The sequence below is a fragment of the Lemur catta genome, chromosome 1, assembly GCF_020740605.2.
Source record: "Lemur catta isolate mLemCat1 chromosome 1, mLemCat1.pri, whole genome shotgun sequence".
Taxonomy (NCBI): Eukaryota; Metazoa; Chordata; class Mammalia; order Primates; family Lemuridae; genus Lemur; species Lemur catta.
In genome coordinates, this window is record NC_059128.1 from 74,646,851 (window position 1) to 74,758,704 (window position 111,854).

The 111,854-nt window shown below is 41.4% G+C and overlaps 1 protein-coding gene, 2 long non-coding RNA genes and 1 pseudogene across 3 annotated transcripts; 3 read left to right on the forward strand and 1 right to left on the reverse strand.

The window, feature by feature from the left end:
* Positions 1–6,064: 6,064 nt before the first annotated feature.
* GPR176 (G protein-coupled receptor 176) lies at positions 6,065–101,712 on the reverse strand. The gene is made up of 3 exons (XM_045530500.1): positions 100,662–101,712; positions 14,446–14,698; positions 6,065–9,307 (listed from the first exon to the last, which is right to left on the reverse strand). The coding sequence occupies exons 1-3, from the start codon at positions 100,831–100,833 to the stop codon at positions 8,185–8,187; spliced, it is 1,548 nt and encodes a 515-aa protein (XP_045386456.1). The 5' UTR covers positions 100,834–101,712; the 3' UTR covers positions 6,065–8,184.
* Positions 51,361–51,825, forward strand: LOC123623460 (annotated as a pseudogene).
* Positions 101,713–101,819: 107 nt separating the features above from the next.
* On the forward strand, positions 101,820–105,968 carry LOC123623520. Its single transcript, XR_006729889.1, has 3 exons — positions 101,820–101,955; positions 103,542–103,645; positions 105,955–105,968. It is a non-coding gene; the product is annotated as an uncharacterized LOC123623520 (long non-coding RNA).
* Positions 105,969–106,033: 65 nt separating this feature from the next.
* LOC123623569 lies at positions 106,034–106,642 on the forward strand. The gene is made up of 2 exons (XR_006729909.1): positions 106,034–106,136; positions 106,319–106,642. It is a non-coding gene; the product is annotated as an uncharacterized LOC123623569 (long non-coding RNA).
* The last annotated feature ends 5,212 nt before the right edge of the window (positions 106,643–111,854 follow it).

The following is a 111,854-nucleotide window of genomic DNA, read 5'->3' on the forward strand; positions in this document are numbered from 1 at the left end:
GGGGTTTTCGTTAAGTTAATATAAAACTTCAGCTACAGCATAAAGAGATAGGTAGAACCCAGGCAGGAAAACAATGGATTAATCTGAGAATATTTTTCTATTTTATTGAGACTGTACTCCTGAACAGGAGTTATTTTCATTGCGTTCTTCTCTGCAAATAATAAATTAGCTCATGTACCAAGTATCATGAGGCTGCTTTCAGCAGAAAATCACAAAACTCTGACACAAACTTGTGCACACAACACAGCATTTATTGCCTCACATAACTGGAAGTTCAGAGGTGGGGCCTATGATTTAGCAGCTCAGCGACATCAAGTACATGTCACCCTGTCTCTCTACTCTGCTGTCCTCTTTGTCACCTTCATTTCAAGACTGGTTTCCCTCACTGTCATCATGATTCACTATAGAGTCTGAACTTAGAAGTGGTAATTAATCCATGGGAACTTCCTTTCTTATTCCTTAACTGTAGCGCAGGCAGATCCTATTACTCTCTAGTCATTCCCCGACATGAAAGAGGCTAGCCCAGTTCAAAACTTCCCGAGGATCTTAATGCTCTTTCCTTCCCCCAGCTCAGGCTTGACTTGTAGCCCAAGGAGCTCACCACAGGAGGACGAGCATCGTTTCCACCTATATCTCACTGTTGCCTCCTGCGGGGCTCCCTATTGACTCCATGGAGTCTGGAGGAAGCACGGTGGAAGGGAGAAATAGCTTCTCATTGAACAGCCATCATCCTCTCACTGCGTACTAGTGGGGGACTCTCCAGAGGCCCGGCATGTGGCCCCCATTGTATATTTCGCTGGTGCCAGATATGGCACTGGTCTGACCACTTTCAACCCCTGTCAGTGTCCACGCACAGCCTCCCCCAGTTTGGCCAGTGGCCAGCTTTCAATCAAGTTCCTGTGGTGTCTACTTGCCATTTCGGAGAACCACCCATTCTCACCATGCCTCATGGTAGGTGGCACAATGCCTCCTCTCTCTGCCCTGCCATCTCTCTCCAATTCCTTTTTCACACCTCAAAATTCACAGAGGGTAGATCAGCAAGTCCACCCCTTAAGCAGACATCCAATGGAGGAAAAGAAATCCAAGCTTGCATTTTCCACTGAGCAGATGTCTTATGACCTAGACAATTCTTTAAATGTCTTCTGGTTTCTCTCTATAAATAGCCTGAGTGTGCACAGGGGACAGGGGGAAGGGCTGGGGCAAACAGAGTTCATTATGCAGCTTCTTAGTCAATCATAGAAATGTGAGCATTTGGGCACCTCTTGTCCACAGCTTTAGGACTTCAGTCACAATCCCAAGACATCAGGAAAAGTCCTACTGAGCATCTTGTTTTATAATCATTGTGTCTTTACACTTCTTTGTTCATACCTAGTAGGAAAAGTAAACTGATAAACCATTTGCAGAATATAAATCCTTCCTTCAATCTGATCAGTCAACTCAGAGCACAGACCCACCCCACACCAAGGGAATCCTCTGCACTGATTAGTTCGCTGTAGTCGGGACCCACCCCTGGAGCTGAGGCTGGGGTGAGGAAGAAAGAAGGGAAATAGATGTTTAGGAGGTAAGTATAAAAACAGCATCTGCCACAGCTTATGACACTGTTCATGTAAAAGTACTCTCACATGTTCAGAATAGTCTTCTTAGTGACTGAATGTATTAGCCTTTCTTTCCCAAAATCAACTCCCAGTAAACCAATGAAGCACTTGATCAAATGTTTAGGTATATTTTCCTTTTCAATGCGGTTTCAATTGTCTCATTTTTTCTACATCTGTAGCCATGATTTCACTCATATTTAAAACTGGCTAGGATCCTAGGACTGTCTTTCAAAGGCTGGGTTTAGGAAGAGAAGTATACCTCTTATCATTTGTCTTTTAAATAATCATGCACTTATATTAAATTTTCTCTGAGAGAAACAACCTGGAGACAGAAGGCCAGAGTTTAATTCTACATGGACCTTAGGATGGTATTATATAAAACTGTCTACATCAAATTTCCTCCAAGAAATCTACCAAAGGATGAAGTGCAAGAGGGGAATGAGAATTTTGGTAGGGGAAAGCCAAAATGAACTATAAAAGATTTTTCATAAGCATGTATTCATGTGGAATAAAAATAGGCAATAGGATCATAAAACTTCAGAGTTAAAAAGGGCCTAAAGTCCAATTCCCTTTTCAAGATTTGAATACAAACCAATTGCTTCAGTACACAAACTTGGTGTGAAAAATATAATTTTCTTTATTTTTTTTGCTATAGTTTAATTTTCATTTTGAGACCCTAGGATGATAGAAATAATGTCAGACATTCAGGCTTCACTCTCCTCCCACATTATACCATGGTGTGGGGGCTAAGGGTAGGAAGGATGTCTGTCTTCAATGTCATTGCCTGCATAGTCATCCCTTGTCCCGTTTGATCCAGAGATACAAGCAAGTTGACACTGAGACATCATCCAACCTTCTTGTCCACCTGCACCTTTACATTTGAATCTTTCTCTTTCTTTCATGACACTCATGTAAACACTTGTGAGTTTCTCTATGAGGCCCTAGCTACCTGGGATTTACTGTCAGACTCTTATACCCTGGATATCCATGACCTGGGTAGCACGATCTTTCTTTGTTTCGCTGCATCCTTAGGACTTTGCCTATGAGGCAAACTTTGGGCCCCTTTACCCAGAAGGTACAGATGTCCATACTCCCATCACTTACCTCTGGCTTCTCTTCTTTCCACTATCCTCAACCCCAAAGGAGCTTTTTCTGCTGGGAGAGATATCCCTACCCTCCCCAATCCACCTCAAACCTTTGGCTAATACAGAGTGTCTCAACCTTAGTACTATTGATATTTTGGACCAGATAATTTTTTGTTGTGGGGGGCTGTCCTGTGCATTATAGGGTACTTAGTAGCATCCCTGGCCTTTACCCAATAGATTCCTGGAGCATGCCCCAATTCTTAATAATCATTACCAACAATTCACTAGCTAAACCCCAAAAGTTTTCTCTGTTCTCCTAAGACATAGATTTTGATACACAAAAACTAGGAAGAGACTCAAAGGCTATTTGCTTTCCCTTGAGACAGCGAGTACCTTGTCCCCTCCCCTAAGGCAACATATGTGACTATAAAGAGCAAAGCAAAGGGGAGAAGAGAAATTAGATGCATGAGGACTATGGCTAATATTGCAAAAGCATTATCCCACATGTGTTACATTTCCTCACCTGTTGCCTCAGAATGTACACCACAGGTTCATTCTAGCACCTCCTTCGTGTGCGCATTACATTTGGTTTACAGGCTGTAATGAATAAGCATATGGAAAGAAATTTGGGGGGCAGAAAGATTTAATCAGTAAATTCCGATTAATATAAGTGAAAAAAAAATATTCTTCACACCACCACACCTGCCTAGAACCATGTTTCTCAGTAGTGAACTTCCCTTCCAGGTATGGAATCTACACATCCTCTAGTGAATTAAAGGGAGCCTTGGGTGTTTGAAGAAGGAGGTGAATCAAAGACCTTGCATTTGATGCATTTATCCTGCAGAAGTCATTCCAAGGAAATCAATAAGAACAAGAAAAAACTCACTGGCAGTAAATTTTTCATCAGCTCATACACAACAGGGATTCGGCCACTGCTCCAGGTGCTGTATCTCCTATTTATTCATTGATTCATCATTCATTCATTTAAATTAGTCCATAAGAGGCTCCTGAGTCCCCAGAACATGCGTAGCAGTAGAGGTTCACATAAAACAATGCTGGATAGTTTAATTTCTATAGTTTAATAGTTTAATTTCTATAAAGGCTTCTAAGCCTTTATTCTGCTGATTAACTAATGTATCCCTGTGGCACAAGTGGGGAAAAACACTGGTTGAACCTGAGGCTAAGAGAAGCGGAGATATTTTATCTTCTGAAACCACATGTATGGAGAATCTAAGATCATTTCAATTTATTTTAAAAGCCTCCCACAAAAAGTCTTTTGATGCTGCCCTGGGCATTGGTACTGATTTCCATTTCTGTTTTATTCACTTATTCTCAGGTCATTTACCATGATTCATTTTTCTCTTTGCTATAGAACTCTAATATGGCCCATTAGTTGTGACATAAACCTGCTAAATTTTTACAGCTATTTCAGGGAAGTTAATCACTATGTTTTGGTATTATTTACCAAATAATGGTATGTTGAAACATTGGTAGACTACACTGTGAAAGCATTAACCCCTCCCTTCCACCAAAATTCAGCCTAAAATAAGCTTTTTCTTTCCCCTGAGCATCTCAGATCTGATGTGTGGCAGCAGCTGTGTGTTTGCAGAGCCACCTCACCCCAGGTGCGGGTCTGCCAAGAGCTGAGCATTACAGAGCTGGGATGGAGCAGTGACTTTTCTCTCCAGGTGAATCAGACCTGTGCTTAAATTCCAGATGTTCATTTAGTTTGCCAAGAGATTAATTTACAGTTCCTTTTCTATGGATGGGACCACTTTGGATTTGTATGTCCACACTTTGATATTCTATAATTTGCTCTATTCTTACTTCATTGACATAATAAATTATGTACATTTATATTCAGATATGACTTACCAGTTTGCAACAAAGTTGAACATTCTTTTAACATTCTCTCTTTTTTTTAGCTGAGAATTGTCTAGTTAAGGAATACTCTGGCTTATACAGTTATTTTTTCTTCAAGGAGTCAAAGAGTCCTTTGGCATTATGTACGACCCCAAAGTACCATCATTATGAATATCAATTACTGCTGGAATAACTGGAGAAAAGATCAGTTAACATAGTTTTCTAAGAACATTACAAATAAGCTCCCTGATCAAATTTTTATAGCATGTAACCACTAACATTAATATAGCTGTACTCTGTGACATTGTGTTAAACTGATCATCTCGTTTAATACTCCCAGGTGCCCCAGGGTATATCATTGTTTCATTTGGATTCCTCTGAAAACAGAGTTTGAGACAAGGGCTCTGTGCAGGTATTAATAGTATATTTGGGAGGTGATCCTGGAGGGCATGAATGAGGGCTGGAGAAAACAAAGAAGGAAGAGCCAACATAAGGATGCATGATTTAGGCACCATGTGGGCCTCTGAGACTTAACTCTGCTTGACCTCCTAAGAACTGGAAGAGGCCTCCACAACTGTCCAGCAAAAAGGCAGGAAGCTGGGGTATTTATCCACTGGTTCCCATGACCCTCATGTCAAGGGTCACCTCAGAGACAGGCGGCTCTCCCAGGGCAGAAAGCAGAGAAGCCAGGCCTTGACTGCTGGCAGGGAAGTGAGTGGACGCAGCCAGCAACAGCCCACTGCAGACACGGAAGAAGCTCCTGATACAGTTATTAAGACTCCATTTTACAGAAAGGAAACTGAGATACATGGAGGTTACCTCACCTGCACAAGGATAGTCAGTGGTAGAGCCAGGATTCGAGCATGGGCCATCTGACCACAGAGCTCGAGGCCCTAATTGCTGTGCTATTGACCCTCCCACACAGGAGGGATGGTGATGGCTGCACTCCACTCTTCCCTTGTGTAAAGCTTTGGGCAGTCCCTAGCACTCTGCGAGGCCAAGGCGGGAGGATTGCTTGAGCTCAGGAGTTCGAGACCAGCCTGAGCAAGAGTGAGACCCCATCTCTACTAAAAACAGAAAAAATTAGCCCAGCATGGTGGCACATGCCTGTAGTCCCAGCTACTCAGGAGGCTGAGGCAGGAGGATCACTTGAGCCCAGGAGTTTGAGGTTGCTGTGAGCTAGGCTGACGCCACAGCACTCTAGCCTGGGCAACAGAGCTATACTCTGTCTCAAAAAAAAAAAAAAAGGCAATTTGGGGAGTCCATCCACCAATTCAATGTGGAACCCATCTTTGTGACATTTATTCAAATGTTGCATTTTCTCCTTTGGGAATTTATTTTCTTTTAGTTGCAAGAAAACAAGAAAATGGTACTGCAATGCTGTCTCTGCATTTATGGAAGAAAGATGAGTATCTTTCTTTTGAAACCAAGTAGGAAGACAGAGGTTCAGACAGTATACCACTTAAGAGGGACAAGAAAGCGAAAAACATAGCCCACACAACTTTTTTTGAGTTCAGAAACTGCTTTTCAATTTTTTATTAAAATGTTATTCTTCAAAGAGTATAGAAATATACCTGGCAATGACTTGTTAGAAGTCAACCATCTGCTTCAAACATACATAAGAAATATACCCAACCAAATTCTGCCTTGCCAGAATTTATTAAGTTGTACATATACAATATACTATCAGGACAACAGCAAAGTGGCTACATTCGACAGGTTCTCCTAAAATAGACACAATTTTCTGACAGATTATTTTTTCCCTTGATAAAAGATAGAACAATTGTGAAGGGTTTGGAAGATAAGCTTGGAGGACCACAACATGAACTACCAGGGCAAGGAGCTACAGACGGCATGCACACAGGGGCCAGGAGGCAGGGGAGCACAGGAGGATGTGGCAGTCCCCTGTGTCTGCTGTGAGCAAATGACGCTGCAAGGAGGCCAAGACAAAAAGGAAGGCAGACCCTCTCCAGGGGCAGGGTCTTTGGGTTCACATTCAGTATTCACAAGACACCACACCCAAGAGAAGAGAGGAAAAGGAAACTCCCTACACATCGTCTGAGCTCCCTCTGAAGACAAGGAGCCAGTGTGGTTAAAAGAGGGGACATGTCAGGACCACTGGGATGTGGAAGTTTGCCAGTGAGGACACCCACTGCCCGTCAAGCTTGCTCAAGGCACAAGATTGGCTCCTTCAAGTGCCATTAGCAAGAAAAAGACACCTAAAGAGTAAAGTAGAGCCGGCACTTGGTTTGCCCTCACTAAGAGTGAAGTGTTAGCTGTGGTTCAAATTCGGCCTGGTGAAATCCACCCCAGAGGGGGCCTGAATTGCTTGTGAGACTGATCAGTTGAGGACACTGCCCTCCCTCTTCTACCCACGCTGGCTCCCTACAAAAACTTCACTGGGAAGGAGGAAGTGGACAGCTCACCTGGGCTAGGTATTGCCTTGGCATTTTACAATGATTAATTATCTCTCCCTGTTCTTTTCCTCCTCCGTGTCCAAAGTGAAGGGAGAATCACAGTTGTACAGACTGCAAATGAGACTGGCCATGCTAGAGTTCTGGAGTCCTCATCAGAACAGAACCCTCTCGGTCAGACTCTTGGCGGTCTTTTGGGCAGAATCACCTTTCCTAATGATGTATTTTTAGCTTGGCACTTCCAAAAGACCCAGCTTACCCTAACTCTGCATTTTTAAATTACCTTCTAATTTCAAAAGTTTGCATAAGATGGTTTTTCCATATACTTTAACTCATACCGATTATTACATAGCACCTTTCATGTGAGATCACGGGGAAGAGAAAAGACTGTAGTGCCGTGAGCACCTCGCAGCCTGTCTGCTCCACCTGTAAGCTTGTCCCTCGTCTGTTGAGAAAACACACTTTAAGGGAAAAGACATAGTGAAGAGTTTGCAGTGTTTTCCAGCCAACACTGACCATGACTGGAGGGTGCAGGTGCGTCTTTCTGAGACCTTGGTGATGCCAAGAGAATGTCAGGATAATCAGAGATAAATTACCTCCCTTACCCCAGGCACATCTACTGCCAGGTCTATCAAATAGGGGTGGAATAGTCATCTTTTGCCTCTATTCCTGGGAAAGGGATGGAGGGTATTGGGAGAAACCATGAGTCATACAATGGGGGCTTCCAAGGAAACAGTGTCAGATGCCAAGTCTCTGTCTTCTTAAAAGGTCTCCCTATTTGTCATGTTTAAATTAATCAAATAGGCATTTTTCTCTGCTCCATAATTATCTTGGAATTCCCTTCGAATGCCCTTGCTCCCTTAGAGCTCGTGGATGCTCTTCTCTCTGTGTGTGCTCTGCTGAGCTTGGGGAAGTGGGGGGGGGTGGGGTCCCCAGAGGATGCACATGGAGTTCCCACCTCAAGACCCATTCAAAACTGCCTGGCTTTCATGCCCACAGAGAACAACGTGGACTTCACTAAGGACACAGATCACAGAGATAGATATATATACTCCCTCAATAAAGAGGACACTTGATTTTTGTATAGACTTCCATAGCATTCAAAAGCATTTGGCTCGTACAGAAGGAATCAACTCGTATTGAGTTGCAATGAGATCACACAGTCAGAGTGAAGGAAGAGCAGGCATGTGGACCCTCCCTGTCGCTTCCGGGAATTGACAATCCTTGCTAGGAATCCACCTTTGGGAAAATACTCACTTTATTGTTCCTGCTCATCTTCCGCTCCACCCTGCCTACCTTGGGCACCTTTGTCTGGATCAGCTCTTCCGGGGTGTTACCCAAGGGGGGAAGCAGCCGCTTCTTGCTGTTTCGGGTCTCTGAGAGCCACTGAGGGGGCAACTCGAAAGGCCCAAAGCCAAATTGCAAGGAATACTTATCAGGGAATGTCTCAGGTTCCACAGGGGCTGCTGGTGCCACCTGGGATATAGAGTCCACTGTGCCTGGGGGTGGTGCAGGGGGTGCAAGCTGTGGCCCCTGCTTTCCCTCCAGGCAGGGGGTGAGTATCTCCTTGGCCTGGAAATCAGCTGAGCCAACATACTTGGCCTCACCCTCTTCCTCATCCTCTGTGGGCTTAAAGATCTGCTGCTGCCCAATGTGGAACATCTCCAGGAGCTGGCTGCCCGAGCGCATGCTGGGCTCCAGGCTGGCATCAGCCATCCCACTCCCTGTGCTAACCACATTGCGGCGACTGTACCGGTGGTGCAGTTGCACCAAGGTCCCTATCAAGCACTTGCGGACAGATTTGTTCACAGTGAGAAAGAGAACAGGGTTTGCCAGCAGAGAGACTTTGGGCAGCCAAATGGCAGTGAGCAGCAAGAAGACAGAGGTGTCAGGGACATTGAGCACAGTCTGGTAGACGACCAGGGTGGCGTAGGGCACACTACATAAGATGAAGACCATCACCATGGAGAGCAGGGTGGCGTGCAGCTCGGCCTCCCGCTGGGAGGCATAGGGGATAGAGATGGTGTTCTGTGGGGTCCGCAGTGCTGCTATGATGACCTTCTTCTTCTGGCTGGCACTCAGAGCCCGTCGGATCAGTATCAAGAAGAAGAACACCACAGCCACAGGCACAATGACCGTGGTGATGTTATAGACCAGAACGTACACCAGGTGGCCCAAGGAGTTGCTCCAGACTTCCGTGCAGGTGGACATGGCATAGATGTCAGCCACATTGGTCACTGCAAACACAGGGACGCTGGCTACCACTGCATGGGCCCAGATGTACATCACCAATTCACGGGATTTGGCATCCGATATTTTTCTCTCCAGTGGATAGAGGACTGAGTAGTACCTGCCAGATACACGAACAAAATCAATTTCACAGAAGATACTGTTTAAATTAGGGGGATCTATATTAGCAAAAGTAAGTGGGAGGGGGAAAGAATCAAATTCTTTTATTTGACCTAAGACACAGAGAACTGCTGGAGGAATCCAAGAAGCTGGACCTTAAATTCTGAGGACTTTGCAGTACAATGAGAAATATCACTAAACAAAAAAAGCCACAACCTGTCCAAAGGAACAGAGAAAAGCCTTAGCTTCACAAGACTTCCAAGCCTCTTTCTCCATCAGGCAAACAAATAAATAATTTCAATTCATATCTAGCTTTATAATTAATTGCCACCAGGATTAAACCTCAGAGAGTCCCCTCAGTATAAAGTATGTTTTCATCTGCTGTAAAGACATCTGCTTTGCAATTTAAGGGTAAACGGTAACTTGTAAAAGTTTTACATGAGCTAGAGAAGCTTTAGGGCCATTTTCAAAGCCACTGACAGTAAGCAGTTTGTCCACTACACACATATCCAAAGCAGACTCATGCCACAGTCTATGCATTGGATGTCATTAGCATTTAAAGCTGCTCAGAACAGAACAACTCAGCATGAAGGATGGACTCTGAGAAAGTCCTTCCACAAAAGCAATTCAGCTGACAAAAGTTATGCCTACTCAACAGCCGTTGTCCCCATGACAATCACTCAGTAACCCCAAGAGCAATTAGTACATCTAAAATGCCTGCACAATTAGAGTTTTGTTAAAATCAGATGAGACTTTTCTTTTTCTTCCAAGATTTAACTTGATCATTCTGCAACCATCTAAACAGAATTCCAAAGGCACTTTGTTTCAATATTATCACTGATTTGGAGAAACTAAGTAATTCTTCAGACCCTAGAACCATGATCTGTCATAAAAGGGCTGCCACCAGCCATCAGAGATATGGAAAGTTTCTTTGCATTAGCTGACTGCAGACGCATGGCTTAGCTAAGCTAATGCTGGGGTTGACCTTACAACCTTAGTGACATTCATTCACTGATGGGACCAGGTAAGCATGCAAGCCTTCCTATGACAAGTATTTCTGAGCACCACCTATGTGCCAGGTCCTGGGCCAGGCAGGTTACAAAGATGAAAAGACACATAGGAATGTCTCTTATCTCAGTGGGAAAAAAGACATGCACGCTAACAGTTGTAAACAAGGAGATGATGGCTCTACTGCAGGCAGGCACAAAGGAGGTACAGGACAGGGAGCACCTAAAGCTACCTGGCAAAATATCAAAGAGAAGGAGGCACTGTGGTGGAGTCTGGCAGGAGGACAGGCTGAGGGAGGATGTTCCAGGCTGAGGGAGATGGGATGCAAACACAACAGTGACCATGGATGATCGGGGGAGGATGGAGCATAGTGAAGTGTGTTCTAGATTTCTTTCTGAGAGAGGGAAAAAAAAAGAGAAAAAGTTCATAAGAGATACATGCTCTCAACATTATTATTCTCTGAATATAGACAACTTTTCTAATCACAACTCTATAAATATGTGATGGCCCCACCCCACACATGAACCCGTGCCTAGGAGCACACGGCTCTGATTCCCATCTGCTCCCTGACATGCAACAAACTCAGGCTCCCATCAATTTCCACTCCCCTTGTGTGTTGGGAAACAGACCACAACATAAGCACAGAGACTCATTACAAATAATTGTCTTAGTGTGTACAGCTCTACAAAACAATGCAGGTAGTGTAGGTGGCCTCCCAATTAACTGGCTAACTTAGTGCCATGAAACAAATAGCTGTGAAAGAAGTGAGAAGAAAGGACTGTCTTCCCTTCTTCATGTGCATTGTACTGATGATTGCAAGTAATTTGCATCTCTGAATAATAAAATAAGAATTTACCAACCTTGTTTTTCTACTAAAAGAACTTGTTTTACTTTTTTTTTTTTTTTTTTTTTTTTTAGTGATAGTAAAATTACAATAGTTTTTCTGCTGGAACAAAAACAAGAATTTCTTTCTTTCTTTCTTTTTTTTTTTTTTTTTGATACAGAGTCTCGCTTTGTTGCCTGGGCTAGAGTGAGTGCAGTGGTGTCAGCCTAGCTCACAGCAACCTCAAACTCCTGGGCTTAAGCAATCCTTCTGCCTCAGCCTCCCAAGTAGCTGGGACTACAGGCATGTACCACCATGCCCAGCTAATTTTTTCTATATATTTTTAGTTGGCCAGATAATTTCTTTCTATTTTTAGTAGAGACAGGGTCTCGCTCTTGCTCAGGCTGGAAAAATTTCTTATTGTTTGTATATTTCCTTGTCTAAGACCAAGGGCTCAGAAATAACCCACAGGGATCATTGCATTGCTTCCAGGTATAACAGCAAACTGTTCAGAATAATGTTTTCCCCTCTTGTTGAATCCTATTCTTAAAAACTTTCAGCATTCATAGCAGCATTATCCTCAATAGCCAAAAAATAGAAACAACCCAAATGTCCATCAACCAGGAAATAGAGAAACACAATGTGGTATACCCCCTACCATGGAATATTATTCAGCCATAGAAATGAAGTCTTGATACACGTTACAATATAGATGAACCTTGAAAACACACTAAGTGAAAGAAGCCGGACACAAAAGAATACATATTGTATGATTCTACTTATACGAAATGTCCAAAAAAAGCAAACATACAAAGACAGACATAGATTAGTGGTTGCCTAGGGCTGGGGATGGGAACGGGGAGTGACCGTAAATGGCACAAGGTTTCTTTGTGGGGTGATGGCAATGTGCTAAAATTAGACTGCAATAATGGCTGTACAGTTCCGTAAGTATACTAAAATTCACTGGCCTGTGAATTTTATAACATGGAAGGAAGAGTCCCGAACGTAAAAGTGAAGACATTAAGACTTCACCAGAGGCAAGGCGCGGTGGCTCACACCTGTAATCCTAGCACTCTGGGAGGCCGAGGCAGGTGGATTGTTTGAGCTTAGGAGTTCAAGACCAGCCTGAGCAAGAGCGAGACCCCGTCTCTACTAAAAATAGAAAGACATTATATGGACAGCTAAAATATATATATATAGAAAAAATTAGCCGGGCATGGTGGCGCATGCCTGTAGTCCCAGCTACTTGGGAGGCTGAGGCAGTAGGATCGTTTAAGCCCAGGAGTCTGAGGTTGCTGTGAGCTAGGCTGATGCCACGGCACTCACTCTAGCCCGGGCAAGAGAGTGAGACTCTGTCTCAAAAAAAAAAAAAAGACTTCACCAGAGCAGGTACCACGAGGGGCGGGCAGAAGGACACCTGCCATGAACACAGAATGTTTCAACACAAAACACATTAGAGCACCCGCCGGGATGGAAACTTGAGAAAAGACTGACTTTTCACTTTTATCTTCCAAAGTGCAACGGCATTTTCCAGATATTCAAAGATCTCTCTTGTTGAACCCTGGAAGAGCCATGCAAAGCCACCGTAAAGGAGGCATGGCAAACTGGCATCTCACAGCGCACATGCATCTTGCTGAAGGGATCTGGACGGCCCATATAATACTTTTTGAATGAAAATTAATAGCCAACATTTAAGAATGATAGAAATTTGAGTTTTTTTTAAATTTCTCTTCTAAAAATAAAAAGTCCTGCACTCTGAGTCTAGATACCGGCAAAGCAATTATTAGCTGCAACTGCTGAGTGGCTGACCACTACGAACAGGAATGTGGACACACTCTCCATGTGCCACAATCTCATTCTGACGTGGTGTCACCTGACTTTATCACCTGCCTTGTCTGGCCCTGTGTATGGTGATATTCTAGTCCCTTCTAAAGAGCTGGAGTAGATCCCAGCAACATCTGATGGTAAAATAATTGCAGACAACATACCTAAAGAAGAATGTGCCAATCAGAAGGGAAACCTAGAGAAAGACAAGCAAATATGGGTGCAGCCTATTCAAACACATGACAGAAATAATTCACTTAATTCTTATCACTGAGGAAACTGAGGCTCAAAAAAGTTAAGCAACTTTGCCCAAAGCCACCTAGCTAGAGAGCAGTAAAGCTCGGAGCAGTGAAGGCAGGACTCAAACTCAGACTCCTGGCTCTAGAGTCCACACTCTTAACCACAGTGTCGAAGGGCAATGACTTCTCCCAGTAGGTTGGGGGCTTTGTGTGACTCTGTCCCCCCATGCAGACCACATCAGGCAGCTGAATCAGGGTTCCAGGCCTGAGAGGCTGAAGTGACTCCACAGATCAGTGCTGCAGTCAATACCCTCACAAGTCATTAAGATATTAAGTATGTTTCAAATGGACCAAGAGTTTTAAAATTTCAAATTCATCTAAATAAATGAAGTTAAAATTTAACATAGGGTATGAAGCCAGAATAGCCAGCACTTTCCCTTTGGCAACTTTTCCTCTCTGTTAATCTTGGAATCAAAAGTACTCATGGATGCAAAATACTTTTCAATTGTTGTTTGCTTACTTAATTCTACTCTAGAATGTCTTATTATCTAAACTGTATTCATAAACTGCTAGTGACAAAGGGAAAAGGCAGGAAGCTGTTGATTACTGAGATCTTTACACTTTGATACATTTGATCGAATTGGATATGATATGTATGATGGCAGCAACTGAGATATAAGATTCATTTCCAAATGAACATCTGTCTAAAGAGGCTGGGAAGAGAAAACCACCACCACAATATGAAGCCTTGGAAATAAATCTTCCTGGGGAATTCTGGTGTTACCTGGCCAGATCCAACTGGACCATTTAATCATTTGTTAAATAACCACTGAATCATTCCCTTATTCTTCCAAAACTGTTTTATCTTGTATCAAAAAGCCCTAAGTACAAATTCATCAAGGAAATGAACAACCTACTGCAAATTGCAATGTAAATACCACCAATGCCAACCAAGCTGAAGTGACACCATGACCCAGTATCTCGGCCCCAGCAGCCTCACAATGTCACTGTCACCCCCAGGCCTTTTCTCAATGGTTCTATTTTCCATGGCTGCTGTTAAATCAACCTGTCCTTTGGGAGGCATCTGTTTGGGACATTCATTCTGTTTCTGTTGATCACAAGCAGACAAAAAGGCAGTGTATGGAACACGGACTAGTCATTGTTTGCTTCATGATGTTAATTTTTCAATACACATTAAAAAAAAAAAAAACCCAAAAACTTCAGTCCCTGGCTACCTGATCTTACCTGTCCAAAGCAATGGCAGGGAAGCTGAGGATAGTCACAGAGCAGAAGACTTTGTGCAAAAATTTGACGACCTTGCAGAAGAGCATGGTGTAGATCCACCAGCAGCAGTGAGGACTGGTGCTGAGGATGATGTCGAAGGGCACGCAGACCAGGCTGGCACAAATCCCCGAGCAGGCCAGGTTTTTAATGAACCTGTTGGTGACAGATTTGAACACGGTTGTGCGGCAAGTTGACCATAACACCATGAAGTTTCCTGGCCAGATTTGAAAAAAAGAAAAAGACAAAAAAGACAAAAAAAAGGAAAGAAATAAAAATTCAGGTTAAAAAAACTTGTTAAACCACATTTGAGAGTTGACTGCAAAGAGTTTAACTTAAATACATCTTATATTCTCAATTTATGTGAAATTATTAAATCACACCCATATCAAAAAATCTGGAAGAAATTTTAGTGGTGAATTTCATTATCTAATTTTAGGCAAAACAGTATTATTATGAAGATGGTTCCGTCTCATTGGTGTATAAACAATGTGGTGGCTAGTACTTAATCTCAGGCAGTCTACTCTTACCAAGTTTCCTAATAACCTCCATGTTGTCAAACTCTGCAATAGAAGTATAATGCAAGCCACATGTGTAATTTTAAATTTTCTGGTAGCCATACCTTATAAAAAGGTAAAGAGAAGCAGGTGAAATTTTCCTAATATATTTTATTTAACCCAATAAATCCCAAATATAATCTCAACATGTAATTATTACTTAAAAATTATTAATGAAATATTTTTCATTCTCATTTTTATACTGAGTCTTTGAAATCCAGTGTGCATTTTCTTTTACACTCACAACACATCTGAATTTGCTGTAGTCACCTTCCAAGTGCTCCATAGCCACATGCAGGTAGCTAGTGGACAGCACTGTGCTAGATTTTTCAGCAGCAACGAGGCAACCAACAGTCTCTCTCTGAGCACGCTCCTCTTGTGGCTTCCACAGGTCTACAGCTCCTGGTTTTCCTCCTGCCCTTCCACCTCTGCCAAGCCCTGGCTGCTCAGAGTCTTCTTTTAGTAGGCTCTCTTCTATTCTCTCTCTCCAGCCTCTAAGTTAGACTGCCCATTCCCGTGGCTTTCCATCAAAATGTAAATAACTCCCAAATTCACGGCCCAAAGGAGGCCCCTCCTCTCAACTCCAGACTCCTATTTCCAATTAAACGTCTAATTCCCCACCCCCTCTCAATCCTCACCATGGTCTGGGGGCTTACACAATCTGGCACCCACCTGCCTAATCTCATACCTCTCTTCCCCTGACTTGCTGGGCACCAGCCACTCTGGCCTTTTTTCTGTTCTTGAAACACATCAAGGTCAATCCTGCCTCAGTGCCTTTGCACAAGGTTTGTATACCACTTAGCATGGGCCTAATACGTCTGGTTCCTTTTAATCCAGGTCTTAGTAAGGCTGCCTCCTCAAAAAGGCCTTCTCTAACCATCTTTTTATTTTAAATACTTACTGATTCTCCATCTGTTATACTCTATTATAGTATCCTGTTATGTCCTTCATCATTCTTATTGTAGCTATTAATTTGTTTACTTGTTTTCTCTCCATTTCATGAAGACAAAGACCATGCCAAACTTGTTCTCTGTTATAACTCTATACCTAGCTCAATGTCTGGCACAGAGTAGGCATTTGATAAATATTTGTTGAATAAATGAATTTTTAAAATAAGCAAACAGTAATCAAAAGTCCCTGTAGAGAGAGAACCTGTTTTGTAGTAGGCATTTCGTGTAAGGATATTCTAAGTCAGTAGTTCCCAAACCTCACTATGCCTCAGAATGCCTACGCCAGACATACTGAATCACAGCTCCCAGGTACAGAACTGGGAACCTGCTTTTGTAACAAGCACCTCAGTATAGTTGGCCCCCAGACTAAAGTTTCGTTGAGATGGCTTTTAGACTGAGTCCACAGCCCTGTCCCCGGAGTCTCACAGGGCCCCAGTCTTCAGGTATGGGGGGCAGCTACTCTACTGGTGGACTTTGACCAAGCGAGAGAGCCAGGTGCATTCAGTCAATCAGTCATGACCCAAGGACACTGCCACCTCCAGTGCACATGCTCAGAGAATGCCTTCTGGTGAACTCAACTGACAACTGAGCCACACACACTCTGAGGGAGAGTCACGGGGCAGGGTAAGGGGAGAGCAGAGCTCAGGCCACAGCCAAGGCCACTGCAAGGAGCTGTCCCAGCACCTCAGATGTGGACATAACTTAGTGTCGAGAGTCTTTCTTCAAACACAATGTTTTGCAGCCATCCGCCATCTGCCAGACACGGTAGGAAAAACGGCCACTGTGTTCAGGTCTGCAGGCCAGCTGCTTCCAGGAAATTCTCTATCAAGCTTTCTTTATATTAGTATGGGGATTCAGTGAGGTGAAACCAGCAGTGTATACAGATATGCACATTTATTCAATGAGAACGTTGTTGGGACTGATACCACCTCAGGCCCCCTCAAGCTTTTCCGTCACCAAGGTGATAAGCTGAACAATAATGATGTATGTGAAGCTCCGTTGATTCGGGATTTTTTTTTTTTTCTGATCTTTTTACCACTAAAGCACAGATTAAGTTCTGGCTGAAGCACCTTTCCTTGCTTAAGTTTCACAGACAGGTCTTACAGTCTGGCAAACATTCAATAATGAAACGGTCCACTTGAAGAAATCCGCCACAAAGAGAGTGTACACATCACCGTATCTGCAGTTGTCAAAATCAGGGTGTCTGCAGTCCACTGAGGGGATTTCCACAAATACAATCCTTTCTTGTTGTAAGTCAAGACCTTGAGGATTTTCTTTTTCTCTCGTCATTGTTAGTCATCATAGTTTGGTAGGTTATGCTGAATAAAATGCCTTGAGTGACAGAATGAACAGGAAAATTCATTGCAAAGGAGGGGGAAGGTTATGGGCCAGAATCTCTCATCCATATAATAGATTCTTTTTAAACTTAACTGAAACTAATTTCCATCATTACTCTCACAGCCTTTCCCATCCATCCCTCTCCCTCCCTATTAAGTCAGGCATGATTTTTTATTGTTTTTTTTTTAAATCATACTTTAGCAGTACATTATAATAAAATAACAATTTGAGGTCTAACTGTTCTGACTGTAGAATCCAGTATCAGATACATCATCTTAGAAACCATATTGGTAATAAGATGAACAATTTATTAGTATATACACTCATGAATGAGAAAAGTTGTTTTCAATGAGTTATTATTGAAAAACCTGAAACTGCTATAATCACATTTTATCTCCATCTATTTATAAGACTCTAGGCAGCATCTAGAGCCTAATCCCTTCTGCTGTTCAGGACCTGAAGCTAGGCTGGGCACGGTGGCTCATGCCCGTAATCCTAGCACTTTGGAAGGCCTAGGCAGGAGGATCACTCGAGCCCAGGAATTCGAGACAAGCCTAAGCTGTTAACATAGCAAGACCCCATTTCTATAAAAAATAAAAAAGTTAGCAGGGTGTGGTGGTGCGCACCCAGCTACTCAGGAGGCTGAGGCAGGAGGATCACACGAGCCCAGGAGTTGGAGGCTGCAGTGAACTGTGATGACACCACTGTACTCTAGCCCAGGCAACAGAGTAATACTTTGTCTCAAAAAAAAAAAAAAAAAAAAAAAGAACTCCCCAGTACAGAGAAGGTAAATGGTACCTGGAGAGCTGGAGAGTTCAAACAAACACACCATTAAGCTCTATGGACCTGGCGGAAGGAAAGCAAGGGAGAAGGGCCAACATTAAATAGCAGAGTTTCAAATCTATGCTTCCAAAGAAAAGTTTAAATAGTTCTCAAAAGGATTCTATCTTATTCTGATTTTTAAAAAAAATCTTTCTTTAATCTATGTAGATAAATTTCCCAGTGACCCAGAGTCAGCACTGGCTAGGAGGTAAGTTTTTAGTTTGCGGGTATTTTTTTTTTTCCCCACTGGTATCAGAAGAATTATGGCCACAAACAAGAATGTAGGGAAAATCCACTTGTATCCAGAGGGCTGTGCCTGGCGGTTTTCAATACAATTTGCTCTTTCTCCTCCCAATCTAAAAGTTCGGGCCTCTTCCTCACTAATGAAGTGTCAATTTGCTGTAACTTGTGATTAAACTATCTAATACTTGCCCAACTCTGTTTAAGCTGATTGCTATTAGCAGAAGAAAATTATGTTATTTTAGCTACAATTAATTTGATTCCAGAAGTTTTTTTCTGAAATGATACAGGAAGTTCAAACTAAGCAGGAATTGAATTAACAGGAGAAGCTACATAGTACGTTCATTAAAATTCATGGTGAATTTTAAATAATTACTTTGAATGAAAAGCATCTTATGAAATATACATCCCCAATCTAACCTTGGACGTTTTCTCCTTAGAATACTTGTTCCCAGTGAATGATTTAGATAAAACATTAGCAGGCTTCACTTCTGTAATACATAAGGATATATAAAGAGACTCCAACAATAGCCACGACTAGTCAGCTCCTATGAGGTCACACAAAGGATTTTAGGTGAGCCTATAACAAATGTACACATCTTTTAGAAATAATAGTATCCCAGAAGGTAAGGCAAACTGTACAGCACAGTCAAGACAAAAAGATTTCAGCAACCACAGCCAAATCTACCCCGTCCTTGGGACTCTCTCGTGGAAGTCACAGAGCCCCTGAAATTAGTCCCTCACGTCTCTCAACACACAGCAAGACACCTACAGACACATAAGGTAAGAAGAGACACAGTTGGAATCTGAAGTTGATAACTTCTTCTTTCTTTGATGACTTGAATTTTTTCCATATAAATCAGCTAAAAAGTTATTGTGGTTTCATCTCCATGAAAAGCATATTATTCCCTGAAAAGGCATGGCAAGAGTCTCAAAATCATTGGCCCCACTTAACTGTGACGGCAGTGAAATCCTTTAATAAGCACAGATTCCACTTCCCTCTCAATAGGTGTGTGGAGGAAAGTTCCAGAGAGAAGGAGGGAAAGAGTGATCTAAGCTCTCCGTTGTTAAGCATGCTCCCCTTGGACAGCATCCAAACGAGCCACGCTTGACTGAGTGGAGGTGAAATAGTTCACTGCCCTGAATGTCTGCTACACAGGCCACTTCACTAAGAGGTCCTTGCCTATATTAAGTGGCTCATGCAGTCTTTGAACCCGTGGAAGGCAGAGTCCATATCTTCTGTGCCATTCATATTGCGTTTAGCCTAGAGGGGTTATTTCTTCCCTAACATATTGTAAGATTATCAAGCCTGAAAAGAATCTTATCTGAAAATTCTGTCAACCCTCATTAGCACCAAACATGGTTTTATCTCTAGGAGTTGCTTCATAAAGACCTAAATAGATGAATAAATAAAAACTTGAACTTTAATATAACTTTATCAAAATCATCAGAATTTTTTTCTGTGCACTCAGTTTTACAGGTACACCTATTGATGGCAATCGCCTTTGACCAACAAGCTGAATGTTTACTCTCTCCCTGATGCCAACACACTGTCAGAGCAGCTTAAGAGAGACACATTCAACAGTGATGTATTATGCTGTTCTATAAATAGTCTAGTGAACATACATGGAATACTCATGCACTGTATTCTCCCACTTCCTCTGTTCCCGTAACTGGAATTATGCAGTCTGAAAGGAAAAACCATGCTGGGAATATTTCCAAAGACCACAAGGGTAAGATAATTAGAGGATGGAGGAATTAAAGTGAGCTTCAGTCCACTGGGACCCAGTATGGCTGATGTGAGTTGGAGGAATAAGGTTTCGGAATGGGAGCCTCTTATTCCTTATGATGGGACACAACCTAACAAGGACATTGATTAAAAGTTGAAAATTTCATTCCTTTTCTATAGCTGAGTTTAGGAGGAAAAGCCAGAGGAACAGGAGGGGCTGATGGGTACGGAGCTAGGAATGGCATTCCAATTCTAACAGATTCTGGGCCACTCTCCCGCTACTGGGAAGGTTACGTTTCTCTAGAGCAGAGCTTCTGTGTGTCCTTCACCACCTTCTCCTGTCCCTGCAAGGAAGGAGAAGGCAAGCAGGACAAGGGAATTTGTAGAGTGAGGATCTGGGAGAGTCAGAGCAGCAGATGGGGCAAGAGCTGGGGGTGGCCAGATCCAGGACAGGGCCAGAGACAGATGGCCAAAGCAGGGAAGGCTCTGGAAGGAAGCAAAGGATCTGAAGGTCCGAGCAAGGTCAAGAGTAGAACATGAGAGGCATTGAAAGGGCGAGTTACAACACACAGCCCATGAAGGTCAACTGACAAAATAAGAGAATGGAATAAATGACCAGACGGAATACTAGGAGCCAGGAGCTCTGCAGGAAGGAGGGAGGGGGCTAAGTAAGCAAAATAATGGACTGGCACGTGGATAACACGAAAGGAGCTTGATAACCGACACACTTTGGTCTAGACCCAGAACTTAGATATGGTTCCTTTTGAGGCAAGAACTAAACCAACAAGGTATGTTTAAGGGCCTTGCAGATGTAACATGATTTGGGAAATATTAATACTTATCTGTAATGAAGCACAGGCAGGTGGGCAGAAACAACACCTTTTGGAAAGCAAATCCTAACACTTTTCTTTTTCTCTTTTCCTCTTCTGCCCTCCCTCAAATAGTAACAGAAGATGGAGAGAGAGGAAGAGAAGAGGGGGAAAAATCAGAAGAAAAACAATAGGGAGAATTGTTTCAGTTCCATATATCTCCCCATGCTAAGCTCTATTTTGTATGCGTATTTCCCAGAGACTTTAAAACAACGGAGACTTCCATTAGTCACATTGCTGAAAACCAGACAAAAGGTTTCTTTGCTTTGTATCATTTTCTAAGAATCCAGGATTCATGATAATGATGATGATGGCCACGGTGACACAGATAAACAGAGAAGGAGAATTCGCCTAACATTTTAGCAGTTCATGAATAATCAGCTTCCAACTCCTGCATTTTTCCTCAAATATTAGTTCATTTGAATAACACTGAGTTATTTACCATGTAATTTTCCTGCTGGTTCAAAATAAAATCAGCACAAAATGCTCTTAGCCTGTTTAAAGCACTAAGATCAATGAGGAGATGTGACCTCTTATTTTCCCATTATAAAACAAAAGGCAAGAGGAAAGAATTTTCTATCTTGTGAGATATTGATTTTCCACTTTGTGGGTTTGTAAAATACGGGTTTTCACTGTGCAACGAATGTCAATGATTCAATGTAGATGAAGCAAATAAGATAAAATATAAAATCTGTTCACTTTCATTAAGCCACAGTTTCCGCTGGTCTTGCCCTTGACATTATTCTTATAAAGGTCTACGTATGCAAATGCCACAGCTGAAGACAGATCACTGGCTAATAAATATGAGCCAACAAATTTTAATATTACCCCAACTAAGGAAATAAAAGAGAGCACATATGCAAAGATCAGTGATACACTATAACTTTCAAAATTATCTTTCCAGTACAGAAATCTGCAATTCTTTAACAGGAGTAAGAGGTAATCTACAACACCAAATAGATTTTATATACTCATATGGATAGAAGGAACCTGGAAGAGTCATCTACACTTCTTTATTTCCAGATAAGATTATATAAGTCTTATAGAGAGAAAAGATATTTTTGCTAATTATTAAGATTTCTGGCAAAAGCAATATCCTAATTCCTCCCCACCCCCCACCATGGTAAACAGCCTTTAAGAGGGTATTCACATCCCTGCATGGGCTCCTCCCACAGTGAATGGAGCCAACCGTGTAAACAGCAGGACATGGCAGAAGTGGCACTGGGACTTCCAAGGCTAGGTCATAAAAGACATCACCGCTGTGTCTTAATCTCTTTTGAATCGCTTGCTCTGGGGAAAGCCAGTTGACACACCTTGAAGAAACCCAAGCCGTCCATCAAGAGGCCCGTGTGGTGAGGAACTGAGGCCTCCTGCCAGCAGCCACATGAGTGACCAACTCGGAAGCAGATGCCAGCCCCACTCAAGCCTTCATTCAGGTGACTGCAGCTCTGGCCAACGTTTTGACTGCGACCTATGAGAGACCTGGAGCCAGAAATACCCAGCCAAGCTGCTGTCAAATTCCTGATCTACAGAAACCATGAGAGAGAATAAATGTTTGTGGCTTTAAGCTGCCATGTGTTGAGGTCTGCCACTTAGACACATCACGTACTCTCTTACTTCTCTCACCTACAGAATGGGAATAAAATTTACCTTGCAAAGCTGTTGTATTAAGTGAGATGATGTATACAAAGTGCCAAACACTGCCTCACCCATGGTAAGTGTTAAATAATTGTAATGTTATGTGAGCATCATTATTTGCAAACTTTCTTTTACTGATCATCATGTAACTACAAACTAGTGAGACTTATTTCTAGAAGTCATAAATGGCATCACAATACTCACTGAGCAACCATTAAATAATGTTTCTTCAGAGCGTTAGATTTTACTTACCCTTCTTTTAAGAAAAAAAATTAAGATCCTTTAAACATTTCTCCCAGATGCATCTCTGTTACTGTTGAGAGTGAATCTATTTATTCTCTTTGACTTTCTCAGAAGTATAATGAACACCAAAACCCAAACAATTCATCGTCCTTAAAATAAGTTCATCAGCCTGACTTCTTTCCATCAACAGTAAGATTAATGAAGTCAGAAAATGTAGCTATTCAACTGGCAAAATGCGTTTTGTCCTGAGAAGTGGCTGTTGGAAAGAGCACAAAAGCCACAGCGAAGGCACATGGGCCACTAGCGCTGCGGCTAGTCATGTGGGGTGGCAGCAAGAACCCGATGGGTGGCAGCATCTGCCTTCACCTGGGGAGAACCTTAACCAGCTCATTCCAAGGCCTTGGTGCTGGTCCCAGGTGGACATTACAAACTACCAGTAACACTATGTCCAGAGTATGTTCCAATGGCTTTCCTGCTACTTTGGGCACTTCTCATTGTCTTTTTCTGGCTTTTCTTCCTTCATCAAGGCTCAGTCTTGGTCCTTCTCATGCTATCCTCTCCCCCAGACTACGCCAGGTGAAATTTTAATGACTCCCATGTTTATTGCTTCACGTTGCCTCTTATCTGAGCCACAGACCCAACCATCCGCATGCCAACAGGATATCCATACGCCCATGCGATGGCTCTACTTTGGACTCTCACAAGCACCTTGAACTTAACATGTCCAACCTGAACATTCGACCTTCTTTCCCAAATCTCCTCCTCCAGCATTATCCATCTCAGAAAATGGCACTTCCCTCCCCCTGGTCGCTCCTGTCAGAAACCTGGGCATCATTCTTGACATCTTATCTCTCAGCCCCACATCCAGTCCAAATTAGTCCTGTCATCTCGACCCGCAAAATAAATTTGCAATGCATCTGCTTCTCGCCATCGCCAGCAGCGCCACTTGGCCTTTCACCCCTCACCTCAACTGCTGCCGCAGCCTCCCAGCTGGTCTCCCCACCCTCCTCCTCCTGCCCATCTAATCCATTCTCCACACAGCAACCAGACTGACCAATTTTAGAAGCAATTAGGAACATCACTCACCCCCCTTCTTGAAACTTCCATTGCTTCCCTTTGTAAAGACAAAATCCAAAAGTCTAGCCTGCCCCACCACTAGACTGTGAGAGTTAGAGAAGCTGCCCCTTCGCTGCCATCTGTCAACTATGACACATTACGGGTCTATGACTTTGAATGTGAGTGGTTCCCCCTGGAGTATTGCTATGCTGCGGACAAGGGGGTGTAGCAGTCGCTATGGGCCTTTGCTTGAATCCCTAAAACTTCAAAGCTCTCCTCTGCCTGGGGGGGCCTTCCCAGACCCCCACACAACCCTTTCCCTCTGCCCTATACCCCATCCTCACCAAGTTTACCTCGCTTTGCAGGTCTTCTTCAAAGAAACCTTCCCTGACCATCACCACCACCACCACCACCACCACCACCACCACTGATCCAAATCAGGCTTCCTGGCATCAGCTCTTGTCATGCAAATTACTTCTTGTCTGCAGCACTCATTACAGCAGGAATAGTTAACCATCTGTGCCAGCTGCCACTAAATCATAAGCTCTGTGAGGGCAGGGACAGCATCGGATATTTTTACCACTACAGCCAAAATGCCTAGACCAGTATCTGGTAATCATGAATACTAAATATATAGTTGTTGACTAAAAAAATGGAAAAATGAACATAGGGAAGTATATTTCACTAGCTCTGTGCTTACTAGTCATGTAGGATCCTATCTGGACTACAAGTTTGAGGGAAGCTCAGAAATAAGACTTTGACCTACATATCACAAGCTCAGCACTTCTTCCCTCTACTTCTCTGCTTTTTCACAATAAAAATTGTTTTAGTTTATTCTGAATTTTTTTAAACTAACACATGTTCACTGTTATAAATTCACATGGTTCAGAAAAGTATAGGAAGAAAGAAAAATCACCTGAAATCCCCACTCCCTTAAGCATGATAAATATTCTATCATCATATTTTCATACCTCTTTATGAATATATACACATATATACATAATTTTATGTAAATGGCATTTCTTTCTGCAATTCTGTTCTTTGTGGACCTGATCTTCTAAGTAAACAATGTGAACATACCTTTCTCCCTTCTCATTATTTAATCATATATAAACATTTACATTATATTTACAGACTATATGGTACCACTGTCATTATTTTGTAAAAATATAATTTCCTTTTATATATATGCAATACATGTTGGGGAAATCTCCCTAATCCATTTATTCTGCCTGTGTCCCACAAATGGGCATTCACTTGGTTTATGGGTTTTTGCCACTATAAACAATACTGCAATAAATACCATTGTGTATATATATTTGCCTGTTTTCTGGTGTTTCTATTTCTGTGCTATTGACTTCTCATTTCCACCAGCAATGTGTATAGAACCTTCTCCCTCTGCAGCAGGTGCTATCACTCTCCTGCCTGCAGCAGGTGCTATCACTTCCACGGATTTCTGCCCATCAGTGGGTGAGAAGTTATATCGGGACCCAAAGAGAGCAGGCCCTGTGCCCGGTGCCCTGTGCTTCACAGACAAGGCATCATTTGCAGGGCATATACTCTTCCACATGGACTACTAGAACATTTTTGGAAAGTAACCCAGCCAGTTCGGGACTGGATGCTGCTCTCAGCCCACCCCTAAGCTCAGCAACAGGCCTAAGTGGGTCAGGCAGACCCTCCTACCTCAGATCTCTGTCTCCTAGATCATATTCACTGCCTTTATTGGGGGAAGCACCCCCAAGAGAGTGTTAGCATGCATTGCTCTGGGGTGCCTACTCATAGCACGCTGGATGAGGAAGAGGGCAATATGGTAGGAGAGGGAAAAAGAGGGAACCCTTATGCCTCAGAGGAAAGCTACAATCCACAACAAACAAGTGCCCAGGATTGTGCTACTACCTGATCCAAGAGACATGCAATCTGGGGAAGCCAGAGCAGGGCAGCAGATGACAGAATTGAGAATGCGGGCTAGAAGCAGAGGTGGAAAGTCATTTCCAAACAAACCCATTCACAACTCAGCAAAGGGCACTAAGGGTGGTACACTTCCAGAACAGGGCTGGGAGGTTTCCATCTGGAGTAAAGACAGGACTCCAGGGTGCCTAAAAGCCATAAAATGTCAGGAAAGGAGGACCACACAGGAATATGGACCTAACCCTGTTTCAGAAGGGAGGGTGGGAGAAATGTCGGGAAGCTGCTCAGCTCTGAGGAGTCTTCTGTCTCCACGTTCAACATTCAAGCCTGAGTATAAAGTCCTCCCCTTCTACCTGGGGCTCCTGCAGGTTCTGCAGCCACAGCAGACAGCAGGGTGAACACTGCAGAGCCGGGTAAAGCCAAAACACACCCAGCAACTGCACGCACACATTAGCTATTATTTCCTCCTTGTCCCTGTAACGTTTCCAAATGGCATTGGCTTGAAATCCATCTTTTTGATGGTTTTAAATTCATATAGCACACATTAGCTTCTATGATTACAATCCATCCTGCTCATTGAAGCTGCATCTTCAGCTCTTGCCTGAAGAAAACGAAAGCCAGTGAGGGCCCAAAAATAGTCCCAAAGATGCCATCAGGGTCAGCATCCAAGAAAGAACTCTGACCACTGACACAGTGCATCCTAAGGGAATGGAAAAATGCAAATTAAAACAAAAAGGAGGAATCATTTTCCACCATTCCTTGGCAAAAAGAAAAAAACATTGATACTATCCAGTGTTAAAGGGAATGGCAACATAAGCTTCCCTATGTGCTGTGGGTAGGCTAGTAGATTGCTATAGATTCCTGGAAAGTAACCCGGTCATATCTATCAAATGCATGTACCTTGAGCAGTACTACTTTTGTGAAACTATCCCACAAATAAAAAAATAATCAGTATATAAGGTTGTATGTTCAAATGTGTTTGTTGAAGGATTATTGACAGTGACCCCCCAAATGAAAACAACCTGAATGTCCATCATTAGGATAAATGGTGGCATATCCCTATAGGGATGCAGAGAAATACGTGGAAGGGTACATCCCAGCCTGCCAACATTGATTATCTCAACTAAAGTGGAATTGGGAGATGGCATAATAAATGTGGGACTTAATTCGTTTATAAACTAAACAACTGTCCACTTGTAGCCAGTCTGGTAGGATGCTGAAAATGTCACCTTTAGGGGTTATTTTTTCTATTTCTAAAAGTCTGTTGTTAAAATACAAATATTCCTGGAGTTGGTTTTTGGCCTTTAATACCTAGGGCTGGGGGAGATAATGTTTTGGTTGCGTTTCACTGTGATGGCAGGAAGGTGGGAGGAAAGGCCCAGGCTCACAGCTTGAGTGACTCACATCTTGTTGACATTAACTCCTGTCTGGAAAGGAGGAAAAGACACTGAATGGAGGGGCTGCGGGGCACAGACATTCCCTGCCGCCTGCCTTTGCCTGAGGCCAGTGCTGCCTGTCACACTGTGCTGGTCTCCCTTCTCTGGGGTTAGCACAGCACTGAGCTGTCTCCTTCCTGGTTCTCTGGGGTTAGCACAGCACTGAGCTGGCCCTCTGCTGGCTGGAAGGGTGGCCAATGGGACCATGAAGGTGTCAAAGATTTAGCATCCTCAGCTGAGAAAATAACCTTATCAGCAGGGATCGAAGGCGCCAGACTCGGTTTCTTGCAATTAACTCGGGGAGCAGGATAAGTAATCAGAAAAGTGTGATTTTCCTCTGCTCTGATAAAATAAAACTCCTGCCCTTGTTTTAAAGTACCAACAGGATCAATAAGGAGTTTAAGGAGACACTGGCATGCCCCGCGGGCAAAGCACTGGAAACAAAATACCGCTTCCACCACGATTTGAACCTAAGGGCAGAGGTTCTTTGGCTTGAATGATCAAAGAGCTCTGCAAAACTGCCTTCCCCTCCCCCTCATAGTATGAGGACCTGTGACTTTACTACTAGCACTGTCCCCACCCCGCCTGAAAACCTGGCTACCTGGCTTTACAGCTCCAATATGGAGACTTTAGATAACCCCAGCAAGGACAAGGCTCAGTCCCTGTCTCCTTTCCGAGCAGGGAAACAGAAGGAAGCCTGCGCCAGATAGGATAGTCTCTGCCTGAGCTGGTACAATGTGAGCTGCCTGACCGACTAGTTCTTTCTCTAAGTTGTTCTAGTACCTAAGTCTGCAACTTGCATACAAGGGCAGGTTTTAATAAATATTAATTAGGGAGTAGATTTTATCTTTTCTGTCTAGAACAACTCAAATAACTTTGTATATTCTTAATAAATACCATTGTTGTTACCATTATATAATTTTATTTATATATATGTACACACACACTCCTAAGCAGTCAGATAAATAAATCTGTTAATAATTCATGGAATTCAAATCACCATGTGTATTCTGTATCATAAGACAATTAGCATGAATAAAATCCTAAAATATGCTGAGAACATATTATCATTATTTGTTCATTTTTCTGACTTTTAATTAAGAGTTACAAACTACTACCCCTCGATATTAAACAATCAACAAACTATTATATGTGTAAAATAATAGCAAAAAAAAAGTTTACTTATTCAACAAATGCTTAATTTATTAGAATGCCAGACTCTGATCTAAGTACCAGGTTTACCAAAATAAACAAGACAAAACCTCAAGGAGGTGACAAATGAGTTGGACATACAGATGGAGCAGGAGTTACCAAACATACGATGGAGGAATATCTGGGCCCTTCGGGAGCAGACAGCAAGGAGGACCCAACTGCCTGGGGTGGGAAGGGGAAAGGGATGCACTGGAGCCGAGAGGATGGGGCTCAGGTGGATGGGGGTGGGGGGGGCACGGGAAGAGGGGGCAGTCCAGGCACGCAGGCAGGTTGCACAGATGAATATGGCAACAGCAAGGAGTCTAGTGAGGCCAGAGGACAGAATGACTTTGAGGAAACAAAGTTAGAGTCAGCAGATGAGGTGCCAATTAAAAAGTGACTCCACTCCATGTGCTAAATGTCAATCGCTGTAGCCCTGCAAAATAGAAACAGCAGAAATGTCCACAAATGACATGAGATTTAAATTTTAGTGCTCTGTTTTCTCAAGTCTAGGATACCTCATTGATTTCAATAACACCTTGACTGTAACCCGTAAGTCCCAAGTTAAGAAATGTTAGCCAGTGAAACTGCTAGAAGAACATGAACTGCCAGAAGGCCTTACCCAGAATATAAACAGAGAGCTAATAAAAGTGGACCTCTGCTTTGCCCCAGAGTCAACACTAGTGTAAGTAAAAGCCTCTAATACGCTCCACGTCTATAGGCTAGTTTTCAAGCATTTCAAAGTCAAAGAGCCTTTTAAATTGATTAAGCTAATTTAGAGACATTAAAAATCAAAATCATTTTCAGCTTAAGGCTGGGATGGAGAACCATTCTGGAGACCACTGAAGCAACTGCTAACTCGGTTCTCCCCAGCTAATCTTGGCCACAGCCACAGCTCCAGCTAAACCTACCTGCTGTTGATGCCCACATTTGTCTGTCCAACCCAGACCCTTCCCCTGAGCTCCAGACTCAGGTGTCCAGCCACCCATTCCCACGCGGATGTCTCACAGGCACCTCAAAGTCAACATGTTTAAAACTGAAGCCACTGTTGCTTTCCTACCTGCCCCCAAACGTTCCCGCTCCAGGGTTCACTACGTCCATAAATAGCCCCTCCTTCCTCTCAATAACCCAAACCAGATATCTAGGATTTTCTCAAGCTGCTTTTTCTCCTAAGCCCCCACATCCAACCAAGCTCTGCAGACTTGATTATCTCCCCTAACTCTCTTCAGTCCGTCAGGTCTCCTCTGCCCTACCGCCACTGCCCTGGTTTTGACACTCGTCATTTCTTGATTGCATCACTGCAGTGGCCCAGCTCTCAGCCACTACTGGTCTCCCTCCACCAGCCCCCAACAGATCCTCCACTGGCTACTGAGGATGCTTCCGGAAATACAAATTTGGTCAGGATGCCACCTGGCTTTATATCCTTCATTGACTTCCCTTATCACCCTCAGCATTTTATCCCAAATCCCTGTGTGTGGCATACAAGGCCTTCCATGAACTGCCCCTGAATTGGTTCTCTCCTTCTAACATCTCACACACACACACACACACACACACACACACACACACACTCACACACACACATCATGTTCCCGTCATTTAAGGGGGAAATTCTTTGGTCTCTCTGGAATGCATTCCACCCACCCCACTTTACCTGTTCAAACTCTTTCTCATCCTTTAAGATTCAAGACTCACCCTTTTGACTGGGCACGGAGTCTCAGGCCTGTAATCCTAGCACTCTGGGAGGCCGAGGCAGGAGGATCACTTGAGCTCAGGAGTTCAAGACCAGCCTGAGCAAGAGCAAGACTCTGTCTCTACTAAAAATAGAAAAATTAGCTGGGGGTGGTGGTGCATGCCTGTAGTTCCAGCTACTTAAGAGGCTGAGGCAGAAGGATCACTTGAGCCCAGGAGTTTGAGATTGCTGTGAGCTATGATGACACCACTGCACTCTACTCAGGGCAACAGAGCAAGACTCTGTCTCCAAAAAAATAAAAAGGCTCACCCTTTCTGTGAAGCTTTCCTTGACTCTCCCAGGCAGATCTAAGGTTTCTCTCTCTGAGCTACAGCAATCTCTCTGCTTCTTTGTATCAGGGCATCCACAGCCTTCCATACCATGTAGTGGTCTCTTTGCCTTTTTGTCCACACCACTAGGGTGGGGGGTTCTTGGGCAGGAACTGAGACTTTCACCTGCACACTCCCAGTCCCTTCCACAGTGCCTAGGGCATATAAAAAAGCCCTCCAAATGTCAGTCCGACTAAGCCTCAATCTTCATGATTTTAGATTAGGCAATGGTTTCTTAGATATGACACCAAAAGCACAAGCAACAAAAGAACTAATAGATATATTGGACTTCTTCAAAATTAAAATCTTTTCTTCTTCAAAGGATACCATCAACAAAGTGAAAAGACAGGCCACAAAATATTTGCAAGGAGAAAATATTTGCAGTTATAGATATGATAAGGAACCTGTATCTAGAATATAAAAAGAACACTAACAACTTAATAATAAAAAGCCAAATAACCCAATTTTTAAAATGGACAAAGGATCTTTTCCAAAGAAGATATACAAATGGCCAATAAGCACATTAAAAATGTTCAACATCATTATCCATCAGAGAAATGCAAATCGAAACCATAATTATAAACCATTTCATACCCACTAGGATGTCTATAATCAAAAAGACAGATAATTACAAGTATTGGTGAGCATGTAGAGAAACAGGAACTCTCATACACTGCTGGTAGGAACGTTAAATGGTGCAGCTGCTTTAGGAAACATTCTGGCAGTTCCTCAAAAGGTTAAGCACAGAGTTACCATATGATCCACTATATCTGTTTCCTATTGCTGTTTTAACAAATTACTACAAACTCGGCGGCTTAAAACAACACAAAATTATTATTTTACAGTTCTGGAAGTCAAAAGTCCAAAGTGAGTCTATAGTCAAGGTCTCACCAGGGGTATGTTCTTTCTGCAGCAGGAAAATCCATTTCCCTGCTTCTAAGGAAACCTTCTAGAAGCTGTCCACATTCCTTGGCTTGTGGCCCCTTCCATCTTCAAAGCCAGCAATAGCCTAGCGAAGTATTTCTTGCATTGCATCACTCTGCCTCTTTCTGCCTTCCTCTTCCGTCTTTTAAGGAACCTTTGGATTACACTGGGCCCACCTAGATGATCCAGAATAATCTCCCTATTTTAAGGTAAGCTGATGTGCAACCTTAATTCCATTTGCATACATAATTCCATGTCCAATTACCATGGACATAACATATTCACAGGTTCCAAGGATTAGGGAATGGACATCTTTGGGGAACAGTGGGGCAGCAGGCATTATTCTGCTACTTACCACACCCAGCAATTCTACTCTTAGGTATATGCATCCAAGAGAAATGAAAACTTATGTCCACAAAGAAACTTGTATAAGAATGTTCATAGCAGCCCTATTCATAACAGCCAAAACGTAGAAACTACCCAAATGTTCATCAGCCGATGAACAAAAAAAATGTGGTATATCCATACAATGGAATATTATTTACCCATAAAAAGAAATGAAGTGCTGATATATACTGCAATGTGGACGAACCTCAAACACATTATGCTAAGTGAAGAAGCCAGTAACAAAAGACCATATGCTGTACAATTTCATTTGTTATGTGTCCAGAATAGGCAAATCCATAGAGGCAGAAAGTAGATTAGTGGTTGCCTAGGGCTGGGGGGTAAAGGGATTGTGGGGAAATGGGGATGCTAATGAGTACAGGGTTTCTTTCTGGAGTAATGGAAATGTTCTCAATTGATTGTAGTGATGGTTGCACAACTCTGTGAATATGCTAAAAACCATTGAATAGTGCTCTGTAAAGGGGTGATTTGTATGGTAAGTGAATTACATCTCAGTAGGTGAGTCAGTATGTTTCTGAAGGTGTGGGGCACAAAAATGAGGAAAGTCCTAATACTTACTCAATTCTATTTCCCTTAAAAGTTACTTTTAGTGACTGTTTTGCAGGGAATGTAGTCTCCCAGATAAGTCAGGGTATAAAGACAGCTGGCACAGAAATGTGTCTGACACCTCTGACACCAGCCCCAATTTCACACATCGGAGAAATCCACATGGCTCTCCCACCGGGATATGCCTCCTGCTCCCCAGGCAGCCTGAAACAGGGCAGCAATTAAACATATGAAGTGCTTTGTTTTGAAACATATTCTATCTTTTCCTTTCTCTCTCTCTCTCTCACAGATAGAAAGCCCATTTTCTGCTAATTCTCCCCAGTTATTTTCGTATAAAGTACATTCTCTCTCTGTCTCCATCTTTCACAGTTCAGCAAACAGCTTATTGATTTCACTAAGAGCAAGCTTGTTGTAATTCCTAATAACAAATCACGGGCATAATTAGAACCCAAACTTAGCATAGCCAATACTCTTATTTAAAAAAGAACCTAGCTATGAATATTTTTCACAACATAAAATAATGATTTAAATTAAAGTTTTAAATCCACTGACTGACAAAAAGTTATAAAATTATAGCAAAACAAAAATCTTATATTCCACAAAGACTTATTACAAGGAAGAAGCCAATCAATTTTCAGAAACTTGGACAAGAGACAATAGAACTAGATTGCATCAAAGATACTTTTTTTAAAAAAATAAAAAGGAATATTTTGTCCTTAAGGATGAGCAGGCTCTATAACGAGCTTCCAGGAAAGGTTATGAATTCTCTCTTCCTAAAGCATAGTATCATTGTGTCACTTGAGATTAGATCTGACTGAATAACAAAATAATAGCTTAAGGAAGACAAGGATGTCTTTCAGTCTCATATAAAAATCCAAGAGACAGACAGTCCAGGGCTGGTTATGGGGGCTCTGCCCCACAAAATCCTCAGCGTCTTTCTAGCTCACAGTTCCATCTCAAATACCAGGCCCCACCCTCATAGTCTAAGGTGGCAGCTAAAGCTCCAGCAAACACCTCTGTATTTCAGGCACCAGTGTGGAAGAAGGATGAGGAAGCTGGGGAAAGGGCAGCCAGTGTCAACTGTCTTTAGGGAACAGCCCAGGAAGCTATCATGTGACACTTTGCATCAGTCACATGACCACACTAGTTGCCACAGAGCCTGTCTTTATTCTGGGCAGCCATGTGCCCACCTAAAATTCAGGATTTCTATTGTTCTGGAAAAAGTGAGAAAGGATATTGGAAAACATGCCATGGTCTCCACCACCGTCATCAATATCCATCTCTTTACTTTAGCCAGACCCTTCAGAAGGCACTTTTTTATCTTGTCTTTTTGTCTTTTTTTTTTTTTTTTTGAGACAGAGTCCCACTCTGTTGCCCAGGCTAGAGTGTCATGTCGTCAGCCCAGCTCACAGCAACCTCAAACTCCTGGGCTCAAGTGATCCTACTGCCTCAGCCTCCCGAGTAGCTGGGACTACAGGCATGCGCCCACCATGCCCGGCTAATTTTTTCTATATATATTTTTATTTGTCTATATAATTTCTTTCTATTTTTTAGTAGATACGGGGGTCTCGCTCTTGCTCAGGCTGGTCTAGAACTCCTGAGTTCAAATGATCCACCCACCTCAGCCTCCCAGAGTGCTAAGATTACAGGCATGAGCCACCATGCCCAGCCAGCTTCTTGATTCTTAATTAACCCAAAGAAAGAAAATACTTTTTCTCCAACTAGGGAAGCAGTTATTGCTAATAAAAGATGGAGTTTTACATGAGCCCATGAGGAATGTGGTTGGGTAAGAGCATTTTATATTTACCAAATATTTTACATTTGTCCTGCTATTTAAAGTGTAGTAATACAATTTTGTTGATTGAACTTGAGGCAGGTATTATTTACCCCCTGGGAAACGGAAGAAAAGCAAAGCCATATGATTTGCACATAATCACATAGTAATTAATGGAACCTGAATTTGAATCCAGGTCCTCCAGCTTAAAATCACCTGTTGTTTCCTCAGTTCCCTGTCACCTTGGGTCCTGATGCAGCTCTTCTTACTTCATTTTTACCCCACTACTTCCTAACCCTGAAAGAAATTGCAGTTGACACTTTAACACTTACACCTAGATTGAAAAGATGGTTGTGTCTGAATTATTATAGGACAAATCCAGGGTGGCCACCTGCTAGTTAGTTGTCGCTCAGCCATTAAGGCTTGACAATAGTAATAATAACAACCAATACATATTGGTCACTTCTAGGTATGAGGCACTGTGCTGAGCATTTCCTCTACACTTCTGTTATGGATTGAACTGTATACACCCAAAAAAGATATAAAGCCCTCAGTATCTCAGAATGTGGCTTGGAAATAGGATCTTTACAGAGGTAATCAAGTTAAAATGAGATGATAAGGGTGGGCCCTAATCCAATATGACTGGTGTCCTTATAAACAGGGGAAATTCGGACGCAGAGACAGACACACACAGAAGGCAGATGATGTGAAGACCCACGGGGAGGAGGCCATGTGCAGACAGACGATTAGAGTGAGTGAGGCACCTGCAAGCTGAGGAGTGCCCGAGGCTGCCAGCAAACCCCCAGGAGTGAGGAAGAGGCAAGGAAGGAAACCCACAGGTTTCGGGGGGAGCACGGCCTTGCAACACTTTGATATCAACTTCTAGCCCCCAGAACTGTGAGATAATACATTTCTGTTGTGTTAGGCCACTAAGTTTGTGGTACTTTGCTACAGCAGCCCAGGAAACTAACACAACTCCTGATCATTTTGACAAAATGACAGGCTTAGGCAGCTACATACCCAGGCATGCCTTGCATATAAATTCTGGAAGAAATATTATAATGGCTATGTTGTTTCTCACATAGAGTCAGTAGTTATAATCCTACAAACATGATATCTTTGCAATTTAATACAATAAAATTAAAGCTCTCCATGGGGATTTCAGCTGGAGCCTACACTGAACCCACTGACAGGACTCAGGCCCCTTAGAACTTATCTCACTAATGATGAGTGCGATTTTCTGAATGTCTGTGTCCTCCCGCCCCAAATTCATATGTTGAAACCTAATCCCCAATGTGATGGTTTTTGGAAGTAGGGCCTTGGAGAGCTGCTTAGGTCATCAGGGCAGAGCCCTCATGAATGGGATTAGTGCCCTTATAAAAGAAGCCCAGGAGAGCTCCCTTGCCCCTTCCACCATGAAGGGACACAATGAAAAGACATTTGGTCATCTGTGAACCAGGCGGTGGGCTCTCACCAGACACTGAATCTCCCCATGCTCTGATCTTAGACTTCCCAGCCTCCAGAACTGTGAGAAAAAAATTTCTGTTGTTTACAAACCACAGTCAATTTATGGGTATTTTGTTATAACAGCCTGAATAGACTGATACAGTGAGGTGGGCCTACCAAAAGTCTGTTTGCACAAGAAGCTGAGGAAGAACTGACCCTGGAGGAAGGGTCATGCCTGGAAAGCCAGGCATGCCAGGGCTTACCAGGAATAAAGCCCTGGATCCTGAATACAGAAAGCTGTCAGCCTGTGTGTCTCATCCCCAGGTCAGCAAGTCCTTAGAATCATGCCCAAGGGGAAGGGGTTGTCACCAACAACACTGAAAGCAGCACTGCACTCACACTATCAAAGCACAACACACAAAACCAGAGAGGGGCTTTCTTCTGCACTTTGTGTGTGAGTACCGGGCAGGAGGGAGGAGTCAGGGTGGCAAGCAGACATGGACCCACAGCCTGATGGCTGAAATGCAACAGGAAATAAGTGTGACTGTCACGTGGACATCCAGACTTTTGAGAGCCTGTGTGTAACGCCCTCATGCAAATCCCAGAAAAACTTGGGGTCGGGAGGGGAATCTGAAGAGAGCTGGTGCCCTGCAAGTAGGGCACAAAAGCCAGCACAAAACGGCTTCAATTATATGTATTCCAAAGGTAACTCATAGTCAAGAAAAGACATACTTCTAAATCATCATTTTGACTATCCAGCAGACCTGCTAACCAGCTCCTCACACCCCCATTCACCACCACTCCACGAAAGTTGCTATCAACTGAAACAGACCCTTCAAAAGAGCCCCAGATCAGCCCCAGTTATAGTGACTCAAATAGCCACTCCCAGAATCACAATTTGCAAGGAATCCCACATCTGGAGTTTGAACATACCAGTTGATTGACAGATCGATAGCAATCCCAGCTAGTACAAAAGATTATTACATAAGAATAGCTCTGCCTAAGGTAGGAAAGAAAGCCAAATTCCCAGCTCAGATGTCATCTAGATCTATAATGCAATAAATCTCTCTCTAGAAAAATGCTAGGCATTTGATGACAGCAGGTGCAGTTAACAGGGAAAAAGTGGTAACTTCAACAAAATATAGCTTACAGATCTCCTGGATATTTAGCCCAGTTTCAGAACACAGGGCAGCAAGTGCTATCTTCTTTTCTATGTGATTTTGACTCACTTCCCTCATTTAATTTTCCCTTCAATCCTGGGGGAGGCCCGTAAAGCTGAGAGAAGAAGCTGTTAAACCACCATGAAGACATTCTTCTGTCACTTTCCACTGAAGTTCTCTTTCCACTGCTAAAGGTAGAAAAAATAGCCCTTGTGAAGTGTTGGGAGGATTGCTACTAGTGTTCTAAATTTCACCCACATAATTAGCAGTATGATAATATGTACTAAAACCTCTCAATGTCCCAAATATTTTTTATGTCCCTTCCAAAAAAATGTAAAATCAGATGCATATTTCTCCTAATATTCTCTGGACATCACAAGAACAGTGGTCCCCAAATGTCAGGATTTGTGAATATTACATAGGGTGCTTATTAAAGTGCAGTTTTCTGGTCCCCAGCCCAAACCTGCTGATTCACAGTCTGTGGGCTTGGGCCTAGGACTCTGTATTGAACAAGCCCCCAGGTGATCTTGAAAAAGGTAGTTTCAGACCACACATTGGGGAGCAGTGCTATAAAATGTGTATTTAACTTCAACCCACATTACATAGCTGTCAGGTTAGCTATTAACCTACCCCAGTATCCAAACCACAACTAGACAGTGCTCCACAGTTCTCACCATAGTCACAGGATCAGACAAGGGGATTCATGAAAAGAAATCAAGAAATCTTTTTTCGAACTGTTGCAGGTGACCTAATGGGAGCCCTCCACCCCAAATACCCCCTAACCCTCACCCCTACTAAAAAAAATAGATCAGGTGAGAATTTGGGGTAAGAACCTATAGGCTACATAGATGTGCCCATACTTTTCCTAGGTTTGCTGCCTTACAGAGGACATATTCTAACACGGCCTTGGTAGTACAAGGCTTTGAAGAATAGAACCTAGACAGCCCAGCACTGATCTCAAACCACTGTGACATCCTCTCCATCTCTTCCCTCCTGAGATCCAGCCAGGAAAGGTGCTGAGGTGACTCTCAAAGTCTCCCAGAGTGACCAACCATCCTGGTTTGCCCAGGACTGAGGGAGATTGTGGGATATGGGACTTTCAGGGCTGAAATAAGAAAATCCTGGGCAAACCAAGATAAAACGGTCCCCTATTCTCTCCAATTCTAACCGTACCTCTAGAGCCAGCAACTTGGAGCATGGATATGATCAGCGCCAAGAAGGCAACACCACAGGGACCTCGGACAGAGGTGGCAGCTGGGACAGGCAAAGCACTCCCGGAGGAGGAGGAATTCTGGCCAGGACACCACTCACTGAGAGGCGATTACCAGGCTAGTCCCAGCTCCACAAGTTCTGGTTTAAAAGTAGAAAACTCAGCCCCTGAGGTCTGCTTTTAAACCAAGAGCTCATAGAGGTCAATTCACAAAGGGTCCTCGCTGTCACATAAGACCCAGTATCCAGAATCTAAAGCAGGAACCCAATTTTTGCAAGTAACGAATCGAGTTTCCCATTCAAGTACATTAAACTCACTTTATCTACTTGATAAAATCTAAAAGGTAGAAACTATCACGTTAACAAATAAAGAAGATAATTTCAAAGAGTGATATGCAGAGATAGAGAGGAGAAAGGGAGATGCTACAAAATAATCTTGAGGGGCTTATATAGCTTTAAAAACATTGATGCCTGGGCCATACTCAGAGACTTGGATTTAACCAGTTTGGGGTAAAACTGAAACTGGGTTTTGGGATCTTTTAACACTGCCCCGGTGATCCCAACATATAACCAAGGTGGAAAACCCCTGCTTCAAGTGGAAAGGGAATGTCTCTGAGAAGGAGACACTTGAGCTGAGACCTTAGTAAACAGGAGGGAACTGGGGAAAGAGCGTTCCAGAAACTACAAGTCCCCGAAGCAGAAATGAGCTTGGTGTTCCGGGAACAGAAACAACATAAGCTGCAGAGGACGAGGACTTTGTGCCTACAACATGAGGCCTAGACCAGTGCCTAGAACATAATAGAGGATTAATATGTATTTATTGAGAAAATTAATTTCTGAAAAGGCCAATGTACCTGAAGCAAAGTGAGCAAAGGGGAGAAAGGCATGTGGCAAAAGATGAAAAAGTAGACATGGCAGGATAGCCCACACTGTGGGCTATGGGTGAACCGCTATTTCTTTTTTCTTTTTTTTTTTTTTTTGAGACAGAGTCTCACTCTGTCACCCCATTCCTAAGCCTAGTTCAACATTTGAAAATCAATCAATAATCTACTGTATTAACACATTAAAGAAGAAAATCATGATTTTATCAATGCAGAAAAAGCATGTGACAAATTTCAACGCCCATTCATATAAAAACTCTCAGAAAAATAGAAATAGAGGGAAACTTCCTCAACTTGATAAAGAATATTTACAAAACACCCACAGCTAACATTATACAGTCACGCATCAGTTAACAACAGGGATAAATTCTAAGAAACGTTTTGTTAGGCAATTTTGTCAATGTGTGAACATCATAGAGTGTACTTACGCAAACCTAGATGGTATAGCCTACTACACACCTAGGTATATGGTGTAGCCTATTGCTCCTAGGCTACAAACCCATACAGTACATTACTGTACTGAATACTGTAGGCAGTTGTTACACAATGGTAAATATTTGTGTATCTAAACACAACTTACCATGAAGGGGCTTGTAGGACTGGAAGTTGCTCTGGGTTAAGTCAGTGAGTGAGTAGTGAATGAATGTGTTAGCCAAGCACATCACTGCACCCTACTGCAGATTTTCTAGACATTGTACACTTAGGCTACTCTAAATTTATTTTAAAGTAAAGTTATTGTACTACAATGTTATAATAACTACAACATCACTAGGGGATAGGAATTTTTCAGCTCCATTATAATCTCATGGGACCACTGTGATAGTAATACACGTGGTCCATTGTTGGCCAAAACATCGTTATGCAGTGCATGACTGTACTTAATAGCGAAAGACTGAATGTTTCCCACCTAGGACTGGGAACAACTCAAGGATGTCCATTGTCAACACTCTTTTTCAAAATAATGCGAGAAGTTCTATACATACGTACTTCATAATTCCATCGATATAACATTCTTAAAAAGACAAAACTCATAGAAATGGAAAACAGATTAGTGGTTTCTGGGGGCTAAGGAGAGGGTGAGTGGGAGGGAAGTAGGTGTGGTTACAAAAGGGCAACAGAGGGATCCTTGTGGTGATGGAAATGTCTGTATCTTGATGTATCAGTGCCAATATCCTGGGTTGTGATATTGTACTATAATAATGCAACATGATACCATGGGGAAAACTGGGTTAAGGGCACATGGGATCTCTGTGTTATTTCTTATATCTGCATGTCAATCTATAGGTGCCTCAAAATAAAATATTTAATTTAATAATAAAGATCATCTTGTCAGCTGTGGGGAGAATGAATGGTAAAAAACAGGAGTGGCACAAGAGAGACCAGTTAGGAGAATGTGAAGTCATCCAGGCAAGAGACGACCGTGCTAGAACTAACAGGGTAGAAATAGGGAGAAGTGGGTAGATATGGGATATTCTACAGAGGCAGAATCCACAGTATTTGTTGATGGATTAGCCATGGAGATTGAAAGAAGAAGTCAAAAATGACTCCTAGGTTTCTTGAACAACTAGACAGATAATGGTGTCATTTACTGAGATGAGGGCCATTCTGTTCCACAGCAACGTTTGAGATTTGAGACCACTGTTCGATTATTTTATTCTCTACTTTAAAAACATTCAAAATTTGGATGTAAATTATTGCCTCTACACATAAGAGCTTCCATGATTTAATATAGGCTATGGTACTTTGAATAAAATCAACGAAGAAAACACAAGCATAGAAAGATCAAAAACAAGAAAGCACTGCTAAGTCAGAAACCCTTGCTTGATTCCATAATTTTTTCAAGAATTTGAATATCAGAGCAAGGCAGGGTAGCTTACTCTGAAGTTGCAAACAAACTGTCTACTGAAAATATTCTTTTCCATTCAAACTGATGTTTTTGTTTAGGTGTTTTCTTCCTGATGTCAGAAAAGGATACTTCATCTAATTAAAGATAATTGAGTGACCTAAACCAAAAGGCAGATGATCACTAGGTATTAGAGGACTTACTTCCTCTGAGACACAATATGAGGGCCTGGCACTTTCAAGAACACATCCAGGGCTCAGTCTTTTTCTTTAAGGTAATGCTTGGTTTTTATCCATTAACATCAACTCTTGTTTTCCTTATAAGCACAAGTCAGTGGGCTGTAGCCCCTGGTTGTCATAGCAACTGCAGTTTCACACACCAAAATGGTTTTCTCAGAACACAGACCTAGAGTAGCACTTTTTTTTTCTTTTTGAACATATATTTTAGCACATGAAGGATTTGGTGCCATTTCCAGTCGTCTCTTTTGTCTCAGATATGTTTTGTTTCTACAATGTCATGGTGACTGAAGACCAAGAGCAAAAAAGGATTTCTAGCTTTGTCCCTTAATTAGACTTTTGATTGTAAGCGCTCCCTTGGCCGCTATCTGCTCCTGAACAGTCTCCTTTTGGTATTGTGGCCCAGGGGTATCATAAGGCCATGGGATCAGATTCGGCCCACCATACAACAAAAATCTCCTGATAGCCTGAAGGAAAGGAAGTACATATTTTATTCATTTATTTCATGCTCTTCTTATTCTCACGGTCTAGTGTTTCCTGCAGGCCCAGAGAAGAAAAAGAAATAAGATTGCTCAACTATAGTATTATGAGAAATGGGGAAAGAATCATGAAGGCAATGGTTTCTTGTTTGAGAAATCCCCAAATGGCTCTGGAGCACATACAAAGCACATATACTACCACTCCCCCTCTCATCCATGAGAAAAACTGCAAATTCACTCCAGCCCTCTTTCCCTCTGAGCCCAGTACAAGACCTCAGAATCCTTCTCAGCACTGTATTCCAGGCAAGGGCATTGAGACGTATTTGCCACCTGGGGACTAGAGTCTTAGCCAATGTTTCAAAATGTCAAATTTAGCATCCTGTTTGACAGTAGTCATCAAAAAGTCATCCTAATACAAGAGCTAAGATTTTGCAAAACAATCCGAAAACTAGTCTGGGTAACTCACTTGCAAAGTGAACTAGTCCACACCTATCAACTCAGTTAAAATATGATGCCAATGCAAACAAAGTCACAGGGGACTCCCACCCACGTGGGCCTGTTAGCTTTTCTCTCTTGCCCAAACAGACTATATTCTTAATTCTAACCAGCTATGTTACAAGTATATGCTATATCAGATATTTTTTAAGTATCAGATTAAAATAACAGTGTGTATGTGCATTAATATCTATCATTACTGATGGAAAAGTAACATATTAAATACAAGCCCATCTGGGACATAATTTGTGTGTCTTATTTACCATTGTCTCCACAATGTCTACACTCATACCTGACACACAGTAGGCACTCAAAAAGTACCTGTTACCCTCACATCCACTAGGATAACTATTAATACCATAAAAAACAATCAGAAAATAACAAAGTGAGGATGTGGAAAAATTGGAACCCTTGTGCATTCTGTAAATGCACCCTTGTGCAGACTGTAAAATAGTGCAGCCACTCTGGAAAACAGTACACAGATTCCTCAAAAAAATTAAAAATAGAATCACCATATGATCCAGCAATCCCACTGCTGGATATATACACAAAAGAATTGAAAACAGACTCTCGAAGCGATATCTGCACTTCCACGTTCACGGCAAGCATTCTTCACAATAGCCGAGAGGGGGAAGCAACCTAAATGCTCATTGACAGATGGATGGATAAAGAAAATGTGATATATATATATATATATATATATATATATATATATCATTATATATAAGGAAATATTGTTCAGCCTTAAAAATGAAGGAAATTCAGATACAAACTACAACATGGATGAACCTTGAGGGCATTATACCAAGTGAAATAAGCCAGTCACAAAACAAGTAAATACTATATGCTTCCACCTATATCAATAAGAGGTATCTAAAGTAGTCAAATTCATAGAGACAGACGGTAGATTGGTGGTTGCCAGGGGCTGGGGGGAGGGGGAAGAGGGGAGTTGTGTTTTAATGGATACAGAGTTTCAGTTTTGCAAGATGAAAAAGTTCTAGAGATTCCACAACAACGTGTATATAGTTAACTGAACTGTACACTTAAAAATGGTAATGATAGTAAATTTTATGTGTATTTTACCACAAGTTTTAAAAATGTTTAAATCAATGAACAGAAATATTTCTTTCCTCCTCTAGAGTAGTGGCTCTCAACCACGGGTGATTTTGTCCCTCAGGGGACATTTGGCAATGTAAGGAGACATTTCTGGTTCCCATACCAAGGGGTGTGGGTGCTGCTGGCATCTAGTGGACAGAGGCCAGGGATGCTGTTAAACATGCTACAAAACACAGGACAGCGCCCCCCCCACAACAAAGAGTTATCGAGCCCAAAATGTCACTAGTATCAGGTTGATAAATCCTGCTCAAGAGCTTACTGTTCAAGAAGATTTTCCATAAAAAATGCATAGCTCGGGGCCTCAAAAAATGTTCACCCCTTATTATTACCATCATAACCATTCTTATTATTATTTCACTCTGGGTTAAGACTGAGAAGTCTTTATTTCCTTGACTTGCATTTGACACAGTAAACTGAGGTCAAGTCCCCTACAGAATGACAATCTACTGCATATCCTTCCATATTTGTCATCAGAAAACTTCTGAGAGAGAGAATCTATAAAACATTCAAAAGTTTCTGATGCTACCTGGCTAACCCAGTCTCAGAGGGCTTTCCAGATCAAGACTTTCCTGAGTTGCTACAGACTCCTTCCCCAAAATAATAAGGCTCTCCCAAGGCAATCAAAATGTGTGGTATAGGCTCTAGCCCGAAAGAAAATCTCAGATGTCTTCCCAAATTGGGCCATTCTAGTGTCTCTTTCCAAAGTTTAAGCCATTTGTTTGATGTTTGGATCAGTTCCTTTTAGATGATTGTATAACCAAGATGGTATCCAGGGCCTCTCTAAAACTATATTATAAGCAGTGGGAATTTCCTTGAACCCCTTCATTTTATGATGTAGGAAATCCAAAGGTATCACCTAAGATTTCTGTGAATTACATACTATGAATTTAGAATCTCAAGGGTCTATCGCCATGTGTGCTGTTTCTATCCTGCCCCCAATATAGTCTAAGTTTCTTGACACTGATTTCCACTAAAATAAAATAAAACCAAGAGTTTTGTGATTTGAGGAGGCCCCTCTGAAATCTTGGTGGGGAGCACACAAGTCAGTCACACAGAGCAATCCCTGGCAATCCCCCACCATGGCATTTGGATTCCCCTCCCACTCAGAAGTAAATCGTCCTCTTCTTCGAAACCTTGACTCCAGCCCCAAAGGGACCCACCATGCTAACTCATCAAGGAGCTCTCCTCAGTCAATTCATAGCCCGCCCAAGATGTCCGCTACCTTTCCAGATAATTGTAGAGATTAGAGATCATGCAGTTCTCAGGTGTCTCCTGCACTAGTGTACAGAGGTGTGATTTCAGTTCCACCAAGAAGACACCTATGTGACCTGTGTTAGGGGCTTGAGTGACACAAACCAGCAGCACGTGTGGGCAGAGTGGAGCCTCTGGCGAGCGCAGTGGCACAAACTTTGGTTCTGTGCAAGCAGCTGTGGCAGAATTTCTGGCATCCAAGCCCTGGCACTACCCAGGCTTCTAGAACACTGTGGCTGGGGATTTTCCAGGTGCACTGCCCTTGGCCGCATGGTTTCTGTTTAGTAACCAAGCTGAGTTCGCTGGCCATCTCCAAGATTCTGTGAGTTGCCAAACAGCCTCTAATGAATACCTCAGCTGGGTAAAGTGGATTCTGCTGTTTGCAACCAAGAACCCTAGCCAAATAAAGGCAGTTTAATTTGAGGAGGCAGTACCTGAATTATCCAGGAAATCAGTATCCACACAATAACTAACAGTTACTAAACACTTAATATGCCACAGGCTGTGTTTTAAACCCATTACATATCTAAATTCATTTAAGCCTCATAGCAAGCATAAGAGCAGATAGGATTACTAATCCCATGTTAAAGGTGAGGAAACATCCAGAAGGGTTTATCACTTGACCAAGAGCACCTAGCCAGTAAGTGAGGGAAACAAGACTCAAACCCAGGCAATCTGTCCCCAGAACCATGCCCTTAACCACTGCAATATGCCACCCCTCTGTCAAGGTCTGAGACATCGGAGGCATGCCCCACCTAAAGGGTGTGAAATCCAAATTGCTTAAAACAAACACACTGTGCAGACTAAACAAAGCACATTCTTGGACCATCCTGTCTAATATAGCCACACACCTTTACCACATCGTTTTACACTGCTTTATTTTCTTCACAGCACTTATTACTAACTTCAGTTATATCCTTTATTTGCTTACTATCTCTCACACAAATGCAATCTTTACATGGTATATTAGTTCTCTATTGCTACATAACAAACAACCCCAAAACTTGGCAGCTTAAAACAACCACATATCCTCTAAGAAGTCAGGAATATGAAAGTAGATGAGCTGTGTGGTTCTAAACAGTCTCTCAGGAAGCTACAGTCAAGCTGTGGGCCAGGGCTGCAGCCATCTGAAGGTTAACAGGGGTTGGAGGATTCTCCTCTGAGGCAGCTCACCCAGATGCCTGTCGGCAAGACACCTCAGTTTCCTGCTATGTGAACTTCTTCACAGGGCTGTCTGCAGACATGGCAGCTGGCTTCTCCCAGAGTGACTGATCCAAGGGAGAGCAAGATAGTGATGCCACAATGTCTTTAAAGACCTAATAATCTCCAAGTCACGCACTGCCTTATTCTATTCACTAGAAGTGAGTCAGTAAGTCCAGCCACATTCAATGAATGAATATGGTGGCAGGGATGGGGTGGGGGACGGAGCACTGGAAGCCATCTTGGAAGCTGGCTACCAAACATGGACTTTGACTTGTTCATTGTTATCTCTGCAATGTCTAGAAGTTCTTGGTACAGAGTAGGCATTCAATGTATACGTTTTGAAGCTGTCCATATATAGTTTATATAGATGTGGAATAAGCAGCATATTCAAGTAACGAAAGCCATGGGAATACACGAGATCATCCAAGAAAAGGTAGGAATTACAGGGCACTGGACGGAATCTTGGTGAATGCCAAAGTTTATGGGTATTCAGAGAGAGAATTTACGTTGGCTTCCTGACCTGGTAGCATGGCAGAGTCAGTAACCCACCCTCCCCTACTACAAACATATAGAAATAACACATTTAAAATAACAATAATAAATTGTCAAGCCTGAAAGAAAAAAAAAATATGAAAGCCTCAAAAAGGAAACTCTACGCTGGTGCTAAAATTTCCAGCTCCTCAGAGGCCACAGGGCCTCAGTGCTCAAATGGAGAATGGGCAAGTCTTGGAGCTGGAAATGAGACACCTGGATAAAGCTGGGACCCACACAAGGTTGACCAATCTAAAAAAGAGACTAGGAAAAAGAAGAAAGTTTACTGTCAGACAGAAGGCTTGGTTGGGTGGGAAAAAAAACTATCCTGTTGGAACTAAAGCCCAAGATTGCACCAAGCATAGGTATGGGAATCCCAAATCAGGAAATTAAATATAAAACCTAGTTCTGAACAAGTGGAACCTGCTCTATAGGGAAATATTACAACCCGGAATGCACAAAATTCCCACAGGAAAAAATACCATTGAAGGATAACTCTACAATAAAAAAAAAAAAAAAAGCCTACAAATTTTGTGAGAAAAAAAGACACCATGATGTAGAATCAGCAGACACAAGAAATGTGAAAACTTGCACCCCAAAACTAGAATTAATAGAACGATCTTTAAAAAGATTATAAATTTACATGTTTAAAATGATCAAAGATGTTTAAGAAGTAATAGAATAATAAGATAGGAAAAGACACTAAAAAAAGGGATATTTGAGGAAAAAGTCTATATGTATATATATATGTATATCCAGAATATATCAAGAACCTTTAACTCAACAAGAAAAATAACCTGATTAAAAAATGGGAAAAAGACTCAAATAGACATTTCAGCAAAGAAGATATACAAATAGCCAAAAAGCATATGAAAAGATGCTCAACATCATTAATCATCAGGGAAATGCAAATCAAAACCACAATGAGATATCACCTCATGCCTATTAGGATGGCCAGTGTCAAAGAAACAAAAAAATAACAACTATTGACAAGGAAATAAAAAAATTGGAACGCTTGTGCAAAGTTGGTGAGAATGTAAAATGGTGCAAGCTGATATGGAAAATAGTATGGGAATTCCTCAAAAAGTTAAAAGTAGAACTACCATATGATCCAGCAATCCCATTGCTGGGTATACAGCTAATGGAAATGAAATCAGTATGTTAAAAAGATATTTGCACTTCCACGTTCATTGCAATATTATTCACTGTGGCCAAGGGGAGAAGCAACCTAAATGTTCATCAGCATCAGCAAGTGAATGGAAAAAGAAAATGTGGTATATATACATATATAACAATGGGATATTATTCAGCCTTAAAAAGGAAAGAAATTCTGACATATACTACAATGTGAATGAACCTTAAAGACATTATACAAAGTGAAATAAGCCAGTCACATAAAGATAAATACAGCATGACTCCACTTATATGAGGTCTGTAAAGTAGTCAAATTCATAGAGACAGAAAGTAGAATGATGGTTGTCAGAGGCTGGGGGAAGGAGGAAGAAGGGAGTTGTTTAATGAGTGAGGAGTTTCAGTTTTGCAAGATGAAAGAGTTCTGGAGATTGATTGTACAACCATGTGCCTATAGTTAACACCACTGAACTGCACACTCAAAAATGGTTAAGATGGTAAACACATGGTATGTGTTTTTTGCCATAATAAAAAAGCCTTAAATCCAAAAAAGGCTACTGTCATTTATTCTAATTACAGAAATTATTAGAACTGAACACATAGGCCATTTTTATTCATTCTTTGGCCCTCAGACTTCAAGGTGAATAAAACAACACTAGAGTAAAAAAAAAAAATCCACCCAATGATAAATATAAATGAATAAACAATGGAGTGAATACATTCTTTTTATTTGTGGATAAAAGGACAAGCAATGCAAAGGATGTAGACAATGGATTTTGAAACAAAAGCTTCAAGTCCTGGTAAAGGCAGGGCTCAGGCTGGTGAGCTTCAGGCTGCACTTAGCCAAGGAGCCGAGCCGGGCCATTTCTCCCACATTCCTCCCTGCCCAGAGCACTTGAATGGCAGGCCTTTTGTGCATCCCCCATGTCCCCTGTTAAGGAGAACAAAAGCAAGACTGATTGCTTCCTGTTTCTAGGGGAGAAATTAAGTCACAGGGGAGTTAAACAGCCTGCTTGCATCACACACAGGGTCAAGTGCAAATATTCCCAATCCCGTGTTTTTTCCTCCATATTCTACCCTCTGTGTTATCTGTAATTTTGGAATGTCTGTTAAGAAAATGCCTTAGTTTCTAATCATTTTTCAGTTGTTGACTATCCCTCCTGTGGTTGGCTAAATCAGGGCAGTAAAAAGAGACCTGAGGGCTCATAACACAGGCTTGCCTCAGTACGGATAAGAGAAGCTAACGTAGACCTGCTTGCCAATGGGGATTTTAGGATGATACTAAAACCAGTCATAAAGAGCCTGGTGGACTTTGCTCTTCTGTAAGTATTTACAATCTGGTTTTACATCTTTCCCAATGCTAAGGCCCCACCTGAAAATGAAACATAAGTTTCATTTGTAATTATTACAGTGCCAGGCACCTTGAAATACCCAGCAGTTGGCTCCATTTGGGAAGCAGGTACCAGCAACATTCCTAAGGGGGATTCTGAAATAGGCCTGGTTATAAGCATTCTGTCCAACATGGCCCCAATAAATCCCCGACATTTCCTAGAAGTCCAGTGTCTAAACAAACTGTGACTGAATGATGTCAACAAACCCTAGATGAAAAGCCTCCAAATACCCTCCTTATCTAAGAAAAAAATTCCACACAATCATGACAGCTAGCACATTTTATCAACCATGATATAATGTAGCCATGGCAGTAATTATTTTCAGGAACTACTTTAACTATAATATGAAGGATGTTTGAAATAATTTAATTATAAAACCATGTCTCAGTGTCAACATGTCTAAGAAACTATATCTTTTAACAAAGCTTTGCGAAAAGAAATCTCTCCCTCTCTTTTTTTAAGATTTGAGACAATCCCCATTTAACATTCTGTACCCTTTATGAGTGAGATAAACGGTGTGCCTGGCAGAAAATCTGACATCAGTTCACATCAAAGAGACATCAGTTGGCTGTCAGCTGGAGAGCTTCTAGTATTTAATTCAGAAGTTTCTCATAAAAAAAAGTTAAAGATGTGTTTTACAAAGGAAGCAGTAACTGAATATCAAACCGTAAGCTAACTGTTCTAGATCTTTAGTGGTGTAAACAAACAAACAAACTGCCAGTGGTATAAAAGTCTAGCACATACAATTATGTACAGTACACAGTACTTGATAATGACAAAAAAGACTGTTACTGGTTTGTGTGTTCACTATACTTTTTATTGTTAGAGTGTGTTCATTCTACTTTAAAAAAAGAAAAGGTTAATGTAAAACAGCCCTGAGGCAGGTCCCTCGAGAGGTATTCCAGAAAAAGGCATTGTCATCATAGGGGATGACAGCTCCATGGGTGTTACTACCCTTGAAGACCTTCCAGTGGCACAAGGTGGAAGATGGTGATATTAATGGACCCGACCCTGTACAGTCCTGTGTGTTTGAATCTCAGTTTTTAACAAAAAAGTTTTAAAAAAAAAATTTTAAATTTTAAAATAGAAAAAAGCTTATAGAATAAGGACACAAAGAATGAAAATATTTTTGTACAGCTGTACAATGTGTTTGTATTTTAAGCTAAGTGTTATTACAAGAAAGTTAAAAAAGTAAAAGTTTATAAAGTGAAAAAGTTACAGTAAGCTATGGTTAATTTATTATTAAAGAAAGAAAACTCTTTTTTGATAAATTTAGCGTAGCCCAAGTGTACAGTGTTTATAAAGTCTGCGGTAGTGCATCTACTCGCCTCTCACTGACTCACCACAGCAGCTTCCAGTCCTGCAAGCTCCATTTATGGTCAATGTCTTATACAGGTGTGCCAATTTTAAATCTTTTATACCATATTTTACTGTAACTTTTCTATATTTAGATAAGTTCAGATATACAAATACTCACCATTGTGTTATAATTACCTATAGTATTTAATACAGTAACATGCTGTGCGGCCTAGGAGCAACAGGCTACACCATCTAGCCTAGGTGTGCAGCAGGCTACACCATCTAGGTTTGTGTAATTGCACTCTGTGATGTTCCCACAATGACGAAATCACCTCAGGACACATTTTTCAGAATGCATCCCCATCGTTAATCGAGGCATGACTATATATTGAACATGAGGTATGCGTATTACTGAGAGTAAGACTGCCACTGCAGTGTGGTGCTGAGAATATAGGCTCATGTCACAGTCCAAATATTCTTTCCCTCAAGTATTTTTTGAAGTCTCAGGAAATAAGCGGGTATACAAAACAACCCCTACTGGGATGAACAAGCATGGTAAACTTGTGACTCTGTATTACAGAGTGGTTTCCTTCCAGACGCCACCTGATTTGACCCCCTTTCTCACCTCCACCCCACACGAGGCCCCTTCCTCCTGATCTCTCCACCACGGGGATCAGCGATGGAGTAAGGCTCAGATGAACCAACAAATGTTTGTTTCACACATTCATTGACAATACTTTTTTACAGTTGAAAGTTTGATAGATCATTACTTAAATGTCAACACATCAAAAGGGCTATATCAAAATGTCAGCTGCCACCAATTGCTTTAAACCCTATGGAAGGAATATCTAACAAATTTACATATGTATTGGCAACATCTAACAAAATTACATATGCATTTACCCTGTGACCCAGCAATCCCACTTCTATGAATCTATCCAGAAGATACACTTCTACAAATATAAAACAACAAATGAAACAGTCACTCCTTGCAGCATTACTTGTAATAGCAAAAGACTGGAAACAAAATAAATGTCCGCCAACAAGGAACCAGTTAAATAAATTATGTCCATACAGTGGAGTTCTGTGAATCATAAAAAGGGATGAGAGAGAGCTCTGTAAGTAGATATGAATGGATTTCTTCCAAGATATATTGTTAAATGAAAAAGCAAAGTGTAGAAGAGTACATAGAGTATGCTATCTTTTGTATAAGAAAAGATGGAAAATAAAAATGTATATGCTACATATTTGCAAAAGAAATACTGGAAGGATAAAGCAAAACTTATGAAAATGGATGTTTATAAGAAGTGGAGGGGCATTCTCCGTCCTGGCGCCCTTTTTCCTACACTTTCCTCTTCTCCCCAACCAGAGGAGCCACTCAGTATGGTGCATTCAGGTAGAGCCCGCCGCTGCTACCCCTGGAGCCTGAGCACAGTGAGAAGAGGCCCTGGCCAGGGAGACAGAGGAGCGGGCTCCTTAGCAGGCAGCCAGAGAAGCCTGCCTGCCCCCTGCCCGTTCACAATGCAGCCTGCTTCTGCAAAGTGGTCCGTCTTCTTTGAATTTTGTGAAGACAGTAAAGATGTTAATGTACATTTTGAAGAATCCAAACTTACATTCAGTTGTCTTGGAAGAAGTGACATTTTAAACATTTAAATGAAATTGATCTTCTTCACTGTGCTGATCCAAATGATTCCAAGTATACAAGAACAGACAGATCAATTTTATGTTGTCTACGAAAAGGAGAATCTGGCCAGTCATGGCCAAGGTTAACAAAAGAAAGGGCAAAGCTTAACTGACTTAGTGTGGACTTCAATCATTGCAAAGAGTGGGAACATGATTCAGATGAAGACGTGTCTAATTTTGATGGTTTCTCTGAGACAGTGAACAATGTGGGTGGTGATGAGGATGTGGATTTACCAGAAGTGGATGGAGCAGATGATGACTCACAAGACAGCGATGATGAAAAAAATGCCAGATCTGGAGTAAGAAATATTGTCATCACCCGGATTTTGAGAAAGACAAGTAACTTCTGTCCAAGATTTCCTAACTGAGAGAATTCCTGAGTTGATAGCTGTAAAGGCAGATGCTGTATTGGCCTCCTTTAACCCATTTTTCAAACTGTTTGCTTGTTAAAGGCTTCACTAAGGGTTGATATATAACACTGTATGGGGCAATTTTAATCCGCTAAGGCAATAACTTTATGCACGAACATTTCTGAGACTTCTGTGCAGCTGTTGAGATCCCGGGCAATTGATACAGCAGTTGTGATAAATAAAAATGTTTTACCTAAGTCTCCTTTTCTTCATAACATAGATACCAACATGATAGGACTTTCTCAGCTTAGGGAGAGATAACTAAATTTTTGATTTTTAGAACATGGACTCAAACGTGGCTGACATCTTAAACTGGTAACCTGCTGCTCCTCTGGTGTCTCTTCCAAGGTTGTTCCACTAACATTTATTTTTCAAAATAATTACTCCACACTATTGTATGTAAGTGATCACTTGTCAGTTTCCAGATATATCCTAGCTACAGCTAGTGCATATCCGAACTTAGATGGTTTTTGAAGCCTATACATTTGGTATTGTTTGGCCCTCAAGCTTTTACATCTTTTAGCAGCATGGAGATGAAGAAAGCTGTACATTGTTACTTGAGAATCTGTACATTTAGACCGCATTTGCATTTGCACTGTCAGTATGGCAAACGAGTAAAAAAATCTTAATACACTATTGGATTTTTTATTTCTTCTCTCTTGATTCAGCTTATACCAGGGCTGAAAACCTCAATTTATGTTCATGGCAGTGAGGATTTAGTAAAATCTCTATATTCTTTCTAATAAACTGCTGGAAGACTCCTTGGCTGTCCTTTTAAGTGTATGGCTTACTGTAATTTCATGTATTTACCACTTCCTGGAATGGAGTTTTTATTTTTATTTGAGAAAGAATTTGTGATTATTCCTCTGTTTGAAAAAGAAGCGTGCCATAATGTCACAGGAAACTTTGTAAAGTGGATCTGTAATAAAAAAAATTTTAGATGCACTTTGCACCAGATGGAAAAGAAAGTATTATGATTTGATTGAAATTAACTGAATGTGTTGTCCTCCTAAAAAAAAGAAAGAAAGAAGTGGAGAGGCATGATGTGGAAAGGACAGGGCTGGGCTTTTCTAATTATCCTTCTTTATGTATTTCTCAATTTTGAACCAGGTAAATGTTTAACATATTTAACTAACATTAAATTAAATGGGGGAAACAAACCCTATAATCTAATAAAACAGAAACAAGTAACTGTAATTATGTCTCAAATTAATAGCATGACCACACAGAGAAAGAATAACTTCAAGGAACTTTTTTGGACACACTACTCTGTACATCCCTGTCCATATATAGTCCAAAGACAAAAAAAAAAACCACAAGAAATCTCGAACTTCACTAGTAGGTTTATTGTTAGTAGTAATTTTGAAATGAATTTAAGTATATCATACGATCCAAAATATTCTGAGAAAGAGAAAAAGAAAAAATATAACATAGAAATATCAAATCAGAACTGTGATTCTGATTCTGAAAACATTTTATTTTTCAAAAATGTACTATTTTCAATGATGCCATAAATGTGTAAAGAAATAAATAATTGAAACGTTTGAGGAAGGTGGAAAGTGCAGAAGTCAGACTGTAAAGCATTACAAAGCGGGGAAGCGCAGGGGTAGTGGCACCGTGTTCTAAAACCGTGGGAATGAGAAGGAGCAGCAGGACTAGGCGAGGGACACTGAGAGAAGGAAAGGACAGAAGTCTGGGCGGGGCAGAGACGAGAAAGAGAAGGTACATGAGGTATAAATAACATGTGGAACAGAGTCATGAGGAGTCCAGAACCCAGGAAAAAGATTAATTTTAGGAAGATGGTTCTTACTCTGAGAATAGAGGAGAGCGGCAGATGATGTCCTAAGGGGAAGATATAAAGCGCAAAACTTATTTGCAGGTGTTCATGCTGGCTGACTGCAGTCGGTCGTATAATATATATATGGGTAGGCATCTGGTGGGGGACAAAGCCAAGTGCCCCTACCACCAGCACACTGTGTGTGGTTTAAGGGCTCTGCTACAAGGTGCTATGGGACTGCAAAAAAGGGGCACTGGACTCGAGCTGGGGGCTCCAGCTCCAAATGTGGAGGCTGCGAATGAGTTCAGCAGAGGAGGGGCAGAGAGGTGTCAGCACATGCAAAGGTGGGGAGGTCAGGAAATGCATGGCTGCTAGGAGACTGGCCAGTCACAGCCGGCCAGAGCTAGGTGAGAGGTGGGCCAGCTAGAAAATGTCTCAGAGGCCTCGGAATTTGAACTTCATCCTGAAGGCTACTCAAGGTGGAGGGGGGATTTTAGGCAGCTGAGTGAAACCATCAGCTAGGGATTTCAGAAGGGCTGGAAGGGAAGGAGACAGGAGGGACAGAAACCTAGTTAGTGCCCCTACGTGAGGGATGACTAAACAGTGGAGAGAGAACAGATCCTGGAGGCATAATTATGAGGTCGAATTGACAGGAGGGAACAGTCATGTGAAAAGTGGAATTAGAGCTAAGAAGGGAGGAGCCCGGAGTATCCTGACCACCACCTAGACAGCTCAGGGCCGTCTAGGATGAGTGAAGAGAACTGCTGCATTTGGGCTCAAGTCTTTCTGGAATAGGAGAGAGTTGGGGGCAGGGGAGCAAGATTTTGCATGACTTTTGAAGTCTCTTCCAAGCTTAATATTAACCAAATTTTAGCTACTAATATTTACTCAGGCTGATTCAACGAAAACCTAGGTCAGGGTGCCACCCTCTGAGTCAATAAATGACATCTCTCTAGAGAAGTGGGATGGGGCTGGGAGGACCTTCCACCCTCCACAAGAGATAGCTAAGTGCAAAGGGCACAGGGAATTAATGAATTGAGGTTTACACTCACCCAAGGAGAAAGTTGGAGCAGGAAGCTACCATCAGAAAATGTTTGGGATGATGAACAGCCACCTACCAACTGGTTTCTTCAGGCTCTCAGAGTCTTTGTCACTTTTTGACAAATTTGACTGTTGGTTGGGAGTGATCAGTGAAGTAATCAGAACACAGGCTTAGTGGTTTGTCTCAGCAAAGACAGCCCATAAACCAGCCTACGAACAAGCAGCCCCCCAATGCCAACCGTGGGTACAGGGGAGCTTCTAAGTGAAAGCAGGGCAGAAGGGAGGGTTCAGAAGATTTTAGTAGGACATACAAGTGAGATACAAAGTAGGAATTAGCAACTCAGGCACTTCCCCAGAACTGGCACATTGCTAAGCATTGTAAGTAGGGCAGTCAAGGAGGTCACTCAAAGACAGAGTAAGGCTTTACACATGCAGTATTTTAAAAACTACTTTTCCAAAAGGCTTGCTGTGGTTTTTTAATTGGATTTTTAAGAACTCTCAAGAAAAAGGCTTTATTTAAGACGGACATCTTTAATTAGTGCTAACATTAGCCCATTAACCCAGTGGTTACAATTAAACGTGGAGATAGAACCAACTCTCAGTAGTCAATCAGCTGCCAGTCCTCCCTGCAGCGCATCGTGTGGAGCGCGGGGCTCCCTGGATGGTGCCTGTGCCCGCAGGAAGGAGCAAGAGCCAGGCCAGGGTCGCTCCCTCTTCAGACACTTGACCTTCACCTGAATCACCTGTCTTCAACAAGGTAACAGGTCCGTCCGGCTTCGTAAAAGGGTCTGAGGTCACTGGACATGGGGAACGGGCTTGCTACTGAAGTTCCCCAAATAAACACCTGAGCCCTGCAAAGCGTTTTCTGAGACATCTAAAGTTCCACAAACACTGTGCACACTCCCCTTTGCATTCTGTTCAAGTAGCAGCACTGCCGTTCATTACCTACAACTGTTTATTTTGGGGGTAAAAAGGGAAAGAACCCTTTGGTGAGCTTGTTATTTTGCAGTTTCAGGCTTCATAATTTTGCTTTCCAAAAGATTCCATCATGACTATTTTGAAAAATACTTAGGTTTGGTGAAATAAAAAATACTCTGTATCTTTTCCTCATAGAATTGTTTTAAAAGGAGAGTGGAGATTCTTGGATCTGGAGTCCAAGGCACAGCAGTCGAAGCTATGAGAAGCAGCAACAAGCTGCTCAGGTGGCACCTCTGCCGAGCTGTGGAGGAGGAACAGCTCTGTCACGATGCTGACCTCTGGCAGGTCCCAGAGATCCAGCCCTGAGCCATCAATCGTCCCAAACAAAAGCCACCTGTCACGAGCTGTCTACAGAGCATTTCACAAGAGGTAAAATTTACAGCCAAATTGTACTTCCTGGTCTCTCATTTTTTTTCTTCTCTCTTCCCTTCATCTTCATTTCCTCCACTTTGGTTCCCTTTTCAATTTCTTCCTTCTTTTACTGTTTATTTTGATTATTTTATTATTTCTTTTGAACTCTTATTCAAAGACCTACTGCCTCCCTGCAATAGCACAATATTAATCCTTTACCCCAATCACATTTGATCCTTAGAGATACTTCCCATCTAGTTTGACCTTTTCCAGCTTTATCCCCAAATAGTCTCAGTGCATTGCAAAAAAAAAAAAAATTGACATCATAGATGTGGGGTGATAGTGTCCCATTGGTATATCTAGAATTATGTGCAGTTATTAAGGGGTAATAAGTTATTAAGGACTGCTGTCACAAGTTACAATAGATGTAGTGGCTTAAAACAACACAAATTCATTCTCTCCCAGTTCTGAAGGTGTCAGCAGGGTGGGTTCCTTTGAAAGCTTCAGGGGAGAGCCTGCCTCCTTGCCATTTGAGCTGCTGAAGGTCACCTGCATGCTCTGGCTCATGACCCCTTCCTCGTGTCATTCCAACCTCCTGCTCCCACTGTCACAGCTCCTCCTCCTGTAGTCAGATCTCCCTCCGGCTCTCTCATAAGAACATTTGTGTGATTACATTTAGGGTCTCCCCCGCCAAATAATCCAGGAAAATCCCTCCATCTCAAAATCCTTAACTTAATCACATCTGCAAAATCCCTTTTGCCACATAAAGTAACCCACAGGTTCCAGGAATTAGGATGTGAGCATCTTGGGGGCCATTACTCAACCTACCACAGGAGGCTAAAGGACATCCATCCATTTCTATTCCTTTCAAGAATCAGTGAAGGGGAGTGACAGCATGTCAAAGATGACATGAATCTCCTCTTATTAGAAGAAAATGGTAAATCCAGTACCTTATTGATAATATATTATTTGTGACATCTCACAATTTATCTCAAATTATCAGTGTATCATAACGTGAAAGCCATAAAACTAACCTATTGGAGAGCTGGTATGGTAGGCATAAGTCCAAGATGGCCCCCAAGATTCCCAACCCCTGGTCTACGTACCTGTATAACCCTCTCCCCTTGACAGTGGGTGGGACCTGTGAATATTATGAAGTGTCACTCCCTTGACTTCATGAGACTCTGTCAGAGCAAACTGGACTGAAATTCTGCTGACTTTGAAGTAAGGTGCCAGGTTATGAGAGGGCCCTGCCACTACTACCTGAGGGTAGTTTTCTAGGAGCTGAGGTGACTCCCAGGTAATAGCCAGCAAGAAAACGAGGACCTCATCCTAGAACTGCAAGGAAATGAATTCTGCCAACAATCTGAATGAGCTTGGAAGAAAACCTCCGGTGGGATGGCCTCAGATGAGATCACAGCCCCAGCTGCCACTTCGATTTCAGCCTGGTGAGACTCTGAGCAGAGGACCCAGCTAAGCCCATACCAGAATCCTGGCCCATAGAAACTGTGAGATAATAGATTTGTATTGTTTTAAGCCACTAAGTTTGTGATAAGTTGTTATGCAGTAGTAGAAAACTAATGCAGTTGGCAAGCATAGAATTTGGACAGGGAGTTACATGAATAGACTTTGGGAGGGTCAATAAACTAAACTATGTGAAGTTATATGAAAATCTTAAGAGTACCCATAAACATGTGCGTTTAACTAAGGAATGGGTCCACAACTTGGATCATATCCTCACAGGCCAGTGGCCCACAATAGATGAAGAACATTAATTTAGCAGTCTAGTAGAGCAGACAAAAGTTAACCTTTTGAGATGTTTCTTTTGAGGTGCCAATCTGGTGTGATATCAAAGAGTAGGGAGATTCTATACAGAAAAAGTGGGGACAAATAAACCATTGTTTGTTAATGTCTTCCTATCTCTTATCACACAGGGCAAGGTGGAGAGTGAAGACTTAAGAGTATATTTCATTGCAAACTGTTTCTGCAGAGTGAATTACAGCACAGCCTCCCTCCCCTAGGGCAGGGCCCACTGCCTTTAACAGTCCCAGTGCACAACAGGCAGGGCCCACCACCTGCTAAAGCTGCCTTCCTCAGTTGTCACCTGGACTCCTGCTCCCTTACCTAACACTCTGCTTTGGTTCCTCACCGCTGCATGGATAAACGCTTCAAAACCCTTTTCCCTTTCCTGAATGAACTCCAAGTCCTCTCCCTTCATCTCAAGAGTATCTGCACAAATTTTTTTCCACCCATTCAGGTGACCAATGACTGCTGGAGTAACACCTTTTAATTACATGATTTCCTAGCAACCAAAAAAGTCAAACTGCCTGGGAATCTAACCAATCAGGCTTTGAATTCAAAGCACATACATTCATCTAATGTCAACAACACGCCATGTACTGATCCCTACTGGGTGACCTAAAAGCTAAAATGGAAAGATTCGGAAATAAGCCTTGGATTAGCAAATGAGACTGCTGTTAAATGGGCAAAGGCTAATGAAGCTATAATTATTTTATCCAGTTCAGCATTTATTTCCTGAGCCCTTGCAAATATGCAACCCACTGAGTTAGGCTCTATGGAGAATACCAAGATTCCTAAAATAAGTTCCGTACATTCCCAAGGTTAGGATATGCTGGTGGCAAACACACAAAAACTCAATAAACTCTTTTAAGGCAGGAAGAAGTAAGTTGTATAATAGAGATACAAACAATATCGTGGGAGAAAAGAGAAGATAAGAAGTCTGACTTGGTGCCTTGAAAAATGAGTAGGTGAGGGTAGATGGGATATTCCTTCCAAACGGGAGGAGAATACAAAGGTGAGGAAAAAGCTAAACATGCATGATGTGTGCAGAGAGGTTGAGGAGTGTGAGACAAAGAGCGCAGACTGACAACTGGGCACAACAGGACACAAGGTGGAAAGGCAGGATGGGACTCTGTAAGAGATCATAATAGGCCAATTTTATCCTATAGAGAATGAGATGCCAGAAAGGACTTTCACTGTGGTGGGTGGTGTTGCTGCTGCTAGTGTGTGTGTGTGTGTGTGTGTGTGTGTCATCAGGAGAGTAATAGAATCTAAACAGTGCTTTAAGAAAGTAACTGTGACAGCAGTAGAAAAATGGTTTGTAGAAGCAAAAGATTACAGAAGTGAAAAATAGGAGTCCATTATAATAATGCAGGTTCCGATAGATAACCCTCATTAAACACTAAGCACTTTGCTTGTATCGTCTTATTTAATCTCCAAGACAACCTCACAAGGTAGGTGCTATTACTAACTTCATTTTCTGCCTGAGAAAATGAAGGCTTAGAGAACCTAAGCAGCTTGTCCAAGGTCATAAAGCTAGTGGGTGGCCGGAACAGGTTCCTAAATCAGGTCTGGCTCCTAAGCCCAAATTTTTACTACACTGTTTCTAAAGTGACAAGGTCTGGGCAGTGGCAGGTCATACAGGAAACATACCAGGGCTAGACTCAATTGGACTTGGTGGCAGATTAGATTTGGGAATGGGGAAGAGAGAGAAATCAAATAAAACTAAAAGATTTCTGGTCCAGGGCTCTGCAGGTAAGGATGTTGCAGGCCAAGAGGGTGGAATAGGACTGAGCACTCTAAGACTGGCTGCAGTAAATGCAGAGCTGCTAAGTCTGGGAATCTCATGGGTGACCCTGGCTCATACATTAGCACTCCATTCTATGAGAAGCTAACCAGCCATGGGCTAAAGTTTTTCTCCTTAATGGATATTCAGTGGAAGATGAAGTGGCCTCCCAGGACACCGACCAAGTGGGAGGCTCTGACACCTGTGTCCTCCCTGCACCTGCAACACCACCGGCAGCCTGCCAACCCCCACGATTGCCATTCAGGTCATTTATTTTTCATCTTATTCTCTTTTTGGTTCTCCTGTTGGCCAATCTATCCATTAAATACATCTTTACCACCAAGCAGAAAAGCACAAAGCCAGACGGTGAAATTCAAAGTGATAAAATTTTCCCCGTCAGTGTTTCTGATTAAAGGTTTTCAAGGGCAGAAGTTAAAATTACTGGGCAATATGAAATCTGTGCAATCAACAGGTTTTTTCCTAAAATGTAACAACATGAGGAGCTCTAAATTTATTGTATAAAGGTTAGTTATCAAGAAGCCATTCCTAAGTCCCAAGTGACTTCAGTTTGTAGCCTCTATATGTGTTTCCACCAAATAAGTGGGTGATACTTCAGAGCTTCAACATCAGTCATCTTCCTCCTCTTTTCATGGATTTCCCTTAGAATTGGGCATCTTCTTCCAAAACAAACCTGTAGTAATAAGTAACAAACCCCCTCTTCAGTGACCCCCCACCAAGAGTTGACAACCCCTCAGGAGTTACATTGGGACCATCAGTGACTCCTCAAGTGTGATTTGCTGATGAGGACAATTCTAAATCCTGTGAAACCATCTACTTTCACCAGATCAAACTTTCCCCTCACCGTCTCCTAAATTAATATTAGGCTAAGTGGTGTCTATTTTTGATAGTGACTGACCCTTCTGGAGTAACAAATTCCAAAGTTATCCCATTTCCTCAGTCACTTTTCCTTCATTCTTGCCATGTATTGTGAACTGCATCGGGACAGTAGTTTGCATGTGTTACATGATTTGTAGTTTGTCCTTCAGAAATATTCTGGTGTCAAATGATTCATCTCTTGCACACTTACAGAAATCATCGTTGTCACTTCACCTTTTATCATATTTACTTTCTTAAGAGCCAAGAAGAATTGGAGTAATAGAAAGCTGATTGTTATCAGCAGTTTCATAGACATTACATGAGGTTAATAGTGTTCATAAAACCCCCCAAAATTAAGTACAAGCCCAGCCAACATAAGTCTACTACAGAGAACAGAAAATGGAAGCCAGCACACCACCAATACCGCCATCTGTTGGTGCCAAGAAGGGCTGATCCACTTTTGTTTGGGACTGTGGCTTTGTTTCTACCTATCAAAGTTAGTACTTTTAAAATTCCTAATTATAGGAGCCACTATCTCTCTTTTAGAGCCTGGTAAAAGTAAAAGCAACCATCTCTGAAAACATCTTAGATAACCATGGCAATACAAATTTCAATTTCTACTATTTCTTCAACTACAAAGGTAGCCATAATTTGTTTGGTTAGATGTGTTCTCAGACAAATATTTGTCTTTGCAGAATCCACACTAGATGGACAAATATGTTCGTATCACTCTTGGAGCTGACATTTTAAAGCATTCTTGGAGAAATGCATATGTTCTCACATACAAACAAAGTTTACTCATTTATAAATATTGAGCTTTTCAATGCTAAATATTTATAGACACTAGAGAGTATTAGGAAGTCCACTGGATTAAAAGTCAGCAACAAGATTCTCATCCAAGCTGCCACTCAGTTCTATGAGCTTTGTCAAATCCCGATTCAATTTCTTCACATATAAAATGGAGTTATAATGTCAATTCTCTTTACCTAATGGGTCTGTTGAGAAAAGTAGATAACATATGAAAATGTTTGTAAAAGCATGAAGTATGACAAAAATTTTAAATAGTCTCATTATCATCTTGTTTAACTCAAAGAAGTTTCTTACACACACACTTACCATCACCTGTCATCATCTGATTTATCTGGTGTGTGTTGTTTGCAGATACCTGAATTTATTTTATATTCCTCCCAAAGTTTAACTCTTTAAAAAGAATATTTTCTTTAAAAAGAAGAAGAGAATTGGGAAATGGAATAAAAATAAGCGCTTAAGTTTCATATATATATAAGCCCTTTGCTGGTCCTTCTAACATACATTTAAAATTGATATTAACCATGTAAAATAAATAAATGATGCCACATTACATTAAGGGAGAATTTCTGGACTCTCTTCTCCCTTTGAATTTAAGAAATCCCATTGCTAGCACCCTACTGTGCACAGTTAATTCAGGACCAATAAAATTAGATGTACATACACTTTGTCTCTCATCTTCTTGAATACAAGATCAGTACGAGTTAGTTCTCAAAGTGGTGCTCTGCCAGTTCCAGCGTGAGAGGTATAATGTTAATGATGTTTATGTTAACATTTATACTTTAATTTCTATACCTATTATTATGGAGTGGCCTAGCCGGTATCTCTTGAAAACGATCATTTTTCTTAGCTTATTTTCTGATGGGAAATTTTTACAGTGCCCAGGTACCTGCTCTAAGAATAGGCAGCCTACAGTATCTTCTGTCCCCTCAAGGTGGTCTTAGAATCATGGCGGGGGGGGGGAGGGGGGGGGAGGAGTTTACTTCTTCAATGCACAAATAGAGACTTCTTTTCTAGTTCAAGAGCTTGGCTGCCTTATTTTTTCAATTTTATTTTATCCTATTTTTCTTAATAAAGCAATTAAAAGTCTCATAGACCCAATTACTGAGTCTAGCAGCTCTGAGAACACCTAACGAAAATCCATGTTGGTCCCCAGTGCTATTTATATTCCCTGTGTTTATTCTTTAGCTTGTTGTCTCATTAGGCTTGGGGAGATCTGTTTTACCAAAGTCACTGTTGCTGGGAAACATAAGAACAAGATGGAGAAGAACATCTAAGAGGAGAATGAGTTTATCCTCTCTCCCATCCCCAGCCACACACATATGTTCAAGGGCAGAACCCTGAACACACTCACTGTCATATTCACTCAGACTCACTCAAATCCAAATGTAAACACAACAGATGTTCCATCAAATGTGAGCAAATACTTTTCTAAATATTTTCTTGCCCTTTATTAAATTAGCATCCACCTATGACTCCCACTAGGCCACAGGTGTGCTGAGCCCAGGCCTCCTTGCTCCCAACTCCACGCTCTTTTCATTACACATGCAGTATTTCCTGATAGGGACATGCAAAACAATGACACGGCCACATTTTTCTTCACTATAAGCACTTCTTTTTTTCCCCAGCTTTTTTGAGGTATAATTGAAAATCAAAATTGTATATATTTAAGGTGCACAATATGACATTTTGATGTATATGTACATTATGAAATGATTACCACAATCAACCTAATTAACATATCCCCCACCTCACATGGTTTCCTCTTTGTGTGTGTGTGTGTGTGTGTGTGTGTGTGTGTGTGTGTGTGTGTGTGTGGTGAGAACATTTAAGATCTACTCTCTTAGCCAATTTCAAGTGTACAATACAATAGCATTAACTATAATCACCACATTGTACATCAGATCCCCAGAACCTATTTATCCTACACAACTGAAACTTTTTATCCTTTGAACAACATCTCCCCATTTCTCCCACTCTCCAGCCCTAGCAACCACCATTCTACTCTCTGCTTTATGAGTTCAACGTTTTTAGATTCCACATATAAATGAGATCATACAATATTTGTCTCTTTGTTACTGTCTTATTTCACTTAGCATAATGTCCTCCAGGTTCATCCATGTTATCAAAGATGGCAGGATTCCCTTCTTTTTTAAGACTGAATAATATTTGAGAGAGAGAGAGAGAGAGAGAGATAAGGCACATTTTCCTTATCCATTCATCCATCAATGGACACTTAGATTGGTTCCATATCTTGGCTATTGTGAATAATGCTGCAATGAACATAGGAATGCAGGTATCTCCTTGAGACACTGATTTCATTTCCTTTGGATATATACCCCGAAGTGGGATTGCTGGGTTATATGGTATTTCTATTTTTAATTTTTTTAAGAACCTCTATACTGTTTTCCATACATTTGTACCAATTAATTTACATTCATACCAGTGAACAAGGGTCCCGGCCTTTAGTTGTGAAACCACTTTGAAGCTCTTTGGATAAGGAAGCTCACTGTTATACCAAGGAAGAGAATGAGACAAAAAAAGTGAATAACCAGAATGACAGTCAAGGGAGGGTTGGTTGGCCAAAGGGCCATCCTTTGAAGTCAGGAGAGCAGAACATTCAAGAAACCCGTACGTGTTTAGGCACCGAGGTCATGGTCCTTCCTGAATGTCCTAGATGGGGTGAAAGGAAAGCAGGCACTGCTGGATGTATGTGCTTGTGGCTAGGCCTGAAAGGTGGTGCATCTCAGGGGAGATTAGAGTGAGAGGTTATTGAGTGGTGTAATGACACCGTAATGGCACCATAAACAAGACAAGCAATAGAAGAAAACCAGAGAACAAATGAGACCAACTACCTTTTCAGAGACTATCTGGCCTACCTGCTCCCTTTAAAAAATGAAGAAAATGAGGCCTTAAAAGGTTAAATGATGTGCCCAAGTCCATTGAGCAGGTTAGAGGCTGAGCTAGGACTGAAGTCCAGTCTTCAGGGCTGCAAACTGGACCAATTACAGTAGTTGCTTCACGGAAGCCCACCTACCTTCATTCTGTAATGTTGGAAGAACATGCTCCCAGGAGCCACCCATCCTTGACTGGCACCAATCAGTGGTCATCAGAGGATTTTTAGATGCCTGTAGAAAACCTACAGCAACTATATCCCAAAGAGCTATTGGAATCTCGAGGCTAGTTAATCCCACCACACATCACACCTGGTCATCTATCCCAAACTGCGCACTCTTGCCCTCTCATCCCACACTGCTCAGGGCTGCCTCTCCCTGGCCCTGCTCCCCTTTACTCTCGTTCCTCTCCAGCCTCTCACCATATCCACTGGAACTGGTCCACGATTAGGGCTAACACTTAGCAATATCCTGCCTACTTCACAGACCATTCCCTGCAGCCTTGGGCCTTAACTGAAACCCAAGGGCCCTGCTTCCCCAGGGGACGTCGTGCACTCCCATGCCCTCCACCTTGGGCTTGGGAACAGGGTCATCAGATTCCTCCTTCCCCATTCCTACATCTGACTCATGGCCCTTCCATATCTATATAAAACCCTGGCTCCTGTAAAGCTCCTGTCATCTGGCTACATCTCCTTTTACTGCCTCTTTGTTTTTGTAACCTGCCCACCTCCAGGTAACTCCTTCTCATTTGCAGAAGATTTTAGCACCTGTCTCATAGCCTCTGTCCTTGCCAGACCTTGCCATTATCTAGAATAATTTCAAAGTACCGTGTGGGCAACCAGACCCAAAACTCCTGCACTTGTCAATTCCAATGAACTTGACCTTCTCTTTACTCACCCACACAGTGAACACCCTCAAGCTTCCCAATACTGAGAAATTCTTCCGGCTAGGAAATCTTAAGCTCTGACAGTGAGGGAGATACTCACTATCTCTCCACTTTCTCACCTTCCACTCAATTTTAAAACCACAGCAATGTACCCCCACCATTCTTGAAGCAGTTCTCTCTCAAGGTCATCGTGAATTCTTCTTTGCATCCAATGGACATTGGTCTTTCCCTGCTGTGTTTGATGTCATTGCTCACTCCCTCCTGGAAACTCTCTGCTCCCTTTTCTCTGGATACCAGAGCTCTCCTCCTACCTCCTGGACCATTCCTTCAAGGTCTCCTTCATTGGACCCCTCTTCTTCCACCTGCTTTCTAAAATGCTCACTCAAGTGGACTCATCCACACTCACGGTTTGAGCTACCACCCATTCTGATGACTTCCACATTTATATGCTTGAGCTTTAGATTCTTCTGACTGGATATTCCACAGGTACCACAAATTCAACGTGTACCAAACTTAATACTTTATTTCCCATACACCACACTTCACCTCTACCTGCTTCTCCTGGACTTAATCTCCCTCTGTGTTGACAGCACCACCCTAGAAACCCAATCTAGAGAACCAAACATTGTCCTTCACTCCACCTTAACCCAACCTTCACCCAATATCTGGTCAATCACCAAGTCAATTTTATCTCCTGTACTTCTTCAACTTGTCACCATCTGTTCACCCCTACTGCAGTGCCCTTCTCTGTGCCCTCATTATATCTTACCTAGAATTCACAACCTCCTAATTGGTCTCCCTGTTTCCAAGCTTGCCTCCATCAAGTCCAGCCTTTACATAGCCCACAAAATGATCTTACTAAAACATAAATCTGTGCTTGTCACTTCCTGTCTAAAACCACTGCATGGCTCCCTGCAGCCCAGAGGACAAACTCCAAGCTCCCTAACCGGGCGTGTTCAGCCTTGTGGGATCTGACTTCTGCCCAACACCCCCAGCCTCACCTTTCATGACACTCTACATCATAATTTGTGCTCCCGCCACTCCGAACTGTCTGTGATCTCCATGTACCATGCTGCGCTCTTGCTGGCACGTCTCCAGCACTGCACTTAGCACAATGAATTATAACTACTTGTTTATATTTCTGTCTTCCCCAATAGACCATGAGCTGGCTCCCTAGGGGGAGCAACTATATCTTGTTCATCATTTTATCTAACCAAGTGGTTGGCATATAGTTAGCACTCAATTAATGTTGATGAATGAATGGGTAAATTTAGAAACGTCCCATTAAAAGGCATGACTTTATAACCTACTATGTCATTAAAGGACCTAACTGTAGAGAGTTCTGAAGCATTCAATCAGTCAAGTGGTCCAGTGGGGATTTGGCAGTTTGGGAGAAATTATTTTAGTCCCATAAGACTTACATTTGAAATGCAAAACGGATTAGAATTTTTCACAACAATTTGTTATGTTCTTAATAATCACCACACTCACCACACTCTTAGAAGCAGTACTAGGTGCAGCTGGCCCCTGCTAACATATTTGAATATCTTTGTGTGTTACTGTTTATTAATAAAATTTGCATTTTTCAGTGTTACTGATGTATTTTATCCCCAGTTCATATAAGTGAATGGATGGTTCAGAAGTGCTCAAACTTTGTAATGAAAATAGTGACAAAAATACTAAACCTCACAGTACAAACAGTGAATCTTAACCAAGTACAAGTAGAGAACGTGAATATACAACTGGGATGATTTCACACAAGTGAAGGAGGTCCCAGCAACTGCCAAGGAATACACTGGACAATTATTCCATTTGCCAGTGTGTCTCTGTTACAAGCCCATATCAAAGAGCAACTTGAAGCAGTCAAAGGTTTCATAATATTTTCAAACTGCATTTCAAAAATTGCATAGCAACCTCCCTATTAAACTTCCCAAGTTTTTCCAAAACAAGTACAAAATAACGTTTTCCAGTACAAAATTGACTCATTTTGCCACTAAAGACAGAAAAGAGACTAAAACTACTGAAGCATTACTGAAAGATACATTCCTCAGACAAAATAGATAAAGATTACTCTATTTCCAAGAAACTAATAAAGCCTGTCAGAAGGTTAACGTCAAATAATATGTTCAGACTATGCAAGTACTGACAAAATTGTCAATGGCTCTATTGAACATCACATATCAATGGCATGCAACACAGAAAGGGAATGACTAATACAATCATATATGTACACTAGCATGTATTTTGCTTTACAGTTAGGTGAAATCAATGATATGCAGAGTATGCATATCAATTAGCATAAGAGCGGAACATATTTGAGAAAGAAGTACTTAAAAATTCTTGGTTCTATCTATCACCAAAAACCCATCTATAGAAGAGATTTTTTCATTTAGTCAACATTTATTTTGTAAGCAATCACATAAAATTGGGAATGGTGCCTTAGCATCAATACTGATGGAATAACCAGCTACGTTTGCAGCAAGGAAGGAGGGCGCTACACAAATAAAAGTTTTACCTTTATGCCAAAACCCCCATTTCTTTTATTCACCTAAACAGATGACACACAACAATATGGCTCCTAATCCTAACGCAACGTTGTAGAAAATAGTTTAAAATGTGAATATAATCAAATCATAGCTACTAAGTATAGGTGTTCTCAGAATGTTTGGCATTAGACTGATGAGAAGTACCCTGGCTGTCAAGAGTGTTCACACAAACTTTGGAAATGAGGAATGAGACTAAAGCGTTTCTAGTTTGCACAGATAATGTCAGGAAGGAACTGTTCTGTGGTTTCAAGTGGCAAATGTCAGCAATGCAGTATCTTGATATTCCTGATCCTCTCATCTGGGACCAATATATGTTTATGCTGAACATTGAGGATAAGTATGGAGATTCTTTGAGAAGAGTGAACAGTGAGTTTGAGGGAGATGTGCTCATAGACGTGTAGACTTAATATCTGATGAAACCCTGACTCTGGTCTTTACATGACAATCTTGCTATTGTTTTTAGACACAGTTTCAATCTGAATTATCCAAACTTCCCAAACTGATGGAGTCATCACATATTTACTGCCATTCCTGACAGACTCTAATTATGAAGAAGTATTTTCTATTTTAGTAAAATAATGAAGAAAAAAAACATTGGATATGGAACCCAGTATCTAGCTAAATATTAGATATTTTATTTAGAAATTATAATTAATATCTCTTTCAACTGATATGAGAAACATTTATGTTAATTTTTCATGCATGCTTTGTAATAAAAACACTTTATTGAGTTATGAGTGACATGAAAAAAGCTGCACATATTTTTTTTTTTTTTTTTTTTTTTTTTTTGAGACAGAGTGTCACTTTGTTGCCCGGGCTAGAGTGAGTGCCGTGGCATCAGCCTAGCTCACAGCAACCTCAAACTCCTGGGCTTAAGCGATCCTACTGCCTCAGCCTCCCTAGTAGCTGGGACTACAGGCATGAGCCACCATGTCCGGCTAATTTTTTTTGTATATATATTTTTTAGTTGGCCAGATAATTTCTTTCTATTTTTAGTAGAGACGGGGTCTCACTCTTGCTCAGGCTGGTCTCGAACTCCTGACCTCGAGCGATCCACCCGCCTCGGCCTCCCAGAGCTAGGATTACAGGCGTGAGCCACCGCGCCCGGCCTGCACATATTGAATGTACACAATTCAAAGTGAAACCATCATCACCATCAAGGAAAGACATAAACATATCCTAGCCCCTTTATCAAACATATTTTTCATTATCAATTTTTTTTAATTTTTTATATTTACCTCAAATTATGATCTACTCATACATGAAGCACCCTCTAGGTGGTCTGTAGTTGCTAAACGTTTGATAAACACCAGGATGGCTTATAAATGAACACTGTGTACAATATTCTATATGATCCTTGGGCAGTTTTCCTCCTGATAGGCCTAAACGTCCTGAAACATTCATTATGTGATTATTTTCCTTTCTTCTCGTAAGCAAATGGAATTAGCAATCTATTATTATCTATTTTTCTTATATAAGTAACAGTAACATCCAGAAGATATATCATACACATAGCAACAAAAGAAGAGAACATGTAATGGTTGCAAAATTCCTATGATAAATCTTTGTTTGGAAATATGGTTACTTGCTACTGAATGAATCCATTAGAGAAAGCCTGCTCGATGGAACTGCCTCAAATAAGATAACAGATCAATGGCTGGATATGATCCCGGACCAGTATCTCTGCCCCAGGAGGAAAAGAAGAGGTCCAACACCTTCTCTTGGAAGCAGTCACCAGGTCGTATGCACAGAGCTTCTTCATGGGATGTAGGCAAATCCCTCTGGACCCATTCCCTCAAAACAAGGGAGTCACACTAAATTGTTGGCTCCTGACTGCTCTGACTTTTGACATAATCCTCTGTCAGCGAAGGGCTGCAAACAATGCCAATAACACCTGATTTTGTACTGCCGTAGGTAGAACGTTTTGCAAGTTTCTGTATCTTGGAGTCCTATAATTTTCAACAAAGCAAGTCTAACAGATATGAGAATCTCTCTATATGTAAAATTTCCAACTCTATATAATAAGTTGAACTGTCCACTGGAATATACTATAATTACATACACCTTGCATAAAGACCACCTAACTAGAAATTTGCCAAGTTTGTATTTGACTTTATGTATCAGAAATCCAACTACAATGGCTTAAACTAATAAAGGTTGTTTATCTCATGTAACCCAAATTCCAGAAGAGGACTGGGGCAGCTGCTGAAAGAAGTCCTTACTGCAAGGACCCAGACTTCTAACTTCCTACGCTGCCATTCTTAGCACATAGTTTGTGTCCTCATAGTTGCAGGGTGGTTATTCAATCCCTACATGTTGCATCCGTACCCCACGCAGAAAGGGGGAAGCATCAAGGGCAAGGGCAAAAGGCATGCCCAGGGTTTTTCTTTTTACTGGGAAAAATAGCATTCCAGAGCTCCACCCAGCAAACTTCCACTTACAACTCATGGGTCAGACAAGAGTGACACAGCCACCCCTACCTGCAAAGAAGTCTGGAAGGTATTTTCGTCTGGGCACACTACTGCCCTGAACAAAGTCAGGGTCCTCTAATAAGGAATAAAAGCATGTATATTGAGTAGGCAATGAGCAGTGGCTGCCTACGAGGACATTTTAAGTTTTTGCTCAAGTTCCACAAGTCAAAAACCATCGACTCAAACCTCAAACTGTCTACCAACGTCAGGTTTTTTTGTTCCCTCTAAGAAATAGCTCTAAGTTCCTGATCCTTTACCATCAAACTTATGCTCCACCACTGACATCTGTTATCCCTGCTCCCCTGAAGGATTGACTGCACACTCTAGAAAACATTACTTTAGCAACAATCACAAAGACCATTTGAAAAGAAGACGTAGAGATCTGCCAGCTCATCAGCATCCTCTGAGGGAACCAAGCAAACCCTCTAGCACTGCTCTGCTTGACAGAATGTTCTTCCTGCTAATTCCACGGTAAGAAATACCTCTCTGTTCTTTTTATTTTTTTAGTTTTTTTGAGACAGTCTCACTTTGTTGCCCAGGCTAGAGTGCCTTGCGTCAGCCTAGCTCACAGCAACTCAAACCCCTGGGCTCAAGCAATCCTCCTGCCTCAGCCTCCCGAGTAGCTGGGACTACAGGCATGTGCCACCATGCCTGGCTAATTTTTTCTATATATTTTTTGTTGTCCAGCTAATTTCTTTCTATTTTTTTTCGTAGAGATGGGGTCTTGCTCTTGCTCAGGCTGGTCTCGAACAATCCACCCACCTGGGCCTCCCAAAGTGCTAGGATTACAGGCATGAGCCACTGCGCCCAGCCCATCTGTGCTCTTTTTAAAGGCCAGGATGATCTCCAAAACAAATCAGGTAGAGAGTGTGCATGTAAAGAAGGAAGAATGGGAATGCAAAATAGAAATAAACCCATCGCCTACCTCCTTGCTCCAGCCCATTAATTAGATCACCTGCAGGTCTCCAAAGTAAATTAGAGACAAGTCTTCCAATTAATTAACTGTGGCACAATTATCACAGGACTTGATAATTACAGCACACCTGCCCTCACAGGCTCTGAGGGCAGTCCGTCAGCCTAGATTGTTCCAGCCATGTGCTGTCCCTCTCCAAAAAGTGATGTAGAACAAGACACAGAGAAGACACAATTTCTCCAAATCTCATACTGAATAGACAATTCAACACGATTTCCCTGCTTTCACAGGGGAACGCTAAATAATATGGGTCTTTAGAAATGAGAATATTGGATTTTGTCTGCTAAGAACTGTGAGACTCAATAGGGAATTTTACAGGGACAGTTCCCTCCTGTCGCATGGCAGCTCAGTGAAGGAAAGAACATTCACCTGCAGGCAGCAAGACCTGGAGACTTGTTCCAGCCCTGACATGTCTGCACAAGTCACTTCATCCCATCTTGACTGTCACATCTATAAAATTACAGCAGTAGACCATGTTAAAGAGATCTGTATTGTTGCTTTTCCTTCAATAGTGGGCCAAATGGTCAGAAACATCTAAGTGTGGAGACTGAATGATTTTAAAATTTTGATTAATAATAACTTGAGAGAACCCACTCTTGGCACACAATATTAGAGTGACAAAGAATGGGTCAAGGGCACAGAAAGTGTCTACTCATACTGTTCTCCTTGCTCAACTGTTATGCAACACTGGGGTTTCGTACTATAATGTTAATAGAATCAAACTTTAGCAGCTAAAAATGAAATACCAGTAAGTAATTATGTTCACTTTCAACTGTAATGACTAATTGACCCAGGCCTGCTAGCAGCAAGGTGTCACATAATGGTGACCTTTGGAAAGGGGCTTTGTCCTTACTGACCTACCAGATTGTGTGGGTATCCTTACTTAAATGGGAAAATTAGGCTACAAACCTTTCCCCATCAGGCAGGTTGCATTTGTCTCAATGGGAAACAGGTGGGGAGCCCAGGGGACCTCTGAGATTATTCTCTCTCTAATATTCTGTGAGTCTAAACCAGTGGTCCTCTCAAATTTTTGTGTGCCTATGAATCAGCTGAGAAACTTATTAAAAATGCAGATTCCTGAGCCCCAGTGCTGAGGCTCTGGTCCATTAGGTTTGGAGTCCATCCCAGGAATGGGTACTTTTAACAAGCACATGGAGGTGATTCTGGTGCAGGTAACCCAAAACCCATGCTTGGAGACACACTGGCCTTTCCCAAGCAGCTGGGAGGTGTCCTAATACCAGAAAGGGGCATGGGTTTTCTTCACGTGGTAGAAAGCAGCACCCTCAAGAAATTAATTCCAAGTCAGCATGATGAATATGTGTGTCCTTGCTACCAAGGAAGATCGAGGTGGCCTGGGCATGCATACAGCATGCATATTCCAGAGAAACTCAAAGAGATGAATGATCCATCTTCCACCTTTACTGGAATGGTGACCCTGAGTAAGGCAGCAGCATCATAGATACTGTGTCCAGATGAATCATTCACTCAGCAGGTAAAGAAAAACAGCAGGGCAGGGGCCCTGGAGAGCCTGCAACCCTGACCAGGACTTACGCAGCATCCAATAGTTAATTTCAAAAAAAAACTTGTCTCTTCTCTCCTTTTGAGTTTCCAGAGGACCTACCGCCCTAGAGGAAAATCTCATGCCCTCAAATTGCACCACCTATTAGTAAACTTGGCACAGTGACTTTCAACAGGGAAGATTTGAGATTCCGCACTGAGAATCCTAAATCCTCTTCCAAAGCAGTATGTTGAAGGGTAGCAGAATATGCCACGCCAAATATGTCATTTTGGCATAAGGATTATTTGGAGTTGAAGCCAATTGAGGAGCAACAGATACAGGGAAAGCTCTCTGCCCTCCACTATTTGCCTAAAAGCAGGATGTAAATTTACAATTGTCCCTCCTCCCCTCTCTACCAGGAAGGACAAAGGCTGATGTCTGAAGTTGACTTTAGATCCTTATCAAGCCTGGAGAGGGCACCAGGGGAATCTACACAGCAGACTTTACTAACTATCCTTTATCTGCCGTGAGTTGCCTGTGTATTTGTACCTTCCCACAATTTGCTGCCCCTAAAGACTGCTGGTCCTTTTCCTTTGTCTTGTCACTTTTCTAAAAAACATATTGTTCTTTGTTGAAGATCCTGTGTTATGTCAGAGTACTAAGCTACCTCTTTGAGATTTACTCATTTCTCTGGGTATTTCCAATGTATATATGAGACATACAGGTTAATAAACTTGTTTGTTTTCTCTTGTTAACCTGTCTTTGGTTATAGGGGTCCCAGCTGAGAACTCAGAAAGTTAAAGAGAAAAGTATTGTTCTTCTCCTGCAATGTATAAGTCACCGGTCTCTCTGGAGCTCTGACATCAGAGTAGCCTGACTAAACCCTTTGCTACCCCTTTGAAGATGTGACTTTCATGATTCTCAGACATGATTTCAGTTTCACAAGTTTATCCATTCTGTAGGCATCCAGCTGTCATAACTTTTAATGAGACAGGTAATGGTTTGCAACCAACGGTCACCTCCTCAGCATTAGTTAGGGAACTAGAACTCCAAGCAAAACCCTTCTCTGCTCTTCAGTTTCCACCCCAAGGTGTGCACACTACCAATGCTGCTGCCACTGCAAGGGTTCAGTTTCTGTGACTCCAGGAGGGAGACAATTCAGAGGGCAATTCTACCTCCTCCTCCATAATCCCTGGTTTACATCCAGGAAAACTAAAATGAGCCCATCCTACTTTCTTCATTTAATAAAGTGTTATGGGACCTTGACTCTAACTGTCCCCAAAAATGAGAATGCTAAGTTCCCAAGAAGCTGAGATTTGAAATTTCTCAATACCTTTGAGTGGGATGGAAGCTTCTTGAGGCCAAGGACTTTATTTGGTTCCCTACTATATCCCCAGTACCTGGAACAGTGCTGGGCCTATTGCAGGTGCTTGATAAATATTTGTAGAATGAATAAATGGACAAATGACAACACCAAGAAGAACTATTCTCAGCATCTCCGTAGCCTCTCCAAGGGCTGGGCCCAAGGTACGTCCCTCTCGTCCTCTGTCTACCATAACCAGGCCTCTCGCAGACAAGCGCTGGAGCCTGCTCCCACATCCCTGCCCAACTCCACTGCAGGGGGTCACACTGGGAGCTTGAAATTGGCCATGACGAAAGTATCTCCACTTTGAAAATCACAAACAATACAAATCTGGGCTCTTTTCTTAGAGAGAGCCCATTGTTAGACATTTACCAACACACCAATACCCTTAAGACTCACGACATCTCTTTTCTATGAACATAAAGGCAAGAAAGAATTAAGCTCAGCTTTTGGTAGCTCCAATCTAGAAAGTAAAGTAGCATTGTCAACTTGTTTTGTAAAAATATCAATTCATACCAATTTTTCTGATTCAGGTTTTTTGTGGGTCACTCTAGAAAAGACTGCACTGAAAACTGAACGGGCTCCTCTGTGAGGACATTTTCCATTTGCAGGAAGTTACAGTTAGTGAAAATCAACTGAGCAAAGACAACTGTCTAGCAGCAGGGCTGAATGGAAGACTGAGATGAGCCTCAGGCCCTGTCCACTGAGAGCCTGTGGAGATACTTAGAGTGGCCCTTTTGAATTGAGCAGTATGGAATCGTATACTTAGATTTTGACTACAAAGTAAACTTTTTATTTTATTTTCAAACAGGTTTATAGCATTTACTATGTGCCAGTCTATTTGCTTGGCAAATATTTACTCAATCTGGCTACAAACACCACACATACACAAGTGTTCAATGTCACCCAGACAAAAGAAACTCTACTGACTCCTCTCTTGCGCCCATGAAAAGCCAGAAAAATAAATCTTCTCACCCCCCCGTTAACAGGTCTGGGCCTGGAAATGAATGGTGAGAAACGTGAATTGGAACAGAAGTCCACCAGACTACGGATGAGTTGGGCTTGACTAGACCTTCACAGGGCCACAGACTAAATCCGGCATCCCAGTGTATGTCCCTTCAAATTTATAATTGTGCAGCTGAGTATAAGACAGAACCCAAGAAGGAGGAAGCAGTCAGTGGTGCCTTAGTCCTCCTTTTTGAAGAGGTAGAAGACTGGACTAGAAAAACCTCTAAAATCTTTTCCAGCTATGTATAATAACAATGATGATAATAAAGATTTTTTTGAAAACCTACAAAGCTGGTTTCATTTATGCTTTTAGATATTGCACCACTAAGAAATTATCTTCCAGACACGAAGATTTGATTTATTGGCAATAAATCAAAAAACTTCCTGTAGAGTAACTGATATGCCAGGAGCATCTGCTCATGCTATTTTAGAGCCAAAATAGGCTAGCACCAGAATGAGACTAAAATACAATGCTGATACTCCAGGTTGAAATTTTTAAAACAAAAAACATTAGCCTATTTGAATAATTTAAGCTATCTAGAGAGACCAATTCTCAAGCAACTTGAGTTTTGAGATTCAAGCACATGAAATAATTATTAATTTTCTTTCCAATCTATAATCTATATCCTCCTACTTTATCAGAAAATTAATTAAAATATTTATAGAGCATACACTGTGCTAGATGCTATAGGAGAAAGAGAAAGCATAAAGCATCCTGCCCTTAGGAATAAGATTTACTTTGGTGAAGAAAAAAGGCCTTGTATCCAGTGGTGAAAGCACAAAGAGAGAATAAGATTCAAGGTTAGGAAGAACAAGTTCTTACAACAAGAAATCATCTTGGATAAGTAGGGTAGAGCCAAGCAGAAAAACTTAAATACAGTAAGCAATGGGAAGTCAGTGATAAGTAATATGACTCAGTAAGTTAAGGTTAGAGAAGATAGCCACGGATGGGGAGGAAGGAGGGATCATGAGTTTCTATTTGAACCTGGTGAGTTTGCCATTGTAGTGGGTGGGTCGAACTATGTCCTCCAAAAAGATATGTTCAAGTACTAACCCCTCCCCTACTTCACGCCCCCCCCCCCCCCGGCCAGCTGTGAATATGACCTTATTTAGAAATATGGTCTTTGCAGATGCAATCAAGTTAAGATGAGGTGACTTTGGATTTGGGAGGGACCTTCTTTATAGGAAGGGAAGAGGACACACAGTGACAGAGGAGACATATGGTTGAAGGACATGTGACCACAGAGGCAGAGATTGGAGTGATTCAGCTACAAGTTATGGAAGGCCAAGGATCTCAGGCAACCACCAAAAGTCAGGACAGAGGCATGAAACAGATTCGCCCCCCACCACCCCCCTGCCCGAGCCTTCAGAAGGAACCAACCCTGCTATATTTTGATTTCAGACTTATGGCCTCTTGGACTGTGACATTAAATTTATGTTGCTACAGCAGCCCTAGGAAACAAATGCAGTCATTCTCTATGCTGTAGAATTCATAGAATTGGAAAAAGCAAGATACGTGTTTTGTTATTTCCTGTTTTATTTATTAAAATTAGCATTTTATGCCTTCTTTTGAGGTGGCTCACAGTCCTCAAATTATATTAATTAACACTGACAATTTGAGGTATGAAGAATAGTGATCCCTTCTCTGCTTCTCTTGCTTCTCCCATCAGCCAACGCACACAGAACGGAAACACACATTAAATTCAAGCAGTTGTGAATTATAAGCTTTGATACTATATTAAGACCAGCATAAATTCAATGGTCAGCTGGGCCAACCTTTTAATGGACTGCAATAATTTCCTGCTTAATTTGTTTACTAATTCAAAAGAAATATTTTCAATAAATACCACACTGTCTTTTCCCTCTACTTTTTACTTTCATAAATATGTTTATTTTAAGAGGCAGCTTTAAAACAAAACATTAGTCTACATATCTACACATACAAGTTCTACATCAGAACATACAACAACTCTGTAAAAGTTTATTTTCCTTTTTCCTTTTTCTTTAAATGGATAATGGAAGTGATAGAACACTTCATGATATGTTATGGACAATGAATATATTAAAGCAGACACTAAAGACACTAAAATTATTTGCCAGTCACTGTGCTAGGGGCTTTGTTAGCCCATATCCTCCCAACATTATAATGCAAATAGATAAGAAAAGTGAAGCTCAGTTAAATTACTTACCCTCTACTCTTCTACAATTCTCCATAAAACTACAAACTATCAAAGCCTTTTGGGGCCATGCATGGTGGCTCACACCTGTAATCCCAGCACTTTGGGAAGCTGAGATAGGAGGAAAACTTGAGGCCAGGAGTTCAAGACCATCCTGGGCAACACAGCAAGGCCCCCCTTTCTATAATAGTTTTGTTTTAAATTAGCCCAGTATGGCGGCAACATGCCTATAGTCCCAGCTACTCAAGAAGCTGAGGTGGGAGGATCACTTGAGTCTAGGAGTTTGAGTTTGCAGTGAGCTATGATCACATCTTTGTACTTCAGCCTGGGGACAGAGCAAGACCCTGTCTCACCAAAAAAAGTCTGAAGAACCCTCAGGTATCAAGAGCTTCAAAAGCAAATGTACCAACAAAACTCTTTAACACCCTTCCTAGGAAACTATCCTTGAACAAATAATTTTTTTTTAATTAAAAGATATTCGGGCCGGGCGCGGTGGCTCACGCTTGTAATCCTAGCACTCTGGGAGGCCGAGGCGGGTGGATCGCTCAAGGTCAGGAGTTCGAGATCAGCCTGAGCAAGAGCGAGACCTCGTCTCTACTAAAAAAATAGAAAGAAATTATCTGGCCAACTAAAATATATATAGAAAAAATTAGGTGGGTATGGTGGCGCATGCCTGTAGTCCCAGCTACTCGGGAGGCTGAGGCAGTAGGATCGCTGAAGCCCAGGAGTTTGAGGTTGCTGTGAGCTAGGCTGATGCCATGGCACTCACTCTAGCCCGGGCAACAAAGCGAGACTCTGTCTCAAAAAAAAAAAAAAAAAAAGATATTCGTCGCAACACTATTTATCATTGTGTAACCAAGAAATACCCTTGGTGTCCAAAAATATAAGAATGGTTAAATGGCTAAATAATAAAAAATCATAAATGTATGAAATGGTACTTATAAAGAATGTTTAATGATAAGAGAAAATGCTCATGGATTATGTGAATATTTATTCTTTTCTTCTTTGTAACTTTCTATGTTTTCTAAATTCTCTACTATTTTACAATAAGAAAAACATTACTTTAAAAATAATAAAAGCTGGCCCAAGGACAAAATACTGGCAAGTGGCAGAACCAGGACCTAAACCCAGAGCCATCTGATTCCAGATCCCTGTGGTCCACTACCCCACAGGGGTCTTATGTAAAGTTGTGTTTTATCCCAGTAACATTATACTCAAAAGTAGAATAAACCAGGCACAGTGACACATGACTGTAATCCCAGCAACTGTGAAGGCTGAGGTGGGAGGATTACTTGAGCCCAGGCATTAGACACCAGCCTGGGCAAAATAGTGAGACCCCCCTGATAATCCCCCTTGGCTCTTAAAAAAAAACAAAAAGAGGAATAGGTTTGGCATGATCAACTACTTTTTCACAAAATAGACTATTATGACTATGAGCTTTCACAACTTAAGATATTGCTTCTATCTCTGGTTGTGAGTTCTTGGCTTTCTGGTACAAGCCACCAGAGGCAGAGTCCAGTTTGAATAAATGTACTGAAAGGCAACACAAACCGAGAGAGTCATTACCCAGAGACAGGCTGCCCAGGAAATCAGTAAAAAGAAAAGAGGCCAGAGCTCCCACTCCAGGCAATTCAGCTAGAAAATAATTCAGCAACAGCTCCATGTCCCTGGGGAAGAAGAAATTATATCAGTGCTATATCTTTAATGAGGCTGACAATTCTCGTTCTCTTCTGCAAGACTTTCTCTATAGCCACAGGAATCTAGGCCACAACGTGATGCAGCAGGCACAAAACCACACTAAAAAGAATAGTTCCTTAACAAAAGCAAAGGTATCCCTTTCATTTAATTTTAAAATATTTCACATAATTTATATTTATATACACATTTAGAAAATATCTATTGTGTACAAGAGATTAAGACTTGTCTCTGAAATGCACACATTAAGGCCACTTTGCAAATAAAGTTTTAAGTCTCCAACTTTCACCATCCCTTCTCCTATCTGCAAGTGCCATAGCAACGATGCATCTGATAGCAAATTACATTTGTTGCCTGAGAGATCATGACCACAGCTATGAGAAATATCTTTAAATTTTATTAAAATTTTTTATTTGGCCATAGCCTAGTTTCTTTTGGACTTAATTTAATTTACTGCAGGTCCTGAGCCTCTTTAGTTTGAATAATCAGCTAATAATCCAACAAGGCCTCAGTGTCTGTATCTTTTCAGGAAGCTCTCCATCTCTATTCCCTATTAGTGCTGAGAAAAACCCAATTAGTTCAGTGATTTGCATGAAGCTACTCTCTAAGCCAGCAAGTGATCCTGTCTGTCACTGCCTCCAGAGGTGGCCTTTGCAAAATGTCAAAGTTCTGAGTTATCATCTGAAAACCTTACCATTCCTCACTCGCTCTGTGGGCCACATTAGTGAAAATATTTTCATCTAATAAAACATTATCTTTATTTTATTGCTTCATTCCCATGAAGCTATCATGTCAATGAATATTGTATAGGTCAGCTAGGTTAACTCATACAATGATAAAGTAATTAAAAATATTCTTCTTCCGCTTCATTTACAGAGAGATGGTTAAGTTCCCTTTTTTTCTCAAACAAGATTTACAGCAGCTTTGCCAAGTAACTTGGTGTCCATAAAAGCCTTCAATAAGATTGACTACCACCATGTCAAGATAACACCTCCTTACAATACTTCCATAGTTACACTGTAGCCGAAAGCTCTGGTACTACTCCTTTCAATCATTCTAGAATTATGCAAACAATAAATATAAGCAAAGATAGAAACATACGTTTCTAAGGGGAGCTAAAGAATGAAAGGAATGTCTGAAAAATAAGAGGAGTTAGCCAGGTGAATAAGTCAGGGAAGAGTTTTTATGGACAAAGGAACAGCTAAAGCTAAAGCAAGGAGACTGGAAAGAGAAGAGAATAATGTGCCCTGGCAGCCAGATGTATTTTGGAACTCATGGAGTGTATAGAGATGAGCTGGAGAGGGAAGCAGGAGGCTGGTCAGGATGTCACTATAAGGAACAAGAGGGAATTGGGAGCCGGGGCAGGGTTTCAAACAGGAGAATCACATGATCAGAGTCGTTGACTGCAAAGTAACGGGGTGGGGGGGGGCGGATACAATAGTGGCATAAAATTTGAGGCTGTTCTTGCAAGATGCATGACTGTGAAAGGAAGAAAGAAGAAAGGCACTATGCGGGTGGGGAAAAGGGACCACAGAGGAGCCACGAAGATGAGAGAGTGAGGGAGATACCTATTGGAGGATAAGGATGCTGGTGAGTTTTTAAGTGTGGGAATAAGAACTTGAGATCATTACCCACCAGAGACCTCCTTCCTGTTCTAGAGGAACACTCAAATCCAGATCTCCTATCTAGAACACCAGGTCTTCTAGTCCCTAGCTAGTCAAAGGGCAGTCTGTGGACCAACAGTGTCAACATCAGCTTAGAAGTTTGTTGGGAATGCAGAATCTCAGAGCCCATCCCAGACCTCCTGAATCAGAACCTACGCGGACAAGATCCGTGGCAGATTCATTTGCACACTGAAGTTTGAGAAGCACTATTCTGGACCAGCTCAGTAGAGCTTTAAGGAATTATAGGAAATAAGAAAGGAACTGGAAGCCCGGAGACAAAGAAAAGGGGAAGAAGAAAAACACAGCAAAATTCCTATAGGTCAACCTGATGCTAGAATAAATTATTGACAGGAAGGCAAGAAGTAATCATTAGGAGCCAGCATGGATGCACTAAGAGTAAATCATGTAGATTCTCCTTATTTTCTTATATCAGTAAGCCTAAGAGATGCAGTAGACATAGTGCATCTGGCTTTCAGTAAAGTATCTGACAAGACATATCAAAACTTTGACAAGATCGATCAAGATAAAGACATATGAGCTAGATGATATTACAGGTCTATTTAACACATTCATAATTGGTTTAACAACTATTCCAAAATGCTTTTGACTAGTGAATTAAAATCAACCTAGAGTAACTCCAGTGGCAAGATCTCCAACCTTCTCTTCCTGACCACTAAACTCTTTTTTTATTGATAATTTAGATAAAATTTAAAAGATACGTAAGTAGTGTCACTGAGAGTAATAATATTACAGGATAAAATCAAGTCCCCCCAAAATTAACATGCTGATACAAAAAATTAAAACATTTTAGTAAAATCTAGGTAGATTAAAATGATAAAATTTAGATAAGTTAAAATGATACTGTTAAAGCACTAATCTGGGCCCCTAAATTGAACAAAGACAAGAATGGTGAAAAAGAAGTAATAACAGCAGTACACGAAATAAAGGCTTAGGAGTGTTAGTAAAGGTTAAATTCAATATGAATCAACATAATGAAGTTAATGCAAAGTCAATAGGATAATATGTGGATGCAGTTAAACCTACGTTGCTCACTCCCCAACAACACAGGACTCATGTTAAGATTAAAAGGTGGCAGTGGAGATTTAAACTAGCTTTTGCATTTATGTCTTGAAACAGTATACAAACAACCTAGCGTGTTCATTCAAATCACCTAGAGTGTTCATTAAAATTAAATTTAGTCAAAATTAAAGATGTCTGATATTAACAGTAAAAAGGCCTGATAAGCAGAACAAATCGAAGTGGAGTGTACTTTTAAAGCTGCCCACATACTCCCTTGTTGTCCTAGTCTAACAAGGGATTTGCATGCTAAATCAGTTACAATTCTCCCCAAAGCCAAACAGCCCTTAATTGTTCCTTCTGATCACCCACTTGCCCCTCTGTTTTCTTCTGTGCCCAGCTGAAAATGACCTTTGACAACAGTCCCAGAAGAAGGTAGAACACAGCACCGCTGAAATGGCCAAAAGGGAGAGGAGCCCAACACGCTAGGAGTGGTGACTGATGGGTCCCCCAAGATGGTGCACATTACCTGAGCTTTTCATTTCTATTTCAGTGAAAATTTCGTGAATTTAAAAAAATTCTGCCATGAACAAGTAGAATAATGACTTAGTATTTTCCAATTTATGTAGCTTCAGACAGCTCTATCATGTTTCTGGCAGCCGAGTATTCCAGCTGGCCTTCCATGCTGAGATATTAAGTTTCAAGGCAGAGAACAGCCCCTGAAGATTGTGGGGAGTAGGCACATAACCCCAATGCTGCCTCCATAACAAGATATATCCCAAAAGGCAAATGTCAGAATTCCCCTCTGGCCTTTTTTGAATAAATAACATAGTTACTACTTCTAGAATATGGATTGATATGGAAATGGTTGGCAGAGGCAGAAGTAGGAAATTCAATGATCTTATTCATAAAATTTTGAGGTAAGTTTCTTTAAGTCAGATTTGAGAAGTGGCCCTGCCTAATCATATTAGGGTCTCTATTTTCTCCATATTACCTTCAGACCTTAAGCACCACTAGTTATTAAAAGATGGTGAGACCTGGTACCAATAATTCCAAAATTAACACATTACCTGCCATGTGAGTTGTATCTAACTCACGATAGTTTTGAGCCCGGGGCCTCATGAAGCATATGAAAACTAAATTCTCTGAAACAAATTCAATAAGTATGTCATGAGTCACATACAACTCAAGTGGCGTGCAGTGTAAAAATTGTGCTAGCACTGCATGAGTTGCATGTAACTCATGCATAGAAAACAGTAAAAAAAAAAAACAAATTTTTCATTAAATTAGAAATGATCATTTTGTTTTCAAAGTTTTAATTATATTTTCATAATGAAACACTGTGGTCCCAAGGAAAAAATATTTTTTCTAGTGTGGCAGTCAATGTGTTAAATTCCTACTTCCTCTCCATCTCAACCATTCAGATTGCAACAATAAGTTAGCTGCAGGCAATGCTATTACTCCCCTAGGATGAAATAAAAACTCTTCTGATGACCTGGGCACTTATCTGAAATAAACAGCTTTCTCAATTCCCTTCCTTCTGACACCTCCCCTCACTGTTTGACTCCCCAGTTATGACCTGGGAACGTCCCTGATGCCTGTCCGTCATCTCCATAGACACTAAGAAGTTGGTCAGGCCATCCCTTATCAATGCTCCAGTGTGAACCACCTGCATTAAAATCACCTACAGTGTTCACTAAAAATATCGACTCCAAGACCCCATGTCAAACCCACTAAAAAATAATTTCTGTTGGTGGAACTCAAGAATTGCATTTTTAACAAGTGATTTTTATGCACACTAGGTTTAAGAATCTCTGCCTTGCCAGTACAATTACAAAGAGAGGCAAAGTGATTTACCAGCAGTTATTCCTCAGCAGCAGGGCCAGGCTAGAATTCACCGGCCCCAAGCACCTGGTGTGATCCTCACCAGGTAGAGCTCGTTCATTTGTTACTAACAAGAAAAATGATTTGGCGAGCTTCTGAGAAAAGTCCCATCCAATCTTAACAATAACAGCACCCTGCAGAGAAATAGGCAGTTAACCCTCTAGTCCCTAATCCTGCCTTTCATGTGGCAGAGGCAGAAAGCTTCGTTTTAGAGCTTATGATCATTTGTAGATTCACTGTTGCTGAAGATCTGCAACCCTGGGAGCAGGCCACAGAAAAAATGGGACAAGCACAAGAGGTGCTATTCCTGTTAATCAATGAGAGGGTCTGGAAACCAAAATTTGATTATTTTGTCTCTGCTTGAGTCTCGCTTGAACTCTGTGTTCCTGGAAATTGAATTCACACTCAGGCTGACTTGGGAGAGTTATTCTTTCTTTTCCATTTAGCAGCCTCTGAAACTGTTTCTTGCCCTAAGCAACTGCACAGGAAGCCCCAAGAAAAAGTAGCTGTAATTAAAGGTGCAAATGAGCACACGCGGGGATGCCCAGGAAACCAGAGAGTAAATATCACATAAAATATCACATATCCTTTGATACAAGGCAGAGGTGTCCTCAAACATTCTTGCTCAGACAATACAAAGTCACTCTTAATGCAAGGCACTTCTCTCAATTGCAGACGATCCCCAACTTATGCTTATTCCACTTAAAATTGTTTTACTTTACCATGGTGTGAAAGTGATGTGCTTTCAGTACAGTATTCAAGAAGTTACATGAGATATTCAACAATGCATTATAAATCAGGCTTTGTGTTAGATGATTTTGCCCAACTAATACAAGTGTTCTGAGCACATTTAAGGTAGGTGAGGCTGAGCTGTGATGTAGGTTAAATGTATTAAATGTATTTTCAACTTACTATGTTTTCAGCTTGCAATGGGTTTATCAGGACACCCCATCATAAGTTAAGGAGGGACAAGTAATAACTTACTTTATTTGGAACTTTGGAGAAGGCAAGATGACCTGAAATTACCTCAGTCAATGTTAATTTGGGCCTACTGAAGAGGTCACCTGATGGAATGAAAGTAAAAAGAAAAAGATGCAACATCATCATTCCCGACTGTGAGTTCACAATTGCAAATTTTATAAGCTCTATTTAAAAAGCCATACATGGAGTTTGTGAATGGCAACTAGACAAATAGGGAGAAGAAAAAACACTGTCCTAAAAAAAAAAAAAAATGGTTACTTGTGGCTCAGTGTAAAATTTTTAGTGACCACATCATTCATGAGTTTTTTTTTTTTAAGTGTGGTGTCTCACTCACACAGCTTGAAGTAATGGTGATGGATCCCGAAAAACTGTAAGATGGCCCCAAAATGCTTCCAGCCAAAGCAGGTGCTGATGTCAAAGAGGTACGTGGAGTCTTTGAACAAAATCGCTTCATGAATTTTAGGGAAAAAAGCCTTTCTAAATTAGCAAAGTATCTTGGCATCAGAATCAGAAAATTCTACCAAAGCATCAAGACACGATAGCCATGGCATACCAAAGTAAGGTGTCAGATCAAGATGCAAATTTTTCAAAGCTATGGTCAAGGGATTATAAAACTCAAATCTCCACCAGCCTGGATGGTATAAAAGAACAGACAGACAGCTGTGGGTGCACTGTGAGTCCTACCCACCCAGGAAGGAAGGGAGGGGGTGCCCATCTCTCCCCTCAATCCTAGGTAGGGGCTTTCAACAAGCCCATTCATTCAGATGCTTGATTTGTGTCCCCAGCAACTGGGACTCACAGTGAATTTGTGAGTTCCTGTCTGAGAAACCTAAAGAGGAAGGGATGGGCTGATGAGCTGCTCAAGAAGAGGCTACGGGGTGGGAGAGGGGCAGCCTGCACTCCCACAACGTACCAGGGCAAAGGACATGTGTGTGTCCCATGTGACAGGAGGGGCAAGGTGTCAAACCAATGGCACAGGGCATGTCAGGACATGGGGGCTGAAGACAGAATGTAAGACAGCATCACCACATCAAAGAAATAGGCAACAGGCCAGAGAGTGTGAAGCCACTTACAACAGCATCAGTCATATAAGCCCTTTTCTGCCCCTCATACAACTCCCTCCTCCACCCCCTACACCACCAACCCCAGCCCAGCTCCAATCCTGGAGGGCCAAGAAAACTCAGGCCATAAGCTCAAGATGGTGCAGGAAGCAGACCAGACTCCACCACCCAACTTCAGGCTTCTCCCAGGCAACAGGCCTGGACTAAAGATTTGGGGGAGGGGAGAATTCTTTACTTTAAATCAAGTTTGGTGCATTGACTCTTTCATCAGTGGACTGCACATATTATGTACTAACTTGAGAGTGTTTTGTGGCTTAAGAATAAGCAAAAAATTGCAGTTGTCATGCTTTCATTCAAGAAGGTCATATAAATGGAATCAAAATAAAAAGGAACAAACAATTGATAAATGCAACAATTTGGATGAATCTCCAGAGAACTATGCAGGGGAAAAAAATCCAAAAAGGTTACATCCCATATTATTCCATTTATATAACGTTCTTGAAATGACAAGACTGGCAGGGTGCAGTGGCTCACGCCTGTAATCCCAGCACTTTGAGAGGCTAAGGCAAGAGGATCGCTTGAGGCCAGGAGTTCGAGACCAGCCTGGGCAACAGGGAGAGACCCCATGTCATTTTTTTTTTTTTCCACTTTCCATCCTAATTTGTCCTAGAGATCCCATCTCTTAAAAAAAAAAAAGACAAGCAAACAAAAAAAAAAGAAATGACAAGATTACAGAAATGGAGAACAGATAGTGGTTGCCAGGGGTTAAGAAGACGGTGGGTTGGGAAGGAAGTGGGCATGGCTATAAAAGTGAAGCAAGAGGAATCTTTGTGGTGATGGAAATATTAACATCAACAGCAGTATCCTGGTTGTGTTATCATTCCCACCTTACACACAAACGAATACACATATCTGTGTGTTGTAAGATGTTAACACTGGGAGAAACTGGATAAAGGGTACAGGCATCTCTCTATTATTTCTTACAACTGCATGTGAATCTACAATTATCTGAAAGTAAAACCAGTTTAATTCTATAGAGATGCTGAAGGCTATGTGTACACAAGGGGACGGAATGAGTGATAAACAGCCTTTATTACACTGAGGCACATTCTATCAGCAGAAGATGCTTTGTCTGACTTATTTGTAAAACCCACTGCATTCAGTTGTGCAAAAATCAGGGTTTTCAACCTAACAATTTCTGGCCACCTTGGCTAGAGCCAAAATATTCTCCGGTTTTCAGCCTTTACTCCACGCCCCCACTCCCACTGCTGACCTTCCCAAATAGATAGATGGAAGGGGTGGTGTCCTAACATTTGACAGAAACTCAAGGGCACCACTCTGATCCCACACTCCTGGGAGACATGTGTGTCAGCAGAAGCAGCCAAATGTCACCTGCAGTTCCCTGATGACAACACTGCCTCTGAGCCACTCTCCCATAGAAAGGGTCATGCCCCCAGGCTGCTTCTGGCAAAACTTTTGACCTATCTAGGATCCAAAAGGCTCCAAAAACGATAAGGATGTCCCCACACACATTATGCTGCCTGGGTCAAAATGCTACCTGTCTTATTTCATAGGCTCACTCTAATTTAAATCAGGCTTTAACTTCTGTCGCTGTGGATCTGCTATCAAGAAACCTGTTGTCTCTCTAGATATCTGGCTTTTGTAAGCACCACTTCAGTCCACTGGACGTGGCCATGTGTGTCTGAATGTTGGCTATGCCCAAATTCATATTCATTTCATGCAAATAAGGATAGTAGTTATTTAATTAGTTGTCCTATTTAATTGTCTCCAAACATTTCATTCAGTCAATCACTACTCACTGAGCACCACCTATGTGCCAGGCACTGTTGTAGATGTTGGGGACACAGCAGTGCATAAAACAAAGTCCCTGTGCTCACAACACTGCATTCTAATAGAGGGGGACAGAACCACTACACAAACAAGATAATTTATGGAGTTATAACTGCTACAGAAGAAATAAACAAGGTGATGTGATAGAAGTGGTTGGGGAAGCCCCCTTAGAGGTGACATTTGAGCTGCAACTTAAAGGATGGAAACAAGCCAGCCATGGAAAGGGTCTAGGGAAGAACATTCCAGGGCAGAGAGAACAGTAAGGTCAACAGCCTTTTCAGGTATTGAGCTCATCTGATGTGTTAAACAAACTGGAATGTGGTTCTCAGGCTGTGTGGGATCTCCCTGCTTTGCTCCTCTCCACCTTTCACCACCTGCTTGGTGCCTTCTGCCTTTGCCTTGTCAATTTAACTTGACAATGCCCACGTGTTATGGCCCAGATTCTCATCTGCGCCTGGATGCCTGGACCTTATGCTAACAAAGCTCCCACTCTCCTTGAAGCTCAGGGCGTGGATCAGCTGAGGACACTCATTTCACCCCCACAGAAGTGTTCTGTTCTGACATCCCTGAGAGCTGCACGTGGAGCAGAAAACACAGAGCAGCTCATTTCCTGAACCGTACACATGCTGATATCCAGGACATCATCCGCACCCCACAGCTGACGGTGGTGAGGGCTGTGTTTCCCAGGACTCACCCACAGCCTTGGCCGCTGACTTCCCAGAAGTTCTCACCAACACTCAGGAAAGCTGAAGCCAGCTTATGACCCAGAGACTGGAGCGCACCCTCTGCTGGGCAGCTACACCAACAACGGCAGGATTTCCCTGTCCTAACACCTGCCATTAAGTTTTCACATTAATTAATTGCCAATAACTATTTATATATTTATAAAAAGCTGTTGATTAAAAATACACGTGTAAGCCTGGCACAGTGGCACACCTATAGTCCCTGCTACTCGGGAGGCTGAGGTGGGAGGATTGCTTGAGCCCAGGAGTTCAAGGCCAGACTAGGAGACATACAAAAGCTTGTCTCTAAAATTTAACAACAAAAAAAATAGATGTTTAACCAAGAGAGAAAAAGAATCAGAGGCTGTGTGCTGATTCAGGATAGTTGCCAATGTATTTCCCGGTCCAGTAAAATCTCCTCTGGACTTCCGCCTCTGCACACCTATGAGCCTTTGCCAACCCCACAGCTTCTAGCTGGCTTTACATGCCTGGGGTCTCAGAGCCTGAGCACGACCTTCCACTCCTGACCTCTTCCACTCCTGACCTCTTCCACTGCCAGACCTTACAGTCCTGCTCAGTGTCTAGGAGCATCCTCCAGCTGCCTGGCCTTTCTAGCTCCTGCACAATTCCCGAGGCTCTGGGTTGCAGCTGCCATTCTTCCTCGGTATCTGATCTCCATGGCATCAGGCCCTGCCAGGCTGCGAGAATGTGCTATTAAGCAAGTCACCGACCCTCTGAACTTGTTTACCCACATGTAGGATATGCATAGTGACAAAAATACTACATGTATCTGTCAAGACATTTCTGTTCTGTGTGGCAGAAACCCAACTCAAACAAGTTTAAAAAGGAGATTTGGGGTTTTTTGGTTCTTGTAATTGGAAACTGAAGGAATTAGGCTCCCAGGACACAAACAGTATCATCAGGATTCAATCTCTCCCCCACTCCCTGTGACACTGTCTCCCCCTCATCTCTGCTGCTCTCTCCGTCCTCATTCTCTCCGAGCAGGCAGCTCCAGGCTTCCATTATCCCTGCTTGGCAAACCCTTTGGAAAAGAAAGGCCTCTCTACTGGCATCTCAATGTCAAGGACTTTAACTGATTTGATTGATCAAACTCGGATACCATGACCATCCCTGTTCTAATCATCACAGACAGAGGACCGGGACACTGGGACCAGCAGAGCCTGGATCGTGTGTCCACCCTTGTATCCCAGGGTGGGAGAGGGACTATTCAGAGTGCTGTGAGGAGCGGTCATAGAAGAAACCACACAAAGTAGAAAGCGGCAGATACTACACTTGGGTTTGCTCAATATTCCCTCTGTAATCCTTCAGCCATCTGCTACCCTCTGCTACAAAGACTGGAAGGTTAAAAACCCCACTTTTCAGACAGCCTTACAGTGAGGGTGCAGGCTTATGATCCAGGTTCTTCCCAGCAGATGTCCCCAGGGAAAGTGGACATGATTAACATGAACATGGGGGAGTGCTGAATGCAGAGCCATCAGATTTTTTTGTAAGTACAGAGAGATGACAGACACCTTTGGGTCTTCTAGGCCAGCTGTGTTCTAGGATTCTGTGCCTGATCCCTCACACCACAGGCGGTGCATGGCAACAGCCTCATGGCTCCTGCTAGAACCACTGGAATGACAGTGCATGTTTCTTGACTGTGTCCCTAGCTCTATGGCATCTAAGCTTGGTTCCCAGACCCTCCCATAAATTCTAAAAGCAACCTAATACTTACCCTGTAATAAATTTCTTTCTTCATAAAATGACCAGTTTGGTGTAGAATTTAAAACTAACACTTTGCCCTGCTGCATCATGCAAACATGCACATTACGCCCTACAGAAAAACAAAACCCTTAGCATCTGAGCCCCTCTTCTCTCCCCAAAAAAGACATACATTTAAAAAAAACAGAATCACTCTATCTCATTCTGGTTCTCAAAATAAACGACATCTTAAGCCTTTTCTGTAAGTTACTGACTCCTAATAAAAACAACTTTATTGTTTTGCAACTTTATTGACTTTTACAATGCTGATAATCTGAAGAGATGACAATCTTTGAGGTTATAACACTCATGTAAAATAACTACCTTTTTTCACAATGAACATAACAGTAAACTCAGTCATCTTGAGGTTGTTTTCTTTTAAATACTACTTGTATATTTGACAAGTCAGTCCTTCTAAAGCCTGAAGTCCCTTACAACCTATCTTCACAAGTATTAATAAATGTTTTCCTTTAAATGTTTTTATCGCTGTGTCTTCTTTTAACAGTAGACTCTATTGCCTGCAACTAAGAACCCAGGGGAATACAGGAAGGGAAGGTCACCAGTGGACATGCACATGTCGTTGCAGCAGAGCTGTGCTGTTAGGAGGAAGAGGGGGTGAGAAAATAAAAACAGAAAATATCCCCTACATTGTTCACAAGGGTATTATGATGATTGAATGAAATAATATGGTATATGTTATAAACTATAACGCCCAGTATGAAAGTAAGGCTAATGTAATATTCTTGGTTTGTAGTTACCATGTTGGCAGATAAGTCAAAAGTACCTAAATTACCCAGGAAGCATTCATCTCCCGTTAGCAAAACCCTCCTTATCTGTCCTCATTAGAGACCCTCTAAGAATTTCCCAAACTCCCCATGTACACTGTCTTCCTAAGTGACCATCACTTGGACAGAACAGGTTAAGGGGACAGGCACAAGGGCAGATTCAATTGTACCTGTAACATTTTATTTTTACCAAATAGAAAATATATGAAACAAATATGACAAATGTTAACATTTGTCATTTCTGAACGGTGGGTTTACAGTAATTTATTATTTTTTCTGTATTTTTAAAAGCTGTCAAAAGAAAAGAAGTGAGGGAGCCAGAAAGAGAGACTGGATAGGTTTCACATTTTGCTTCGAACTCTATAATTTTGCCCTTAAGGAGGAAATTTCTTCAGGAAAAAAAACAAAAAAAAACCCAACAAATTATGAATTCTAAAACTGATAACTAACCATTATTAGAAACTTGTTTACAGTGTCAAGGTGCCTGGACACTTGTGGCTGAATGTGAAAGTTTTTCAGAGTGTGTCAGATATAACGAAGCGAAATTTCAGCACAGGCCAGAAGGAGTTGTTTCCTAGGGCTCCTCAGAACCAAGTGTGGCCACAAATCAAAATATTGCTCAAGTCCGTGATGGCATGTCTCTGGAAATTGCCTGCAAATGCAAAAGCAAAGAACCATAACAATAACAAATTTCTGAGCAGTGGCATTCAAAAGTTTTCAGTACTAGAGGCCATGAAGAAATATCTCTGTGTATTGTAGTTACTGATAATTATGATTCAGAGGGTTCAGGGCTACATACTTAGCTTATTGAGTTTTGGTCATGATTTACAGTATATTAAGGGGGAAGTTATCTGTACTTAGTATCCTTTTGTCAGTAATCTTTTATAATTCCCTAGCTTCATGATAGAATCTTAGTAAAATCAAATTGTACAAATCAAAACTATATAATTAATTTCTACAATTACTAATCAATCTAAGCCTAGGAACAGGAGTCCTGGAGACAATAAGTTATACAATAGGCACAGCACTACTTCAAATATAATGGCTAAAATTGGGTTCAAAACTATTTTGGCTAAAAAAAAAAAAAAAAAAAACTATTTTGGCTAAAAGTCTCAAGTATGTCCCTCCCCACATCCCTTTGCCCCTCAATTGTGGATTCTGCATTTGATCCAGGGGTCACATTTCAGACACTCAGGAACTATTAAGAATTAAAGGAAATATCCCTTAAAGGGATTAAGAAGAAAGAGAAATAATTTTAATATTTTATGAGTGTAAAATAATAGGAGCACAAATTTTATTCATATATCCACTTAATAAAATTCACTGAAGTCCCACATTATATATCAAAAACAGGTCCTTAGATACAAATGGGTTTAAATGCTCCTCTTTCCAAAACTCTCACTGTACCTCAAAATGCTTTACTCCTTCCAGAAACCCTCAAATGACGGTGGTTCTTCATATCCAACTCAAATTTGTACAACATAAATATTCCAATATTTTACAAACTCAGAACACAGCTATGAACACTTGAAAGTGCTAGATAAAACAAAAGATATCTTTAAATTCATAAATGAGCTTACAAGAAATAAAAGTAAATTCCCAGTTGCATGAAACAAGGAGAGACCAGAATGCTTGAGTTGAGGAGTGATTTTCAGATCAGAAAGTGGGCCCTACAGCTAACTTCAGGTTTAAATACCCACATAAGGACTGGACCGTGAGCTCTTCTAAGGCTTACAGTTAAAATGGAAACCCCTTCCTAAAGCCAGAATCTTCAAAGAGTAGCCACCTCAATGAAAGAGAGGCTAAAAAACTGTCTTTCACCTCAGAGAGATAACAAGGAAATCTGTCTTTTCCTGTGGTTGAGGTCTTGGGCTGGTGATAACCCTGTGACACCTGGCAAGAGCAAATGTGAAAGTTTTACAGCCAAGATCTCACAGAACTCTTGAGAAAAAGGAGATGAGCTCACAATCAAAAACTTAAGAAATATACAAGGAAATGATCCACCATATAGGCAAGAGTCAGCAGACACAACAAGCAATCCAAGGTAACAACCTGAAATAGTATATTTAAAATTATAAAAGAGAATATTTTAAAATGTACCTGGGATTTAATTTATAGGTAAGACTGAGTGCCACCGAATGAAATTTTGTTGTTCACAGTTCCCCAGAACCAAGAGTTGCACCATGCCACACAGAGCCACACGAAACCACAACATACCAAGGCAGGGGGGAGGACTAGGACTATGCCTTTACTACTGTAGTGTTGGGAAGTAGGTAGGTAAGGACGGTCCCTATCGAGCAGAAAGCAAAGCACAGATGTTGGGACAATGTGGTTGGAAGGTTTGGAATATGATCTTCAGGAGTCGGAGAAAGCTGGATTACAGGGAAAATGTAAACAATTTTCATCCTTAGTTTGGCTCTGTGATTAATGGATGGCAAATCATCAATTATGAAAGCTATAAAAGTTGATTAGAACAGAGATAAAAGGGTGGATTAAAACCATAAAGAAAGAACAAGATACTAGTATCTATCTGATGCCCTCCTGCTCCTCTGTGTGTCAGGTGTGTGCCTATACCCTCAACTTTCCCAAATGCTTTACATGCTATAGGCTTGCCTATATGATGTGTTTGGAGGTTCCTAAAAGATCCATCCAACCCATTTCTACTTCCCGTTAAATATATGAAATGCTCAAGTTGGTCACCCTTTTTGCCTAAGACAGTAAACTTCTTCTTAAGAAGTAACCTTAAAGGTCAATTCTTTAATACACTAACATCTGTTAACATCTACATTTAAAATGCCACTAAGGGAATGGAATAGAGAAACTGTCAAGTTTGGAAGAGAGAGGACAAGTAAGCAATTCAGAATAAGGTAATTGGCATCCAAAAGGACAACAAGAAAACAAGAGGTATCTGAGAAGAGACGGAATAAAAACTCTGAAAATGAGGGTTGATTCTTTGAAGATAAAGTTTTCTTATTGTTAAGTTTTGCCTAGGGCAAATGCTTAATACACAATTTTACCTTCCAGTCCAGGTAAAAACACCTCTATGTTTTTGTGCTATATGACTAATAAAGATTTTCCACTCAGCTAACATGGAAGTTCCTTGACAATAAAACTGTTTTCACAACAGCTCCCAGTCAATACTTAATCTAAATGGCTTATTAAGATACATGATATATGAGGAAACTCTCTGGCAAACTCTATGGAAGAGAGACTTTTAGAGACATGGACACCTCAGAGCCACGTCTATTTGTCCCCATTTTGAGACAAATTTCCTCCTAGTCTACAAAATCCTACCTAATAAAGTAAAAGTATACTCCTTGTAGAACCAGGGATATTTGGAGCTGAAACTTTGGGACCAAAAGAAAAAAAAAGTAGCTAAAAATGAAAAATCCAGACAGTAAGCTAGTAAGTTGCTTTGTCTACCAACATCAAAATGTTCTACTACTATACCTTAACTATCAACATACAAAAGAACATTTTAACACCATGTAAACACTGCTCTAACAGGGGAAGGAGATCCTCACAAAGGTCATTTTTCTAACCCTAAAGCAAAGGATTCTGTATTTCAATAGCACAGGACCACAGACTAAGGTCCAAAACAAAACAGGACCAGGTAAAGAGAAAGCAAGACAGCAGACCAAAGTTTAAATATGTCCTGCTCCAATGAGTTCACAACCGTCAGAACATTTGTAAAGGTGGGATTGTTTTAAATATTTCTGAAGTTTGTTATTTTAGATAACAGCATTTCCTGTTAGAAACATTAATATAGCAGAGTTACAATGCAGCTGGTTCACTGATTACCATCCTAGCAGTTATTATACAAATGATTGGGCCCAAACAGAGACAAGGTATATTAGCACACATGAAAAATGCCTACTTGCTAGCCTAGGTCAAAGAATCTCAGAAAGTCGGAAGCAGCAATGGCCTGATTCTATTGCAAGTAAGTCTCTACTAACACACAAGATAGGTCATTCATCTCCTCCGTGACTCTGGCAAAGTCTATTTCTAGATCATGCTTTTAAAGCACATAAATTGTTAGGAGGAAAAAAAAAAAAAGATTTCTTTTCCTTTTATTTATTCCTTGTCACAGGTTTATGAAAATCCTAAAATGAGGAGATCTCATCAAAAGTTTTCAAAGAATCAACAAGAGTGTCAGACTATTCAAAGGGAAAAGAATTATCTTTCAACAAACGGTGCTAGGACACCACATGCAAAAGAATGACCCCTAGTTCACACATAAATAAAAATTAACATAAATGGAACAAAGACTTAACACAATACATTTCTTAGAAAAAAACATAAGACTAAGTCTTCATACTCTTGGCTTAGGCAATGGTTTCTTAGATATGACACCAAAAGCACAAGCAACAACAACAAAGATAAGTTGGATTTCATTAAAAACTTTTGTGTTTCAAAGTATACCAACAAGAAAGTGAAAAAACAACCTGCAGGAGAAAATATTTGCAAATTACATATCTGATAAGGGTCAAGTATCCAGCATATATAAGGAAATCTTATAATTCAACAATAGAAAGACAAATAACCCAGGTTAAAAATGGGCAAAGGATCTGAATAGACATTTCTCCAAAGAAGATATACAAATGGCTAATAAGCACATAAAAAGATGCTTGACATCATTAGTCATTAGGGCAATGCAAATCAAAGCCACAATGAGATACCACCTACCCACTAGGATGGCTATGATAAAAATGACAGATAATAACAAATGTTAGTGGAAATGTGAAGAAATTAGAGTCCTCATACACTGCTGGCAGGAATGTGAAATGGTGCCACCACTTTGGAAAACAGTCTGGTAGTTCCTAAAAAGAATAAACATTGAGTTACCATATGATCCAGCAATTCCACTCCTGGTATAAACCCAAGAGAACTGAAAACATATGTCCACACAAAAAACTTGTACATAAATGTTCAGAGCAGCATTTTTCATAATTGCCAAAAAGTAAAAACCCATATGCCCATCAAATGATGAATGAATAAACAAAATATAGTATATCCATACAATGGAATGTTATTCAGCAATAAAAAATAAAGTACTGATTACTGATATATGCTAAAACATGGATGAACCCTGAAAACATTATGCTAAGCAAAAGAAGCCATTCACAAAAGATCACATATTGTATGACTCCATATATTTGAATTGTCCAGAACAGGCAAATCCATAGAGACAGAAAGTAGATTAGTGGTTGCCTAAGAGCTGAGGTATTGAGAGAAAATAAGCAGTAACTACTAACGAGCACATGGTTTCACTGTGGGGTGATAAAAATGTTCTGGAATTCAATTGTGGTGGTGGTTGCAATATTCTGTTAACATACTAAAAACTATTGAGTTGTATACTTTGGGTGAATTCTATAGCATATGAATTTTATCTCAATAATCACTATTTTTTTAAAAAGTTTTCACAGGAGAATTTAATTTCCAGGACCAATTGGAAAGTAGAAAGGTAAATATTTCAAAGCCAAGAAAGGAGAAACACAGGGTTACCAAGAGCATTTCATTCAGATAGAGGGTAGATTGATTTTCTGTACCTAACATATAAAAGAATGTGTTGGGAATGCATCTATCATACAGAAATAAAAGACAATGTGAAGCAATTTGATTCAGTACATTAGGAGTTCACCTACTCAGGCTGATAACTATTTGTCCCACCATTTCCTTACTCCTTAGGTCAATTCAGGGCACCTTATTCTTGAGGTAGTCTGCCAGCTTTTTAGGAATACCAAAGACAGAAAAGAGCATGTAGAAGGCTGGTGACACTGCATTATTGTTGGCTATAATTATGGTTATCTAAAAATCACACACCCTGTGTAATCATGAATTATAAGCACAAACTAGTATTCACACACCTTCTAATCAAGTATTAATATTTAACTAAGGAACTCCAAGAATTATCCAGCTATTATCTGGTTAATTTCAATTAGTATCAAAAGCACAAGCATACTTCACTATCAAACAAGTACCCTGAACCTTGCTGGTGTCCCATATGATTTTGCTGAAAGATTATAAACAAACATGAGCAAAACTGGTGTTTATCCAAACATCTGTTGAACAGATTCAATAAGCCAGTTTCTCACTTTTCCTTTGAAATGAATACTTCAATAACCGCCTCATGGAATCAGGCCACAGACAAGTTGGACTTTTACTTAGGGTCATCATTTTCACACTGGTTCACTATAGACCATTCGTTAGTGTATTAGTCTGCTCCAGCTGCTATTAAAAAAAATACCAGCCGGGCACGGTGGCTCACGCCTGTAATCCTAGCCCTCTGGGAGGCCGAGGCGGGTGGATCGCTTGAGGTCAGGAGTTCGAGATCAGCCTGAGCAAGAGCGAGACCCCGTCTCTACTAAAAATAGAAATAAATTATCTGGACAACTAAAAATATATATAGAGAAAAAATTAGCCAGGCATGGTGGCGCATGCCTGTAGTCCCAGCTACTCGGGAGGCTGAGGCAGTAGGATCGCTTGAGCCCAGGAGTTTGAGGTTGCTGTGAGCTAGGCTGACGCCACAGCACTTACTCTAGCCCGGGCAACAAAGTGAGACTCTGTCTCAAAAAAAAAAAAAAGAATACCATAGACTGGGTGGCTTAAAAAACCGACATGTATTTCTCTCAGTTCTGGAGGCTGGGAAGCCTGAGATCAGGGTGCCAGCATGGTCAGGTTCTGGGGAGGACCCGCTTTCTGGTTTGCAGATGGCTGCCTTCTTGCCATATCCTCATGTGGTAGAGAGACCAAGTACTCTGGTCTCTTCTTATAAAGGTACTAATCCCATGATAAAGAACCCATCCTCATGATCTCATCTAAACCTGATTATCTCCCAAAGTTCCCACCTCCTAATACCATCACATTGGGGGTTAGGGCTTCAAAATGTGAATTTGGGGGGTTATAAACAGTCCATAACAGTAAGGAAAGGGAGTATAGCTTTAAAATAAAAACCATATATATGGCAGTTTAGCAAGAGAAAGGAAAGCTGATTTCTCTACTTTAAAATATTTTAAAATAAATTGCAGTGTAGGATACATACTTAACCGGTCATTATCTACCATGTTTTCTTTAAATAAGAGCAAATTCGCTTACAAAAGTCTCCTATGCCTCCAATGATGATAGACAGAGATGCTAGAAAATTTGTACAGGAGAAGCTTAGAAGTAATAGGATAGATCATAACCACTGAGCTTTTCAATTCAAAGCACCAGGGAGGAGCCCAGCTCTCTAGGCATTTAGGTTGTGAATCCAAGGAGAGTGGGAGAAAGACAAAGATCAACACTGCAGAGTTCAATCCATAGCAAAGGTGATTCCAAATCTTTTGGAGTCTTTGATTTCACACTGCTGACTGTTGACTACTGAAAGTGGTGGGTGCCATCTATTTACTGAAGGAGAATCTAAATTATTTGGCTGCATTTCAAGATCTACAGCATATCTAAAGATATCCCAAGATGTTGTATTAATATAAAGACAGCTGAGAAACATTAGTTTACACAAACCCCAAAGGGCATATTATTTGAATGCTATATATAAGTCTTGAGTTCATTTTCAACACAGCAAATAATGTTTCTCATGGTTGGAATACTGCAGTTATTCCAAGTTGTTAGGGCACTAAAACACTTTTCAAAAAGAGCTGCAAGATATCAATAGTACAAATGAATTATTTTCACACACTAATGGGCCTCTGGATATCCTTTATTAAAATAAATCTATTTAGAGAATACGAGAAATTTGAATTCTTTTTTTATTTTTCCTTTTTAAAAGAAAAAATAAAAGAAAAACCTCAATTGTCTATGTTTGTGAACAGTGAAAATAAGTATATTAAAGCAGTTATTTAATTAGTAATTTATTCTAGATACTATTTGATCCTCCCACAATTTACTATTCAGTTATCCAGATTCCTTTTCTTTTATTCCTAATCTATGATTTTTTTCTATTTTCTCTATTTGGAAAGCACAGTTATGAAACTGCGCTTTCCAAGTTTACTTGCCTTGTAAGCTTTGGAACTTAAGCTCTGAGCCTCAACTGACATTAGCAGGAGAAGTCAAATGTAGATAGATATGTGTGAATGGGTCAAATCCTTAGAGTGCTATGAATCAAGAATACTGGTGACAAGTATACAAGGCAACGTTATGATTCATCTAAACTTTTAAAATAACCAAAAATGCTATCCATATTTATACTTTTTCTGAAAATAGAAAGGAGCAAATGGAATTCTCTTTTAGGAGAACCCAAGTGAGGTGGAAGGGGGAATACATGCCCCCCAGGTCAAGTCAGGCACCAAAGATCCAGGCAGAAATCAATCTCTTTGGAGACATCTACAAAAGCAGTTTTACATGTCACTCACTCACATGTGCCATATGGAAAAGAGCTATAATAAGGGAAAATTTACCTAGAAATTCCTGAATCCAATGCAAGCTACAAAAATAGAAAGGACAAGGGCAGCAGAAGTAACATTTATTAAATGTCCACTATTTGCTATGTCTTTTACACACATATGCCCTGCCTTCTGTTTTCAATAGTACTCAAATGTTTAGAGTCCATGGGAAAATTTCTCCCAACACCATCTTTCTTCAGTGTTAAAGTTACCCATGGGGAAAACTATATGTATATACATAAAAATATATAGGCTGTACATGTTGAGGGGGAAACCTACAGAAATAAAAATACAGCCACTTCTATTGCCATTCCAATAAACTACACTTTAAGTAAGTGTGACAATACTGGAATCTAACTCACAAAAATCTACAATGCATCATGCCACATATCTATTTAACTATTCAAGAAGTGTTAGTTAAATGAATGTTAAAAGTATTTGGAACACAGCCTTTTTGCTCTATTAATGCGTATTTAACATTTCACTCATAAAAACACATCTTAAAACACACACACACACTAGACATAGCCACATTTACATCTACTCCTGAAAATACCGTTGTGAGCAAAAAATGGAAAATAAATACTATGACAGTATGAAATGGAATGATGACAATTAGAGAAAGTATGAAAGGAAATTCCACAGATTTAAAATTCTTCTAAAAAATAGTCTTTTTTATGTCAGTTATCTTGGTTTCCTTGTAAATTCACAAGTGTCTACAGAAAGTAACCTATTCCTACTTTGAAACTTTAAGACTAGTCTTGCCCATGATATCACATACAATCATAAGCAATCTTTTTACATCTTTACAAATGCCACATCAGAGAATTTACACTGCAAGGGAAGCCAGATATTTAGTAGTATGCAGCACATTCAACAAATCTCAATAGAAATGAATGTTTATTGTATCATTCAGCATTTGGAGAGTAGTAACAAAGAGTAATATTTAATTAAGAGTAGTGAGAAGTACAGGTAATTCTCATACTAGTGGACAAATGTTTTACTAGCCACTCATTTCAATTTATTGATCTCTTCCTACCTGAACAAGCATACCTAAATCTGATGTGTGTGTGTGTTTTATTCTGCCTTTATCCTGTACTTCAAACAAAACATAGGTGGGGAAGTAAAGTGGATTTTGTTGTGTTTTAAAAACATCTAAAGGCGACATAGAGTTTAACTTCACAGGGTTGTTTACCAGGAGGTCGGTATTCCGAAGAAGCAAGCCATAAAACACGCGCAAAATAAGGCTCTGTGAAAAATAATTTTATATAGAGAGAAAAGATGGGAAGGCAAAACACATCTTTAACACGGTGTGTAACATTCCTTCCAGTCATCAGCAACAAATTTCCCCAGAATCTTTGTTCTTCAACATCTGTAAACAAGAGCCGGAGCCAGCGCTCAGCCGCGGCATCCAGTCCTGTTCCCCAAGGGCGGTGTGGAGGGGCTGACAGACTCCAGCGCCATCCTCGGTCCAAAAGAAAGCCCATCCGAACTCTTCTGCTCCAGCCTGGGGGCTGGAGTCGACCGTCCCTGCTTAACTTCACTGCAGTTACTCACGGATTCCTAAACCTCCTTGAGCCATCTGTCTGCACTTTCCCAGCCACCCCGAAACCCACGGCGGCTCCGGCGACCGCCGACCCCGGCTCTGCGAGCCGTGCCCTGGGCAAGCGCGACAGGAGGCGCCCCGCGGTGGCTTACCGAGCAGCGAGCCTATGAAGATGACAATCTGCGCGGTGGTGGTGAACTGGCGGTACAGCTGCGCCTCGCCCAACTCTCCGAGCGCGCTGCGGTTCACGCCCGCAGCCTCAGCGCCCGACGCGGTAGGCGGCTCGCTGGTGTTGCGGGAGACCCAGCTCCCGTTATGGCCCATGTCGAGGCTGGGGCTGCGCTGCGCTCGCCGCCCGCCCGCCTCGGAGCCCCGCACAAGCCTGTCCCTCTCGGGGCGCGGAGGCACGCGCGGGTGCCTGGCGCTGTCCTGGAGAAGCCGGGGCAGCCGACGGGTCCCCTCACGTCTCCACTTTGCCAACCCCGGCGCCTGGCAGGGAGGGAGGGAGGGAGGCGAGACTGCGCCCCATGCCTGTTCCCTCCTGGGTCCCCATCAGCAGCCACATGAAGGTGGCACGGTCAGAGCCCGCCGAGCGTCGTCTGTCCCTCCTACAGGGAGGTCAGCGTGGCCCAGCCCACTCAGCAGCGATGAAACACAGGAGGAGGCATTCGATGGTCAGTGAGGGTGCTGTCCGCTCCCGCCACCCCCTTAAACCTCGGATCCCTCCGCGCCCCGAGGGCCAGGGTATCCCTCCCACTTCCCCTGGGCTGTCGGGCTCGGCCCCACTCCTTAGAGGGAAGAGAACGTTTGGCCGACGCTATTTTTCAATCTTGCTGGCTTCGAGGCTGGATGGCGATGTGAAACCAATGAAATGCCCAAGCCGAGTGGCCAGAGCCCCGAGGGGACCCCCGAGTCCCCGACAGCGCCCATGGCTTGGGCGGAAAGCCCTGAGTCTCCCTAACAGGCTGGCCCTGAGCGCCTGGCCGCCCGCCAAGACGCCCGGCCGTCTCCTCCGGCCCAGCCCCTCACTGGGGGCTCCGACCTCCCGCCTCGGCACCGGCTGCAAGGACCCTGTTCCGCGGCCCCTTTTTGCCTCTGCACGGCCGGGCGCCCCCTTTCGTATCCCTACTCCGGCCCTCGGCCGCCGGGACAGAGCTTCGCGGCCGGCCGAACACAAGAGAGGACGCCCCTGGTGGGGCAGGGGCACCGTCTGCCCCGCCGCCAGACTCCTGGCGCGCGCCTGGGACAGCCGGGGGCGCGCGGCCGGCGGGGACGGTCACGTGGCACGCGCGACCCCGCCCGCACGCCGAGGCCGCCGCGGGGAGGGCGCCATCTTGGCCCGGCGGAGCGTGATTGCCTCGGCTGGGATCGTGGGAGGCGCAGAGGTTCGGCGTCTGGCTGCGGCTGACACCTCCCCGGGCTTCGCTTCCCGTACTACTACTGCCGGTACTGCGCTGTGTCTAGTCAGTAGGGGCTGCCGGCAGGCTTACGGCCACTCGTTGCTGCCACCCGGGCGGCGAGTCCACCCCTCAGCCAAGCCTTGGGTGTAGCCGGAGCATTTGAGAAAGATGGAGTATAAGAACCCAGCGCGTGGTTCCCTGGGCCCTTGTATTCAGTCTCATTTCTAAAATGCACCCAGTAGAACGCAGGCCCCCGGATTCCGGGAAGGACGAGTTGGGAGGGAGCAGCTTCCTGCGGGCTCATAAAAAGGTTGGGAAGCTGGGGTCATCAAATAGACAAGAAATGGTCAAGTAGGAGAAGCCAAACAGGAGACAGGAGAACGTACGGCATCCAGAAAGAGAGTCTGGGGAAAAGAGGACCAAAGATTTGCTAAGTTTGACTTTATGGAAACTGGTGTTTTTTAAATAAGTGAAGTACATTTTAATTGATAGGATAAGAACCGATTGATTAGAATGACAAAATGACCTCTTGGTTGCCCCAAGCATGATTCTGCTACAATATGACAACTTTTGCTTTCTTTACTTGAAAGGGCAAAAGTACAAGTCTGGTGCATCTTTGGATTCTCACAATACCTGCACATAGTAATCTAAGCAGTTACTTTAAACATTTTGGAGCCCGAAAAAGAGAGGGAAAATTAATTACACTACCTGTATTTCCCCCTTTAAAACGTCATTTCCGGTAGTTCTGGAATGCATAGTTTTCAAGATGAAACCCCTTACACTATAATCATCATAAAACAAAAAATTATAATAATGATTCGCCAACACCCAGCACACTCCTTTAGGAAGGGTTAGAGAAGAATGTGTAGAGTTGTTTGATAACAGTTATAAAAATACCCCTTTACCCACCTGCATCCTTCATCCCCTATTCATAATTAGTAAGGATTGGGATAAAGGTGTCAAAAAGAGTCAAATTTTGCAGGTGTTAAGAGAGAAGAAAGCGAGAAACTTCTCTCATGTTTCCATTCTGAAAAGATACCACTAAATTCTATACAGGGTTAATAGAATCTGGAAATAACCTAAGCAGCTGAGGTCACCATGATTCTCAGACTTGAAGGATTGCCTCCAGAAAATATCGGGCCAAGGACAGGAATAGGGTGGCATAATTGTGGCTTTGTGCTATATGAATTTTTCACTGATTACAAGGATGAGTCAAGAGAATTTAAGATTGATACATGATGTAAAATATTGAACATGATTTAAATATATGTTAAATGTCTATAGTAGTGGTATTTATACCTGTTTGGTCATCTATCACTGCATAACAAACCATCACAAATTTAGTGGCTCAGACAACTCTACATGCTATCAGATGGGGTAGCTCAAAGTCGCCACCTGGGTCTGGAATCTGAAGGCTTGTTCACTCACATCTGGCAGTTGATGCTGGCTGCTGTCTGGGAACTGAGCTGGAACATCTATTAATATATGTGGTCTCTCCATGTGGCTGCTTGGCTTCCCACAGCCTGGCAGCTATGTTCCAAAAGTGAGCATTCCAAGAGAGACAGAGTTCCAAGAGAACAAAGCAGAAACTGCATTGACTTTTTTTTTTCTTTCTTTCTTTCTTTTTTTTAGGTTAGTCAAGTGAAGCCATGGGAGTGGAGAAAGTACAAAGAAATCTGTAATTGGTTGTGATCAATTAGTTATAAACACCACTGCACTCGGACCAGCCTGCTTTGGTTTGTAAGACCTAATCTCAGACATAGTATCATTCCCACAGTATTCAATTTGTTGAAGCAGTCACAAAACCACCATATTTAAAGGAAGGGGACATACACCACACTTCTCAATGGGAGGAGTGTTAGTCACACTGTAAGAAGAGCATGTGGAATGAAGATATTGTTGCAGTCATTTCAGGAAAATGTAATCTGCCATAATATTTATTTTCCTTTTGTCAAAAAAATTCTTTGAAATGTCCCATTTCTGATTTTTTTTCAGAATTATTAAACCTGGAATTATACCTGAACAGATCCAAATCACATAAGTTACAGTCCATTTCAATTACTTGCCATGTATAAGCGTTGTCTATATTGTAGTTTGGACTGCTGTAACAAAATACCTTACACTGGGAAGCTTATAAACAACAGAAATTCCTCATAGTTCTGAAGGCTGAGAAGTCCAAGATGAAGGTACCAGCAGATTCAGTGCCTGGTGAGGGCCCACTTTTTGGTTCATAGATGGTGCCTTCTAGCTGTGTCCTCACGTGGTAGTAATAAGGAAAACCCCCATCTATTACTTGGAGAATCAGCCACCTGACACCCCCACCCCTCACGGAAGACCCGCATCAGCATAACACTAACCTATTACCTAGCCCATCAACTAATCTATTACCTGGTATATCAGCATAACACTAAACCTATTACCTGGCGCATCAGCATAACACTAACCTATTACCTGACACATCAACTAACCTATTACCTTAGCCACCTGAGACCTCACCCCTCGGACCACCCCAACTTAATAAAAGTGGGAAAAAGTGGTTAGACTGGACTCAGAATTTGGTGGTGAGATCCCTCTGAGCCCACCAGCAAATAAACCTTGATTCTCTGACTCTTCGTTTGCAGCTCGGTTTGTCCTTGGGACCATCTGCTGTAACACTTGCTGTAACAGTAGAAGGATGCCTCTTTTATTAGTGTTTTCTTTCTAATCTTTCAAGACAGGGGTATTGCCGTGCTACCTGGCTGGCCCCCAACTCCTGGGCTCAAATGATCCTCCTGCCTCGGCCTTCTAAGTAGTTAGGACTACAGGCATAGGCCACAAGGCACAGCTCCTATTACTGCCTCTTTTTTAAGAGCCCTGATCCCATCCATGAGAGCAGAGCCTTCATGACCTAATCACCTCACAAAGTTCCCATCTCCTAACATTGGTGATGAGGTTTCAACATATGAATTTGGAGGGGACACAAACATTAGAGCATAACAGGTATTATGTTGATATGAGCTGACCGCTATTGACACCCTGGCAGCAATCAGGTACAGCCATAGCTGGAGCCAGTAATTAGAATCGCCAGCCTACACATTTATGTGCTAGCTAATTTTTATCCAAAACTTTCTGAAACTACAGTAAAAGCAGATAATGGGAAATGAAGTAGAGTAAAAACAATAGGCAACCTCTGGCTCTAGATAATGCTATTACAAGTAATTTTTCTTTATAGTCCTCTCCCATAATGAATAGTATAAGCAGGCATCCTCCCAACTTAAAAACATCTTGTGTTTTCAAAGTTTTAAAGTTAGTTGTGAGACAGCTAATTTTGTGTGTCAGCTTGGCTGGGCTAAGGGATGCCCAAATAACTGGTAAATCATTATTTCTGGGTGTGTCTGTGAGGCTGTTTCTGGAAGAGATTAACATTTGAATCAGTAGACTGAGTAAAGAAGATCCAGCCTTGCCCATGTGGGTGGGCATCATCCAGTGTGTTGAGAGCCCACTGCAATAGAGCAAAAGGCAAAGAAAGGGCGAATATGCTCTCTATCTTTGAACTGGACCTCCACCCTCTCCTGCCCCTTGGCCAACATTAGAACTCCTAGTTCTTGGGCCTTCAGACTCCGGGATTTACACCAATGGGCACCCCGCACTCCCCCACCCACGTTCTCAGGCATTCCGACTAGCTTTCCTGGGGCTCCAGCTTGCAGACAGCATATTGTGGGACTTCTCAGCTCCATAATTGCATGAGGCAATTCCCATAGTAAATTTATATATTTATATATATGTGTGTGTGTGTATATATATATATATATATATATATATATATAATTGAAGGTCTCCTCCTACCTCTTATCACCTACACGACACCCTCACATGCCCATATGTGGCCTTTGTTGTTGTTGAGACAGGATCTCACTTTGTCTCCCAGGCTAGAATGCAGTGGCTGGATCATATCTCACTGCAGCCTCAAACCCCTGGACTCAAGTGATCCTCTTGCTTCAGCCTCCTGAGTAGCTGGGACTACAGACACAACACCATGCTCAGCTAATTTTTTTATTTTTTGTAGATATGGAGTCTTGCTATGTTGCCCAAGCTGGTCTTGAACTCCTGGCCTCAAGTGATCTTCCTACCTCAGCCTACTAAAGTGCTGGGATTTCAGGTGTGAGCCACTGCACCTGGCCCCTATGTGCCTCTTACTAAAGGAGAAGAGAAGAGAAATGCTGGAGAAATGGAAGTATTTTTGTGTTGGTAAGCCCAAGAAGCAGCATACTGAGAAAAGAGGAGTTCTTATGGCCCCTTGCTACCCATCTGGAATAAGCAGTTCTATTCTCAAATGACTATTTCTATGCCTATATAAAAAGACAGATTATGCAGGTTATTATGTAGATATTACTAATGTTTAACAATATCTCATTCTCCCCTTCTTCCAGGCATACAGAACACTATATTTCTCAGCTGCCCTTACAGGTAGGCAGGGTCATGTGACTAATATGACTAATGAAATGTGAGCAAAAGTAATGAGTCATTTGTGGGCCAAAGCAGTGAAAAGCTGTTTGTGATTCTCAAGTCTCTCTTCTGTTCTGCCATTGTGATTGTGGAAGGGGCCTTATGTTGAAATGGAGGAGCCAAAAGATTGAAGTAGCCTGTGTCTTTGAGTCATCATATGGGAGGGCAGAGCAGATTCCCTGGAGAGCCACCCAGACCCACAACAAATTTTGTATGAGCAAAAAATAAATCCTTATTTTACTAAGCAACCAAGGTTTTTGGAGTTGCTCATTATCACAGCATAACCCAGCCTATCCTGGCAGTTATAGCTATGAAAATTGGAGCCTGCGTATTTAAGAGAGCACAGAATTTTACTTTACTTCTGCGGAATGGATGGTGTGAAGTCACGACTTTTAAAAGATCTCTGTGTATATTCGTAGTGGCAATAAGGATATCCTAGGTCCTTGTAAAATGAAAGTGGTAGCTGATAATAGAGCCTCTGGGCATCTTTGAGTTGAATTATTGGGCTTTTCATGGCCGAAAACATATTGGCCTCTGATAAACATGTTATTTAAACAGCTTTTTGGAGAGAACTTAAGCTTTGTGTAGGCAATAACCCATTTCTCTTTTCTTGGAAACCTAGACTGTCTCTTTACACAGGCAAATCTACTCTCTGAAGAGTAAAGAACCTAGCATGGAGGAGGGGAGCATGGTGTCAGTTGGACCTGGGTTTCAGTGCCTGCTTGACCATTTCAATTGTGGTCAGGTAACACTGGACACTTGCTTGACCTCTCTAAACTCAGTTTTCCCCTCTACCAAAGATAAAAATGCCTATTTTATAAGGCTGTTTTGAGGACAATAAAATGCTGAATTAATGAAAACTTCTGACAGTGTGTGGCACATTGTAGGACATCAATTAAGGATAACTATATAAAGTCAATTTCTGTTTATTGATGTTTAAATAAAACAAATATCAAAGGGAAAAAAAATCACCTTTGAACATTTAAGAAAACACTCTGTATAGATTTAAATAAAATACTGCCTAATAAACCCTGTATTTAAAAAAAGTTTAAAAATCACTTATTTTGCAGTTAGCAAAGGACAGAATTACTTTTTGGGAAATTTTGCTAAAAGATTTAGAAGTCCAGAATTTAGCCTTTACATTATTGGGCTAAATATGCTTACTTTTTATGGTTCTTAGTTTTTGGTATGTTAAATTACCATCAAAGCAATTATCTGTTTAAAAGATACTAGTATAGCCCATCATATATTACAAATTATCCCAATATGTAGACTGGGAAATGGTTTCCTGCTGATATGAATCTATGATTATATCTCCTAATGCAGTCTCCCAATTTCTAGTAGTCCTCACAGCTACAGACTTGCTATTGAATTCATCAAGAACATCTGAGAAGGGAGACTGGGCAAGGTGGCTCATGCCTGTAATCCTGGCACTTTGGAAGGCCAAGGCTGAAGGATTGCTTGAGGCCAGGAGTTCAAGATCAGCCTGGGCAACATAGTGAGATCCCATCTGTACCAAAAATAAAAAAATTAGCTGGACAGAGCTGGGCACACCTATATTCCTAGCTACTCAGGAGGCTGAGGCAGGAGGATCACTTGACCCCAGAAAATCATGCCACTGTACTCCAGCCTGGGTGACAGAGAGAGATCCTGTCTCTAAAAAAGTAATAAATAAAATAATAAAAAATTTAAAAAAGCATACCTGGGAAGGTAGAAGTTGAATACCCCTTCCCTCCCCACCCCAGGAAGCTTCAATAGTCACATCACACACACACACACACACAATAATCATAAAGCAACCAGACTAATTTTTAATAGCAAATATGCCAAACTAAAATATTCATGAGTATTATCACCTTCAAATGAGTCACCTTGAAAAGCTATTTAGCTGTTAAAGAATATCATGATTTCTCAGTACCATTTTAGGACTCCTCTTTTATAGTTAACTTCAGAAGCTGAGACATTCTTTCTTGTATCCTTGATCATAATAAATATGTCCTTTAAGAAAAAATTTGATTTCTTTAAAGAGCCAAAAGTTTGGTGAAGTGATCACGACAGTAATATGTATCTTCTTTAGTAGAAGAGGAGATATGACTATAAAATATGACTCACAGTCTGTCTTGGAAGTAATGGCACAGCTTTGGAATAAAAGTATAAACTTATTTCAAAATTTAAAGGGCAAGAGTCATTTGGATATATAAATGTATAAGTGCACAAAAACATCCACAAAGTAATGCAAAAGTCACTAAGTGATTTTTATTTCATACTTTCTCGAGCAGCAGGAACAGTGTTGCCTCTCCTGCTCCTGGCTGCCAGGTCACAGCATGCTGCAAGAACAAGTGCCTTCACCTCCCAAAAGGAGAGGGGAAAGATGGCAGGGCTAAAAAAATATTCAAAGAAGTAATGGTTAAAAAAACTCCTACATCTGGCATAAATCATAAGCCTAGATATTCAAGAAACTGAGCAAATTCTAAACAAGATAAACGAAATGAAATTCACACCAAGACACAGTATAGTCAAACTTCTGAAAATGAAGAAATAGAAAAAATATCTTGAAAGTAGCCAGAAAGAAGTACCACCTTATCTACGGAGGAAAAACAGTTTGAGTAACAGCGGAGTTCTCACTGAAATCATGTAGGTCAGAAAGAAATGGCACAGCATTTTTCAAGTGCTGAAAGAAAAGAACTGTTGAGCCAGAATTCTATATCCAGTGAAAATATCCTTCAGGAAAAAAGGAGAAGGAGATTATAGTTTTACAATTTGGGAGACAATAACCAAAATCTGGGAATTTTTCCTTGGGAAGTCAAGGGCAAACAGCAAAACCAAGAGATGTAATTTCGGGGAGCAGGGAAAGCACAGGGAAGTAGGGACCCTTCCTTGATCTAAAAGTTTAGGGAGAGTTTGGAGAATAGGAAATCTTGAGGTGTCCTGACGAGTTGGTTTGTGAACCCCAGGTATACAAAGACACTCTTATCAGGCGGGATGTTCTAAGGGCTTAGAGGTTATCTCTCAGTAGCCAGTGAAGGGCCAGTGTTTTGTTTGGAATGTACAGAGTTTATACATCCGAGCCTGCTCAGTTAACCCTTACTGTACATATGGCAACCAAAGGAATGGTGTGGAATTGGATTTTGGTTCAGACACCTGTAAATAAAACACAACAAAATAAAACAATAACCTTTTCTTTCAATGGCTTATTAAAGTATAATAGATACATAGTATATTGCATATATTTAAATTATACAGTTTAATAAGGATTTTTTGTTTGTTTTTGAGACAGCGTCTTGCTCTGTTGCCCGATCTAGAGTGCAGTGGCCCGATCATAGCTCACTGCAACCTCAAACTCCTGGGCTCAAGTGATCCTCCTGGCTTGGACTCCTGAGTATCTAGGACTACAGATGCATGACACCATGCCCAGCTAATTTTTTAAAAATTTTTTGTAGAGGCTGGGCATGGTGGCTCATGCCTGTAATCCCAGCACTCTGGGAGGCTAAGGATGGAGGATCACTTAAGCTCAGGAGTTTCAGGCCAGCCTGAGCAAGAATGAGACCCTGTCTCTACTAAAAATAGAAAAATTAGCCCAGCAGCATGGCATGCACCTATACTCCCAGCTACTTGGGAGGCTGAGGCAGGAGGATCGCTTGAGCCCAGGAGTTTGAGGTTGCAGTGAGCTATGATGACAACACTGCACTCTACCCAGGGTGACAGAGTGAGACTCTGTCTGAAAAATAATAATTAATAAAATAAAAAAAATTTTTAAATAATAAAAATAAAATTTTTTGTAGAGACAGGGTCTCGCTATGTTGCCTAGGCTGGTCTCAAACTTGTGGCCTCAAGCAATCCTCTTGCATCAGACTCCTAAAGTGCTGGGATTATAGGGGTGAGCCACTGCGCCCTGCCCAGTTTGATAAGTTTTGGTATTTGCATATACCTTTGAGACTATCACCATAATTAAGATAATGAATGTATATGTCACTCCCAAGAATTTCTTGCTCTTCTGGAATCCCTCCATCTGGCTCTTCCATGTCTTCCCTATCCCCAGGAAACCGCTTATCTTCTTTCTGTTACCAAGTTTGTAGTTTTTAGAGTTTTACACAAACAGAATCATACCGTATGTGCTCTTATGTCTGACTTCTTTCATTCAACATAATTATTTTGAGATTTATCCATGTTACTGCCATATCTATAGTGTATTTCTTCTTATTGCTGAATAGTATTCCATTGTATTGCTGTTCATCAATTAGTTTAATACCTCAATATTTCCATCACCTGGTTTGTTTGGTTTGTTTCCAGTTTGAGGTTATCACAAATTAAGGTGCCATGAACATTCACATACAAGTCTTTGTATGGACATAAGCTTCCATTTCTCTTGAGTAGATACCTAGGAGTGGAACTGTTATATTATACAGTAAGTGTATGCTTTACTTTTTAACTACCGCTGGATAATAGGCCTAAATGTAAAACCTAAAACTATCTAGAAGAACACATAGGAGAAAATCTTTGTAACCTTGGGTTAGACAAAGATGTCTTAGATATGACAAGAAAATATGATTCATAAAAGAAAAAAATGATAAATTGAATTTCTTCAAAAGGAAGAACTATACTCTTGGAAAAACACTGTAATGTTTTTCATACTTGTAATCCAGCCCTTTGGGAGGCCAAGGCAGGAGGATCACTTGAGGCCAGGAGTTCGAGGCCAGTTTGGGCAACATAACAAGACCCCATCTCTACAAAAAAAAATCAGCCAGGCATGGTGGTGCGTCTGTAGTCCCAGCTACTCAGGAAGCTGAGGCAGAAGGATTACTTGAGCCCAGGAGTTCAAGGCTGCAATGAGCTATGATCATGCCACTGCATTCTAGCCTGGGAGACAAAGTAAGACCCTGTCTCTAAAAAAAAAAGAAAAACACTGTTAATAGAATGAAAAGGCAAGCCACAGATGGGGAGAAAATCTTTGCCTATCACATATCTGATAAAAGACTTATATCCAGAACATATCAAGAATTCTCAAAACTTAATAAAAAAAAAACTCAATTTTTTAAATAGGCCAAAGATTTGAACAGACAGAATAAATCTGAATGGCAAATAGGCACATGAAAAGTTGCTCAACATGATTAGTCATTAGGAAAATAAAAGTTAAGACATACTGAGATACTACTATATGCCTATTACAATGTTTAAAATTAAAATGACTAACAATATCAATTACTGGTAAGGATGTGGAATAACTGGAACTCTCATAAACTGGTGTGAACATAAAATGATGCAACCATTTTGGAAAACAGTTTGGCAGTTTTTTTATTTTTTGTTTAGAAATTTTGACCTTCAAATAATTTCAAACTTACGTAAAAGTTGCAAGAATCATTCAAAGAACTCTCATATATCCTATACCTAAATTCCCCAAAAGTCAACATTCTACATTTGACTTATCATCTCTCTCTTTTTTCCCCTGAATCATTTAGGATC

What these genes read in the sequence shown, in the direction of transcription:
- GPR176 (XM_045530500.1), bottom strand. Translation starts at nt 100,833, where the DNA reads ATGGGCCATAACGGGAGCTGGGTCTCCCGCAACACCAGCGAGCCGCCT. An exon ending in CTTCATAGGCTCGCTGCTCG is followed by an intron (nt 14,699 to 100,661) that starts GTAAGCCACCGC and finishes AAATCTGGCCAG; the next exon opens with GAAACTTCATGGTGTTATGG. An exon ending in CCTGCCATTGCTTTGGACAG is followed by an intron (nt 9,308 to 14,445) that starts GTAAGATCAGGT and finishes TGTATCTGGCAG; the next exon opens with GTACTACTCAGTCCTCTATC.